At 51.6% G+C, this 128,695-nt stretch overlaps 3 protein-coding genes across 9 annotated transcripts; 2 read left to right on the top strand and 1 right to left on the bottom strand.

The window, feature by feature from the left end:
* Positions 1 to 24,437: 24,437 nt before the first annotated feature.
* On the bottom strand, positions 24,438 to 115,261 carry LOC134553074 (S-adenosyl-L-methionine-dependent tRNA 4-demethylwyosine synthase TYW1-like). Of its 5 annotated transcripts, none has more exons than XM_063402356.1 (16): positions 115,133 to 115,261; positions 113,304 to 113,470; positions 112,502 to 112,642; positions 111,863 to 111,964; positions 110,781 to 110,975; positions 109,240 to 109,524; positions 108,261 to 108,368; positions 97,682 to 97,787; positions 85,172 to 85,224; positions 81,865 to 81,983; positions 73,643 to 73,752; positions 67,918 to 68,095; positions 63,954 to 64,089; positions 44,652 to 44,762; positions 36,473 to 36,640; positions 24,438 to 25,483 (listed from the first exon to the last, which is right to left on the bottom strand). In XM_063402356.1, the coding sequence occupies exons 2-16, from the start codon at positions 113,436 to 113,438 to the stop codon at positions 25,262 to 25,264; spliced, it is 2,169 nt and encodes a 722-aa protein (XP_063258426.1). In that variant the 5' UTR covers positions 113,439 to 113,470; positions 115,133 to 115,261; the 3' UTR covers positions 24,438 to 25,261. The 5 variants fall into 5 exon arrangements, with proteins under 5 accessions (XP_063258426.1, XP_063258427.1, XP_063258425.1 ...); XM_063402357.1 differs by having other exon boundaries at positions 113,304 to 113,452; positions 115,133 to 115,232; XM_063402355.1 differs by lacking the exon at positions 115,133 to 115,261 and adding an exon at positions 114,979 to 115,002.
* Positions 115,193 to 121,297, top strand: SBDS (SBDS ribosome maturation factor). The gene is made up of 5 exons (XM_063402363.1): positions 115,193 to 115,375; positions 116,068 to 116,197; positions 117,406 to 117,606; positions 118,166 to 118,330; positions 118,943 to 121,297. Exons 1-5 carry the CDS (start codon positions 115,248 to 115,250, stop codon positions 119,069 to 119,071), a joined length of 753 nt encoding a protein of 250 aa, XP_063258433.1. The 5' UTR covers positions 115,193 to 115,247; the 3' UTR covers positions 119,072 to 121,297.
* A 67-nt stretch (positions 121,298 to 121,364) lies between these two features.
* CCDC183 (coiled-coil domain containing 183) lies at positions 121,365 to 127,065 on the top strand. Of its 3 annotated transcripts, XM_063402361.1 has the most exons (14): positions 121,365 to 121,928; positions 122,012 to 122,133; positions 122,281 to 122,352; positions 123,063 to 123,230; positions 123,359 to 123,463; positions 123,618 to 123,725; positions 124,348 to 124,476; positions 124,561 to 124,615; positions 124,697 to 124,797; positions 125,045 to 125,205; positions 125,540 to 125,699; positions 125,820 to 125,939; positions 126,185 to 126,281; positions 126,903 to 127,065. In XM_063402361.1, the coding sequence occupies exons 1-14, from the start codon at positions 121,829 to 121,831 to the stop codon at positions 127,013 to 127,015; spliced, it is 1,611 nt and encodes a 536-aa protein (XP_063258431.1). In that variant the 5' UTR covers positions 121,365 to 121,828; the 3' UTR covers positions 127,016 to 127,065. The 3 variants fall into 3 exon arrangements, with proteins under 3 accessions (XP_063258431.1, XP_063258430.1, XP_063258432.1); XM_063402360.1 differs by having other exon boundaries at positions 124,561 to 124,797; XM_063402362.1 differs by lacking the exon at positions 126,185 to 126,281 and having other exon boundaries at positions 124,561 to 124,797.
* Positions 127,066 to 128,695: the final 1,630 nt, after the last annotated feature.

Here is a 128,695-nt window from a genome sequence, read left to right as displayed (position 1 = left end):
AGCCCCTTGCTGCCTCCCTCATTCCCAGTTCCCACAGCACAGTCCGGGGGTTTCACTGCTCAGCCCTGCTGGCTCGAGCCCTCCCTCTGACTGATTTAATGAATTCCTGATTCCCAGAGGGGTTTCTGTGATAACCCTCCTGTGCTGCATGGAGCAGGACCCTGGGGATCTGCTTTGGGCAGACAATGGCCTCTCCAAGTGCAAAATTGTGTCAGGCCGAGGAAACTGCCGGCTGCAGTCGCAATGAATCACCCAAATTACAGCCCTTTAATAAAGATAAAAAGCAGAGAGAATAGAACACGCTGCAAACCTATGGGCAGGGGGTTGGTCTCCTGAATCTGAAGGCAAAGCTTTGAAACCCTTGTTTGCTTGCACAGGGGGATTGTTTTGGAGAACTTCAAAAGGAATTTGGAAACAAACAAAAAACTGGTTAAACATGGGGGAGCTGATAATTACAATTTTTTTCCAGATTTGTGAATTAAACTGCATTTCTGATGTATGGATGTGGCTTTTCCTCATCAAAGGCTTATGCCTTCCTTGATCCTGCCCAGCCCAGGACAGGCTTCAGGTAGATCTTGACCCTGCTCAATGCCAGGTTGGCCTCCAAGGAGAGACCCTTTCAAAAGCTGCAAATCTGGCAAAAAACCCCAGCTTCACCCGTGTTTGAAAGGCAGGAATCAGGATCAAACTAATCTTTACCAGGTCTGCTGTAAGGGAATATGATAACAACAAATAAAAAGCAGTATCTAGGTTCCAGATATGGAAAAAAAGGGGATTTTTTGTTTCCACAGTTGGTGGGTGATATTTTGTGTAAGACACACTGAGAGCCAGGGCTGAGCAGGACTGGGGGAGGTTTTCCATGGACAAACGATGGGAATCCCCACTTCCACTGGCAAGCAGCTTGGGAGAAAAATGTGAAGGAGTCCTAAATCATCCCATTTCAGGATATAAATCAGCCTCTGACTGACACTGGGAACAGAAGAGCCCTTATTGATGGGCCGGGTTAGGTTTTCCAAATGTAAAAGAGGAATTAAGGAGCTGTGAGCTGACGGCTTTAACAGCTGCTGCTCCTCCCGGGCTGCTCCCAGCTGCAGCCTCAGGAACAGCCAAGGTCATGGAGCCAGAGCCCCAATCCCTGAACTGTCCATCCTGCTCCCTTCCACAGGGACTGCCCAACACAAACTCCATTTCACCCTGGAGCACAGATCCCAAGGATCTGCTCTTCCAACAGGTTTCAGGACAGGTGGCTGAATAAGCCCAAAATAAATTCTGTGAGAGGAAGAGACAAATTCAGCTCTCATGTGCAGAGAGAACATCACTGCCCAGCCTAAACATGGGGCTTCAATCTCTAAAATCATAGATTCAGTGGGGTTGGGAAAGGCCACAGCCACATGGATTTCAAACCTTTCTGCACATGGGGACTCACCCCTGCCCTGGGAAGCTGTGCCAGGGCTGGACAATCCTTTCCCCAAGGAAAGTTTTCCTGCCAGGCTGGTAGGGGCTGAGAGAAGGAGCTGAGAGTGCTGGGTGAAGATTTTAAGGCTGTAACTCCATAGAAAGCAGGTCCTGTTGGCTCTGCTGCCCACAGTTTTTTGACTGTTTTTTCTGGCTTTCAGCTGAGTCAGACACAGCTGGAAAATTCCAAATTGCCTCAAATCAGGAAAACCTTCAGCTAAACCCCCCCAAGGTTTTGTCTCTGCAGTCTGCTCTGCTCCTGACATGCCCTCCTTGCCCCACACCTGCAGCCCTGGCTGCATTCGCAGGGCTCCTCCATCCCAGCAATTCCTACCTGCCAGCCCAGCCGTATCCCTCTATCCATCCAGGCAGGAGAGGAAGCCAAGGAGAGCCTCAGCAAAGAGCCCAACCTGCCTATTCCCTGTTCCTGATGCATTTTTCAGGCTGTTGGTCCCCCTTGCTCTTTCAGGAGGACACAGAGCCCACATTTAGGATGGAGTGAGCCAGGCTTTGTTACAAGGCCCAGCAGCCACATCCCCCTGTGTGTGGTTTTTCATGTGCCACCACCAATTCTCCACCCAGTGTGGCCAAACCAGCCCATGCCCAGCTCCAGGAGCCCTGTCCTGGGGCCACCAGTCCTGTTGGGTGGCCCTGGCAGTGTGGGACAGAGCTGAGCTGGGAGCCCCCAAAACTACAGAAGCTGAGCCCCTGAGGCCAGGCACTCCCCCCTCCATCTGAGATCAGTCACAGCCCAAAGGGGCTCTGCAAGCATTTTCCATATTTTCTTGGCATCTCCGTGCTTTCCAGCCCACCAAGAGCCCAGGGAAGGGGCTGGTACTGGGCTCAGGTGCCTGCAGGGGCAGGAATGGGATCTTCACCCAGCTCAGGGACCCGGTCCCAGCACCCACCCTGGCTGGGGGAATGTTCCCAGCAAGGAGGAGAGAGTTTGGCTCCCAGGTCACAGGAGTAGGAAAACAGCCATCCATGTGCACTGGGAACAGCCCAGAAACCCCAAATCCTGGCCTGATCCCAGTGTGGGCGGCAGGAAAGGGATTGGGATTCTGTCCCCGTGCTCAGGTGAGAGCCCACCTGCAGAGCTGCCCCAGCCCTGGGCCAGCACAGGCAGCACCTGGAGCTGCTGCAGGAGCCCAGAGGAGGCTCCAGGATGGGCAGAGGGATGGAGCAGCTCTGCTGGGAGGAAAGGCTGGGAGGGCTGGGAATGTTCACCTGGAGAGGAGAGGCTTTGGGGAGACCTAACTGTGACCTTCCAGGACCTGAAGGCAGCCTGCAGGAAACATGGAGAGGGACTTTGGGCAGGGGATGGAGTGCCAGGACAACAGGGAATGGCTTCCCACTGCCAGAGGGCAGGGATGGATGGGATATTGTGAAGGAATTGCTCCCTAGGAGTGGGACAGGTCCTGGCACAGGGTGCCCAGAGCAGCTGTAGCTGCTCCTGGATCCCTGGCAGTGCCCAAGGCCAGGACACTGCGGCTTCGAGCAGCCTGGGACAGTGGAAGGTGTCCTTGCCATGGCAGGGGTGGCACTGGATGGGCTTTAAGGTCCTTCCCAGCCCGACCCTTTCCATGATTCTGTGATTCCGTAACATCCTGACAACCGGGGGTTTCAATCACATTCCAGCCCCTCCGTGCCGTGATTCTGGGTGGATTTTGGATCGCTGGGGCTGTGGCAGAGGCTGCTGTGCCCTGGGGTTCTCTTCTGCCCCAGAACCCTCCCTGGCAGCGCTTCAGAGCCGCGGTCCCAGGGAGCTGCTCCTGCTCTGCTCCGGTGCCCGCAGCTCCGAGGGCTCAGCACGGGCATTGAAGTGCTCTTTGAAGTGCAGCTTCTCTTCCCTGGAATGCAAAGCACGATTTAGGGCTGCCCGATCGTGTCACTGTCCCGCGGGGGAGCACACGAGGAGCAGAGAAGGGAAGGGGTCAGCCCTTCCCGAGGAGGAAGCCCTTCGCATGGACCCGAGGCAACGCTTTAAACAGACCCCCCTTGCTCAGCGCTGCCAGCGGTGCCAGCGCGCGTTTGCAGCCGGGAGTGTCTGTCCCCTGCCCCGGCAGGTGCTGCGGGATCGCTCCTGCTCCCGGGATGCGCCAGCAGCTCCTTACCTCGGCTTCCCGTCTCCATGGCGATGCTCTGCGTCATCCTCTGAGCACGGCGACATCAGCGTGTGCTCCCGGGGACCGGGCAGTGCCAGGGGCTCGCTCCGTGCTGGGGGAAGGTGCCGAGCCGGGATGGGATGGCCGGAAATGCTGCTGGGCCACCTGGCCGTGTCCAATCCTCCCTCAGGGACAGGCTGGGAAGATGGACAAACCCCGCTGCTCCAGAGGCCCTGCAGAGCCCGGCAGAGGGGCTGCAAAGTCACCTCCAGGGCCACCTCCCTGCCCCCAGCCCCGGCACGGCACTGGCCACGCTGAGGAGAGGTTTGGTCACCCTGCCACCCTGTCCCCCGAGGAGGGGTTTGGTCACCCTGCCACCCTGTCCCCCGAGGAGGGATTTGGTCACCCTGCCACCCTGTCCCCATTACGGGCAGTGCCTGACCCTCCATAGGGACAGCTCACCACAAATACCAGCCACAACTGGACTTTGCTCTGCTGCATGCAAAGAAAGCCTCAAATCAAAGGCAGAGCCCCAGGCCCAGCCGGGACCCCGAGGAGTGCCCAGAACCTCGGGGTGTCTGCGCTGCCCCTTCCCCATGGCTCTGCCCAGGGCACAGGTGGGACCCTCCCAGCGGGAGCAGAGGAGCTTCTCGGGATGGGTTGGGATGGGATGGGATGGGATGGGATGATGGCTCTTCACCTTGTGCCTGGCCCGCAGGGAGATGTGGTGTCCGCACTCATCAGCCCTAATGAAGCCCCCAGGGGAGAGGAGCTCGCCTGAGGGGAAAAAAAAATTAAAAATCTGCTAAACTCCCGAATTTGGGAGGAAGAGTTTATTAAGAGGTTTTAGAAGGGAGAGAAAAAGAAGAAGGATGTGTTGGGTTTATTTGAAGCAGACATTGGAGAGCACTGTGGCAGTCCCAGGCCCCATCCACCCCAGGCTGCTCTGTGCCTTTATCCTTCCCTAAATCACCTCCCCTCAATCACCAGAGGGAAATGTTTGAACGAATTTTAGATTAAAATTAAAGAGTAAGAGCTTCTCCCTCCTAAAACCTCATTTTGGGTTAATCCTGTATTTATCCTAAATGTGAATGAATCAAATAATTGAAGGACAAGGACATTAGAACAACGAGTATCATCATGGAGAGGTTCCCATTATCATGTGTGGAATTACATCCATTCAATTCCATGCTGGAGAATGTGGATTAACCCTTCCTGTGGCCTCATCACATCCTGGGAATCCTCTGTGCTGCTGTCCCTTGCTGGCCATGCCCTGTGCTGGAGGAGCAGCAGGAGGAGAGCAGCCAATGGACCATCCCTTTGGGCTGAAGGGGGAATAGCACAGTCCTGGCAGGCCCTGAGGGGGACAGGGGAGGTGACAGCAGGGGAGTAAACTGGAGAGAGAAATGGGAATGAAATGGAAAGGGCAGTGTCCCAGTGTGCCAGTGCCACCCTTGGCTTGGCCACCGAGTGGCTGGTTGGTCACCCTGTGGCCAGGCAGGATCTGCTCAGGGATGGAGGGGGCAAGAGGGGCTGTCCTGCAGGAGAAATGCCTTTGGACACACCTGGAATTGGGGTAAATGCCTTTGGATATGCCTGGAATTGGGGTAAAAACCTTTGGATATCCCTGGAATTCTGGTAAATGCTGTTGGACACACGTGGAGTTGTGGTTTGGGGAGCTGCTGGTCAGAGGGGATTCTCCAAGCAGGGTCCACCTGTGCAGCTCCCTGGTAACTCCTGCTGGAGGAGCTCAAGATGCTGGAGGAGCCCAGAGGAGGCTCCAGGATGAGCAGAGGGATGGAGCATCTCTGCTGGGAAGAATGGCTGGGAGAGTTGGGAATGTTCACCTGAGAGGAGAAGCTTTGGGGTGACCTCAGTGTGACCTTGCAGGACCTGAGGGAGCTGACAGGAAACCTGGAGAGAGACTCCCTAAGAGCCAGGAGGGGCAGTTGTGCAGAGGAGCTCAGAGAAGCCTCTCCAGCCTGGTCCCAGACTTCCAGAGGAATCATCCTTAGCTGGGAGTATGACCCTGCAGAAAGGGTCAGGACTCCCAGGGCAAAAGGGGTTCTGGAGCTGGGTGGGGTGAGTGGCTCAGGATCAGCAGGAGGTGGGAAATGAGGCAGGAGCTGGGAACCCCCTGGGATGGGCTTGTTCCCATGGTCACCCCTGCTGCTCCTTCCCAGCCCCTTCACAAAGCTCAGCCTGAGCCCAGACCCCCACCCAGGCTGAGCCCCAGCCCCGGGGCCCTCGTGCAGGAAGCTGGAATGGTTTTCCAGAAGGATTCAGAGGCCATTCAGAAGCAGGAGCTTCCCCAGGGCTGAGCACATCTTTCCATGCAGGAAATCCCCCAGCCAGGACAGGCTCAGGAATGATCCCCTGGCCTGCTCCAGGAGCAGAGAGGGGAATTCCCACTGCACTCCCCTCTCCAAAGGATTATTCCAGGAGACATCAGCAGGACAGCCCTCACAAACACCTCCTCCCTGGGAGCGTTTCTCCTCCTGTGCTTGTTCAGTGAGTGACAAACAGCCCCAGGACTTTGCCACAAATAATAGAAAAACCCTGTGCAGGAGCAGGTTCCAGCTCCATGACTCCTTTGTTATTCCTGGCAGTTCCAGAGGCAGCCTGGCTTTGCAGAGAGCAGGACTGTGGCTGCTAAAAACACAAACCTGCTCCTGCAGGGTTTATTTGGATTGCAGGAATCCTCAGGCTCAAGGGCAAAGAGGCAGCACCTGCAACCTGCACTTGGCCACCCCAGCAGTGCAATCCTGCCAACCTGCCAGGACCCCCCTCATCCATGGAAAACACATTTCCCAGGTGGAACCAGCAGTGGAAGCTCCTGGGCAGCTGTTCTGTTCCATCTTCCACCTCTTCTCACTCCCAGTCGTGACCCCTCTGCTCTGCCCCTGCCTCCCCTGGGAGCTGCACCAGGAAAGGTGGAGGGCACCAGTTTCTCCAGTTTAGGGAGAAAGAAATGGGGTAGCAACATCACAGATGAGCTCAGATGTTAAAGAAAGGAAGAAAGAAAGGAAAAACCAAACCAAAACCAAAACGAAAAACAAAAACCACTTTGGAAGAAATTATGGAGGAAATGACAGGGAAACAAATCCCAAAGCTGGGGCTGTTCCTGTGAGGGGCACCCTGAGGAATGAGCAGGCACCGAATGAAAATGAGGGCATGTGTGCAGAGGACAGGCCCAATCATGGAATCACTGAACAGCCTGGGCTGGAAGGAACCCCCAGGGTTCATAAGTGCAGCCCCTAGCCCTACAGAGACCCCCCAACAGCCCCACCCTGGGCATCCCTGGGAGTTTCTGGAGCTGTGGCAGCCTCAGGGCTGTGCCCATTCCCTGGGGAGTCTGGGCAGTGCCCAGCACTCTCTGTAACTAAAAATGCCCAGCACCTTCTTTCCCTAAAATCCAACCTGACCCTGCCCTGGCCCAGCTCCAGCCGTTCCCTGGGCCCTGTCCCGGGGAGCAGAGATCAGCACTGACCAGGTGGAACCCAGCAGCCCCTCCCCAGCAGCTCTCCCGTGGATGTGGTGCCGGGTTTTGGAGCAGGGATGCTTCTCCTGAGAAGCTTTTGCTGTAGGCAGCTCCTTCGGTGGCTGAGAGATGGGACAGGAGGGCACAGGGTGGGGAAGGACCTCAGAAGCCCGAGGGGTTTGGCTCCCCCAGCCCAGGATGGCCCAGCCCCGGGAGCTGGGGCAGAGCCAGGGTGGGAGATGCCAGCGAGGGGCTGCCGGCACCGTGTCCCCTGCGCTAGCTGGGCACCGGAGCAGCCCGGCTGCAGGGCTGTCCAGGCTGTGGGCCGGGGCCGGGGGTCACCCCGAGCGTGGCCAGCCCGGGGGGGAGGCGCTGCCATCCCAGGGAAACGCGAGCCCCGACCCCGCGGAGCCCCGGGGTGCCCGCGCTGTCCAGACACCGAGCAGTGCCCTCTGCTGCCCGCCCCGGCCAGGGACGGGCTCCTCCCATCGCCCCCTTCTAAAATCATCTCCGAGCCAATTCAACCCTCACTTCAGTTAAATTGAAAATAACCCACAAACTAATCCAAAGGAAATCTTTTGCACGACCTCAATCCATTTAAGGCGGGTACTTTTCCAGAATGATAGAAGGCATTTATCATTAAAAAATATCTATGTCATATTATTGCTCCTGTGACTGATGGCATTACAGACGCTGATGGAGCATTAGATGTGACATCACAGATTTCTGTTATTTAAAGGGACAAAGTCAAGTTACATTTACCAGCCCGGGGAACGAGACAGGGAACAAATCCGCTTCATTAAAACTGCTCCTGACTCCTGTCAGAGGGCTGTGATTTGTTCAAATACACATAATTTCCTTTTCCATTCTGTTAGGACTGGAGAGAGAGACACGGTGTCAAAATCCAGATCAAAATGATGGAGTGCTGCCAGAGACACGTGGGGTTTGTCAGCCAGGGCTCTCGATCCCTCTGGGAGCAGAGGAATTGGGAGGAATTGTGTCTTGCTGCTCCCCAGGCTCTGCCCCAGCACTCCAAACCTCCTCAACACCCACACCTGGCTGCAAAGCCTCTCCTGGAAAAGCCTCAGGAGGGCAGGGAAAAATCCACAGAGATTTTTCCCTCAGCTCCAGAAACATTCCCTGATTTCTGGAGTCCCTGCACGGAACTCCCGGGACGCTGAGGCCTGGCACAGGCTGCAGCTGGAGTCAGGATATAAAGTCCAGTGAGCCAAAGGGGGCAGGAATATTGGATGGGATGGAGGTGGGAAGGAGGGTGGGGGATCAGGCTGCTCAGAGACTGCAGCACTTAATGCTGTGAGGAAAATAATGAACACCTCAAATGAGAGGGGACCAGGAGATGCCAGGAGAGGCAGAAGAAGAAATGTGCCATGGAGGGTCCAGGGAAACAGCAATGAAGGTGCAAGTAAAGACATTTTCAGGAGTGGTTTAGAGAGCTTAAATTCCCTTTTATGCAGGACTTTAATTTGCGTAGGCTGCCAGTGAGATCTGAGCCACAGAGAACCTGATTTCAGGATATTTAAATACCTCAAACACAGTTTGGGCTCTGAGGAGGGAAGGTTTTCACTCTGAAAAAGTCCCTCAGCATGACCAGCATCTTCCAAAGCCTCTGGTCAGGATCCTGCAGGAACCTGAGCCACTGCAGGAATGGGATTGGAGGCAGACTGAAAGCTTTGCCCAAAATCCCATTTCTGCCAGTGAACAGGGCTGAGTTTGGCTAAGGAGCCACCTGCCCCAGGAGTGAGCCCCTGAGCAAGGCCCAGAGCCTGGAGAGGAGGGCAGGAGCAGCCAGCTGGGATCCAAAGGGACTCGCAGGGAGCAGACTGCAGTCAAGGGCTCATGAAACTGCAAAAGGAGGAGAAAGCAGGGCAGGGAGGTCCCAGAGCCTGCCCAGAGCCTGCCCCTGTCAGGGACACAAAGGGACAGGGACAATTGGAGCTGTCAAGCACACCCTGATAGCAGAGGAGGTTTGGGGAGCACAGGAGGGGGCAGGGCTGGAGAAGGCCACTCCAGAACCCTGACCCTCAGGCTGGGTGTCCAGGGAGGGACCCAGGCACTGCACTTTGCTCCAGGGCCCAGCTGGTTTTTACCCCTTGGTCATTCAGCTCCCAGGAGAGGCTCCCTGTAATGCTGCAAGGAAGAACAGCTAAACCCCTCCAGGGATGGGGCTTTTTCTTTTTCACTTCATTCCTGCACCCGAGGAAGCTTTTCCAGATCCATTTGATCTCCCATTATCACCCAGCCCAGGACACAGTGCAGCCTCTACCTTCCACTCAATTTCCATGTCCATTCATCCAGGCATTTCTCCTCCCAGGTGTCATCTGGCCCATCCCTGCCCAAGGCCCAGGTACCCAGGGATGCTCTGGCCAGTTCTGTCCAGCAGGGACAGTCCTCCTTCACTCTTCTCCTCCAAAGCCAGCTCAGCCCAGAGCCCAGTGCCAGCACCCCGGGAGCTCCACACCAAATTCCTCATGGGAAGTTCCTGGCTCCCTCAGTCGTGGTTCCAATCATCCCCTCTCCATTGGAACACCCTGGCAGGTTACTAAACCCCTCCACAACCCCCTGGGACCCTCCAGCGTTGCCCTGGGTGTGTGGGGCTGGGAGTGCCTCTTGCCCCACAGCCCTCGGGCACAGGATGTGGGGCCATCCATGACCCTGGATTTCCTCAGGAGCCTCCGTCCCCAGGGGCAGCAGCCGTGCAGCACCAGGAGGGGCACAGAGGGCAAAAACAGGCTGAGAAGAATCAAATGTGACTCACTTCAGGGTCTCCAGGATCTGGGCTGGCTCTGGCTTGGAGCTGGCTCCATGCAATTCTTCCCCTTGTCCTGGTTCCTGCCAGAGCTTTATTTCCTCAGTCCAAAAATACAGAATGAACAGAGAAGCTCTGGAGGACTCAGGAACTTGAACACATCACAAATGTGCTGCTTCATAAATCCTGGTGTGTCTGAGGGCTGGGGAGCTGCAGGAAGGGATTGATGGATGGCTTTTTCCGTTCTTATTAAGCCTAAGAAACACTTTTCCAGGAGCTGTAAGGCCTTGATGCCTCCTTCCTTCTGTCTTTGGGACACCAAAGGGAGAGGAAAAAATAAGAATATTCCTTCTCCTGCCATTTCTTCCACTGGACACCGAGCAAATCCTCTCAGCTCCGGAAGGTTTTGTCTTCACACTCGCGCAGGGCTTGGTCAGGGAATTCCTGCTGTACCTGGGGCTCTGAGGGGAGGTCTGGCTGGGCCAGGCTCTCCATGGACACAGGACCCACCTTCCTCTGCCCTTTGGTGACAGAGCCCGGAGTCCCAGGGCTGTGATGGATACAGCTCCATCCTGAGCTCACCAGCCAGCACATCAGCCTCCCCAAACTTCATATTTTTGTGCCTCCAGGTGAGGATAGAATATCTCCAATCCATCATTTCCAGCAGAGCGGGGAGGATGTGGCTGCAGTCCCAAACTGTTGCTCTGGGAATGGTGTTCATGACTCAGCCACTGCTCCTGGTGTGGAAGTGGACAAGAATCCACCCCTCCCGTGTCCCTCTGCCACCTGTAAGGGCAGTTCCCAAGGATTCATTTTGGTCCCAAATTTTTGCTGCTCTTCTGTTTTAAAATTGGAAACTGCCATGGCCAGAGATGGTTGAAACAGTCACACAGCCTGAAGGCTTGCACAAATTGCAGAATCACAGAGTCACTGTGGTTAAAAAACTCCCCTGAGATCACCGAGTCCAACCACCCCCAGCACTGCCAAGGCCACCACAGACCCATGTCCCCAAGTGCCACATCCACAGGGCTGTAAAACCCCTCCAGGGATGGGGATTTCACCACTGCCCTGGGCAGCTGTGCCAGGGCTGGAGAGCCCTTTCCATGAAGGGAGGTTTTTTCTCAAAATCCACCCTGAGCCTCCCCTGAGGCCGTTCCCTCTCCTGTCCCTGGGAGCAGAGCCCGACCCCCCCCAGCTGTCCCCTCCTATCAGGAGTTGTGCAGAGCCACAGGGTCCCCCTGAGCCTCCTTTTCTCCAGGCTGAGCCCCTTTCCAGCTCCCTCAGGAGTTCTCCAGCCCTTTCCCAGCTCCTGGGATTTCCCACCCTGGTAATCCAAAGCTCCTTGGTGCTGACTCAGCACCTTCAGTCAGTGACTGTCACAGCTGGGGGTCTCTGGATAGCCAGCCCTTAATCCCATGGGATTTCACCATAAAAAAGCCTCAGTGAGGATCCTAAGCCACTTGTGACAGGCTGATGGCATCTGGTGGCTGTGGGGCAGTGCTGAGTTGTTGGGGTTGTGACAGGTTTGGGAGTGACAGACGTGGAGAGCTCAAAGGCAAATGTCTAAACCCCCAATTTGATCCAGTCCAGCTCTTATTAGAAATGCAAGGAAAGTAACCAGGCATATGCAGGTAGCACCAGGATGATTTATTTTATTACCCTACAATTATTATTAGAGCTCAGAAGCTCCTGAGGCACAGCAGGATCATTGGAATAAAACATGGAAGCAAAGTGCAGAGAAGGAACAGAATAGAAGTGAAGTGTGCAAACACCTCATGCACAAGGAAATACTGTGATCCAGGATTTCCAGTGCTGTGAAAGTGGGAGCCTTCCTTAGGAAAACCAAGGAGCAACTGTTTGGAACTGAAGAGTTTAAAGCAGGCAGCACAGAACAATTCCGGATTTTGGAGGGAATGTCAAGACGGGGATCACAGGGAGGAGAGATCACTTTTGATCACCCCTGGGGCTCTGCTGGAGATGGAGCCTGGATGGCCTGAGCCAGCTGGGGGCTCAGCCCCAGGGCTCAGCCAGCAGCGAGCCAGAGCTGCCCCTGCAGCCTCCCCCTCCAGGGGCTCCACGAGGGAGGGGGAGATGCCAGGGGTCCTTGGTCAGGAGCAGCTCTGAGAACACCTCCCTGCCTTACCTGCATCCCCTGCACTTGGTGCTCTCCAGCCTGGCTGGGCTCCTGCTCGCTCCAGGGGCCCTGGGGATCCTCCCACACTCCAGATTTACCTGGTTTTCCATCTGGGAGCCTCTCCCATGGCTCAGCCTAGCTCACATAACTCATCAAACTCATCAAACACATCCCTGCAGCCTGAGCAGATGCGGGGCTGGCAGTGCCAGCCCAGGCAGGGGTGACACCCACACAAAGCAAAGGCCACCAAGGGTCACCGGGCCCAGCTTTTCACCCTTCCTGGAGCCCATGGCCTCAGCAGGGCTCAGTGCCAGGGATCAGGAAAGGAGAGGAGATGGAAAACCAAAGGGCTGGGACGTCATTCCTGCAAGCAGAAGCCTGGGGTGGTCCCAGACCTGAGCCTGGAGAGCAAGGGACTAAAAATGACAGGAAAGGAAGGACTGGCCAGGACCTCTGGGAGTCCCAGGTGGAGAAAGGCCCAGTTTTCTCTTCCCAGTGAAAGCTCCCCTGAAGAATTCCTGCCATTCCCAGAATCTCTGCACTGCTGATGGTGTGGTACTTTGGACATGGGAGAAGAGCTCCTCATGTATTTTAAGGATGACACAGAACCTTTTCCTGTTCTCCCAGGGGATTTGATCCTCTCCTCCTGTTCCCAGGCAGCAGCAGTCAGGGGCAGTGAGTCAGGGCTGCTCCCTGGTTTTACAGCTGCACAAGGGCCAGCTGCAGGTGCTGGACACGTGTCCCAAGGGCACCCAGGATGTGACTGTCACCCCTCTGCCCCTGCCATCATTGGTGACATCAGGGGGGACAATGAGCTGCCATCAAAGAGCACCTGGGAGGAGGTGGGAGGCTCATCATGGTCCAGTTTGTCCTTCCCAGCTCCCTGCATCTCTCCAGGGGGAACTGGGAGGGTCTGGTCCTGTTTCAAGCCGTATTTCTCACAGAGCTCTCCAACAGCCACCTCCCTAAGGATCAGCAGGACACTGTGGGATTGGGGAAGGAGGTGGGGGCTTCAGGTGGCTGCCCTGGGCCTCAGGAAGAGCAGGACTCTCTTGATTATCCTGGACAGCCCTAAGCCTCTCTTGGCTCCCCTTAGTTGCCCTCTCCTGGTTGTCCCACTTGGGTCTCTCTGGGTTTCCTGTGTGTGAGCAGATAAAATAAGGCCTGGCACCGCAGAAGATCTCGGGATTGTAACGGAAAGACAGAAACCTCCCCCTCACCCTCGGAGATGTGTAACTAACCTTGAGAATAATGTAGCCCCTCTAAACCCAGTAGTTTTCCACTAACTTCTAACCTCCCCTCCCCTCTGACGTAGTGAAGACCCCTTAGACTATATAACCCCATGTAAGAACCTAATAAATCGCCATTTGCTGTCCACCATATTGGTGTATGTGTTGTCTGTGGCCCGAGTGGCTTGAGGAGTCAAGCTGCCATGCTGGCTTTCTGAAACCAGGTCGCCTGCCTTTCCATCGAAAGGCAACAGTTTCCAGTGCGGGCTGGAACCCGCTGAGCTCACAGCAAGACCTCATCCCCCAGCTGAGCTCAGGCACCACAGGAAGCACCTCTTTCAAAGCCGGGAGGACATTTGGCTTTACAGAAATGTTACTTGGGCCCTGCACAGGAGGATGTGGTTGGGAGGACACAAAGCTGGCATCAAGAATTCCCTAAATCCAAGTTCCAAAATGTGTCTGCCATGGAGCCCCAGCTGCCCAGGGTGAGGTGTTCACAGCAGCTCCTTGGCTGGCTGGGGGTTCCTCCCTTCTCTGCATGTGCCAGCAAGACTATTTCTATTTTTCAGTCCAAGTGTCCATCAGTGCTTCTCCTCTTTTCCTGGGTTTTGTTGGATTTCAGCTCCATGCCAGTGCGAGGTTATCATTAAAGCTTTCCTCAGCTCATTGATGTGGTGCTGAGGGCCAGGTCAGGCTGGGGTTATCCATGCTTCCATGCTGGCTGAGCCAACAGGAGGCACAGAACTCCTCAAAGTTGGTTCCTGGCCCCAGGACCTTGGGCAGGGCTTTGCTTTGGGCTCAGTCTGTGAGCACATCAGACCCAGGCTGGGGTGGGTTAAGGGCTCAGCTCTGTTCGATTCCCAGGGAATCAGGTCACCTCTGGAACAGCTGGATTTCCCAGGAAAGGAGGAGGCTGTGCCGGGAAGGGCTGGGGGCCTTTTCCCCTCGGTTCAGTGGGGCTGGGAGCAGGCACAGCTGGGCCATGGAGTCTCATCCTTGGCCGGGCACCAAGGACAGCCAGCAGCCTCTGGACAGGCCCCTGACAGGAGTTCCAGGGGCAGGAGAGCACCAGGAGCCTGGGAAACCCGACCCTCCTGTCTTTAGCGGGGTTTTCACACAGACGTGAAGCACAGGACAAAGTCAGAAAATGGTTCAAGCAGAGACACAGAAAAAAGGAGCTTCCCAAAGCTGCTGGCATCTGCCAAAATGCAGTGGGAAGGGTGAAGGTCAGGGACTGAGCCCGGCCCCTTCTCCCAGAGATCACTCTGTGCTCTCAGCACTGCTGCAGCTGTGGGTTCGCTGGCTGGTTTCCCTGTGCCTTTAAGTGGAGTTTCATCCCACAGTTAACACAAACCCCTGTCAGGGTGATGAGTGTTAGCACTAAAGGCTTTGCATTTTTAATCGAGGCACAGAGCTGGCACTGGAGGGAAGCTGTGCCCGAGCAGCCCCCCTGCCTTTGGAGCTGGGTTTGGAGGGGAGCTCAGCTTTGCCATCGTTTATTTGTGCAGGATGTGCTGAACCTGCTGCTCTGCCCAGCAGAGCACCAAACCCGGGGTCCCCGGGCAAACCCTGCCCAGCCCAGCTCCTGGGGTCAAGGTAAAGCCGTGCTGTGCCCTGCCTTGCTGAGGAGCTGATGAATAATTAACACAGCCACTTAACTCCACTTGACCCCTATCGTTAATACTTAGAGCCGAGGAAAGGCAGGGCTGGGCTGGGGCCAGGGAGAGCCCAGACAGGGCTGGGGATCCTGTCCTGGTGCCACAAATCTGGACACAAAGCCGGGATCCAGGTGGCAAACAGCAGTCCCGGGGTGATGGCCCTGCAGGGATCCAGGGCTGTGCCCGGAGCAGGGGTTGCTCTGCACCATCCCGGGAGAGGCGGCTCCAGGAGGGGTTTGGAAAAGCCCAGCAGGGTGGGCAGGAGAGGGGAGAGGCAGAGCCGGCTCCTGCAGCTGCTTTCTCACCCACACCAAGGAATCACAGGCCTTTCTCCCAAAGCCTGGGTTGGGTGTTCAAGGTTTAACAGAAGCAGGACAAATCCATGGCCAGCAGAATTCCAGGGAGCACTGAGGTCACAGGAACTGATGCCTTGGGAAGGCTGACCTGGAACAGAGACTGAACAGAGTTAGGGAATAAAGTAGATATTTATTAAAAGACATTAAATGATATACCTTGAGCAGGACAAGAGCCTGGCCAGGGCTACACCCAAGGTGGACCCCAAATGGTCACAAAATGGTCTCACACTTTGATAAGTTTTGGTCTATTTGCATATTGAGGTTTAATTGTCCAATTATAGCTCCAGGTTGTGAGGTCCCATCTTTTTGTTTCTCCCCTCAGCCCACCCTTGTTTGTGCTTTGGCACCTGAAAGTTGTCCTTGGTCCCCAGCAGGAAAAGGATTTGTTTTGTCTCCCTGCTCTGTGAAGAGCTCACCAGCACTGAATGTGAGCTCAGAACTGCACCCCTGGGCAGCACAGAATGTGAAAAACATGAAAGCTCAAACTTAAGGCATCAGAATGAATCCAGGCCAAGGGTTTGAATTCTCACAGCATTGCTTTGTTTGGATCCATTCCTTGGCTGAAGCACACTGGGACAGGACCAGAGCACACGAGGACAATGGTGTCCAGCAGGCAGAGCTGGGGCTCAGGAAGCTGGGACCATCCTCCAGGAGCACCTGGAAGCCTCTGGAGCCAGGCTGTATCCACATGGGAAGTGTGTGAGAGCCCGGATAACCTGGAGCCACAGCAACAGCAGGCTTTGTGGGGATGTTTATAGGCTCCTGCCCGTGGATAAGAAGCTGATAAACACCTGGAGCTGCCTCTCCTTGCACTGCACAGCAGATTTACAGCACAGCCCTGCACAGCCCTGCAAGGACACAGCTCCCTCGGGAAGGACAGGCACTGCCTCTCCTCCTCCTGGCCCAGCAGCTCCTTCCCAGCTCCTTTTAACAAAGCCCCAGCCCTGGCTCTTCCCTCACCTTCCCCAGGCTCAGCTTTTGTTAGCCCAGCTCCCCCAGCCCCTCTCTACAGGGCCCCCCCAGCAGCACCAGTGGCTCTGCAGGGACCTGCCCAGGGTCACCCCCGGCCCCTGGTCCCCTCCTGCCCCTGAGGCACCAAGTCCCTGCTCTGCCTCCCAAACTCCTGTGCTGTGTCCATCCCCACCCTCCTGGGCTCAGGTCCCTGAGGAGAGGGGGCTTTGGGAGCCCTTCCCTGACCCCTGCCCCAGCACACAAATAAATTCCCATGCTCCCAGAAATTCACATCATCAACAGTGATGAGATTAAACATTTTCAATTTAACCAGTTCCAAGTGCCCGAGGGCTCGCAGTTCCCTTTGTTTTCCCTCTCCCTTCCCACTCCTGCAGCCCAAAGGAGCCCATTTAGAGGAGATCCAGCCCCTGCTGGCCTGGCTGGAGGGACCTGGCCCTGCAGGGCTCCTGCAGATGATTCTCACTCTGGAACAGGCAAACAGCTCCAGGTGACACCGTTCATGTTCCCAATCCCTCCCACCCTCCGTGGTGCTCCCTGAGGGTCACTGGATATTTTGCCATAAGGTTTTTTGTTTGGTTTCACAGGTTTATTTTTTTCCCCTCTTGGAAACACAAACCTGCTCCTGCAAAAGCTGTCCCTGCTTTTCTGGCTCTTGCACTCATCTCTCTCATGCACTTCCCCATTTGCACCACCTTTCCTTCCCCCTCCCTGCCGTGCCCAGGCTTTTATCTCATGCATCATTCATCCCAGCTTAGTGCCTTCTTTCAGGGCAGCCTTCTGGGAGCTGCAGATCTCCTTGAATTCCTCTTCTCCTCCTGCCTTGCCCTGGTTTGCACTCACACACACCTTTCTGGAGTTTTTCTGGGAATTTTAACTGGGGCTGAAGCACCCACAGGCCACTGAGGTGTCCCTGCAGCTGCCACCACAGCGGTGTCCAGGACTGAAAGGGACAATATTTCCAGCCTGGGTATTTCCATTGCATTTCTCTGTTGTTTGGTGGCTGCTCCTGGATCCCTGGAAACGTCCCAGGCCAGGCTGGGTGGGGCTCTGACCAACCTGGGATGGTGGGAAGGGTCTCTGCCCCTGGCAGGGGCTGGAAGAGAAGAGCTTTAGGGTCCCTCTGTGCTCTACAGCCACCACTGACAACTCAACACACTGGAAAACTCCCCCAAACCCCCCAAAGTGCATTCTTTGTGATACAAATGACATGAACTGAACGACAGACACAAACAGGAGGAAAAGCTTGGGAAGAGCTTTCCAGACCCTTGGTGGAGCCTCCCAAATTTCCATCTGTGACAGAGGCCTGTAAATGTCCCAGCTCTGCTCCTGACCCTCTTGAAGAGGTAAAAGCTGCTGAGGAAGCCCCACCTGTACTGGGGCTGCCAGGACAGCTCCAGCTGGGATCTGGGCTCTGGCTGGGAGGAAGAAGGAGGCAGAGCCATCCCCAGCTCCTTCCATCAGGAGATGCTCTGGATGTGATTCCCTGGAGTGTGGGACAAGCACACTGGGCCAGAAACGCACACGAATTTTAAAGGCAGAACATGGCAAATAATTGCCGAGGAGACAGAACTGCTTTTGGGGTGTTTTGGCCTGAGCTGGATGGATTCATCCCAGCAGCAGCTCCTCTGCTGCCTGGGAACTCAGAGAGCTTTTTCCAAGCACTTCTGTAGCTCTGGCACCTTGGGAGAATGGATAAATAAAAATAACTTTACCTATAAATATAAATATAAATAAGAGAGGTACACACAGCAGCCACATGATTTTCCACCTTCCTTTGGGTAGTTGGATGTTTGGCTGCTGTCCCCCCAGGGGCTGTGGAAGGGCTGGAACAGGGAAAGGTATCGGTGGGGTGGGATCTGGGCATGGGCAGCTCCATCCAAAGCACCCCTGGAGACCTCCTGGAAGTGGTGGAACTTCTCCAGGGTGGGGTGAGCACAGGGCAGATGCCTGAGAGGCAGCTCAGCCATATCCAATGGCAAATCCCGTGGATCAGGGATGTTTGGCTCATCCCAAGGCAGTTCCACCCAAGGCTGGAATCCCGGAGGAGGGGGGCCCATCCAACTGTGCCAAAGCACATCTCAGGAGAAAAGCAGGGGGGAGCAGCCCCAGAGAAGGACACCAGGAGTGCTCCAAGGCTCTGCCTGAGGGCTGATCCCACCTGGATCTCCAGGCCTGGAGGGATCAGCGCCAATCCCTTACTCAGCATTTGCAAAGCCCCACTCACTTCAGAGGGGATTTCAGATTAAGCTCTTTAAGTAACAAAGCAAGATCTCTCTTTTAAACCTCTGTTTAATCCCATAATCCTGAGGGAAGGCCTCTCATACCCCTGGGGAAAAAGGAGATGGAGGTTTTTTGCTGAGGGAGACATAATGACTTTATCTCACATAATTGGGTGATATTTGCTGATTAGACACAGAAAACCTCGGCTAAAGTTGAATTTTGGATAATAACTAAGATCTTTAAGAAAAAAAACAGCTTCCCCCAAAATCACCCTAAAACCACAGGGAAGAGCCAACTGAGAGAGGGGGAAAGAGAGGGTCCTGTTCTGGTGGCCTTGAGGTGCAAAGAGCAGAGCGGGAGGAGGAACTCAGGGTTTCCTATTATGGGATGGGGAGCAAAACCCCCCAGCCCATGGCTGGCTGTGCTGTTGGACATTTGGGATGACCCAGGGCAAATCTCACATCTCCATGGAACAATCCCCAGGTATTTTGGGATGGAAGGCACGTCGGGAGGCCTCCAGCCCAAGCTGCTCTGGGGCAGCAGTGGGGTCACGGCCGGTCACCCTGGGGCTTGTCCTGGTCATGAAACCCTCCAGGGGCTGGGGAGCCAGAGCTTCCCTGGCACCCCCTCACCTTCCCAGGGAATGCTGCCGGGCAGGAAGGAGGCAGGAGCTGCTCTGTGCAGGTTTGGGATCTCCAGGGCCTCCAGGCACAGGAAAAGGAGAATGAGGAACGAGGAACAGCCCCCTTTGAAGGCTTTAGATGGGAGATAAGAAATATCAAAACCTCCCATTGCATTATCAAAACAGGAGTGAAGTCTGCAAACAGCCTGGAAAATCCTGAATACTACCACTATCAGTAAAAAATAATATCCAATCTCTAAACAATGTGAACAATCACTTTTCTCTCAATTTGATTTTGCCACGAATCTTTCAAGTTTATTCAGCACTACTCGTAGTTAAAGTGATTTTAACTCATAGTTAAAGGACTAATATCCAAAGGAAGCAGCCAATGTGAGCTGGAAACCTGTTATAGATGTGGAGAAGGTGACTCCTGCCAACATTCCTCCAGAACCGCTCCTCCCTGGGTTAAGGTTTGGGATCTCAGTCTGCAAAAGAGAAAAACACTGCTGCCTCTGGGAGCTGCTGGTGTCACCCAGAGACTCTAAGGGAGATGGGAACAGCTCTGGTTGCAGGAGCTCCTGGGGGTGTTTGATGAGCACCTTGGGCCATCCCACCCCCGAGAAAGGAGCTGCAGGTGTTTCCTTGGCAGCGTCACAGTTACAGAATCAGAGGCACAGAATCTTCTGAGGACAGACCTACCAGGATCACTGATCCAGCCCCAGGCCCTGCACAGACCCCTCCAACAACCCCACCCTGTGCATCCCCAGGAGCACTGCCCAAACGCTCCTGGAGCTGTGGCAGCCTCGGGGCTGTGCCCATTCCCTGGGGGAGACGAGTCTGTCCAAAATTCCATCACCCCAACTCTGCCAGCAGCCTGTGCTGGTGGCTGAGCAGGGGAAAGGAAGCCCTTGGCTCACAGGCAGGGGTGGGGGTCAGTCAGAAAAGAGGAGTTAAGGTTTTACCTGCCCAGCCTGAGCCTGGGAAATAAGCAAATAAAACAAAAGTCCAAGTGAAACTTCCAGGCTCAAACAAATACATCTCCACTGCTCTGGCTTTCAGCCACAGAATAGTTGGAGCTGTGTGAAGAGCTGCCCCCAGTCCTAGAGGGGCTGAGAGAGGATGGAAACCCCCAAATCCCTGAAAGTCACCGGGCACCTGGATGTGCCCTGCAGGGGAAGGGGAAGAGGATCTGAAGCTGTTTGAGCCCGAACCCCCCCCCGGCTGTCCCCTCCTGTCAGGAGTTGTGCAGGGCCACAAGGTCCCCCCGAGCCTCCTTTTCTCCAGGCTGAGCCCCTTTACAGACCCCTCAGCTGCTCCTGGGGCTCCATTCCCTTCCCAGTTCTGTTCCCTGCCCTGGGCAAGCTGCAGCCCCTCACGGACATTCCAGAGTTGAGGATCCCCATGGCCAGGATGCACCAACAGCAAAGGCTGCAGCAAACCCATCTCACTACAGAACTTGCCAGCCAGGTCCCATTTCCGTAATTCTGTGGGACCAACCCTCCAGAGGGGTTCAGTGCCACCCTCCCGCAGCCCCAGCCTGGGCAGGAATCGCCAGGTGCCGATGAGGCTCAGGAGATGAGGATAATTGGACAGGAGGCTCCAGCTTTCCCGGGAAAGGCCCCCGGGCTGCTCGTTTAACAGCTGATTATTGCTGGCTTTGATGCTCTCCCCGTTTCCCAACCAACACGTGTTCAGCACTGAGATGATTTAACAGCTGAGCCGAGCCCAGCCCCTGGCACAGAGAGGGAGTTTAGCAGTGCTTCATCTCCCAGATGGTGCCCCAGAGGTGAGGATTATGTTGTTATCAGCATCCCTAAAAATCCCGGTGATGGAAACAGCAGAGCAGAGACAGGGAGGGAATGGAGGATTTCTCCCATCAGGATTTCACCATTTTTTTTACAAATAATTGCTTCTTTCAGAATTTTTTCAAGAGTTACTTTGGGTTTTGTGATTTGTTGTTGTTTTTTGCTGGAGTAATTCCTTGCAAGCCTTCTCATATACTTAGGTCTGTCCTGAAGCGAGGGGGAATTTTTGGTTTGAAAATTTGTATTTGGGAGATGCCCCCAGTTACTGTGCCCAAGGGTCTGACTCCCCATGCCCAGGGGAGGCATCCACCCATCCCAGCAGCTCCAGAGGGCCTTGAGTTTGTCCTGAAACAGGATGGGGAGAAGGTGGAAATACATCCTTGAGGCAGAACCCAGCCCCAAGGAATCCCAGAATGGTTTGGGCTGGAAGGGACCTTAAAGCCAATCCAGTGCCACCCCTGCCCTGGGCAGGGACACCTTCCACTGTCCCAGACTGCTCCCAGCCCCAGTGCCCAGCCTTGGGCACTGCCAGGGATTCAGGGGAAGCCACAGCTGCTCTGGGAATTCCATCTCAAACCCTCCCCACCCCCCCAGGGAACAATTCCTGCCCAATATCCCATCCATCCTTGCCCTCTGGCTGTGGAAGCCATTCCCTGTGTCCTATCCCTCCATCCCATGTCCCCAGTCCCTCTCCAGCTCTCCTGGAGCCCCTTTAGGCCCTGGAAGGGGCTCTGAGCTCTCCCTGGAGCTTCTCCTCTCCAGGTGAGCACCCCCAGCTCTCCCAGCCTGGCTCCAGCCCTGGGAGCAGCCCTGGGTCTCCTCTGGACTTGGGCACCAGGGATGGGGCACTGGGAGGTGACAGCCACAAATGCCCTGCACTCCATGGGTGGGAATTACCTCCCCTCTCGTTGGCTTCCATTGTGCTGCTGCTCCCGGGTTTTGGGGTGAAGATCTGGCCTGGCTGAAGGAGCTGGGGTGGGTCCCCTCCTCCCAAATGTCACTGCTGGACCTGGGAGCAGCAGCTCTGGCCACTTCCAGTCCCTGCTCTGACTGCTTGGCTGGGGCAGGGAGGAGGCCCAGGAGAGGGGGGACCTGCTGAGCTCCCACCTTTGGGAAAGCTCAGCTCCAGCAGGGCCAGGGCTACCTCAGAAAGATTTCCTGGGCTTTATTGCCTCCCCTTCCCCACAGCGAAGGAGCAGAAATGTCCTGGCTGGGTTGGGTCCAAGCTCCTGCCTCAGTTTGCAGGTGACAAAATGAGGACGATGCCCTTCCTTCAGTTCATTCCCATCTATTCTTCCTTCCCCCTCAGGGCACAGCAGCAGCTCCAACATCATAAATGATTTAGGAGCAGAGCCAGATGAAGCCAAAGCTGATGGATGACAGTGCTCTGCTTGGGGGAATGTTTTCCTCCTGGAGGTTTTTTGGAAACAAATATATTTATCCTCATTCAAAATTGAAACACAGCCCCCACCCCAGGTGACTCAGCCCCTGAGTCAGGATCCAGCAGGAGCACAGCTGGGAAGAGCCCATGGAGCAGCCAGGAGGGATCCAGGCTGTGCCAGGGAACTGGACCAGGCACAGGAGTCCTCAGGGCTTCTCAAATTCTCCTTGGCTTTAGGGGTTAAAACGATTTTTGCCCATTTTGCCCCTCAGGATGGAACTTCCCAAGCCTCCAGGTTGAGTTTGGAAGCACCAGGCCCCTTTGGTGGAGGTGGCAGGCAGGACACGCTCTGTGCCTTGGCTTTGGGCAAAACCCTCCGAACCAGAGGGGGGACAGCTCCTTGGGGGTCCTGGGCAGCAGCAGGGGCAGGAGGGAGGATGGGGAACCCGCTGCACCCCAGCTGCACCATGGGCTGTGATCCAGATCAAAACCTATGGAAAATGGGTTGGAATTACAGTCAGTGAGTCAAATATACCTAGGGCAGCATAAGAGCGTGGGCTGGCCCTGAATTCTGACACCGGAAAGGTTCTCCCTGACCGGGATCTTTCCCTGCCCTTGGCAGAACACAACCCTCACTGAACTGAGGTCACTTTTCCCTGGAGTGCCTCCCATTCCCTTAAAGCCTCCCTGTGCAATCCCTGCCCGCGGGAGCAGCCGGTGGGTACCAGCCGGCTTTAGGTCCACCAGGAGCAGCTCCAGCTGAGGCGGGAGGTGCTGCTGGAGGGCAGCAAATCCCTGCCCGAGCACGGCCGGAGCCTCCCGGCACAGCCGGAGCAGGATGCCGGAGCCCCAGCTGTGCCCGACAGGTCCCCAGTTCCACGTGTCCCCAAAGAGCCAGAGGGTTGTGTTCTGGGGACACAAGTTCTCTTGTCCCACTGGAAGTGCTGGGTGTCAGCCATTCCTGGATGGATTTGTGCACTGGAAGATTCACTCTGAGCACGAGGCAATTCCAGTGGAACTGCAGGACCAAATCCTGCCCCGGCTGTTCTGGGAACAGCTTCCAGCTGTGGCCCAGGTGGGTGTCCTGGTTCCACCCTGCCTGGCACTCGGGGCTCTGCTTTCCCACAGAGCAGGGGAAAGGCCCATTTTAGGACACAGCAGGTGCCAATTCCCACGGGAACGCCGTGGCACTGACCCTGTGCCACCCACACGGCCAGCTGGGAGCAGTGGGGAGGAGCAGGGAGAAGGGAGGGAATTCGGGGACATAGGGAGGGCATAGGAGAGCATGGGGACATGGAGCTGATGGAGGGAATGCAGGGACACATGGAGGATAAAGAAGGATGGAGGGAGTGTGAGGACACAGAGAGGATCAGGAAATGGATGAAGGGAGCACAGGGAGGGTCAGGAAAGGCCTCAGCTCCAGCGAGAGCTCACAGGAGCCAGCAGGGAACTGGGATGGACTGGGCGGGGGGGGGGGGGGGGGGGGTCTGTCAGGGAGATGTGTGCAGGATGGAGGGAATTTAGGGAAGAGGAAGAGGTGCTGAAGGGCCAGGATCCATCAAGGGGAATGTGGTGGGTCCCGGTGGAGACCAAACACGCCAGGCCCTAAAATTCCAGCTGATAGTCCTGGGTTAACTGGAGTCTTGTGTCCAGGGAAGGGAACAGAGCTGGGAAGGAGCCCCAGGAGCAGCTGAAGGAGCTGGGAAAGGGGCTCAGCCTGGAGAAAAGGAGGCTCAGGGGGGACCTTGTGGCTCTGCACAACTCCTGACAGGAGGGGACAGCCAGGGGGGTCGGACAGGATTAGAGGGAACGGCCTCAGCCTGGGGCAGGGGAGGCTCAGGGTGGACACCAGGAGGAATTTCCCCGTGGAAAGGGTGGCCAGACCTTGGAAGGGGCTGCCCAGGGAGGTTTGGAGTGCCCATCCCTGGCAGTGTCCAAGGCGAGGTTGGATGGGGCTTGGAGCAACCCAGGACAGTGGAAGGTGTCCCTGCCCATGGCAGGGGTGGAACAGGATGGGCTTTAAGTCCCTTCCCACCCAAACCATCCCAGGATTCTGTGATATTTTGAAAATATACTCAGGAGAGGCACCCGCCATCCATCACCCACATACCCACCCAATGCTCTCCCTTCCACCCCACATCTGTTAGGAAAGAGCTCTTATGCAACATTTGTGCTTTTCAGCTCCTTCCAATCAATCTCCCACCCTCCCTGACAGACCCTGCTCAGCAGCCACACACCAGAGGCACTCTAGGTAAAACTCCTTTATTTTCCTTCTGCTTTAGAAACCCTTTGTACAGCCTAAGAAAAGAGGTTGCTTTTAAAAAGAAATGGAATTCCCATCCCAGGGATGCTCCATCTACAGCACGGGGCACACCCAGCTGGACACTGGGCACACCCTGCTGGAGCCTGACAGGGCTCTGAAGGACTGGACCTGCTGTTTAGGGCTGCTGGCAGTGGGATAACACTGCTCCTAAACCTCATTCCCAAAGCCATGAGGTTGGAAGACAGTTGGAGAGGTATCAGGGGCTGCAGCTGGTATCCATGGGGTGCTGTTACACCATTCCCAAGTTTTGGCTTCTTGGAAATGAGGTTTTTACAGGAGATGGCACCAGTGTTTAAAATACCTGAACGTGAACAAAGCCCCTAAAATGATGCTCCCAGCAGGGATCACCTTTTGGATCCAGGCCTGGCTGTGGCCCCACCAGCCCTGATCCAGCCTTGTGGGGCTGAAATCCCTGGGCATTTTTCCTTAGGGTTGTGGAATGTTTTGCTGCCAGGCTCTCCTTGCACAGGAGTCCAAGGAACCCTCTGGCCCCACATCCCACTCCAAACAGTCCCCACTGAGGAGACCCCACCACTGCCCCCCACCCACTGCTGCTGAACCAGTTCTGATTTATGTCAAGATAAGAACATTATCAGTATCTTCACCCAGGAAGCCCTAAAAACAGGAGGGAAGGGTTAAATCTAGGCTTGACCCTCTTCTTAAACATCAGGATAATCCAGGTGGATGGATCCAAAATCAGTGTCAGCCTGAAATGGAATGCCAGGAAGCCCAGGGTGCGGCAAGCCCCAGCCCTCAGCACCCCGAGATGTCCCTTGCCTTGTTCTTCCGCTGGAACCTCACATCTAGGGGGTCGAACCCCCGTTCCCTGGCCCCAAAGAGGGCCCAGGGAGGAGTCCTGGCCGTGTACTCGGCCGCTGTGAAGGTCCTGGAGCCGCCGCTGCGCTCGTACTCCCTGACCAGCTCCTGGAAACGGCCGTAGTCGATCCAGGTCCTCCACTCGCCATCCACCTGGAACTGGAGCAAAGGAAACAGTGAGGGGAGCCAGGGAGAGCCAGGAAGCACCAAACCCACGTTAGGCTGAGAGCAGCTGGGTGGGAGTGAACTGGGATCCCCAGCTGGTGTTCTTCTAATTTCACACCACGTGGAAGTGCAGGTAAAGCCATCCAGAGGCTTCTGTAGGATACAGTTTTAACAGGAAAGCAGAAGGAATTCAAGTGGATAATTACCCAGAGCCAGTAGGGAATTGATTCTCCAACTCTATTCTGCCCTTGTGAGACCCCCCTGCAGAGCTGCTTCCAGCTCTGGAATTCTCAGCACTGGAACAACCTCATCCTGTTGGAGCGAGCCCAGAGGAGGCCCCGGAGCTGCTCCCAGGGCTGGAGCCCCTCTGCTCTGGAGCTGGGATGGGATGGGATGGGATGGGATGGGATGGGATGGGCTTTACGGTCCCTTCCTACCCAACCCATCCCAGGATCCTGTGATATCTCCATGAGGGCTGCACTGTAGGATGCTTTCCTGGAGACTTCAAAAATACAGATCCTCCCCCACTTCAGCCCAGCTTTCCAGAAGGGAAGCTCCTACAATGCCTCCCAAACCTTCCCAGGCCTCCTGCCCTTGCCAGCTGACACTTTCATGGGAAAGCCCTTGGTGTGGGAGCTGGGAGAGCCCTGGAGGACAGGTGTGGTTTTGGAGCCAAGCCCAGGTGCCCCTCAAGGAGGGATCTTGCCAAGGTCACCCCAACCCTGAGCATGGGACTGTGACTCCAGGGCAGCCCAGCCTGGGACAATGGCCCAGGAGCAGCACCAGAGCCACGTGCCAAGGGATTGAGATGGATTTGGGTGACTCTGGACAGAAGCAGGAGGGCTGTGTTTGGGAATGGGGGAGATGAAGAGGTTTAATGACACAAATCCTCTTTCCATGTGAAGAATGGCTCACTTTGACAAGCTGGAGCTGCATTTGTCTCCCAGACCTGCTCTGCTCATTTAGGCCCAGCGCTGGCTGAAGCCTCAATTAGGATTTATCTCAGCTAAGAGCTTATTACGCATTTCATCCAAAAAAAGAGGGAAAACAGACTGGCTCTTTGGTTATTGTGGATTTTTTTCCCCCCAAACTTGATGGCTGTGCATTTCAAATGGCACTTGACTTTGTGCCCAAGAGCTAAAAGCTTTTTTGGTTGGGAAAACTGCTGACACCCCTGAAATTCTGCAATCAGCCGTGGCTGATGATCCTCCATCCCTGCCCATGGAATTACAGCGCGTCCCTGCTGGAGCCAGAGCCACTGCAGAGTCACAGCACTGGGAACTAGTCCTGGCATAAATCAAGGTGCCCAAGGCTCATTTTTCTTGTGCCAAGGTGGGGACATGTGTGAGGCCACCAGGAAATCAATGGCAGAGGAGACATCCTATCACCTGTAAGGGAAAAATCCTGATCCCAAGGAGGGTCCGGGCTCTGCAGAACTGAGCTCCCTCCCGGGGTGGGGAGGTGGGAGATGACAATGTCATACCTCACATCAAACTCTGCTCCCTCCAGATATGATCCATGGACACTCAGCAAATTAAAGGGCAAACCCCAAACCAGAGGATCCAGCAAAGCCTTTAAGGCACAAGGAGGAATGGCTTCCCACTGCCAGAGGGTTGGATGGAATACTGGGAGGGAATTCCCAGAGGAGCTGTGGCTGCCCCTGAATCCCTGGAAGTGTTTAAAGCCAGGTTAGACGGGGCTTGGAGCAGCCTGGGACAGTGGAAGGTGTCCCTGCCATGGTAGGAGTGGCACTGGATGGGCTCTGAGGTCCTTCCCACCCAACCCATTCCATGATCCTGTGACCCCATTCCCACCAACCTGGGATCCACTCCAAAGCAGATCAATCAATAATCACCATTTTTAGTGCAGTGAACATGCCATGAACCACAATGCCAGAGGGGCAGGTGTGTCATGGGGAGAAATGGCTCCTGCCAAGGAATAAATCCCAAACCCAGAGTGAGGAAGAACAGCCCCAACTGCCCATGAGATTTACAGCTTGGATTTAACAATTTTGTGACTGTTCCAGAGGTAACAAAAGATTAAAGGCTTGAAGCAGTTTCACAGCACCCATATAACAGGAGAGCCAACCCTAAACATCCCTGGGATCCCAGCCTAACATGGGCAGGTGTTTTAGGGAACTCTTCACTGCCTGTGGAGCCCTTCAGGATGATAAATACATCAACACAATGTATAATAATATATATTTTATATATACATATATATAATAAATATATAATGTGTATTTTATAGATCTCCTTTTATATATAAATGAGGTATTTATCTCCTATATAAAAAGTTTTACAGCATAGAATATATATATAAAAAAAACCCATAAATCCCCAAATAAACCCCTCCCTCCAAAGTTTTACCCTGGCCACACCTGGCCATTAACCCCCAGCATCCCTGAATTTTCTTCTCCCATTTGGAATGTCCCTGGAGTGACCTGAGCCACATGCAGACCCCAGAACAGCCCCAGGTAGAGGATGCCCCTGTGATCCACACCCACCTTGGGGGGCACACACATCTGGATTGTCAGCGGGACAGGCAGACACCCCCTGAGCTGTGTGCCCAGGGCTCTCCCAGCTGGAATTGCAATCCCACAGCAGCAGCTGGGAGGCCGGGAAGGGCAGATCCATCCTGCTCTGTGCCTGACTCAGCAGAATTCACCTTTCCAGTTTCCCCCGGAACAGGAACATCCCACCCTCCCGAGGCTGCCTGGCCTGGATCACGGAACACCCCGGGCCCGGAGGAGCTGCGGGGGCTGCAGCAGGAGGTGTCGGAGCAGAGGTGACGCCGAGCCCAGCTGGGACCCAGGAATGAGCTCCCACCAGCCCTGAGCCCTGTGCCCACCAGCAGCCACTTCCCTGGGCACGGCGTCAAAAAGACTCCTGGGAAAATGATCTGGATGGCTCCATCCTGAACTCCTCCATTTCCCTCTGAAGACAGCCCATCCCCGGGATACAGCAGCAGCTTTTCACCTTCCCAAAGGCTGCCATCAAACACAGCACGCTTCACCACCTGCCAGCACCAGCTCTTCAAGACAAACAAGTAACTCCCAGAATTATGACCCCCTTTCTCACCTCATTAAGGCTCACAATTATTTAAGGCTCCCTTTGTTTGACAGGGAAAGTGACTGATCTGGAGTCACTCAGCAAAACAAGGACAAATATTGTGAGAAATTACTCTGAACAGGGTCACAGTGTGTGGCAAAAATCTGCAAACTTCTCCATTTGAATTACTCTCCCAACCTCAGGCTTTAGGGGGAAGGAATTGAGCTGCTTTTTAAGCTGCAGGTGAGGTAAGAGATGGGCGTAATGGCCTTAAGAGGAAGGAGGGCAGGGTTAGATGGGATGTGAGGAAGGAATTGTTCCCTGGGAGGATGGAGAGGCCCTGGTACAGGGTACCCAGAGCAGCTGTGGCTGTCCCTGGATCCCTGGCAGTGCCCAAGGCCAGGCTGGAGCAGCCTGGGATAGTGGAAGGTGTCCCTGCCCGTGGAGGGGTGGCACTGGATGGAGTTTAGGTCCCTTCCCACCCAAACCATTCCCTGACTCTGATCCCATAAGCAGTGGGACACAAGGCACACACAGCTGAGTCTCTCCCATCCCCATCCCATGGGGCTGAAGGAAAACCAGCACAGGGACAGAGCCCTGGGAATAACCAAGCCTTAAATCCTTCAGCAGCTCTGCAGACAGGATGTGGGAACAGCTACCAGCACCGCAATTCCCATCAGTTTCAGATGGGAACAAGAAGCCATGCAGTTCCACCCTGAGTGACTTCAGCCCGTGCTCAGGAGCAGTCAGAGGAAGCAGGGCAGAGGGAACACCTCCAGAGGCAGCATATGGAATGCCTGCAGATGGAATTCACTGTTCTGGATTCCCAAAGAGTGGGACAAGGTGAACTGCCCTGAGCTGAGCCCAGCAGTGTCACAGCCCCTGGACCCTGTGCTGATCCCCCTGACCCGGGAGTTATTCCAAGCCCGCTGCCCAGCGGAACAGCCCCGCTGCCAGTGGAAGCAGGGCCCATCTCAGCAGCTCCCATTCCCAGGGATGAAAGCCAGACCACTTCAGCACAATGGAGAGCTGCTTATAATCACTGACACATCCAGGCCAGCAGAGCCACCTTCTTGCTGCCAGGAGACAAGGGAAAGGGAGAAAACCTTCGGGAATTCCACCATTCTCACCTCTGCTCTAAGGAGGCTGCTTGGCTGCTGAGACACCTTTTCCACACCTGGGAACACCTTGTCCACCCCTGGGCTCCACCCCAACCCCTGCTCTAATGCAGATCCCAAGATGTTCCACCTCTTCACGACCCTCTGCCTCCCAAGTTTGGTTTTCCTTGTGATGCTGTCCCTGGATCCAGGATTCTGGATCCCAAGGACATATCCCACTCTCTGAAGGACTGAGGCAGGAAGGAACTAAATGTGATGGACTCTTTGTCCCTGATCTATCCCTTGTCAGGGATGTGCAGCTGGGAGTGAAGTGCTTCCTCTTCCTCCCTAAATATAGCTGGGATGCTCAGCGTGGAACAATTCAATGCCTCCCCAGAGCCCCGAGCTCCTCCCAGGCCCAGCCGAGCCCGGTGGTGCCAACGTCAGGAGGAAAAGGCCAAGTTCCTCCTGGGTGGGATAATTTTGTGGCTGAAAGAGAGGGATGGGCACCCCTGGCCAGGCTGCCCCCTGTCCCCAACACCTGCCCTGGAGGTGCTGTGACACACAGAATCCTGGGGAGGTTTGGGTGGGAAGGGACCTCAAAGCCCATCCCATTCCACCCTGCCATGGGCAGGGCCACCTTCCACTGTCCCAGGCTGCTCCAAGCAGCCTGACCTGGGACATTGCCAGGGATTCAGGGGCAGCCACAGCTTCTCTGTGCCCGGGCCTCCCCAGCCTCACAGGGAGTTTGAGTATGGGAAATGAACTTACTGAAGGGATGTCCCCAAAAGCTGTTGGAATGCTGGAAACTTGGATTTTAGGATTTTTAGTATATAGTAATGTGTGTGAGTCAAGATGGAAGATTGGGGGAGTTGTCTAAGTCCTTCTTCACCTTCTTCTTCCTTCTTCTTCATGGGTTTAGGTAATTTTCTGTAATTCGGTGAAAAATGTCTGCATTGCAGGCCTTGGATGGTCATTATTGGGTCAAAAACATTAATACAGGTGTCACCTTGGTATTGGGTACTTATCGCCTAAATAACCTTGGAAAGAGTTAGAAGCATGCCATTTTACCTCACTTCTCTAACTTGCTAGTTGGAGCTCACGCCTCGTGAGCCTGTAAATACTGTAAATATTTTTTATTAAGAAATAATGGGAAGTGGGTTAGGGTTAGGGTCGGGTTTCCCATGTTGTTCATCCTGACCTTGGTAGAGGAAAAAAGAAGCCAAAACCTTTACAAAAGCCTCTCCCTTTGTGGATGCCAAGGTGACCCAGCAATGCTGGAGAACACAGTGCCATCCCAGACCACATCCAACAGGGAAAGAATCTATCTGGTGAGGCAGGGGAGGGCTGGAGCACACAGCCACACCATGAGGGAATGTCTGGATCCAAGAATGGACATTCTGCAAGTCTTTGCCTTAGGCTGGAAGGAATTTGGGTGTTGGGCCCTTCTCCCAGGGAACAAGTGACAGGACAAGAGGAAACAGTCCCAGGTTGTGCCAGGGGAGGTTCAAGTTGGATATTGGGGAAAATTTCCTCACTGAAAGGGTGAGGAAGGGCCTGGCACAGCTGCCCAGGGCAGGAGTGGAGTCTCCATACCTGGAAGTGTCTCAAAGGTGTGTGGATGTGGCAGTTGGGGACATGGTGGCACTGCTGGGTAGACAGTTGGACTAAATGATCTTGGAGAGCTTTTCCAGCCAATCCCAGGATTCTAAGTCAGGCCTATCAGATTAACTAAGGCAGAAAGGGCTGATGGCACAGGGTGCTGAGCCCACCCTGTTCATGTCACCCTGTGAGCTGAGGCCTCCAGACAGAGCAGGCACTGGAATTCCAGGAGCATTCCCTGAGCTGTGCATTGCTCAGTGACATGGAAATCAGCCCTGGGGTCACAGGGATGCTTGGACATGGAATCCTCCAGTTCTGCCCCACAACTGTGGGATCAGAGTGCCTCAGCCTGCCTAAGGGCAGCAGCAGCACACAGCACTGACTGAACTGGCCAGAAATTGATGTAAAGCCCCAGAGAGCTGGAAAACAACCACCTGCTCCAGGGGAAAAAGGGTTCATGAACAACATGGTCTGGAAGTGCCAGGAAGTGCTTCAGGACAAGGACAGGGTGGAAAACCCACGGAAAGCAAGTCCAGCACCATGGGGGCAAGGGGTTTGGTCCAGAAATGACCAAGATATCTGTATGGGTTAACACTGTTTGGTTTTAGTTAAAGAAGAATATGGACTATTGCCCTGTTAGGACCTTAGATTTCTTTAGAAAAGACAAGGACCTATCAAGGGCCAGTTCTTGACTATTGGCATGTGGTTTGAGCACTGAGAAAACAGAATGCGGCTTTTGGTAATACCCATATAAAACTGAGGCTCTGTTTAAGTCCCCCCTCTCTTTTCTCCTGGTGAGCCACCAGGTAACATCATGGGCTGTGGCAGGGCCCGGCTTAGGCCTGGCTTAGGCGCGCTCTGCCTTGGACGGCCGGGTCGGGCCCAGCTGGGTCTCCGGGAGACACTCCGGCTGAGCCCCTCTTCTCCTGGCTGAGCCCCTCTTCTCCCACCTGAGCCCCTCTTCTCCCGCCTGAGCCCCTCTTCTCCCTGCCTGAGCCCCTCTTCTTCCTGCCTGAGCCCCTCTTCTCCCACCTGAGCCACTCTTCTCCCTGCCTGAGCCCCTCTTCTCCCTGCCTGAGCCCCTCTTCTCCCCTGCTGAGCCCCTCTTCTCCCTGCTGAGCCCCTCTTCTCCCCTGCTGAGCCCCTCTTCTCCCTGCCTGAGCCCCTCTTCTCCCCAGCTGTCGCAGGGCAGAGGAGCCAGAGCAGACAAAGTGATTGGACTATAAAGAGACACAGCATGAAACTGAAGTCGGAGAAGAGTGAGAGAAAAGACTATTTGGGACAAAGGAGGAGGAGTGGCCTAATTTGGCTGGACGTCTCTAGTAAACCCTGGATAATGGACTATTTTTCCTGTAACTTATGAATGCTGTTGCAGGGGATGTAAAGCTTTAGTTAAAAGGGATATGAAGCTTTTTGCTCCTAAGGAAAAGGAGATTTTTAGTTTTTGAGATGAAGATGATTTTGGAAATAGAAGAGAATCTTTGTTTTATACTAGAAGAGACATCCTTAAACAGTACCCCCAATAAGCAGACATGGCCCATATGCAGTGTTGGGAAAGCTGCCATTGGGAAGGAGCTCACAAAGGCAGTTTCTGGGTGGCTGTCTTTGTGAGAGATGAGACCCACAAGACAACTTTTATGTTGTCAGTGGAGAAATTCCATAGACGTTTATAAGAGACTCCTTTCCTAAAAGAACTGATGAACGATCATTTTTGAATGGTGACACTGGCTGAAAATTACAAGTTTTGTCTCTATGTTGTATGTGAGAAAGTAAACCATGGGGGGGGAGGGGAGTGCTTTGAAAGCTTTCATTTTAAATTTTTCCCCTCTTTCTTTTGGTGTGTTTTAATAAATCTGTACATTTTTAAGTTGAGCCTGTTTTGCCTTTTCTCCTAATCTTATTTTCTCATTAAGAAAATATTTAAACTATTACACTAAATTTAACAAGCAAAGTTCAGTGAACATGAAACCTCTTCATTATTTGGTGTTTCCACCCGGTTTTAAATTCATTACAATATTGAATTTCCTTCAGAGAAATCCTCCCTGCAAGGCAGCTGCAGCACGTTCCCCCCATCTCAGGAGCTTGTTTGGTCCTCCTCAGGGTACACTGACTGTCCCAACCAGGAACAGCAGCAGCCTCAGGCCCCTCTCTGGAAAAGGTCGCTGGAATTAACTGTTCCATTAGAAAGTTGCTCCTGTGTGGATATCTCAGCCCATTAGTTCAAAGTGATGCCATAAATCCCATTTCTGTGATCATAGTTTATGGGATTTACTCAAAAGCAAAGAGAATTACTCAAGAATTCAGCACTGTTGCTACAGAATCAAAGAGTATGGAGCCCAAACACCAGGCAACTCCCAAAGAGAGATGGGAACCAGGGGAATGCCAGGAGGAGGATGCAGGAAGGGCAGGGAAGAGGAGCTCCCACACTTGTGAGCCCAGGCTGAGCTCAGGGAAAGCTGCACTCAGCACTGGCTGTCCCCACTTGTCCCTCAGGCTCCAGCAGGACCCTCCCATCCCTGGCAGTGTCCAAGGCCACGCTGGACAGGGCTTGGAGCAGCCTGGGACAGTGGAAGGGGTCCCTGCCCAGGGCAGGGTGGGCACTGGATGGGCTTTAAGGTCCCTTCCCACCCAGACCAGTCTGGGATTCTGAGGACCTGACACCCATTGCCCCAAAGCTGTGGAAATCCCAGTCGCAGTGGATCCTCAGGGCATGGGGAGCAGGGCACAGGGGTTGTTCTCTTGGGTGATCTTTAGGGCTCTGGGAAGAGTAAGTGGAAATCAAACTTCCTGTGAGGATTCGGTTTTTAAGACTTTTTGAGCTCCCCTGTGATCCAAAGCTCTCTGAGGTTAAAGTGGGACCCATCGTTCCACGAGCACCTGCCCTGTACCTGCAGGCACTCCCAGAGAGCAGGACCCACTGCTGGCCAGCAGGGAAAAGGGATTTGTGTGTGGGAAGAGACCTGGAGGCTGAATGGGAGTCACCACCCTGTGACTTCCAGAGAGAGAGAAAATAACACCAGACACAAAACCTGCAGTTTGCTCTCCTTCAAATCCCTTTTCTCCCTAAATCCCTGCCCTTAAGAGACTTCAGAGCTCAAGTCCTGAACTGTCACTCATCACAAGCAAGTGCCAATCAACGAGTACCATCCATCCCAGGCAGCAGCTGCAGGATGAATTATTCCTGACATTCCCAGACTCTTTCCTACAGGCTGGCATTCAACAGCAGCATTAAATTTATCAGGAGCATTGTTTGAACACCTCCAATATCAGACCTAGAAAAACACAGTGAAATAAATCACATTTCTTAATGATTTTTATTACACTCTTCCTGCAACTCCTTAATTTTTTAAAGACTCCTTTGATTTTGCAATTACTCACTCCAGTTTGATCAATCACAGAGCACAGGTTTTCCTGCAAATAATAGACACTGACAGATTTTATTCTCCACTAGAGCCTGAAACTCAAAAATTAAACCCTAATGGAAATAAATTTATTTTTTATTAGCTATTTTAGCACCAACAACAGATTGTTTCCCACAGACACCCTCTGCTAATGGCTGTGGAAGGAGAAGCAGCTGTTGAATTCCTCCTGGGCAGGTACCAATTTATTCTCCTTGCTAATGGTGAAAGAATTCTCCTTACTTAAATTCAGCCTCAAGAAGGTTTCTGCAATCTGTTTGTTTACTTTCCTGGACCTTACAATGCAAAAGGAGATTTTACTTTCTCAGAACAGTTGCCAGTGGCAACAGGCAGGAGTGAGACTGTAAATAAAGCCAATTTAAGGTGAGATCAAACACAACCAATGCCAGGTGTCCTCTGCTCCTTCCCAGCTGCTCCCTTTGCAGATTCCAAAGTAGGTTTACATTGGATATTCAGGAGAAATTCCTCCCTGGAAGGGCACAGGATGCCCAGAACAGCTGTGGCTGCCCCTGGATCCATGGAAGTGTCCAAGGCAAGGTTGGACAGGGCTTGGAGCACCCTGGGATCATGGAAGGTGTCCCTGACATAGAATGGGATGGAATTGAAGGTCCTTCCAACCCAAAGAATTCCAGGAATCTGCAATTTCATCAGGTGCCCAGCTGGCACATTATTATCTTTTTTTGCTGACCTTCTATTAATCTTTTCTGAAGCTCAGAAAGCAAATATGTACTCATTATTTTTCATTTACTGCATCCTTTAAAATGATTCTTTTTTTTTTTGGCATTTCACTTGTATTTCATTTCCTTTCCAGTACTTGAAGGGGAGATGGTGACAAACCTCTCTAGCAGGACCTGTTGCAAGGGCTGATGGATTTAAACAGCAGCAGGGTCGATTTACATTGGATACAAGATAATATTTTTTACCATGAGGGTGGTGAGGTCCTGGCAGAAGTTGCCAGAGAAGATGTCATGACAAGAAAGACCTTGATGACCTGGAGCATGTCCATGGAAGGGAACAGAGCTGGGAAGGGAATGGAGCCCCAGGAGCAGCTGAGGGGGCTGGAAAGGGGCTCAGCCTGGAGAAAAGGAGGCTCAGGGGGCCCTTGTGGCTCTGCACAACTCCTGACAGGAGGGGACAGCCGGGGGGGGTCGGGCTCTGCTCCCAGGGAACAGCCACAGGAGGAGAGGGAACGGCCTCAGGCTGGGCCAGGGGAGGCTCAGGGTGGATTTGGGGAAATTTCTCTCTGAAAGGGTTGTCCAGCCCTGGCACAGATGCCCAGGGCACTGGTGGAGTCCCCGTCCCTGGAAGGGTTTAACAGCCTTGTGAATGTGGCACTTGGGGACATGGGTCAGTTGTGGCCTTGGCAGTGCTGGGGGAATGGTTGGGCTTTTCCAACCCAAATGATTCTGTTTCTCTGATTCAAATGTGGTGATTCTGCCTCTGGAGAGGTGGCTCAGACCAACAGGAAAATACCAGAGCATCCCTTGGGTCCAAGTGGCATCCAGGGGTGTGAAGGGCTGGAATCCTGGGGCACACCACGGATTCTCCTGGCCAGTGACTGGAAGGGCTCAGAAAGCTTTGGAATGGCCTGCCCAGGGCAGGGGTGGAGCACATACCCCTGGAGGGGTTTAACACAGGTGTGCATGTGGCACCTGGGGATATAGTGGTGGCCTTGGACTGGACATGAAGACCCCAGAGGGCTTTTCCAGCCTAAACAATTCCAGATAACTCTGGAGAGCAAGGCTGTTAGAAGCACAGGCAGTTGTGCTGCCCCTGGCAGAGCAGCCCAGGCCAGGTGTGACGGGGCAGGCTCACCTTGCTGTGGGCCAGCAGCAGGCAGTTGGAGTGCTCGTGCTCGCAGGCGATGCCGTACTCCGGGAGCAGCCGCGCCAGCTCCTGCACGAAGCTCACCACCTCTCCGTGCCACGGCACGTTGGCCATGGTTAGGCTGCTGGCAGAGCTCTCCCCGCAGTAGGTCACACCCTGGGGACACAGGGAAACAGGACAGTCAGCTCAGCCCTCCCCAGCCCCGGCAGTGCCGGCCACAGCAAACTCCGCAGCTGCCGGCTCTGCCCTCCTCACCCTGGATCCCATGGCAAGGTCACAGATTCAGAGATGGCATCAAAAGTGGTTCGCTCCTGCAGTGACACGTCCCCAAGGCACTGTGCCAGGTGATCCCAGCAGTGACACACAGGCTGGGCTTGATCCTGGAATGCTGCTTTAACAGGAGTCAAAGGCAGGATGCTCCTGAGTGACCAGGGGACCCTGGAGAAGGTCACTGGGGTTGGAAACGTGACAAGTCTGGAAGAGTCTCATGGTCAACCAATGCCATGTCAGTGGGACACTCCTAGAGATCCTGTCCATGTGCCACAGAGCTCTGGACCTCTTCCTTCCAAGCCCAGGCTGTGATCTCTGCCCTGTCCTCCAGTATCTGCACCCAAATCCAGCAGGTCCCTTGGTGGGCCGTACCCATCCCTTACCCACAGAAGTGACGGGCACCGGGAGCATCCCTGACACAGCAGCTCAGGCCCTCCCTGGTGGGAGCACTGGAGCTTTGGGAAGCAGCTTTTAGGTTGTGTTCTGGAGGCACCCCCAGAACTGACCCCGAGAGGTGACATTGTTCAAGGACACCTCCCCTGCAGATCCTGGGGTGTTCAGAGAAATGGGGCTCCTGCTCCCCTCCCAACCCCACACACAGCCGAGAATGGGTGGAGAGCCCAGAGCAGGACACGTGTCCCTCTGTCCCCACACAGAGCCAGGACACTGCTGCTCTGGAGGGACTGCTCAAGGAGTGGAACACCTCCACCTCACCACCACACCCCATCCACCACTTTCAGCCTCTGAATCCCAGAATCCCCGAGGCTAGAAAAGCCCTCCAGGATCACTGAGTCCAGCCTGGGACCAGTCCCCACTGTGTCACCCAGCCCAGAGCACCGAGTGCTACGTCCAGGACTTCCCTATCCAGCCTCATCATTCTGGGACCAGCTGCTCCTAACTGGGAGATGTGATCACCTGAACCTCCTGAATTACTGATTTACTCTCAACCACTACCTCAAATTTGCTTTTCCTTTTTTCTCTCCCTTTCTCTCGTCCTTTTCATTTTTCTTACCTTCTCTTTTTTCTTTTTTTCTTTTCACTTATTTATCTCTTTTCTTCCCTTTCTTTTCCTTACTTTCTTCCTTCCCTTCCTGATAAAATTCACTGAATTCTGGTTTCACCAGTGCATGACACAAAACCCTTTCACAGAACAGAGCACTGTAAAACACGGAACGTTCCTTGCCCTGTAATTTGCCCCAAACCACAGGCAGGTCAGTGGGTGGTGAGCACTCAGTGCCATCCACTTGGACTGCAGACAGTGCTCGACTATAGGGTGTCCTTTAATGTCTGCTTGAAAATATTCCACAGCCAGGATCATGATCTATGTCAATTCCTCCCAATCAAATAATTCACTGCCAATTTCCCAGCTATTAATCTGTCATTGCTGAGAGATCACACACCAGAACCCAGGGCTGGTCAACCCCTTTTGCCAAAGGGCAAACAGAACAAAGGACTTTTCCTACAGACACCACCCAGGCCCTCTGGTGCTCTCTGCCTACTTCCAGCCCCTCTGCCCCATCTCTGGATGGTTCCAGCTCTGCTCTTGGGCTGAGCTCTTTTATTCCAGTCACAAAATCCCATCAAGCACCAGCCTTTACAACACAGTTTTATGGATGGTTGTGTCTGGCCTGCTTGTGGCTTTCCCCCTGGGAAGAACACTTTGACCTTCTTTAAATGGAATTTGCATCCAGGTTCATGTGTGGCTTGGCCATGGCAGCTGCTCTCAGCTGTCACCATGCTCCCAATCCCTGATTTACCTGCATCTCCCTGGACATGGAATGTGCAGACACATCTTTGCCAACCCTTTCAACCAGAGCACAGTGCACACACAGGGCTGCAGGAGCAACAGCCTGCTGCTAATTGGGAACTGTACAAGTTTTGGAAGCAATTACTTTCTCACCATAAATTTATGAGAGACTCCCCCCATTAATCTGCCCAGGCACCATAACTCAGAGCCAGCCTAGAGGAAGATTGACCGGGCACAAGTCAGGGAGTGCTCACCAGGGATGTACATTGAGGCTTTTTTAGCCCAGCTCTGTAAGTCTGAACCCAGAGTTTAAACATGTTCATTCTCTATTAGTCAGTGTTACATCAGAGCAACCAGCCACGCAAATCAGGGGTTTGGATCCCCAAAGTTCAGCTGGAGACACACAGCAATATTCTCCCCACAGTCATTATCCAGATTATGATTTGAGCAGCATGAAAATGTATGAGTACAGAGAGCGAAAATTCTTCAGAAGCTCCAACATGATTCATGCTCTCAGTAAACTACAAAGATATCGTTTACAAGCATAGAAAGCACAGAGGCAAATGGAATAAGTGAGTGTTTGGCTGGCTGATTAATTCCCAGCACAAATCAATGGGAATCAGCTTCCAGCACACCGAAGGAAAGAAGCTTTCAACTTCCCCAACTTCTTCAAACTGGAGTTAATTAACAGCTGATAGCACTTAAAACCCATGCGGAGTTGGTGAGGGCGGTCACGTTCTGCTTTGCAGTAATACATGAAGACAGTTATTAAGACATCAAGAATTAAAAAGGAAAGGATCCCATTGTTCACCCGGAGCTCTCTCCCCAACCTCCCTGCAGCAGAAACAGCAACGATGCTGCCTCTTAATTACCTGCTTAATAAGGGTGCTTTGAGCAGCCTAATCCACAGAGCTCTGGCCAAGTACCTTGAAATACAGAAGCCTTTGAAAAGCATCCCAGCTCTTCCTGGTTCTGCCAGGATGAATCCAAAGCAACTGTGCTGGGCACACTCTGGATTTCACAGAATCATGGAATAGCTTGGGTTGGAAAGGACCCTAGAGGCCATCCTGTCCCACCCTCTGCCAATGGGCAGGGACACCTTCCACTATTCCAGGCTGCTCCCAGCCACGTCCAACCTGGCCTTAGACACTTCCAGGGATCCAGGGGCAGCCACAGCTGCTCTGGGCACCCTGTGCCAGGGCCTGCCCCACTCCTAGGGAGCAATTGCTTCACAATATCCCATCCATCCCTGCCCTCTGGCAGTGGGAAGCCATTCCCTGTTGTCCTGGCACTCCATCCCCTGCCCAAAGTCCCTCTCCATGTTTCCTGCAGGCTGCCTTCAGGTCCTGGAAGGTCACAGTTAGAGGTCTCCCCATAGCCTCTCCTCTCCAGGTGAACATTCCCAGCCCTCCCAGCCTTTCCTCCCAGCAGAGCTGCTCCATCCCTCTGCCCATCCTGGAGCCTCCTCTGGGCTCCTGCAGCAGCTCCAGGTGCTGCCTGTGCTGGGCCCGGGGCTGATTTTCGGCTGTAATGGAGCTGAGTGAGCACAACTGGATTGACCAGAGCCTTGTGTCAGGGTGGTTGCTGGTGCTGTGGGAAGCAAGGGAAGCACATTCCTGCCCCCAGGGCCTGGCTCCTGCCCTGGGATGCAGATAGCCAGCAATCCTTTCAATCCCCAGGGCTCTGAAGAAAACAAGTACAGCTGACAGTGCTTTGTTTCTCCACTCACACTCCAGACTTCCCAATTTAATTACTGAATAAAACAATTCTCTTCACTCTGAGCCCACAAATTATAAATTTAATTGAGTCTCGTGCAAATTAACAGAGAACAAAGTGTAGGCCAAGCTGCTGAGTGACAGAGACGCTGTTTAAAATTGGGGCAGCCATGACCCCAGACAAATATGAAAAGCCTCAATGCCTCGTTGATTGCAGTCTCTGCAATGAAAATGCTCCTCCAGCTGAGCAGCAGCACTCCCCAAATTACAGCCACAAGGCCTCATGCACGTCTGCTCCTGCTGCAGTGGATTCAGCCAGGATTCAACTCCTTGGCTGCTTTTAATCATCACTTTCAAGCTGATTTAACAAAAGCCATCAGTCCTTTGTGTCACTTCAGTCTGCAGGGAGGGCTGGAGATGGTTGGTTGTGCAGTACAGCCCCAGTATTTCCCAGCAGCTCTTCACTCACCCCACAGCACTGGCTGAGGGCCAAGAGGTGCTGCACTGCCTGGAAATCTGCAGGGATTCCCTGGAAGTGGAAACAATTCCTCCTGGGAAAGCTGAACTCAAACACAAGACCCAGCCTTTCATCCCAGCTCTCCAAATGAGCTGTGTGGGGATCGAGAGAAGAATGGCCACTGCTGAATCACCCTCCTCTGCTCCAGGGTCACAACCGTGGAATTATCCTGGGTGGAAAAGTCCTGCAGAACCACCAGGTCCAACCTGTGACTGATCAGCCTGGAGAAAAGAAGGCTCATGGGGAACCTTCTGGCTCTGCACAACTCCTGACAAGAGAGGGCAGCTGCGAGGATCAGGCTGGAATAGGGACAGGAGGAGAGGGAATGGCCTGAGGCTGTGCCAGGAGAGGCTCAGGGTGGATTTTGGGGAAAAATTCTGCATGGAAAGGGTGGTCAGGCTTTGGAAGAGGCTGCCCAGGGAGATGGTGCAGTCCCCATCCCTGCAGGGATTTAACAGGTGTATGGATGTGGTACTTGGGGACATTGGCAGCGTCGGGGAGTAGTTGGATTCAGACCTGCAGGTCCATCCCAACCCAACTGATTCTGTGATTCTCTAACAGCAAGTGGCCAATGCTGGTCTTTTTTCAGGTGTGGAAATCATACATTGTTTGGGCTTATTCACAGCAGACACCAGAAAAGGAGATTCAGCTCCACCTCTTCATCTGAATTCCAGCTGGGACGGCAGCAGGAACCTGAATGGGTGTTTGACAGGTGGAGGCAATCGCCTCTTGCTGCATGCAATTAAAAACTCATTAAGGCACAGCTCATTTTCTTCATTATTTTACACAATTAAATAATCTTTCCGGTTTAACATGACAAGAGTGAGCAGATTGGGATAGACGCTTCCCTCTGGCCCTTCCTTGCACACGTTTACTCGGTCACTCGGTCACTTGAATTCTGCAGCCAAGCCTCAGGCACCAGAGCAGGAGCTGAACCCAGACCAGCACCCTGAGCTCAGCTGTACACCAAGATTATCCATCTACATGAACAAAATCAGCAGGAAAATCAGCAGGAAAAGAGCTTCCAAGTGGCTGAAAACTTTCACAAAGGCTTGGGAAGATTCTGTGCCATGACTTCAATCCCAGCTTGCCCAAGTCCTGCCCACAAACACTGGCATGGACAACTCTGAGACAAAGGGCCAACCTGGCAGGTTTGGATTTCCTCCTTGAATTCTGAGGGATAGGGGGAAGCAGGAAGGCTCAGCTCAGGCTGGAGCTCATGCTGCTGCTGTGAGCTGAGTGTCAGCTTCTCTCTGCCCAGAGAAGGGACAGGCTGGGACAGTGGAAGGTGGCCCTGCCCATGACAGGGGTGGGACTGGATAGGCTCTGAGGTCCTTCTCACCCAAACCATTCTGTGATTCTCAAATTCACCCCTAAGATCAAGTCCAGTAACTGACCCAGCACTGCTGAGTTCACCCTAACCCATGTCCCCAAGTGCCATGTCGAGTCATCTTTCACATCCCTCCAGGGATGGACACTCTACCACTGCCCCGGGCAGCTGTGCCAGGGCCTGACCACCCATTCAGTGAGAAATTTCCCCAAAATCCACCCTGAGCCTCCCCTGCCCCAGCCTGAGGCCGTTCCCTCTCCTCCTGTCCCTGTTCCTGGGAGCAGAGCCTGACCCCCCCCCCCCCCCGGCTGTCCCCTCCTGTCAGGAGTTGTGCAGAGCCACAAGGTCCCCCCTGAGCCTCCTTTTCTCCAGGCTGAGCCCCTTTCCCAGCTCCCTCAGCTGCTCCTGGGGCTCCAGACCCTTCCCAGCTCTGTTCCCTTCCCTGGACACAAAAATGCTGCACATCAAACAAACCTCTGGCTTTCAGAACCCAAAGAGGGCACCATGGCAAGAAAAGAGTTCTGGCACATTCCAGACCTTAAATATAACCATCAGCTCTGTACAAGTGTGACAATGACATGTTGGCATTAGAACAGATTAAGGCAATAAATCAATTTGATGCATTTTTAATGACTGAGTCTCCCTTTACTACTGGCTTAAGTGGGAGAATGGGGTCCCACAGAGTTACAGCACTGTGAGGCACTCATGGAAATAAGAACAAGGATTAAGCCCTGCAAGAATCTAAATCTCTCTCCATCCACCCCGTGAGCCTCTCTGGAGCAACACTGGATTAGCTCCCTTCATCTGAAATGGACGTCATTTATCCCAAGTCTTCAACCAGAAAATCCCCAAGCTCAGACCCATTGTTGGGCAGAGCTTTGCAGAATCTCCTCATCACCCTTTGTTGGCTGGCTTTGAGCACCAACTGGTCCTTGGCTTTTTACTCTGGCACACTGAGGGGCTGGAGAAAAGAACACTCATGCCTATCCACGCCCCAAATATGTTTCATTCTCAAAGGAACATAAAAAATTACTTTTAATCAAAAATACCAAGTCTTTTGGGGAAAATTGGTGCCAAGTCCCAAATGCTGTGTGACCACCACAGTGTGAGGCTGGACCCCCAGTGCCACCATCCCACTACTGGATTCTGGGAATGTCACCCAGCCCCTCCCTGTCCCAGCTCACAGGGGTGCTGTGTTCAGAGCCCACAGAACAGGGTTCAGAGATCCATGAAAACCTCTGTCCCAGCTCCCACAAACGGGGTTCAGACATCCAGATAAACCCCTGCCCCAGCTCCCACAAACGAGGTTCAGAGATCCAGATAAATCCCTGTCCCAGCTGGAAGAGCACGAGGAGTACACCTGTGACCATTTACCTACCTCCTTGGAAGAGCAAGGCAGGATTTTTCCAGGGCAGAGCTCTGGGAAAGCAGGACTGTGACACTGAGCCTGTGCCTTGCAGGGGACAGATGTTTGCTCTGGGGAGTTCCTGGGTGAATCTGTGCTGAAACACCAACTGGCACCTGCCTCATCTCACTAATTAACATTAATGCCCTGGGCAGAGCAGCCTTGGCAGCACCAGCCCCACAGCCTCTGCTCAATGCCTGCCTTCCCGTCCCTGGCAGCTTCCTGCGCAGCCAGGGAGACATCCAGGAAGGTGGAAAACCAAGGGGTTTTCCCCAAATCAAACTTCAAACCCGAGCTGGGATGAAGCTCCCAACTTCAGCAGCACACCCTAGAGAGAAAAACTCCCCATGCTGAGAGAAGGTATCAAACCTCCACAGCAAAATCCAGGCTTTTTCTTCATAGCAGCAGTAAAAAGAGGTTGAAAAAAATTTTAAAAAAGGTTGAAGAAATGAAAGAAAGTTTAAAAAAATTATAAGAGAGAAGGAAAAGAGAGAAGATAAAGAAGAGTCCAGGACTAACAGAGTTGCACAAACCCAGATGAGGGAGCTGTGCTGCTCTGCAGGAGCTGCTGGGTGAAAATGCTCAGAGCACTTGGGAAGGTGGCTTGTTTGCAACTTTGAAGCTTTTTTTACTGTCTCTATTTACTAAATTGATTAAGCCCAGGATAAAGCCCTTCCTGCCCTGCTGTATCTCACATGTCCTGCTGGCAGCCCTCAAATCCAGCCAAACACAAACACATCACTGAACCTTTCACCTTTCCCCTGGCAAAATTCAAGACCAGGATGGGAAGAACCCTACCCCAAACTACAGCTTAACTTGGAATATTCTGTTTCAACTGTTACTTGATATAAGGAAACAATATCTATTTATCTTTGTTTCCATGGAAATACAAAAAAAGGCCAGAGAGTGATGATTCTGCTGGGCAGAAATCGAGGCTGGTTGGTACAGAGCTTGGTTTGTGGCACAGGGAAACCTGCTCCAAAAGCACATACAGGACACTAGAAAACATTACCTGAATGTTAATTATTATTCACTGATATTAAAAGCAAGAGAGGAGTTTCTTATGCATCACTTTAGAAGAATTTTACTTACTCAGAAAGTTTAGACTAAAGGCAGGGGGAAAATGGGGACAAAACAATAGAAAATACTGCTGGAAAAACTAAAACAGCTCCATGCAGCTCACCTTGACCTCAATGAAGTCTGGTTTCCCGAGGGATATCAGGTCAGCATAAGCTTTGAGTTCATCCACATTCCAAGCTTTCACCAGGGTCAGCCTATAAACAGTGCGTTGTTGCTGGAATAAAGGAAAAATCCCATTGACATCCCATTCTGACCCAGGAACAAAGGAAAAATTCCACTGACATCCCATTCTGAACCAGGCATGTTCCAGCCTTGCCCACAGATTCAAACAGGAAGAAGAAATGAAATCATTCTTTCATTCCAGGAACTCAGAGATTGAATCAAACCAGACCCAAACCTGTTCCTTCAGGAAATCTGCTCCAGTGCACCTGGGCTGAGCCACCTCATGCCACACAAATCCTCCCTCTGCCAGACCTCATATCCCAGGCACTTTGTGTGCACAGGAGTTTAACTTAATGGCAAAATAAGCAGGAAATGTCTCTCTTGGATTTGCTTCTCCAGGCACAAAATCTCCCCATCAGTTACAGGTGTTTTAGTGCACCCAGCTGGATCATCCAGCACTGGGGACTCTCACAGAAACATGGAATGATTTATGTTGGAAAAGCCCTCAAGACATCACGTCCAAACTTGACCCAGCAGTGCCAAGGCCACCACTGAGCCATGTCCCCAAGTGCCACATCCACGGGGCTGTTAAACCCCTCCACCACCTCCCTGCACAGCCTGCTCCTGTGTTTGACAACCTTTCCATGAGAAATTTTCCCCCAAATCTACCCTGAGCCTCCCCTGGCCCAGCCTGAGGCCGTTCCCTCTCCTCCTGTCCCTGTTCCCTGGGAGCAGAGCCCGACCCCCCCTGGCTGTCCCCTCCTGTCGGGAGTTGTGGAGAAGATTCCCAGATCCAAGTTCCTCCTAGGAAGGTGGCAGACAGCACTCCCAAAACTTCTCTTCTTGGAGTTATTCTGATTTGCCCTCTAAGGACTGCTCTCCAAAGGAGTCAACATTGACAAAAGACCTCTCAACATAAGCACTTGGACATGAAACAAATCCACTCCTCACTCCTCACATCCGCTTGTTTCCATCCTTCCCCGCCCCTTCATCTTCTACTGATGTTTTATTTCACTTATTTTTGGAATTTAGTTTTATTTATAGAACAATTTTCTGGCAAATTTGCAGTTTGGATTAACTCTTTTGCTGTCCCTGCACACTGTGGACTGGAAAAAGCAAATGCTGATCCCCAGTGTGGGCAGCAGAGGAGGGATTGGGATTCTGCCCCTGTGCTCAGGTGAGAGCCCACCTGCAGAGCTGCCCCAGCCCTGGGCCCAGCACAGGCAGCACCTGGAGCTGCTGCAGGAGCCCAGAGGAGGCTCCAGGATGGGCAGAGGGATGGAGCAGCTCTGCTGGGAGGAAAGGCTGGGAGGGCTGGGAATGTTCACCTGGAGAGGAGAGACTTTGGGGTGATCTCAGTGTGACCTTGCAGGGCCTGAAGGAGGTGACAGGAAACATGGAGAGAGACTTTGGGCAGGGGATGGAGTGCCAGGACCAGGAGGAAGAAATCACTCCCTGTGAGGGTGGGGAGGCCCTGGCACAGGGTGCCCAGAGAAGCAACATTTAAGACCCTCAGAGCCACTGACTGCCACATCAGTGAATTCTGCCCTCCGTATAAAAATCATGGTATCCCTCACCTACCACCCATTTCTGTGTGTTCCACAGGGGGAAAACTCATTTTGACACCAATCTGCTATGGAAACCTTCCAGGTTATTTACTAAGAAATGACTAGAGGAGAAACAAATGAACACCAGGAGCATCTTCTTTCAAATATGTCAAGAACTAAACCAGCTGACCTCTACCCGTGGCATTTAAGCAGATATTTAAAGAACAAGAAATTCTTGTGATTTGAATGGATTGGCAAAAGAAAGGTCAAGAGACAAGCAGGAAATCAACTGTTAATTATTGAAGAGAGAAGAACAGTAGAAGAGCTAATACAGAAAAATAAACACGGTGTTTGCACATAACAGGGGAAGAAGAAAGCAGAGGAAAAAGATCTAAGGAGGAAAATCTACAGTGCACACACCCCATCAGTCCTGTGGAATGATTAGATACCAATTAATGAGAACTGGCTCCCCGCAGGGCAGCTCCCAGTGGGGAACAAGTGCAGCAGCTTCAAGGCACCAGTAAATACCAGTCTGTATTTAACATAACTGGTCCTGTTTCACAGCAGCCCCAGCAAAGGCAGCACATCCTCCCAGGCAGGGAAATGGGGCTTTCTCCCATTTAACTTTCATTTTACTACTCTCCAATTCACATCCCAGCTCATTTAGAAGTTTAAGGTCAAGGACTTCATAAAACTAAATGTGCTATGAGTGAACTTAAAGGGCTTCTCCTCCTGCAGCAGCACTGACAAGGAATAACTGCAGCCTCTGTGTGTGCACCACTCCAACACCTGAACTATCCCAAAACCTGCATGAGCTCACCATGGCTGGGCAGGGAAAGCAGGGAAAGAAACTGAAACTCTGCCAAAGGCAGACAGCAAACAGGTAGAAAAACTAGAAATTAATCTGGAGAAGCCTCTTTCCAGAGGGCAACATCTCTGCAGTGTTGTTGAGCAGAGAAATGCTGGTAGAAGGCACAGATCAAAATGAGTAGCATCCCAGAATGTTATCTGGAAGCAATCCTTGCAGACTTCCAGCAGTACAAACAGCCAGCCTGTTTTATTCATGGATTATTTGTATTTGTTGTACAATAGGGCCCCAGGAGATCCTCTCATAAGCACAGCAAAACAAGAAATAAAGAGCTTAAGCCGTGAGAATTTAACAATCTAAAGCATCAGGATATAAAAGCAGCCTGGGATGCTCCACACTCTGTGTTTCCAGGAAAAGCAGCTGTTACTCCACTCCAGTCATGAGAAAAACACAGAGGAAGAGGAGATAGCATGAGAACAGCCTTCAGATGGGTGGCAGTGAAGGTTGTGGGTCTGGTTTATCTCTTTGTGCACAGACTAGCCTGGCAGGGATGGGCAGTTCCAGGGGTCTCAAAAATGCAAGTCAGTGGGGTGGATCCAGCTCAGCCTCCTGTTCCTGAAAGTCTTGAGGGCAAAGGAGGGCAAAATAAGCCAGGGGAACCCCAGCTTTTCCCCTTTGGGCAATTCCTGCTGAAATCCTTCCAGGCTACCCCAAGGAAAACTGCTGCCCTTCCGTGTCAGGACAGGGCACCAGGGAAACACAGACTGAGGGAGGATCCTGAGGATAAAAAATCCTTCCATTGGGTGGATCTGAGATCCTGGTCTCAGCACACCTGGCAATGAGCAGACCCCCAAGGCTGCCAGAGCTCCAGGAGCGTTTGGACATCACTCCCAGGGATGCACAGGGTGGCATTGTTAGGCTGTCTGTGCAGGCCAGGATTGGACTGGATGATCCTTGGGGGTCTCTTCCAACTCAGGACATTCTGTGATTTCATGAAAAAGACCAAACCTTCTGTCTCAGGGTGCCTCATGCCCCAGTCCCACACCAGCAGTGCCCAGAGCTCAGAGTCAGGATTGGGATCACCTTGACATGGACACAGATCCTTCCTCCAGAAAATCAGCTGAACCCCCAGAGGAGTCCCCAGGCTGCTGCACCTCTGCCCCCCTCCAGCAGCTCCTGCTGGAACACACCGGGCACTGGAAAGCTCCCTGGCCCAGCTTGGAGAGCAATGGGACAGCTGCCCATGGGACAGCTGCCTGGTGCCCAGCCCCGAGCACAGGGGCAGTGCTGACTCTGGAGCCTGTTCCCAAGGCGGGGACATTATCCCTGGAAGCTCTCCTCACATCCTGCTAGGCTCATAACATGTACCAATGGACCTGTGCTGCTTGTGCAGGCTTTGCTGCTGGCCTCAAAGGCACAGCTCTGGCCAAGCCTCAGCCCCAGCTCAAGCCCAGGACACCCCAACAAAGGACTTGGTGTCATTCTGACAAAGTGCTCCCTTCCCACTCCAATAACCATGAGAGATTTAGGCTGCTTCTTTGATATAATTTTTTTTTTTAATTCCTTCCTCCTCAACATCCATCTTTTCCTAGATCACATGTAATTATTCTTCATGAAACATCCCAGGTGTGATCCCAGGAGGAAGAGGGAAGGGGAAGCACAGCAGGATGCTGGAGGGACACGGGCTTGGCTGGGGCAGGGGAGCAGCTCACTTCTCCCAGGGGAGCAGAAGCATCTCCCTTCTCTGGCCAGGACAGCAAACCTTCTCCCTTCTCCAAGAGGAGCAGGGAAACATCTCCAAGGCTTCACCTTGGATCCTGTCACTTGAACTCACTCTTGTTCAGGCAGAGTAACAATGTCCCCCTGTTTGGAAGTAAATAGAATTACACCCAGGTTTTTGTTTCAGCTGCTGGCTTAGGCTCAGGTATCCTGAATGCATGCATTTCTTAGGTACAGATGAAATTATTTTATTGCCATTTCATCCACAGACTCCTCCACAGAAATCCCTATTTTTGCAGCTAATGAACCTCAACATTCTCAACAGAAACACAGCACAGCTGGATGGAAAAAGCGCTCTTGGGGGGCGAAAGTGATGGTGCAAACACTAAACAGAACCTGCCCTTTATTTCACACAACTTCACACCCCTTTACCGGCAATGGATGAAGAGCAGGAACTACTTCAAAGGCAGCTCCTTTCATCGGGATTTTGCTCCTCTCTTCAAGGAAAGAAGCCCTTTCATAACACATTCATGCAAACTCCCTTCATAACACATTCTCACAGCTTCTGAGCTGGCAGGAGCCGCTGTGATCGTGGTACGGAGCAGTCCAAAAACGAGTGGTGAGTGCAGCCCGAGCCCGGCGCTCCCGGCGGGGGCAGCCCCGGAGCTGCCCCTCCGCAGCCCCCCAGGCTGCCCGGGTTATGCAACGGCTCCCGAGCAGCCAGCGCTCAACAAAGATATCAAAGCGATTTTCACACTTGGAAATGACTTGTCACAGGGATGTGGATGGGGGAAAAAAAAGCCCCTGCAGCCAAAATCTCTTCCCCACAGCCGATAAGGAGCTGCTTTATGCAGAAACCTCACCAGGGAGGAAAGATCCAAAACACAGCTCGAGGCATTCTCAGATCCCAACACCCCCCGACTCCACGGCTTTCCAAAGCCTTCCAGTTCAGCCCAGAGACAGAGCCCCCCTAAAAGGACTGGAGGTCACTCCTGCCTCTCCCAAATCCAGCTCTGCTAAGCTCCCAGGAGCTCTGCAGATCACAGAGTCCTGGAACAATTTGGGTTGGGAGGACGTTAAAGTGCATCTCATTCCACCCCTGCCATGGGCAGGGGCATCTTCCACTACCTCAGGCTGCTCCAAGCCCTGTCCAGCTTGGCCTTGGGCACTGCCAAGGATCCAAGGGCAGCCACAGCTCTTCTGCAAATTTCATCCCAGCCCCTCCTCACCCTCCCAGGGAACAGTTACTTCCCAATATCCCATCCATCCCTGTCCTCTGGCAGTGGAAAGCCATTCCCTGTGTCCTATCCCTCCATCCCTTGTCCCCAGTCCCTCTCCAGCTCTTCTGGAGCCCCCTCAGGCACTGCAAGGAGCTCTGAGCTCTCCCTGGAGCTTCTCCTCTCCAGGTGAGCACCCCCAGCTCTGCCAGCCTGGCTCCAGAGGTGTCCCAGACCTGGGAGCAGCTCCATGGCCTCCTCTGGACTCTTTGTAGGACCCATCACACTCCAGAGCACCATCAGGGAAGGCTCAGTGACCTTGGAAGGATGCAGATGAATCCATTCTGGTAACCAGGAGCCTCCCTCCCCACACGGGCTCCTCTCCGCACTGGGTCCATCCATCACCGGAGGTGCCACCCCCTGTGACAGTCACAGGGCCAGGGAGGGCTCAGCTGAGCACCTTGCACAGCACAGGAGGGGTTTTTTCCCCTCATACCTGAACTCGGCACAGAGCACAGAAGTTTTCAGCTTCCTTTCTTCAGGCAAATGATCTTTAGAGCAAACCCTGAGCAGGCTCTGCTGCGTAGGAACCCACAAAAACACTGAGCATTGTTCCAGCAGCTGCTATTAATACCCAGGTGAGAGCAAGTGCAGCCTTTGTCTCCAGTGCTAAAAAGGTGCTCATTAGCACAGGCTAATTAACACATTAACTCTGCTGTGAAACCCCAGTAAAGCTCACAACTTGAGTCAGTGCTCAACCCAGGCTGCACCCAAGGCTTAGCTCCAGAGCCCTGGGCTTCACCCAGGACCTTCCAGGATGGGGACAGTCACCCTCGCCACTGTCACCCTCTTGCTGGACCCTGCACAACATTTCACTTCATATTAAGGACCTTCCTTGCCTCCTGTCTGGGTGTGGGGAAAAGCAACACCAAATTACTGATACTCAAGTACTTGGGGATGTGGATTTTTCATGATTCTGGAGTTTCTGAAGGTTCAAAACCTGGAGATGGATCACTGGGCCCTGCGTTTTCCTGCCTGCAGTGACCCAAAAGTAACTGTAAACTCTGAGTTTTACTGGAATTGAGACATTTCTAATTTTCAGAGTCAGCCTTGAGTTTTCAGTCACACTACACTTCCAAAAGTGAGGTTTTCTTTGGATTTGGATAAACCAAGTTTATTACTGCATAAAACCATCAGAAAATCATTTGCTACATGGGTATAACAAAAATGTGAAATATGGGTATTTAAAGTAGGGCTCAGAAATGACACAAGATTTGTGTTTTCAGGTATGTCTAAGCACAAAAATATCTCTTTAAGTGCTCGATTTTTCTCAGCTGAGATTTAAAAACTTCCCTCAAAGCAGATGGAGTGGGTGGCACCTCTGCCCATGGCTGGGAGGTGAAAAGGGATGGTCGTTAAAGTCGTTCCAACCCAACTGATCCCATGATTCCGTGATCTGAGTGCTAATGCCAAAGAAACTGGGATGTTTCTAAAAAACCCCCTCAAACTTATTAAAAAAAACAAACATAAATCCCAAATCAAAACACAAACCTGGCACTATTTTTCCATGCAAAAGCCATTCCTACTCCTTGTGAGGGAATTGGGAAAAAAAGCTAATTAGGGAATCAGGAAAAATACAATTACAAGGTGATGTCCACATGATGAGGACTGGTCCTGCATCTTGTCTTGAATCTGAACCCCAAGGCAGTGCCTTTAAAGCAGTTTTTAATTCTTTCAGCTTTAATATAAATGTGTAAGAACCAAAATTGTCTCTCTGAAGTATAATTATTGTGAGGAGCCAAGCCTGATCTCCATATGAAATTCCTTGTTCTTCCAAGGCCTTGAAGATAAGATGAAAACTGTCCTGAATAATAATTAGGAAAACAGCAAAGTTGGACTTTTGGTCTCCATCAAGTTTTTTATCACCCAACACCACTGCCCTGGTGTTCCCCCCAGCTCTGAAATCCTGCCTAGAAAGAACAAGAAAGTCCCACAGTGAGATGAACTCATCAGCACTAATTCCCAAGACGGAATTTTATACCAGAAAAGCCCCTCAGCCTCAGCACAGCCTTGCTGATGCATGAAGCACAGGAATCCGGACTGGAAACCAAGAAGAAAAAAACACCAGATTTCACTCCCCTCCACACTCACTCTTCCTGTACTTTCTTGTAATCTACTTTATTGCTTCACACTTCAGCAGAAATTAATCAGATTATTGAAAAATCTCTAGAAATAAAACAAAGTACAGCAACAGCTTTGTTTTGAGAGCTGAAAATGTTGTTCTTAAGTAAATCCAAACCATGACTGCTTTTTATCCATTTTCCATGGACTCAGTTTTAACACACTCACCCTTGGAAATCAGTACCAATAACATTCCAGTGATTATTTCTTTCTTTTCCGTATTACCAGTGCAGTTTCAAGGAATCATGTAAAATTTATACCCAGGGAAAAAGAAGCCCAATGCAAAGGAACTTAAAATAGAACACCATGAAAACAGATCCTATCCAATCAGAAGCAAAACCTACTTCAAGCTTGCTGTTAAACAGGCTGAGATGGTTCTTTTCCCAGGAAAGGGTGGATGTTTAACTCCCAACAGGCAGGAAAAGCATCAGCAGGAGCCTGGGGGTGCTGCCCCCCGCTCTGTGCCACAGGAACAGCACTGCCGGGCTCCAGCCTGGGCCAGGAGTGGGAAGAAAATCCAATTCCAGCAGCAGAAAAGCTCCAGCGAGTTCCTGCCCGAGTCCCTGTGACTTTCACAAGACTCAAAGCAGCAGCCTGACAGGGAATGATGCTGTGAAGGCTCCCAGGACAGGCAGGATCAGGACCTTTTCTGTGCCTGGGTTGGAACAGCAGCAGCTGCTGCAGCAGCAGGGGCCTGCCAGGCACATCCCAGGGGACAGGGCCTTGTCCCGCCCAGCTGCTGCTCTGCCTCATGACAGGAGCTCAGCCAGCCCTGAGCTTGGCTCCAGCCCATCCCTCCCTCCCCTCAGCGCTGCCAGCCCCAGAGAATCCCCTGCTCCTTCCCTCTGCCCACGGGGATGGCTCCTCCTCTGCTGCCCCGTGACAGGCCCTGCTGCACGGGCACGGGATGGGGGACACAGACCAGGGCCCGGGGGGGAAGAGCCCTCCAAGGTCGAGTTCAGCCCTTCCCCCAGCACTGCCAAGGCCACCACTGACCGTGTCCCCAAGTGCCACATCCTCAGGGCTGTTCAATATGTGCTCATGTCTGGTCAGGTGTGGGAAAGAAGAGGCTTCAGAGGGGGAAGAAGGCAAAATCTGGGACCTCCCCCAGCCTCCTCTCCTTTCACATTCCCCAAAATGTCCCAGACACAGCTCCACAGTCACATCCTGATGCTTCATGACCTGGTGTCTCAGGCTTGGCTCCTTGGCCAGGATGAGGGAGGTCTTGGCAGTCTTGGAGAGCATGGCAAAGCTGTCATCTCATAGTGACAAACCTGTCACCTCATGGCACAGCCAGACCCCAGCAGCGCAGGGAAGGCAGGAGAAGAACAATATTAAAGAATAAACTACAGGGGAGTTCCAAGGAAGGGGCTGGAGTGCGTCCAGGGAAGGGAATGGAGCCGGGAAGGGGCTGGAGCCCCAGGAGCAGCTGAGGGAGCTGGAAAGGGGCTCAGCCTGGAGAAAAGGAGGCTCAGGGGGACCTTGTGGCTCTGCACAGCTCGTGACAGGAGGGGACAGCCGGGGGGGTCGGGCTCTGCCCCCAGGGAACAGCGACAGGAGGAGAGAGAACAGCCTCAGGCTGGACCAGGGGAGGCTCAGGGTGGATACTGAGGAAATTTCTTCACTAAATGGGTGGTCAGGCCCTGGCACAGCTGCCAGGGAGCTGGTGAAGTCCCCATCCCTGGAGAGGCTTAAAACATGAGTGGATGTGGGGACAGGGGCAGTGGTGGCCTGGACAGTGCTGGAGGAATGGCTGCACTCAGTTCCCTGGAGGCTTTTCCACCCTCAGTGATTGTGTGGCAAGAAGTTGGCCTCTAACAACAACACATCAGTGTGCTAACACACTGACTGGGAAATGTCTAGAAAGGGCCTGAGTGGCACAGGCAGAAAGAAAATGGGGGAGAAAAGCAGCTCAAAAAGAGCAGCTCAAACCCAGCCACACTTTAGGCAAAGACTGGGGCTGAGGCAGGAAATGAACTTTGCCAGATTCACTCCGGATCCAGGCCTGGAGCCCAGCCTGCCCCATGGCACTGCCAGCTGCTCAGGAGTTTTAAGCCATCCCAGTTATTTATACACCCAGCCAAAGACTTGGATGCTTCCTCACAGATCTCTGCTCTGTAGTTGGAAATCTCAGCCAGGAAAACAACTTCCCCTGAGATTTCCCAACGGCCTGAAGGAATATTCCTCAAAATCACTGTGTTTTGCTCAGCAACAGGGGATACAGGAAAGGAGAATAAACTGTATTTTAAATAATCCTGTAATACAGAAGGATTGAGGGAGTAACTGCAGGATCAGCCTGGAGGAGGTAAAGTTTTGGAGTGAACCATTTGTGGCCTATCATCACCTGAAGGATTCCACAGGAAGGACTTTGGACAAAGGCCTGGAGTGCCAGGACAGGGGGAATGGCTTCCCACTGCCAGAGGGCAGGGTGAGATGGGATTTTGGGAAGGAATTGTTCCTGTGAGGGTGGCACAGACAGGAGCTCAGCCACAGCCTGGGAAGGGGTGACTGTATTTATGGGAATAGTGACACTCATTGTCCTGGGGAATAACAAAACAGCAATGCAACTTCCAGCGATGAAAGCAGAGATTAAGCTGCCATAAAAACATAATTACCTCGTTAAAAAACACTCTTGCAGGCTGTGAAGCAAATGATTTATATTTTTCTTCTGGGTTTTGTCCAAATCATCTAAAAATAGATCTGAAAGCCCCACCAGGATTGCTGAAAATCCTGCCCAGTTCACTTCACAAGAAGTGTAAACAAGGAGTCTGACATAAATTTCTCTTATTGATTAAGCAATCCTTGCAAAGCCAGTGCTCTTGTAAAGCCTTAATTCAAGAGTTGGGCTCTAAAAGAACAACAATAATGGACTTTAAACATTTTAAGTGCCCGTTCTGGTAAATAGGTGAGCTTGAGCTGGGGCTAAGAGAACTCCTGCAGGTGCTGGAGCAGAACAGGGGAATGATAAAAATCACAACAAAGGGTTTACTCAAATCCTGAGTGTCTGTGAATTCACAGTGCAAGGTATGCTCCACCTGAGAAGCCTGCCCAAGGGATACCTGAAATTCCACCACCTCAAATTACAGCATTCCTTTAGACACCAAGTGTCCATGAAATGCCTCCAGATCCTGCTGCTTCCACAGCAAGCTGGACTCAGAGAGGCCAGAGGGATCAGAGTCCCCCAGATTGTTAGGCGAATTCCAGCCCTGAGCTAGAAGGACATAAAAGCAATGATGCAAACACACACTTGTACAGCTCTGTAAACAGTTGTTTCCTATTATTTGTATTTATTACGGATCATCAACTCTCCAGTTGCAGGGCTCATCACCCCCAAACACTGACCTGCTGGGTTTAGCACTAAGCACTTACAGAGATCGTTTACACTGCATCTCATTTGGTTCTTGCACCAAACCGATTTTGTCCCCCTTATCTTGTCACTCTCTGCCTGTGTAAAAGTCCCTCTCCCTCCTTATAGAAGCCCTCTTTAGGCTCTGGAAGGGACTCTGAAGTCTCACTGGAGCCTTCTCTTCTCCAGGTGAACACCCCCAGCTCTCCCAGCCTGGCTCCAGACCTTGGAGCATTTCCATGGCCTCCCCTGCACCTGCTCCAACAGGTTCAGCTCTTTCCTGCTGAATTCTGTGAATTACTACATTATAATCAGAATTATATGAATTTCTGGGAATTCAATGAAAGATGCTCCAGCAGCTTTACAACTTCAGAGGGGACTCTGAGTCCTTGTGCTGCAGTTCCTGCATTTCCCCCATTGCCAAATCCGACAGCAGCTTCATCCAAGGCGAACACACAGGACTTGGCTCCCAAGTGCACAACCTGCAAGTCAACAACCTCCAGAGGGGTCACTGGAACAGCCACAGAAACCATGGATGTGCCATGTGGTCTGGGAGGTCACAGACAGCACTTAGAGCCACCAGCACAGGGGGCAGAGCCACCAGCTCCCAGCTCCCCATGGCCTTGTGGGGGTGGACAGGAACAGGGCCAAGATACCCACATCCCCATGGAACAAGGGAAGCAGCATTCCCTGGCCTGAGCCTGTTTATTGCCCAAAGTCACCCTGACAAAGGAAGTTTGGGGTCTCTGTGACCCAAAGGAGCTGAACTGGCAGCTGAGGGAGAAGATCAGCGAGCAAGCACTGAAGGCACAGCCATCCCCTGAGCTCTGCTGCCACATTCCTGCTGCAGGATCCTCCCTGAAAGCCCAAATGAACTAATCAGGTCCAGTCCCCTTGGAGCCAAGCACATGGGTCTCACCCTGAGGCAGGAGAACCTCCCCAAGCCCACCTGTAAGACATGTGGCACTGAACAGTCCTGGGCACCCTGTCCATGTGTCCATGTGTCCATGTGTCCATGTGTCCATGTGTCCATGTGTCCATGTGTCCATGTGTCAGTGCAAGCCTGGATCCAGCATTCCAGCCCTGGCATCCAAGCACTCCTGCACACAGCCCATCACAACCACCCTTGAGGAAAGGATTTCTCCTCTCTCCAAAGCAATGTCTTCCTGATTTTGTCTTTCCCAAACCCAGGAGTGTGTTCCCACCATCAGCACATTCCCAGAAAATCCCTCTCCTTGCTTGCAGTGCTCCTGTCTCAGTTATGCACTCCCCATCCCAGATGGGCAAACACAACACTCCTGCAGATGCTTTGTCTTTCCTGCAATGTCAAATGCAAGGATCCAAAGGAATGGATTCAATGAATCCTATAAATGCTTCTCACCTGACTCCTGGTGTGAGAGCTGTTGGTGATTGGTGAGTGATGAGAGAAGTCCAAAGTTAATGCATTTAGCAACTGGAGTATGGTGCACTGCCCAGCACAGGCCCAATCTGTGCCTTACAGGCTGAAATAAAATCTTAGTTGAAAGCGAAGTGCAGCCCCAAGTTTCCCTTGTTGCCACAAGCAGAATTTTAGGGTTGTTCTTTCCTTCTGGAGAGTTCCCATAAAAACACACAGGCTCAGCCTCCTCAGGGGGCCTGTCCATGAAAACTGCTCTAGTTCAGAACCAGAGAACGAAAATGTGACCAAATGTCCCCAAGGCCACGGAGGCTGCTGCGGGAGCTGGGAGCTCCCAGAGCCAAGCCCAGGGATGGGAAGCCCTTGGCTGCTGGTTGGGTAATAAATAACCTGGAAGGGGAACAGAGATTGGTTTGAACCAAGCTCCCTAAAAGCCAAGGCTGACATCTCTCAGGCAGCTTCTAGAAGAGCTCAAGGCAAAGGAGAGATACTCCATAACAGAGGGTAAGAATTGCAAATGCTCCCTACATGTTCAGCAGCAGAAAAACTGGGCAAGGTGGAGAATGCCTGCTGCCTGAGGAGGGAAGGGATGAGTGCAGCTGGAAGGGGAGGAGGAGGGCCCTGTTACTCCTACTTCCCAAGGCCATGGGCAGGGGTGCCCTGTCCCAACCCCGAGGCACCACTGGGCACCCTCTGCAGGCACGGCCAGGAGCAAAGCCCTGGCCCTGGCCCCAGGCAGGAATGAGAGGAGGGGCTTCACCTGGGATCATGGACCCAGAGAACACGGATTCCACCCCCTACCTGTGCCTCAGGCTTGCTGGGTGGCCACAGAACCCTCCCTTCCCCCAGCCTCAATCCGTGCCTCCCCAACACTCACAGGACAGCAGCAGCTGGAATAACACATCCCTTTGACTAGAGCTGTGCTATGAACATCTCCCCCTTTCTTGCCTGCAAGCAAACCAGGAGGGACTGGCACAACCAGAGAAATGAGATTTCACTCCCTCAGCAGCCAAGCATCTTGCAGAAGCCTGGTTTGGATTGTTGTAAGGACACTGAAAGGACAGGATGGATTTCAGAGGCAATAACTCCATATTAACATCATACCTGTGTCACACTCCTCAGGCTGCATTGCCAAAGGCTTTCACCACAAGTCTCATTAGCAATCCCATTAAAACAAGAACACAGCTGGTGAGAGCATTTACTGTGCAGAAGAGTAAAATTCTTCTAAATTTATAGTGGCAAAATTGATTACTGATTCTACATCTGTTGCAGATTTTACATTTAAATTCTCCTTATAAAGTCCCTCAGCTCAGAAACATCAGACATGGCTCCCCTCCCCCAGGAGCCACATAAATCATCTCCCTGCAAATCAAATGTGTCTTTTCATAAAAACAATTGTTCCTGTCATTTATTACATAATAATCAGCACTAAAACCTGCTGAGGATGTAACTTGATGTATTTATGCTGTTTGTAATCACACAGAGACAAGGGTAACTTGGAAGACAGGATAATGTTGGGAAAAACAAAAAGAGTTAAGTAAATAGCAGCAGATGCAAGGCTGGGAATGTTTAAATATCAAACTGGTCCCTTCATCACCCAGGAATGTAACAGGAGCTATCTGTGAGCTGTGTGAAAATGCAGACCCAGAGACAGTAATGGGAGATGTTTTTCTATCTTGTGTTTTTGTATCTTCCCCTGGATAAACCATTCCTAGCACCTGCTAGCAAGGAATATCCAGCTACCAAACCCAGGCACTGCCATTATGTGATATCCTAGCACAGGTAGAGGGAACCATTTCCCTTCTTGATCTTTAATAAAGGAAAAAAAACAGGTGTCTGCTCCACCTCTCCCAGCGAGCCCTGACCCTGGTTCTCCAGGAAATCCTCATCCCCTTGAAGCAGAAAAAGAGTGAGGGCAAGGTTAGATCTCAGATCTGCAGCAGTGTCGTGTGTGATGTCCAAAGGCACAGTCTGAGCTCCTGGCAGTGCCAATGAGCTGCTTCCTTTGCTTTGTGACCCTCCTAGAAGGACAGGAAGGACAAGGTTCTGCTCCATCATCAGTTCCTGCAGTGCCGCACCATCCCATTAACCTGCAGGGCTCATTCCTGCTCTGTGCATGGCTCCAGTCTGTTTGAGAGAACACTGGCACCTAGCCCCTGCAGGTCCCAGCAGCTCAGCTCTGCCTGCCTGGCTCTGGCAGCACAGCAACTCCTGCCAGGCCAGCCCGTGCATGGGACAGGATTCAACATGAGGAACTCAAGGAGGTACAGATAGAGGAGGTGACACCATGCCAGGGCTGGAAGATATTCCTAAGAGCATGAGTGACAGCAGGGACCTTCAGCCCAGAGCTCAGCAAGCCCATGGACTACCATGGACCAGCAGCCACTTCTTCAAGAGCTGTTTTGCTCACCTCAGGTCAGGAGGGGCATTCCAAGCAGTCCAGAGAGGAATCCTGCCCCTCTGCCCAGCCCTGGGGGCACCTCTGGGGTGCCGTGTCCAGCTCTGGATCCTCAGCACAGCAGGGCCAGGAGCTCCTGGAGCAGGGCCAGCACAGGCTGTGAGGATGAGGAGGGACTGGAGCATCTCCGTGCCCACGAAAGGCTGAGGGAGCTGGGGCTGTCCAGCCTGGAGAGGAGCCCCAGCTGAGAGGGGCCCTCAGCCCTGGGTGTCCCTGTGTGCAGGGAGGGGCAGAGCAGGGCCCAGGCTCTGCTCCGGGGGCCCAGCAGTGGCACCAGAGCAATGGGCAGGGACTGAGCCCAGCAATTCCCCCTGCCCAGGAGGCACAACTTCTGCCCTGGCAGTGCCCAGCCCTCAGCAGGCTGCCCAGGGAGGGGCTGCAGTCTCCTCAGCGGGGATATTGCAGAGCCCTCTGGACACAATGCTGTGCCCTGTGCTCTGGGATGGCCCTGCCTGAGCAGGGAGGCGGCACCAGGGACCTGCTGTGGTCCCTTCAGGCCTGGCACAGCCTGGGGTTCTGTGAAGGCAAAAAGCCCCCTCAGAGCTGATGCCAGGGGATGTGAACCATGAATAGGATTCATGCTGCTCTGTCCATCACCATCTTCTATTCAGCTGTTTTCCCAGTGTTTGGGTAGAAATCCATAAGCACTTTGTCACACTGGGTCACTGCATACCCATTCTATTTCTCAGCAGGGGATTCCCATTTGTCCTAGCCAACATCCCTATTGCTTGGGAAAACATTCAGTGATTTATGGACAACAACCAGGACAAATTCCCAAAGTTCCTCAGCCTACAGAACTTGGTCCAGTCACCCGGAGGGAAACAGAACAAGCCAAACACTACAGGATCCCGAATCTGACTGGGGGGGATGAGAGCTTACAGACCATGGGTTGTTTTCTTGCTCAGCACATCTAGTCAAAGGTCTTTTGGGAAAAAAAAGCATCAATTTGATACTAAAACCTCCAGGGATGGAAAATCTCCCCCCTCCCTCCTGAGCTGGACCCTCATCACCGGTTTGCAACCCATTCCTCATTGGATATGGATTAGGAAGCAGCAATGGCTGGAAGATACACCTTTAAGCAGAGATTTCTCATCCTGATGATAAGAATTCTCAGCCTCAGTGCCTCCTCCAAGCACTTGTCTATCAAGCCAAGTCACCTCTCAATCACTCTCACAAACTCAAGGCTGTCAGAGGATGAGGCTCCAAAACTCAAACGTGGTGTTTGGAAGGGCGCAATCTAAAATTGCACATGTTCATGTCTTTCCTTTCCCTCTCCATTTAATTTCAGAGGTGGAGGATTCAGGACAAGAAACAAACTGAGCCTTCGGGAGTCCACCTGCTGTTTAACAAACTCCTCTCTCAAAAAGTGCTTCTCAGCACAGAAAATTTAACATGAAGATCATTTGAATGAGAGCAGCTCTAGAAAGGATCAAACTTGCTCCAAGTAGCAGTGGACAAAGGGGGAGGGGGGTGGTTCATGTTGTTTGCTGCAGAAATAGCACAAAAGCTTTTTCTCTTTTATTCCTGGGCTTCCTTTGAAAATGGATGTAGCAACTAATCCCCTACATGTTGGATGATGCTGTCAGATCATCCTGGGAACAATTTGTTATTAAATTCACTCTTTTACTGAGGCTCAAGAACTTTGTGCAGAAGTTCAGTCAAAAGCATGAAATCCATTATCAGCACAACTGGGCCAAGGCCAGGCTGGATGGGGCTGGGAGCAGCCTGGGCTGGTGGAATAGGTCCCTGTGGGTTGGAATGAGGTGAGTTTAAGGTCCCTTCCAACCCAAACCATTCCAGGATTCTGAGGTTCTATAACCACTTCACTGGGGCACGAGGTTTGAAGCCCAACTTTGCCTAGGTCCTCCTATATTTAACAAGACCTGGGCTTTGACTGCAGGAAAGAGAACAGCCAAGCCAAATATCCTCTCTCCTTTCCCACTTAAAACCATGTCCTTCCCTCTTCCTTTCTCCCACTTCCCAGTCTTGGATTACCAAACCAGAGGATTATTTTGCCATCACCCACCCCTGCAGCCCCAGGCAGGGAGTGAGCAGGATCAGCACCTCCCATATGCCACAAGGGTGAGCACAGCAGGTACAACTCGTGTTCCTATAAACTCCCTTTGCCCACTTCTATTTTTCAGTGTGCCCAGCTCAAAGCTGCCCATGACTGCTCAGCAGTGACTCAGATGAGCTGCTGTGGCAGCTCCTCTCGGCCTCAGAAGGACTGAATCAGCCTGGAAGGTTTATCAGGCACTGGGAAAAACTGGGACTTGTGCCTGTTTCCAGATAAATTAACATCATCTTCCCAACACAATGCAGCAGCATTCCACAGCTAGCCTGGAAAAGGGGCTGTATTTCCCAGGAATTCGCAGGTGCTTCAGCTGCCACCACCTCCCATATTTCACAGTCCCACAGAACAACTCCTGGGGGTTTGGGGCAGGGCAGCTGGGAGGGGAACAGAGAGATGCTGCTGCCTAGGAGCACTCGGGGGTTTGGGTACCAGAATCCTGTGTTTGATCAGTGCGGGGATTGTCCCCCGTGCTGGCACTGCTGAGGCACCTCCAATCCAGAGTCAGTTTTGTGCTCCTCAGGATAATGCAGACCCTGAGGGGCTGGAGCATGTCCAGGGAAGGGAACAGAGCTCGGAAGGGGCTGGAGCCCCAGGAGCAGCTGAGGGAGCTGGGAAAGGGGCTCAGCCTGGAGAAAAGGAGGCTCAGGTGGGACCTTGTGGCTCTGCACAACTCCTGACAGGAGGGGACAGCCAGGGAGGGGGGGGTGGTTGGGCTCTGCTCCAAGGGCACAGGGGACAAAGAAAAGTGGCTTCAAGCTGTGCCAGGGGAGATTTAGGCTGGGTATCAGGGAAAATTTCTTCATGGAAAGGGTGGCCAGGCCTTGGCAGGGGCTGCCCAGGGAGATTTGGAGTCCCCACCCCTGGAGGTGCCCAAGGAAAACCTGGACAATGCTGATAACAAGGTGGGCATCAGGCACAGCTTGGACTTGATGGTCTGGGAGTGCTTTTCCAACCTCAGTGATTCTGGGATTAAGAGAAAACCAACAAACAGCAGCTTTCCCAAGAGTTCCTGCTGTCCCTACATGTGATCCTGCCTCGTGCAGCTGAGCAGGGCTGGCAGAGCAGGGTTTCACCAACTGGAACAACCATTAATTGGCTCTTGTGTTATCAGTGTTTCAAGGATCCTTAAAAGTGCAGTTGCTTGGAGGAGAAAATGCACCTGCTAGTGGAGCTGCTTTCTCCTCTCCTCTTCACCTTGACCAGGGTATTTTTAGCTGTATGGACAGACTTGCCAATACTTTCACCTTCAGTTGTTTGCAAGGAAACTTCTCCCAGTAATGAACACTCAGGGTCAAGAAAGGCAGCAGGAAAGAAATGATGGGCAAAAGCAACTTCCCAAAAGGCTTTTTCAGTATTTAGTGCCTTCAGTATTTTAGCTCCCCTTCTTCCCACAGATTTCCCTGCTCACAGAGAATTTAGTTTGCACTTGATTTCAATACCCTCAGAGTTTGGCCTGAGGTTTTGCACAAGAGAGCTGTACCTCCCACACAAAGCACCTGACCACGCTGCCCACGTGCCTTTGCAGCAGAAAGTGACACTCAATTCCTCTGAGTCTCACAGATCCACTAATCTAAGTTCATTTGGCAGAGAATGTCCAACACTGTCATCTGAGAAGGCAGGAAAACTCATTATTCCAACAAAACCTCATTATTCAAAGGCAACAGTCTCTCTTGGCTGTTGGTCCCAGCAGGTAACGTGTCAATGTCTGCCAGATCAGTAAACACAGCCCTGGCTTCCATCAGAGCCCAGGAGCAGGAACAAGAGAGGCAGACATGCTTGTGAGGCACTATTCTTATCCATTCATCTGCTGCTGGGCCCAGAAGTGCTTCATTAATTCCTCCAAAGCTCACCTGTCACACAGAGCCTGAGCTGACACCACGCCAGGGCCCCACGTCATTGCTCAGCTGAGTCCAACACACACAGGGCAAAGGCCCCCCCCGCTGCAATGCTCAGATCCAATGGGTTGGGTCAGTCTTCCAGAAAAGAGTAGATTTCTCTGCAGCAGGAGGGTGACAGAGCTACCAAACTCCAGCACACATATTTTAATGTCCTTTATGTGCTCCATTTCAAGGGAGCCTCTGAGAACCAGAGCAGAGGAACACAGGGGATTTACAACTCTTCCCTGAATCTCCAGCTTTCCTTCAGCAGCCTGTTTTTAGTGTAACCCCTTTGTTAGGAAATCTATTATTTGATAATCTCTTCATCCCTCAGAGCACCTTTTATTCACAGCATTTGCTGCCCCATTTGACACACACATTCTGCTCTGGAAAACCACTCAAAACTGCTGCACTTCACACACCTGAATGCCCCAACCATGGAAACATACTCCAAACACACCCAGAACCCACTCCATGGTCCATCCTAAAGCCTCTCAAGTCTTCTACTTCTGCAGAAAGTAGAAACAGGTAAGGTGCGAAGGAAGAAAAAAGGTGTGGTGAGTCAGCAAAGTGTAGAAGGAAGGAAAAAGCCATTTAAAAGTCCATTCTTAAGTGGGTACCTTTTCAGCCAAGGCCTTTAAGCTGTCTAGAAACCTCTGCCAGAAGTCCTTGAAGAGGGGTCTGTCAATCCTCTTCAGGCTCTCCTTGGTGCTGGCATCCACACTGACATAGAGCTGGGTCACAGGCTCCAGCCTCCTGCAAATGCAAAAGGGAATTGCTGCTTTCACAAATCTGCTGCTTGAGTTTGTGTTCTCCTACAAAAGCAGGAACAGGAACTGGACAGTATTTCCAGGGAAAATTCATCTCTGCCAAGTGACCATCAGCAGCAGCAAGGTGTTATAACCTCAACACACACCCCCAAGGCTGAGAACTCACGCACACAGCCCTTGGCTGACAATTTCATTGTCTTTTCCTCCCTGCACCAGGATGGATTTCGCTCCAGTGGAGCTGTAACACATCGGGAAAGGCTTCCCAAAGGAAGGGGTTCAGGTGAGAGAGGTTCTGCGATCCACAAAGCTCTGCCCTTTCTCCACGACCTATTTGGCTGTGGAAAAACAATCACACTCAACAGAAATGAACAACAGGAGGAATTTCACCATGGAAAGGATGGCAAGGCACTGGAAGGGGCTGCCCAGGGAGGTTTGGAGTCCCCATCCCTGCAGGAGTTCAAGGAAGGGCTGGACGTGGCACTCAGTGCTCTGGGCTGGGGACAAGGTGGGGGTTTGGCACAGCTGGGACCTGATGATCCTGGAGGGATTTTCCAGCCTCAGAGATTCTGTGACTCTAAATTCAGCCCTAGTTCAGTCAGTTCCTACTGCTGGACATGCTGAACTCCCCTGACCTGCAGCAGGCTCATCAATGACATCTTTAAAGGGATCTCAAAGCTGTTTAAAAAATAAACCCACACACAAACCACCACTCCTTCCTTCTCTCCTTCCACTGCCAAGGCTCTTATTCCACAGAAATCCTGGAGCAGAGCCTTTCTGGTCACAAGTGCTGGTCCCAGCACCTGGGAGCCCAACACTGGGAACTCCTGAAGGGACTAAACATCCTGTGCTGTGGGAAGAGTCTGAGGGGAGTCTGATCGCTTCCATAAATGCCAAGGGAATAAAGAAACGCAACATCACAGTCCATCAGCAAAAGGATCAAAGAGAGTAAGAACAACCTCGAAAGGAGCTCCCTCAGAATCCCAGGATCACTGAGGTTGGAAAGGCCCTTCAATATCACCACACCGAGCCTATGCCAAATCCCCACCTCATCACCAGCCCAGGGCACTGAGTGCCATGTCCAGGCCTTACCTGAGCAATTCCAGGGGTGGGGGCACACACCCAGGATGGACACAAACCTTTTTCACTGACAGAAGTGACCAAGGCAGTGAGTATAACACACTCACCCCTCGTGGCATCTCCCACCCTGGGTGCTGCCAGCATCAACAACCATGTCCAGTGTACCACAGAGCTCTCAACATTTGGGGGCAGCATTTTTGGAGTGTTTTGTGTCTAGTCTGTAATGAGCAGGCATCAGTCCCAGCTTCATTTGGTTCTCTAGAGAAGATTTCAAAAAATCAGGAGCTATTGTTCAGCTGCCGAACAGTGCCACCTAAAAATATACTGTCACCCAAAGGTGACAGAGGGACAAAAACTGGCCAGAGTGAGACTGACCAGAGCTCTTTGTGTCCACCCAATGTGGACACTCAACCAACCATTGGAACACATTCTCTCTGTGTGTATTTAAACAGCAAAATGAAAAAACCCAGAACAAACTGCACATTTCAGGTTAAAATCTCAGTTTTGTAAACAAGTTTGTCTGAACTGGCAGCCCAAAGCCACAGACTCCAAAATGACCAAATGTTCTGGGCCTAAGTGGATTGAAGTGCTCAGTTTCCAGAAATACTGAGCCAAACTCTTTCTTTACTCAGTGCTGTCTTTGCTTAATTAAAAGGGGCCCTAGTGAAGATGGAACAGGTGCTTTTCAAAAGAGGAGCTGAGAAAAATCATCTCTTCTCAAACCTAGGGACAGGCAGGAGCCCAACTCACTGTCAGCATAGGGGAAATGAAGGAATAAGAAATGATCCCAGGGAGGGATTTCGGCCCCAAACAGGAATGGTCCACAGGGCTCAGCATGGCTGGAAATCGAGCCCAGATGAGCTGGGCACATTCTGCCAAGGGGGAACAAAGAGAGAGGGCATCCATGGGTGCAGTGAGATCAAGGACACATCTCCTGGGGCACAGCTTCAGTGCAGGATAGCAGCAAATTCAGCTGTGTGGCACCAGGATGGATTTTGGGTGTGAAATTCCAAGCTAGCTCAGATGCCTGAGGTGAAATCCAAGAGACCAAATGCTTGGCATTTACACATAGACATGGGCCAAAATCCTGAGCTGAAATCTTCAGCTGAGCTGTGCCACTCGAACTGACTTCAGGCCTCCAGCCCTGAGGTGGCTTCACCAGTGAGGCAGGACAGAATCTACAAGGGCCAGGAACAGCAACATCAAAAATGAGCATTTGCTGGTGAGCATTAATAATCATCTGGTCATTAAAGCTCATCCTGCCATGGGCAGGGACACCTTCCACTGTCCCAGGCTGCTCCAAGCCCTGTCCAGCCTGGCCTTGGACACTTCCAGGGATCCAGGGGCAGCCACAGCTGCTCTGGGCACCCTGTGCCAGAGCCTGCCAATCCTCACAGCCAACAATTCCTTCCAGTATCCCATCTATCCCTGACCTTGGGCAGTGGGAAGCCATTCCCTGTGTCCTGTCCCTCCATCCCTTGTCCCAAGTCCCTCTCAGCTCTCTTGCACCAGAGGTCACCCTGCCTATTGCAGGATGAACTTTTTAACTACAGCTCCTCTGCTGACAGCACAGAAGTGAGCTGGGTGCCTACTTCAGTTCCCATATTAAGCAAATCATCTGCTTTGATGAGCCAAAGATCAGTTGCAATTTTTAAGACAGCAAGACTAGCATTTTATCCCCTTCATTTTTGTTTCTTTTAAAAAAGATTCAGCAGATCCAAAAAGTGCAGCTTCAAAATAGAGTGTGTGCTCTCTTTTTAAACTGCTATATTTAGGAAAGAGCAATTTCTATCTACCAGGCACATAATACATGACTTAAAGTAACTTGATTACACAATTATTCAATCATTTGGAATGCCTTTGTAGTGTATAATTACTCACTCCCAAACTGCCTGCACTCCTCCCTCAGTGCCAGGTTCAGACCACGAGGAGTGCAAAGGAAGCTCTCCCAGGAGCACTGACACAGAGGAGCTGGAATGAGCTGGGTGACACTCCAAGGCCACCCTGCCCACAGCTCCCACAGCTCCCAGGCTGGATTTGCTGCTGTTCTGAACTGCTGGGATTCTGAGGAGCCCCCAGCCTCACTGGAGCTGCATTTCCCCACATGCTGCACTTTCTTGCTACACTGCTTCAGACTTTGGTAACAGCAGCCTGTTAGACAAGGTGATTCTTTACCTTTGTAAAGACTCTGAAAGAGTTCATTGAAGTGTTTGGAAGATTTCACTTAAGTCCCTCTGAGGGAGGTTAAGTGGATCCCACTTTGCTGATGAACATGTGCTTGTCATCCCTTATCCTGCTGGGGATGCTGGGCTGGACAGAGCTGTGGGTTGAGCCTTCATAGCTGCTCCTCCGGGGTCAGAACAAAGATCAGCCCCAAAGGCAATCTCTGAGCTCAGTGCCCTGCACTGGCTGGCAGAAGGACAGAAGTTATCCCTGCCCCAGGCACAAACCACAGCTCACTCACTGCTCCCCTCCTGCCACATCTTCACATTCCATCTTCTCCACTTCCACAAGCAATTACAGTTTGTTTAGGAGGTACAGAAAAGAAAATCAAACTGAGGAGTACAAAGGGATGAGCATGGGGTGATTGAGGTTTAAATCAGGTGCTTAGGGGGATTTTCAATTGCCAGTGCTGGTGTGGAGCTGACTCTAAGGGGCCATTAAATGGGATTAGGACACAGGTCAGCACTCCAGTGTCTCAGCAGGAAGTTTAGTAGGAATTTCCTGCAGCTCCTACCTGATCTCCTCGGGGAACTGAGCGTTGGTGACCAGGAAGGTGGAGATGCCGTGCTGGTGCAGGAGCCTCACAAAGCGGTTGATGTGTGGATACATGATGGGCTCCCCCACCAGGGACAGGGCACAGTGCTTCACTGCCAGGGCCTCCTCCAGGCGAGCTGCCTTCACTCCTGACACACCTGGAAAGGGGAGAACAGCCCTAAATCAACACTGGATGGGGCCCTGAGAAACCTGGTCTGGAGGAAGGTGGCCCTGCCTGTGGCAGGGGTTGGAACAAGATGATTTTAAGGTCCCTTCCAACCCAAAGCTTTCTGTGGTTCTGAAAAAAATCCCCCTCCCAAACTGTACGCAAAACACACCCTGGCACAAGGAGGGCTGAGAAGAGCAGCTGAAGCCCTCCCAAAGCAGCGGGGACCAGGCCACAGCCAGGGCCCAGGGAGCAGCTCTGCAGCACCCAGAAATAAGCAGCACCCAGAGCCTGGGGCTGGGTGTGCCCCGGGCACTGCTGAGAGCAACGTGCAGGTAACACCTGAGCCAAGATTAAACGTTTGAGCCAAGCTCTCCATGGCTGGGACCTCGAGGATGCTGCTGAATGCTGAGACACAGACACCCGGAGCAGCTCAATGCCACTTCAAGCAGGTGTGTTAAGAAAGCAGTGCAGGTCATGGCTGTGCTGCTGCTGGTCCCCATGGGCCTCCAGGAAGAGCAGCTCCTAGAGGAGCCAAGCACAGCTCCCCAAACACAGCAAGGGACTCAACTGGAAACACAGAACATGCAGCTCCACAGAGGATGTGGTCAAAAGAAAACCCAGCACATGGCACGGTCCTGAACAGCCAGAGACCTTTCAGAAGGAAGAGGAAAAAACAAGGAGCTCAAACATAGCTCAAAGGATAGCTCATAACATGTGAAAACACCACCTGAGTCCCACTCCTGATGCCCATCGGAGGGAGGGGGAGCTGGATGCCCTCCAGCCCACCCACACCTGACCAGGTGCTCAGGACCCCGGATGAAATCAGCTGCCTCCAAACAAGCTTTTGTTCCAAATCTGTCACTTCACATTTCCCTGATGTGCTTTGATGTACTCGAATCCTATCTGAGGCTTTAGACTGGGGGCTGGTGTGTTTCAAAGATAAAAAACAAAACCTGGAGTGTGAATCTAGGTCCTCAGCTCCCTTTTCGTTGCCTTGACACTGCAGTACAGAAAATTACAGCTCTGCTGCAAAGCCCAGATAAAAGAGGTGTTTGTGGATATTGCTCCAGCATCACGTAGCAAAGCTGGTTTGGAATCAGAGCAGGGCTCAGTGCATTTTTAAGCAGCCAGGCTCAGTCCTGAGGAAGTGACAGGACTAATGGTTATTCCATAGAAACCTGACAGCACTAAAGCTTTAGAGAGAGCTTTATTTATAAGCAGCATCTCCAGCACATGCTGAGATTGACGAACTAAGTTTCATATTCCTAAAACAACTGCAAGTCAGTTTTGGAATTAATTAATTACTCTCTCTCAGCATCTTGCATTTGGACTCTCACAATTACCATGCCAGCTTTATAAGCAGAAGAACAAAATCCCAACATCCCCTAAAGTTTGAGTGGAACTTTGCCAAAACAGTTCACACCAAACCTGGCACATCCACCCAGAGGAGGGAGTGGGTTTGTACACAATCATTCGAGCACACAAATTACCAGCCAGGCAAGGATAAACTGCCCAGGATTGGTGTATTCCAGGAGGGCAGGGACTCTCTTGAATCCCTATGGCTCTGCTCCTGCCATCACCGCCCAGCAGAGCACATCTCCCTGAAAAAACTGATTCCAGCTGCTCCACTAACTTGGGAAAGGATGGCACTGCCTGGCACCGCACCCAGGGGAGGTTGGGGGCTGACTCTGGTACCCCTTGTAAGCACCTGAGCAGCACCTCAAGAGCCTGGGGCACAGGGGATGAGGGGCCTGCTCTATCCATGCTGATCCATGGGTACTCCGAGGATTTCCTAGAACAGGTCATGCATTTATCTTTGGCTTTCCCCCTATGTTATCAGACTCCCACTCTCCCATTCCTGAGTTATGTTTCCATCCTGTGTGTGGCCTTTCCAAGGGCACAGAGATTTACAAGTCACTCTCCAGAAAAATGTATCCATCAAATAAACTTCCCAGCCTCGCTCCCTATCAGTGAGGTGTCTCTCCATCATTTACTCCAAGAGAGAATTATGGGGCTTTAATGGCTATGCTCTCCAAACCCAGTACAAATTGTGGCAACACTAAAGCAGAATAAGATTTATCATCACCCACAGGCACCCAGAGTATAGACAGGGCTATCCTGAAGGGTATCCTAAAGGATAAAGGGACACAAGAATTCTGTTCCTTCAAAGGAAATCTCATTTTTACATCCATGGGTTGAATGAATAAAGCACCAGATGAGCTCACCAACTCCTCTGGTCCTTGGAATGGGGGTGTGGGTGTATCTGCCTGCAAAGCTGTGGGCCTGGGACTGAAAAGAGCAGCAAAAATTTATTCAAGTGGCTCAGGGAGGTACCTGAGCAGCACCCCCAGATATTCCAGCCCTGAGGACTGCCTAGCTAAGAATCCTAACTTCCCATGTTTTGATTCCCCAGAAGGCCAAACAGTCTGTTCTGTGTCAGGGCCCAGGTTCCAAAGACCTCAGCCGTGCTGGGACAGCCCTGGAGTCCCTGTGAGTGCCCAGCCAGTGCTGCATGATCAGACACATTAATGTTGGGAAATGGAGATGGAATCCAACCATTCCCCCAGTACTGCAAGGTCACCATTAACCCATGTCTCCAAGTGCCACATTCCAGATAGTTTGTAAATCTCTTCAAGGACAGGGGCTCCACCAATGCCCTGCACAGCCTGTGCCAAGGCCTCCACTCCCTTTGCATCAAGGAATTTTCCCAGTCTCCACCCTGAGCCTCCCCTGGCCCAGCCTGAGGCCATTCCCTCTTCTCCTGTCGCTGTTCCCTGGGAGCAGAGCTCGACCCCCCCAGCTGTCCCCTCCTGTCAGGAGTTGTGCAGAGCCACAAGGTCCCACCTGAGCCTCCTTTTCTCCAGGCTGAGCCCCTTTCCCAGCTCCCTCAGCTGCTCCTGGGGCTCCAGACCCTTCCCAGCTCTGTTCCCTTCCCTGGACATGCTCCAACCCCTTGCTGTCTTTCTTGGAGTTGCCCCAGCAGTGCCAGCACAGGGGACAGAGCCCAGCCACAACCCGTACTTCATTCCCCACAGCAACCTGGGCCACCTCACTGCTCCAGCAGGTGGTTCCTGTGGTTTTGCAGGCTTTTTTCTCAAAAATCAATCCCAATAAACGCCCTGGGTCTCTGTGCAGAGCTGCTTGCCTGGCTGGAGGAGCCGCTCCTGTTCCTGCCCAAGGCAGCTCCAGGCCTGGCACTGCATGCTGGGGACTCTGGTCCTGCCAGAGCTGAATCTTTGCCTATCCCCAGCTCAGCTCACTCACACTGCTCCTACTCAATTTGGCTTTCGCTGCTTCCATTCTAACAACATTTCCCCACACACCTGAGGGAAGAACAATGTAAAATTCACTTAGTGAAACAGGAGCTCCTGGGCTTTTCTTACCGATTTTTCTTCTCCTTAATAAACCTTTGACTCACAGCAGCCAGGACAGGAATGTTACCATCTGTCACTAGAAAAATAAACCAGCTTTTCTTTTCCCACTTTACAGCACAGTTCTGGTCCAGAGCTTTTTTTTTCTCCTTTCACAGTTCCAGGTCAAGGGTAACAGTGCTCAGATGCACAGGTGCATTTCGAGTAATATTTATGAATTTGTTTAACAGAAAACAGGCTCCAAAAAGAGCAAATTGGGATGTCCTGACAGCGCCCCTGACACTTCAGCAGTATTTCAGATGCTGAAAAGTCTATCCATAATCATTCTGTCTCTTCAACCCATTTGGGAAGACAGCAGGGTCAGGGAAGGAGAAGGTTATTCCTCAGTCCAGGGTGATAATGGCTTTTCCCCGAGACTTGAAAGCCTCCAGGGCCAGAGGGTCCCCACCCCTCCAGGCCCACCCTGGCTGAACAAGCTCATTTTGATGTGTAACTTGACCCTCCCAAACAGAAACCAAGTTTGTTGTCCCCTGTTCTGGGGACAGGGACAATCAACAGGTGGGACTCCCAGCATGGACTGATCTGAGGTTGTGGATCTCCTACAGAACCTCCCAGCGCTCAGAACCACAGAATAACTGAGGTTGGGAAAAACCTCTGGGATGACAGAGTCCCAACATTCCCTCAAGCACTGACAAAGCCATCATTAAACCGTGTCCCCAAGTGAGACATCTATGTGAATTTTGAACATTTGCAGGGATAGGGGCTCCACCCCTGCCCTGCACAGCCTGTGCCAGGGCCTCCACTCCCTTTGCATCAAGGAATTTTCCCAGTCTCCACCCTGAGCCTCCCCTGGCCCAGCCTGAGGCCGTTCCCTCTCCTCCTGTCCCTGTTCCCTGGGGGCAGAGCCCGACCCCCCCTGGCTGTCCCCTCCTGTCAGGAGCTGTACAGAGCCACAAGGTCCCCCCTGAGCCTCCTTTTCTCCAGGCTGAGCCCCTTTCCAGCTCCCTCAGCTGCTCCTGGGGCTCCAGACCCTTCCATGCATCCACTGGCTCAACCATGATGTTTCTCCAGGTGCCCTGACGTAAAGCCCTGCCCTTAGTGTGCCTCTCACCCTCCCTAAATTCCCCTGCAAAGCTGCTGAGGGTGTTTCAGTACCACCACCCCTGGGGTAGGGGATGTTTGACGCAGTGCCAAAGAAACCCCAGGCTCAGGAGTGAGGCTTCCCTGGAGCTGCTGTTCCAAACTAGCCATGTGAGGAGAATGAAGCCCATTGGGCCCTGAGCTATTTTTCCACCCATTATCCAACTGCAGAGATTGAGACAGAGCTCTGCTGACAGAGGGGTTTGTGCCTGTCACATCCTGGATCCATTGGATTCTCTTTGAGCACAGCCAACTTAAACAATCAGGTTCCCAAAATGACAGCCAAGGCTAGGGCTCATCTTGCACGTTTTATGGCTGTTCCACTCCATTTGTGGTGCTCCCAGGCAGCTGCGGAGAGCAGAACCTTGGAGCTGTCCTGCCAAGTTGGCCAGCCCTGCCAGCACACACAGCTGACCTTGGCAGAGCAACCAGATCATCACATTTGGGAAATAAAACCCCCAGCCTTCTCTATAGTTACAGACACAGAGTATCAAACTCCCAGGGAATTTCTGTGGGAAGCAAGCTGCAGTGCTTTCTAGAGGTGCTGTGGAACTGCAGCTTCAGTCACAAACAGAATAATTCCTGAAAATCAAAATCCCCTGCTTGCTGCTGTTTCATTCTAAATGAGACAAACACAACCCAGGAGTTCCAGGGCTAACACAAAGCTGGGTATTAAGGCCGGATTTGTATTTCCTATCAGGTAAGAGGCTGATCACTTTTCCTTCCTACCTCACTCTTCCAGAGAAGCCAGGATCCCTTGTCATCCAGGCTGACTTTAACACTGTGGACAACTACCAGGATGCACCAGAGGTAACTCCACTCTACTCCCTCCAGGCAGCAGCACATACTCAGAGACTCATTTCAGAAACATTAAATGTGCCACAGCAGTTTCTTCTCCCCCATCTTCCTGACACCCTGAAACCTCGGGTCACCTTCCCATAGGACCAGAACGTTCTCACCTCTTCTGAAGATGACTGCTGGTTATCCTCTAACAGCATCAGGGGTGGGGACAGAGGAGAAGTTACCTTTGAACTGCTTGATCATGTTCCGGTGCTTCTCAATAGCCTCCTGCAGGATCACCTCGGGCTGGTCCATCTTCCACCGCCACTCGGTGCCCACAGGGTTCGTGTGGTGTCTGAGGCAAGAGGGGACAGTCACTCACTGTCACTTGGAACCCACCTGGAGCACCCACCTGCCACCTGGGGACTTTGGCAACAACAGCATTCAAAACAACAAGAAATTCCCAGCAACCACCTGCTGCTGCCCCAACCTTTGGATGTCACCTCTGAACACCACTCTCACCCCTCTCTCCTTCTAGGCTCTGGTCTCCCAGAAGAATGGGCCTTGTGGATATTATACTTTATACACCTATTTTCAAGCACAAGTAAAAGGTTTCAAAGCTAAAATAATGTCTGCAAAAACCTGTGTAAAGAAAGGGAAACTGGTTCTGCCTCATCTTCTGCTCAGAGCAGCACAAAGCTCTGGAGAAGGGACATCCCAGGCCATTTTTAGTTCCGTTTCAAAGGTACCAAGCACCACCCCAAAGACAAGATTTCTTTCTACCCCAATGTTTGTGTGGTGCTCTGGTACCAGGACAAGATAAGGACAGCCTCCTTCAAACTCCCTGAAGATAACAGAAAGCCTGCACTGTACCAGGAATGCATTCCTGGGGGATCTGGGTCATCTCCCAGATTTTAATCCCTCTGACCCAAGCAGACTGCAGGGGAAAAATCCCAGATCTTCCATCTGAGGAACAGGTGGGACACACTAGGTTAGAAAGCCATCCTTGCCTGGAAAGGATCACTGTCCCTGTATTTTGTTTTCTTGGAAAACGGCAAAAGCCAACCCAGGTAAATCAACCCAAGCACCTGGAAGACCCATGGAGTTCTTCCTCATTTCTTACTTTTATTAGCATGAGAGGATCATCCAGGCCTTAAATATCATCTTAAGGAAGTCAGTGAAATTCTGTGTTTTTACCTCCTTGTTCTCTCTCCATCTTTCCCTGCTTCATCCCAAAATATCCAAAAGTCCCTTCAGTTTTTCCCTACCACTCCCTCTGCAGCCCAGAGTTCATTAAGAGCAGCACATTGTGCAGGGTCTTTCACAAAAGATCTTGGATTAACTCACCCCTGGACAGGAAAACAAGTCCAAGCAAAATACACTCCTGACACTCTGTTTTCCAGCCAGGTGACCTCTGCTTCCTGCACCCCTCTCCACTGTCCCTGGAAGTCAGCCCTGGGGACACCTGAGAGGTTACAGCTGCATTCAGCCTTCCAGCTCCACGGGATTAGGACAAGACTCCCAGGATTTAACTGAGGGACAAAGGACAGGGAAGTGCCTTCTCAGGGTGAGGGGGCTGGTCCAGTCATCACTGAAGGCTCCCAGTGACCTCTGGAAAAGGGGGAAGGGATTCAAACCAAAAGAGAATAGGTTTGGGTTGGATAGCAGGAAAAAAATCCTCCCTATGAAGGTGGAGAGGCCCTGGCACAGGGTGCCCAGAGCAGCTGTGGCTGCCCCTGGATCCCTGGCAATGCCCAAGGCCAGGTTGGATGGAGTTTGGACCAGCCTGGGACAGTGGAAGGTGTCCCTGCCCGTGGCAGGGGTGGCACTGGATGGACTTTAAGGTTCCTTCCAGCCCAAGCCAGTCTGGGATTCTGGGATTCTCAAAGTGAGAAACACCTGTAGCTGTACTCTCTGACAGTGCTAAAATACAAACTCTAAACCCAGGCTCAATAAAATCAGCCTTTTGGCCCAAACATTTCTTCATCCACTTCAGGAGCAAAGATTCAAACACTGCTCTCAAACTTCACAACCTCAAGGATCCTTTAAGCCAAAACAGCTTTTTGAATTTCCCCTTTATTTCCTCATCTGGCAACATGAAAAGTTTTCTGAATGTCAGCTACAAAAGGCATTTATAAAACTCTTCCATGTTTAACTGCAAAACTTGTACCTTGTATATTTAATAGGGCCAGCTGGCAGGAAATCAATAAGCTCTGGGTGCACCCTGGACAGCTATTAGTGTCCAACAGGCTCTGCATTTTTAACACATCCCACTGTTTAATAAACACACCAGGTCAAGTCTCCAGAGCTGCTTATTTGGCAAAAAGGAGGTTCTCTGCCAAGAGGAGGATAAAGCAGTAACGCCTTGGGCTCAGGAGATTGTTCCCCAGTCCCCAGCACAGACAGAATTCCAGAGTCACCTTCCCATTCCCCCTGGCTCTGTGACCTCCCATCATTCACTTCACTGGCTATGCCAGTATTGAGCAGGAACTGGTGTCAGGGATTCCTTCCTACCCAAAATAACACAAGTAAAATGAAATTTCACCCAAACCCACACACAGCAGAAAACCTTGATTTTAGCAGGGATTCCAGGTGTGAAAAAGGTTTTGTTTGCTCCTTCAGAGAGACACCTCAGTGCCACAGCCCCACAGTCTGCAGAGAACACGATGGGAAGATCCTGCTGGCTCCCTTGGAATCTCTCCAGCCACCCAGCCTGCTCCCATCCAGCTTCCCCTGCAGTGCCAGCACACCTCTGATCCACCAGGAGCATGGGACAGCATCCCCAGTGTCCCTGGCAGGTCCTGGGAGTCCTGTGAAGGTGCAGCTTCTCTGGGGCTGTGACCTCTCTCCAGTCACTTGGGGGCTATGTTAATAAACTTTTTCAGCTTTTGCTTTATACATTCTGCAAATGGTTGTTAAGAAGCTCTGAGGGCAGATATAAATAAGCTCTGAGGTATAAAATATCATTTACTGCAGGCATCGACTGACCCAGGGTGGTACCTGGTGGGGAACAGGAAGGTGAAGAAGTGCTGGTGGCAGTGACATGAGAGCACAGAGTACACCATTCCCAGGAAGGGCAGGAGCAGAGTAAAAATAAGAGGAGTTCAAGAAGCAGTCTCAGTGAACCCTGAGAGCCAGCAGAGAGATTCCAGAGGAGAAGAGCTAAAGGGAAAAGAAGTTCAGGAGAAGTGGCAGTTTTGGAAGCCTTATTAAGGCAGAAGTACAAACTGCAGCAATAAAAAGCAAAGACAGAACAACAAAATCAATCTGCTCCTCTGCAGCCTTGTGAGCGTCCAGCTGCAAACAAAAGGAGGAGCACAAAAACACGGGGACTTCAGCAGAAAGGGGAAGGCAAAACATCAGCCATAACCAGGAAAGGACACACAAAAGAGATCCCAAGGACTTTTCCTGGAATGATGGGAGGAGAAAGAGGGAGACAACAAAAAAAGCTCGGCCAATGCACAAGCCAACCACGTTTAATGTTCGTGCTGGTACAATCTAAAACCTGGCTGTACCTTTTCTTCTGCACCTCCTGAGAGCAAAAGGAGGAGCCCAGACTGGGCTGGGCAGAGACCAGAACTGAGATATGGAATCTGAATGAAGTGTTTTCCCTAGGATGGGTAAAGCCACCCTGGAGCAGGCTGGATAAATTGGCTGACAGGATCAGAGGGTGCCAGGGCTGGCTTACACTGGATATTAGGGGAGACTTTTTCATGGAAGGGGTTGTCACAGGGCAGTGGTGGAAAAGTTTAAAAGTCCTGTGGATGTGGCACTTGAGGACAGGGTCTGGTGGCCTTGGCAATGCTGGGGAAACAAATGGACTCTAGGATATCAGAGGGCTTTTCCAACCAAAAGAATTCTGTGATTGTCTTCCAACTGAAGCCTTAAAGATGGAAGATGCCCCACGCTGAAAAGCTCATCCCAACTCTGAGATGCTCCCTTTTTTAAGAGCAGAATCTCCTGAAAGGCAGGTGATGCTCAGTGTCCTGTGCTTGTGTCCACCCACCCTACCACATCCCTGAACCCTGCTCAGAACAGCTTCCCACTACTCCAAAACTCACTTGGATGTCAAAAGTGCAAATTCACTTTCAAAGCCCTCAGTCACTGCCCCACATCAGTGACTGCTGGACCTGGCACCAGCCCCTGTAGGGACAACCAAGGCCCAGCATGGACATTTCACAGCCTATAATTTGTATTCACTACTGAGGCCATAAATTTGGGAGCTGATTGTAATAAGCTCCAGGACCTCCAAGAAGTCCAACTCCAGGAGAACACAGAGACTCTCTGAGCTTTCAGGTTCATCTTCCAGGTGTTCCAAACCTTCAGTGTCCACTCCTTCCATACCGACACTCCCCATTTCCCTGAAGAATTTATCCTCTGGAATCAAGTTAGTTACTGAGAAGAAGCTTTTGTTTTCATCTGCTTTCAGTTTCTTCTCAATCTTTTAAAAACCTTAAGTACTTCTCCTGTGAGAGATTATTAATTTTTAATCTCTGTATTTTGCAGGGCTTACTGAGATGCCTGGCTTTTGGCCACCCGCTGATTTAATGTCTGAACACAACTTCAGCTGCTGTCTACAAGCAAAACCTGAAACCTCCAAGCACAGGTAAAAGCGTTAAAGTTACAGCAGAAGAAATATGAGCCAATTTCTTCACAAGATATTTCATTCTGTCTGGTTTGCCTCCTCCTCAGATGCAAAAGTAATAAACTCTATTAATTTAAATCTTATTTAGCTGTTCCATCTCTCCACAATAATTGATTGGGCTTTGGACACTGAGCCAAAAACCCTCATCAAATCAGGTCTGCCTGGTGCCTGTGCCGCAGGGAGATGTCACAGAGCTCCGAACCCACACTTGCTCTAATTGATTAAAAGATTTGGTCACTTGCACATTTCCATTTAGGCAATTAAGCTCAAGAGACACAGCCCCAGTGAGAGCAGCTCGGAGCAGGGATGGAGAGTGACAGACTCCTTTGGAGGACAGGATTATGACTGCGGATGTTGCAGTAATTAAGGTCTGAGGTGTCCCCCTCAATGCTTTTTAAGGAACAGCCTCAGTGCTGCCTGGGGGGACACCAAACAATCCACCCTGGAGAATCATGGAATATCTTGAGGTGGAAGGGACCACAAGGATCATCCAGTCCAACTCCTGGCCCTGCACAGACACCCCAACAATCCCACCCTGTCCCACCCTGGGAGTGATGTCCAAACTCTCTTGGAGCTGTGGCAGCCTCAGGGCCGTGCCCATTCCTGGGGAGCCTGGGCAGTGCCAGCACTCTCTGGGGGAAGAACCTTTCCCAAAATCCAACCTGATCCTCCCTGACACTGCTCCAGCTGTTCCCATCTCCCAGTCTGCTTTTCCTGTCCCCACAAAAGGCTGCCACATAATCCTGCATCCCCAACCTCTCTGAAGGGGACAGGCAGGGAAGCATGAGCCAGTGAGGGGGCCCTGACAGCTCTGAATGCCTTCAGGGACAAGGGGGACAAGAAGAGCATCCAGTTCAGAGTGAAGGCACATCTCTGACAATAACCCAAATTTTCTGAGGTTGTTTGGATACTGGCTCCAGCCATGGCCTCTAGTGGAGGTGACCTGCTCACAGCAGGGATTGGAACTGATTCCCTTTCAGGCCTCAACCCAAACCATTCTGTGATTCCATGATTACTGCTTTGGGGCTAAAATGTGTAAGTCAAGACCAGCCAACACCAGTGATAATTCAATTCCCAGGCAAGGTAGCTAAACTGCAGCATTTCTTGTAAAAGTGAGGAAGAGAACACACAGGTTCCTTGGCCTTTCCTTCAGCTATGTGGGGAGAGCACAGTGGTTGTGCAGTTGGAAACATTGGTAGAATCTATAAATGTCAAAATCCTGAAAGAAGAGATCAAAAAGCAGGAATCCCAGCAGCCTTATCTGCATGGTAGCATGCAGAGCTAAGGAGTCCAGCACAAAACCTGTATGAAAAACATTTTGCTAGCAGCAGATCAAAATTGGGATTTCACATGTCTGCACCAGTTCAGATGGCACCTGCTGCTCAGGAGTTGCCTCTCTTATCCTGCCCAGCCACCAGGGCCTGCAGCTCCACTTCAGTCTCACACACTGAACAACCTGCAAAGGGTGGGGGATAAAACAAAAAGTACAGATAGACCTGACTGCAGGCTTTGGAAGCTGGGCTGGAACAGGATCAGCAGGGATTGGGTGTGGCAAGCAGGGAGGGAAGATCCCTCTCACAGCTACAGGAAGGATGCAGCAGCCCAGGCACAGGAGCTGGAAAAGTCACCAAAAAGAAATCTTCTTTCAGCAGCAGTTCTGGTTTAAGTCAAGCTTAATGTCCTGGGATGAGCCTCAAACTGAGCCTCACATTTTCTAAATTAAACCTTCCAGTTTCCAGGGGAGGCCTGAAGACAGCCAGCTGCATTCCATATGGGAGAGTCCAACACCTGCCACCCACCTCACCCACAGCAGGGAAATAAATGAATCAATGCTAAAACCTCTGAGCTCAGTGCCCTGAGAAGCTGTTCCCTTGCACTCAGTGATTCAGATTGTAGCCATCAGGAAAATCAGCACTGTAGCACTCGTTGTCATCAGGCTGCTGCTGCCAGATCCCTCTGAAGTGACAGGTGACAATGACAGCATGATGAGTTAGACACACAGGGAACAGTGCCACGTTCTCCGGGTCTCTACACTAATGGACTGATTTATCAATTATTGATAAATCTGTACTATCTCATTTATCATTTTCTGCACTCTCCAGTTCACACTTGCTGGATTTCCCTGATTCAGCCTATTCCACATCCAGGCTGCTGCCAAAAAACCCTGAATGCGGGCATTTAGAAGAGAAACTGGGAAATGCTCTGTGGAGCAATGCTGGGAACAAAGCCCCTCATCCTGACCACATTCTTGTTTGCTTTTTAGGCTGTACTTTCTGAGTGGGGACAGAGGGACAAGCACAGGCAGGGCAATGACCCTCCCAGCACAGTCTCACTGCAGGACTCCATGCATACCACATGGAAAACAGGCATGAGCAGAAGGTTTTCCTTCCCAGTCACGGCCCTGCTCTGAAGCAAAGCAGAAGCTGCACATTAAAGGTGCCATTTGCTGCCTCCTTCCCAGCCAGGGTATGAGGAAAGCCCATCCAAAGCACCAAGGAACACTTTGCAATAGACTCCCAAATGCAAACTGCACAGGATGCCCCAGTGTCCAATGCTCATATTTAACATGGGAGACAGCATTCAGGTGCCCTACAAGGTAAGGCAGTCCTTTAAATGCTCCCATGAAATATCTGCATTAAAACGTGAGGACTATGAAAGACAGAAAGAGGCACTCAGAGGAATTTTGCTGGTTTTACATGGAAATATTATCACAGAATCCCAGAATGGTTTGGGTGAGAAGGGACCTTCAGCCCATGTCATTCCACCCCCTGCCATGGCAGGGACACCTTCCACTGGCTCAGGCTGCTCACTGGGATGCTGGACCACCATCACCCAGGCTGGGGGATGGAATGGGTGTTGTTGGCAGCCTGGGGTAAGGTGTAAGTCTCAGAGGAAGTACAGCTCCCATGGGATGATATAGCAGGGTGGAAAACAAAAGAGCTCAAGCACAACCTCCCTGTCCTCCCACTCCAGGCGCTCTCACGTCACTGCTGGCATTTCTGCTGAGCCTCAGCCTCTCTTCCCAATCCCGCCCTGCACTCCCCCAGCCTGGCACACACCTCCCTTGGAAGCCCAGGCAGGAGTGAGTGAGTAGTGCTAGAGCAGCTCGGATCCAGCACAGCCCCTTTCCTTCAGGAATTCACCACAAAGTCAGTCCTCTGAGGAAAGGAGTACTTTCCTGACCAATGGGAATTGAGGACAGGTTGTCCAGCCTGGAGAAAAGGAGGCTCAGGGGGACCTTGTGGCTCTGCACAACTCCTGACAGGAGGGGACAGCCAGGGGGGGGTCGGGCTCTGCTCCCAGGGAACAGGGACAGGAGGAGAGGGAACGGCCTCAGGCTGGGCCAGGGGAGGCTCAGGGTGGACATCAGCAGGAATCTCCCCATGGAAAGGGTGGTCAGCATTGGCAGGGGCTGCCCAGGGAGGTTTTGAGAGCCCATCCCTGGAAGTGCCCAGGGAAGGCCTGGAGGTGGCACTCAGCACTCTGGGCTGGGGACAAGATGGGGATCGGGTACAGCTGGGACTGGACAATCCTGGATGGCTCTTCCTACCTCAGTGATTCTAGGATTTGTCAGCTGCTGTTTTAGGAAGGCAACAGTTACTGAGTGATCACTTTTCACTTGTTTAGAGCAATGGAATTGGTGGGGTGAAGGTACTTTAAATATGGAAAATAGTCCCATTTCCAAAGACACTGCCACTGCTCAGCACCTCGGGGTGTTCACACAACACACCCAGCCCACACTCCCCAGAGCACAGCTGGCTCAGGGACAGCTGGCTGTGTCCCACAGAGCCCCCACCCTGGCCAAACCCCTGTGTGCCTTACCTCCAGCAGAATACACACTTGTTGGCACAGGCCAGGCTGGGGGTGGCCTCCATGCAGCGGTGGCTCTCAATGCCATAGAAGGTGTGCTTGTAGCAGCCCCCGCGGCCCCGCAGCATCGACTGAGGGCAGGGAAACACACACCACGAGAGTTAAAAACCCACCTGGGGCCAAACTGAGCACAGGGGAACGAACACACACACCCCCACACACCCCCCCACACACCACGAGAATTAAAAACCCACCTGAGGCCAAACTGAGCACAGGGGAACGAACACACACACCCCCACACACACCACGAGAGTTAAAAACCCACCTGGGGCCAAACTGAGCACAGGGGAACGAACACACACACCCCCACACACACTCACACACACCCACACACACCATCAGAGTTAAAAATGCACCTGGGGCCACACTGAGGGTAGGGAAACACACCCACCCACACACCCACATACAGACCCCCCCATGAGAGTTAAAACTCCCTATCTGGAGCCAAACTGAGGGCACAGGCATGGATCTGCTCCCTTCAGCCAGCTGTGATTTCAGTTCCAAGTCCAATAATGCCCCGAGCAGGGCTGAGGGACACCAGTGCCACCTGTCCCAAGAAATTTCCAGCTCCCTATAAAATGTGACTCTTTACACGCAGCTTGACTGCATTTAGGAGGTCAAACTCATCCCTGTGTTAGAGGAGAAAGAACTTTAAGCTACTCAGTCCTTTCTCTGGCAGACCCCAGCACAACAATGTGCTTTCCTGCAGCTTTTGAGACTCAGCCCGTGAAGAGCAGGTGAAGCCTCTTGAGCTGCAGGAAGCGTTCCTGGAAAAGCTCACTCAGGAGCTACAAGGATCCATTTCAAGGCTGTCCTACTGAACACTCCATTCTTTTCATTTATCTGGCAGAGTATTTCTTGCAGCACTAAATTAAATAAGTGCCCTGACCTTATAAACCCTCATTCACAGCCGGCAGTGGCTCCAGCAGGATGCTGCACTTCCCTTCCCAGCACAGCCACAGCAGCCTTCCCAACAGGATTCAACCCCTATTTAACATGCAGGCTGCTTGCAGAAGAGGCTGTCTTTCATTAGCTCAGTTAAATAATAAAAAATGAGAAAGAAACTTTATTACTCGCAAGAGAAAATGTGAAATATAACACAGTAGCTTTTAATCTGCCTTCCTCTTCCTGGAGAGTCCTGGTGATCCAACAGAAAGGAGCAGCAGGGAAAAAATCTGCAACTAATCCCTAGCTGGTTGTACAGGTGGAAGATTAAATGACATGGAAAATGCTGTTGATCCTACCCATTCTTCAAATGATAGAGACTTCAGGAGATTCACAAATTCAGGAGAGCAAGTTATATTTGGCTTTTCCTAAGGCAAACAGACTCTTCCAAAACCATACAGGGTTTCTGTTTTTTTCTGGAACTTGATGGAACCCAATCTTTTCCATCTGAGATGCTCTATGAAACTCTACTTAATTCTGATCCTGCCAGCCCTGCTCCTGCTTTCCTCTGATATAAATCTCCTGAAGACTCACACTCACTGGTGTGAACCTGAGGCAAAGCCACTGCCTGGAACCAATTTCAGCTCAATTTATTAGAAGACTTACATTCAATTCCTGCTTAAGCCAGAAAAAGTGTGGGCCCATCTAAGCACACAGAGCTGCTATTTATTTTGTGAAACGGCTTTACAGTGCTGCATTAAAGACTGAGTCTTTCATAAAAATAGGTTCTCAGTCCCAACGTTGAGGTTTGGCAAGCTTTTCTTTAAATGTTTTGTGATAATGTCTGCCACTAAAAATTATAGAAGAGAGGAATGGGTGTAAGAGTGACCAGAAAAGCAGCAGTGGGATCAGTGCATCCTGCAGCACTCCTGACAGCCCAGGGTGGACTCTCAGTGCTGCTCAGGAGAACAAGGCTCTTGATGAAACAGTTCATGGACACTGCAATGCAAACATTCAGGCATTGCAATGAAAACTCTCTGCAGCCCACCCTGGGATGGCATCCTAAGGGCTCTTTCAAAAATAAACAAAGTTAATCATGCAGTGAAGGAGAGCTCAGACAGCAAGGACTGATCACTGCCATGGCACAAGAATTACACATGTGCTGGCATCTTAACGAGGTGCTGATTCCAGAGGTTCCCATCCAGGGATGCTCAAGGGTGCAACATGGTGGCTGAAGGTCTGGAGCCCCAGGAGGAGCTGAGGGAGCTGGAAAGGGGCTCAGCCTGGAGAAAAAGAGGCTCAGGGGGGACCCTGTGGCTCTGCACAACTCCTGACAGGAGGGGACAGCCGGGGGGTTCGGGCTCTGCTCCCAGGGAACAGCGACAGGAGGAGAGGGAACAGCCTCAGGCTGGGCCAGGGGAGGGGCAGGGTGGATGTTGAGGAAAATTCCTTCACTGAAGGGATGGTCAGCTCCTGGCACAGCTGCCCAGGGCAGTGTTGGAGTCCTCATCTCTGGAGGGATTTTACAGCCCTGTGGATGTGGCACCTGGGGACATGGGTCAGTGGTGGCCTTGGCAGTGCTGGGGAAATGGTTGGACTTGATGATCTCAGAGGGCTTTTCCATCCTTAATGATTCTTTGATCAATGCTGCTCCCCAAATGTACAACCTTAGAGACTTGTGAGCTCCAGAGGAACCTGCCAAGGATAGCTGAAACCACACCCACCCTGAAGGGGCAGTTTGCCTCTGCTGGGAATGTTTTTAAGTCTGGAAACTGCTTGAAAAGCTATTGAGTTCCAGCTCCTCCAAGAGCCACGTGCAGGGCTGGAAGGAATCTGTGTCACACAGGTGTGCTCATACCCACAGGCATTGTACACAGCCACATCCACACACACCCCACAGAGCAGGGAAATCATTAACAACACCTCCCCGTGGAAATCTGATCTGATAAATGCTGAAAACCAGGGGAGCCCTTACTGTCACAACCCATCCCCAGGACCAGGGTTCAAACAGCCTCATGTGCCTGTTCAGGTGTGGCAATGGCTGAGTTATCCCTGTTCCACAGCCTCACACCAGGGATACAATCTTCCCACCTTTGCCTCACGTAGATTTCAGCAGGCAGAAGATGTTTTAGCAGAGAGCAGAACAACTGGAAAAACCAGAAAAGGATGTTCCTAGCTCTGTGCCACAACTGTATTCTCACTCTTTGCAGAGGGATTTTAATAGCTCAAAATAAGCAAGGTTATAGGTTGAAAGATGGAATTTGGGTTCATGCAAATAATAGCATATTTTTTAATGATATTTAAAATTGGAATACCTGAGCAAGTCTCTAGCTTTGTTTTTATTTATGAAATGAGAAAAGGAAACACAGCATACCTTTGTCCATCGGCAGAGCTTCACCCCAGAATGGCTCCCAATGAGTTTATAACCTGAAAACAAAGCACAGATCATCAAACAATTGAGTTTATCCTGCAAGAATTGACATACAAAATATACCAACGGTACCCAGAGTGACTGACACCATGGACTCCATGCTTCTCTTCCCCACTGGCCCCAAGGTGACACCACCAGCAATGACAGTGCCACCCCAGGGACCTCAGCCAACTGGAAATGGTTTATTTTAGTGGGACATGCAGTGATATCGCTGAGTCTGGTTTGAATCAGGGTGCCCAGGGTACTCCTGTATGGACTGGATGGCAGAGGCTGGCTAACCCAGGCTGTGAGACAGCTCAGAAACCCAAGGAACAGGACAGGGAACCATGAGCATCTCCCTGGCCCCAGGCCATGACCCCAGAACAGCCTCCTACCCAGACCCCGGGATCCCTGTGCCAGCCTGCAGGACAGGAGCTGATTCCCAGTGCAGCTGGGAGGGGACAGGAGGGGAACACAGAGCTCAACCTGAACCCCACCTGAGCTTCACCAGTTCCACCCCACTGGTTCTGGGGCAGCCACAGTGAGGGAGCTGATCCTCCACACCCAAAGGAGAGCTGAGCTCAGATCAGCTCCTCATTCCCCAACCAAGATCAACACAATTCATTCCAATGAGTCCAGGAGGATTAATTGCACAACATTCGTTAAGCACTAAGTGCTATTATTACCCGAACTGCTCGAGTGGGGTTATATTCCTCTTTGAGAGAAGTGCTTAGAGGCCAATATGTCTGAAGGATTAAAAGTCCCTTCAAAATCAGCATAAAAATAAGAGGGATTTGAGACGCCTCGCTGTGTCCCTCACAGTGGCGTTCACACGTCACTGGCCTGGCTGTCCCCAGACCCAGCACCTCTCAGCTGCCTACTGCAGGCTGCTGCTCTTATTAACACTTTCAACGGAAGGAAGAATATCAAATCTTAGCTGTTAAGGCTTCTTCCTCCTGCCAACCAGCACAAACTTAACAGGGAAAAAGCCTTCAGCTCAGCAGACTAGCCTTCAGCTCCTCCACAGAGCAGCAGCACATGTGCCCTGCCCTGCTCTCCTGTCCCTGAGCAGCTCTGGCACAGCAAGATCCCAGCGAGAGCAACTGCATCCCAAAGTCCCTCACACCTGCAAGGACACTGAGCCAGCCAGGAGCAGCAGATGCCACACCAGCTGCAGCAGGCCGAAATTAAACTGCGTGCACACAGAGAGGGCTAACAGGGAATATAACAATGCTCTGCTCCTGCCATTCAAACCCAGCACGCGCCTGCCCAGGCTCCTCTGCCCACTCCACCTGATGGTGTTTGATCCATCCCCTCACACGGGAATACACAGGCAGAGTGATCTCTCTCTTCTGCAAGAAGGCTGGAGAGGGCCTGGGGACAAGGGATGGAGGGAGAGGACACAGGGAATGGCTTCCCACTGCCAATGGGCAAGGATGGATGGGATATTGGAAAGGAATTGCTCCCTGTGAGGTGGGGAGGCCCTAGCACAGGGTGCCCAGAGCAGCTGTGGCTGTCCCTGGATCCCTGGCAGTGGCCAAGGCGAGGCTGGACAGGGCTTGGAGCAACCTGGGACAGTGGAAGGTGTCCCTGCCCTGTCCCTTTAAGGTCCCTTCCAGCCCAAATCATTCTGGGATTCTGTGACAGCCCTTCTAAGACAGTCCCCAAAGGCATGTGCAGTCCTGGGGACACCTTTACCTCAGACTGGCTGAGACCCAGACTATGCTGGTGCAGGCTCCAGGGGCACAGCCACACACAGCTGCACATGGCTGGAACCCAACACCTCCCTGCCCTGGCTCGGTCCTGCCTCTTTCTGCAGCTTTTCTCTGCAAACAGCTTGTCCAGCAAGGTCTAATCTCAGCTGAGACCTCCCTGCCCTGCTAAACTGTGTGTCCTTACAGGATTTGTGGATGAAAGCTGAAAAGGTGCTGCATTCCTCCTCCCTCTAATACAGCTGTCCAAGGCACACTCTGCTGCTGTCACCTGGCACAGCCCAAGCCTTATTTTTCCCATTTCTCCAAATCCAGCACCAGAAGTCATATAAGATTATTTTCTCACAGATCACTTGTCAGTAACAGCAAAATGGCTGCTTTCAAATGGGTTTTGCAGAAAAATTACATTGGAAATAGGACATGCCCACCCAGATATGCTATTGAGTTGTTTGAGGGAAGAGAGGAGGCAGCTGAACTGAGCAAGGTGCCAAGCTCCAGAGCTCCAGCATTTTCTCTTAAGTTCCTTAAATCAATTTCCACCATCTGGAGTACCCACAGCTTCCTTTAAAGGCCCAGAAAATTGTACATGTTCAACATCAAAACAGTCTTACAAACGCCAGCCAGTTTTGGGGATGAGAGGGGGGGTTGCTCATCTCTGTCACTGCCAGGAGTCCCAGGTGCAGTGACGGGAGGGAGCAGCAGAGATGTGCAGAACTCCTAAAGCCACAGAACCGGGGTCCTGCACTGTGTGGGGAATTGGGAGAACGTGTGGTCACGCAGCACTGGGTGCTGGCCATGCCAAGCTTCTGACACTTGGGAATGAGAGAAAATGCCAGAGACCAAGGCTGGACACTTCTTCCACCCCTGCTGCAGGAGAGCAGAGGTTCTACAACACTGCAAAGCCTTTCTTCAGCACTGGCTGCACTGCTAGGAAGGAGGCAGCAGAAGAGTCTGGGCCAAAAGAAAGGACAAAAGGTTAAGCAAGAAACTGGGAGTGTTGCAGAATCACAGAACTGTTCTGGCTGAGAAACCCCTCTGAGATCATCGAGACCAACCTTTCCCCAGCATGACCCATGTCCCCAACATCCACAGGGCTGTTAAACCCCTCCAGGGATGGGGACTCCACCACTGCCCTGGGCAGCTGTGCCAGGGCTGGACAACCCTTTCAGAGAGAAATTTCCCCAAATCCACCCTGAGCTTCCCCTGGCCCAGCCTGAGGCCGTTCCCTCTCCTCTGTCCCCGGCTGTCCCCTCCTGTCAGGAGTTGTGCAGAGCCACAAGGTCCCCCTGAGCCTCCTTTTCTCCAGGCTGAGCCCCTTTCCAGCTCCCTCAGCTGCTCCTGGGGCTCCAGCCCCTGCCCAGCTCTGTTCCCTTCCCTGGACACACTCCAGCCCCTCAGTGTCCTCTCTGCAATGAGGGCCCAAATCTAATCCCAGGATTGGGGTGTGACCTCAGCAGTGCTAGCACAGGGGGACAGGCACATTCTTACTGCAAAGTTTCAAATTAAACATGTGAAAAACTGTGATCAAAGCCAGCCTGAGGGTCTCCAGCCCTGCTCCCACACTGCAGCTCCTGCTGAGCCTCCCTTCTGGAAGCTCAGGCCAGCTCCATTCTTCCATCAGCTTTGCCACAATGTCCCTGTGGCTCTGCCAAGGCCAATGGTGCTTGAATCCAATCCTCCTGATGGCCCCAAGTCTGGAGCTGTGGGCGCCAGGAGTCCCTGTGAACACATTCCCCCCTTGCTTTGAAGGGCTGTGACTCGTGACCAATAACTCTAAGTGGATATTTGGATACAGCACTTTCCAAACAATCCAGTGTTTGATGGACCTGCTGCTCCCCACCCCTGTGTACCTTCAGACACCAAAGCTGAACAAACCAATCTATTTATTATTTCCACAGTCTAATATGCAAAAGATTCCTTCAATTATAAGCAGGCTCATAGTAATCAGCTCAGCTCCCAGCTAAAGGAAAGAACATCTCATCTGAAGGCTGGGTATGAGTTGATCCTGCTCTAGATGATAAATTGTAGATGACCTAGCAGCTTGCCAAACTTCACTGAAATTAAGTGTCACTTTTATAGATGTGAAATAAGCTTTTAAACAACCTTTGGGGTGAAATGAGTGTTATCAGGCAGTAACACCAGGCTGAGGAACATGTGGTGATTGCTCACCCTGACAGGCCAACTGGACTTTAATAGAGCACAGAGGGACATGGAACTGGAGAGATGGCCAAAGTCACAGCTCCTGATTGCTCCAGGAGTTAGGGTAGGACTGTGCTCAGCTCTTTGAGACCACATTGCAGCACTTCCACTCCATCCTGGAAATGAGAGATTAAAAGTTCTTTCTCTGAAACTCAAAGAACTCATGGACGGACCCAGCTGAACTCTCAGCACTGAGCCAGGACACTGCTGTCTGTATTCCCAGGGCACATTTCAATATCCACATGCTCCGGGTATGGTTTGCCAGTTTACCAGTGCCAGACACACATCCAGTCTTTCCAAGCTCCTGGACATGGGTGAATTATGTCCATAACTGAGCAATTCTGTTATTTTTGAGAGCAGAGCAGATCAGCTGAATTTCTACAAGAACAGGTGTCTGTATCAGGAGCTGTGTCACACCACCTACACTCTCTGAACAACTCTAAGAGCCGTGCTGAGCAGCCTTCAGGGATTGCAGAGTATCCCCAGGTGGCAAAATGTCCAGAACAAAACCCCCACACAATGAATCCTTGAGGTTAGAAAAAACTTTCAAGGTCATCAGTCCCAGGTGTGCCCAATCCCCACGCTGTACCCCGCTCAGAGCCCTGAGTGCCATGTGCAGGCCTTCCCTGGACACCTCCAGGGATGGGGCCTCTAAACCTCCATGGGCAGCCCCTGCCAATCCTTGACAATGTTTTCCATGAGGAAATTCCTGCTGATGTCCACTCTGAGCCTCCCCTGGCCCAGCCTGAGGCCGTTCCCTCTCCTCCTGTCCCTGTTCCCTGGGAGCAGAGCCCGACCCCCCCGGCTGTCCCCTCCTGTCAGGAGTGGTGCAGAGCCACAAGGTCCCCCCTGAGCCTCCTTTTCTCCAGGCTGAGCCCCTTTCCAGCTCCCTCAGCTGCTCCTGGGGCTCCATTCCCTTCCCAGCTCCATTCTCTTCTCTGGACATGCTCCAGCCCAGGACTGGAGGTGGCCCAGCAGTGCCAGCACAGGGGACAATCCCTGCCTGGTTGACACCTTCCAGTTCAGATCTCTGCACCACCAAAAGTTTGCTTTGACCCAAAATCCCAAAGCAAAAGATTCAATACCAAAAGAAAGAGGGAGATCCATAGTTGAAAAAGCTCCAAAAACCACAGGGAAAAGACTGAGCCATCCTTCTCCAGGAATGCAGGCACTAGGAGCTGGGGAAAGCAACTCCGAGGCCTCACTGTGCCTCCCAAACGCTGCTGGCTGGCAGAGGGATGCCCTGAGAGGAGCAAAGTACAGCTGACACTTGTGTGTGGGGCTATCCAGCACTCTCCTGCAACAAAATCACTGCTCTGAGGCAGTGATTATCTGCTAGAGCTGCAGCTCAGGTCAGTCTCACACTAGCAGAAGGATACCCAAAGAATGCCCAATTTCCTGCAGATCTGAAGGAGTGCAGTTTAACAGGGCCAGAGCTGAATGTTAGTGACACAGCAGGATCCATCCCCACCACCTGTAAGGACCACTTTCCACGTTGAAACACAACTGTTGCACTTGAGTCACCACCCAAAAGACAAAGAATACTTGAAAATTAAAAATAACAGTAATAATAATAGTAATAATAGTAATAATAGTAATAATAATAATAGAACAATAACAACAACCAGAAATGCCCCAGGTAAGGTACCTGTTCAGATTATATCAGTATTTTATACAAATCTAGAAAGAAGGAGACTCTGGGAAGTAGAATTTTTCAGATTGCCCAAGCATGAGAAGAGACATCTCTAGGTTCATTCTTAAAACTGCTCAACTTTGAAGAAATTATTACCAGGTCCACCAAGACCTATTTTAGATCATCTCTTTGAAAAAAAAGGCTCTTAAGAAGTACAAAAGGCTCGTGATTTGGGAAGGATTTCTCCCATGAGCTGAAAGCAGGAGTGGGACAGGAGCAGGGATTGCAGGACTGTCCCTCGTTAGCACAAACCCTGTCCCTCCACAGAGGTTGGAAGGTTTGGCCTCTCAGCTGCCTCAGATCCTTCACATTGTACATAACACAAACATCTTGAGTACTTTTAAGACTAAGTCAGAGCCTCCTGGGGGCAGTGAAAGGGATTCAGCTGCTGCACAGGCAACCCAGAGCCAATCTAGGGCCAGGAAAATGAGACTGGCAAAGTTCAGGGGTGGGAATGCCAGGAGCTACCACAAATTCCAGCGTCTACAGCTGATCATAAGAGACCTCAAGGATTCTCAAAACCTGGCTTTTCCCTTGGACCCAGATGTCTCTTTTAATCCAAGAGCACCTTTCCGTCTGAAGCACAGGAATATAAAACCTCCCACAGCCAAAGGCATCATTTCCTGTCAAATGATGCCATTGCCAGAAACAGCCTCAGAGACCACTGCTGCTCTCACGTGTATCAACACCAGAGAAAATGCAGCAGAGCCTTCTGTATCTGGCTGCTTTGTCCCAAAGCATCACCAAGCCAGTGCACTCCCAAAAAGGGATCATGGACTGATTTGGATTGGAAGGGACCTCAAAGATCAACCAATCCAACTGCTGATTCAGCCATTCCCATGGGAAATGGCTTCCCACTGCCAGAGGGCAGGGATGGATGGGATATTGGGAAGGAATTGTTCCCTGGGAGAGTGGGCAGGTCCTGGCACAGGGTGCCCAGAGCAGCTGTGGCTGCCCCTGGATCCCTGGCAGTGCCCAAGGCCAGGTTGGACATTGGGGTTGGGAGCAGCCTGGGACAGTGGGAGGTGTCCCTGCCATAGCAGGGGTGGGATGAGACGAGCTTTAGGATCCTTTCAAACCAAAACCAGTCTGGGATTCTGCAATTCTTTATTCACAGAAAAACTCAAGAAATCTGCAAGCACTTGGCATTTTTAAGAGCTGTACCTCAGGGTCAGTTTTGGCTGAAGTCTGGAAATGGAGGTTCCACCTGCACAAGTCTCCTCCCAAACCACCCAGAACAAACCCAAAAGGTAACTGACAGAACTGCTGACTGCTTTGAGCTGCATCTCTCTTTTCTGTTCTGTTTGCCTGAGACACTTTTCAGACATTCAGGGCACATTCCCTTCTCCACATTTCCATTTGTCTGAACTGTCCCCTTGTTTGCAGAGAGTGTCACATTACGAAGAAAGGACAGCAAATTTCACCCGTGCCTGAACATATCCTGTACTTTGTTCCAGCTTAGACTTAATTTCAAAGCCCAGTACTCCCCAAAGCCCTGCCAAAACCTAAAACAAACCAAAAAAAGGATGCACTTCAATTATAAATGTGTTTATTTTTATTTTCCTCTGTTACACATGGGGTTATTATACCAGCTCTGGTAACACATGAGAGAAAAATCAGCCCCCTAAACGTGATTTTCCTGTCTCCTCTGCTCCTGCTGAGGAGCTACAGCTGTACCAGCACATCAGAATTGCAGTCAGCTCTACACCAGATTCTGACAGCTCTCACACAGTGGGGCTTAAGCATCTTGTGCTGCCTGGACTCCTTCCTTTTACCTGCGTGTTTGCCCTTCATTTACAGACATTTCCTAAGGAACTGATCAAGTCCTACCTGTGCCTGGGTTTGGTCACTGTATTTATTCTTCTCACCACGAGTAATTTGTTAGTTAGCAAAGTCATTTTTAATCTGCCCACAGCCAGTATTGGATTTCTGTGGCACATTCCTGGGACTGCACCAGTGTCACCAATCTCAGAGCCAGCTGTGGGCTGCTAGTGCCACCTGGAGTTAAACAGCTCCTCCCAAAGCTTGCCAGATCCCAAACCCTGTGATCTGTGTCATGTGTCTGTGCCATGGCTTGGGATCCCATTTCCACATGCTGGACACTCCAAAGGCTCAGCACAGAGAGCCAGGCTGAGCTGGGCACAAAAGATACAGGCACCAAGAACCTCAGCCCAAGGTCCAGAAAAAGCCACCAAAGCTTTCAAAAACCTCAGCTCCAGGTTGGTGAGCACTTGAAAACCCAGCCTTCAGTATTTTTCTGAAGTCAGCTTCTTGCCTGCCCTTCCCCACTAAAAGCCACAGGCCAAAGCACAACAGTTTAAGTGGCTGCTGAAGGCAGACTATTTCAAATAAGAGTTGCCACCTTATGCACCCCTTGTCTTTCGAGACAAGTAAAATAGAGGTGTGCTGGGCATCCTGGAGCTAAATTGTAGCCCTCTTTAACCAGTAAGGACAGAATCAACTGGACTGCAGTAAAATTGTCCTTATGGGACAGAATAATTTATCCAGTGTCAGCAGGTTCAGCCTTTGGCATCATTAACCCATTCCACTGTGCTGCCAGGCAGGGAGAGCAGGGATTTGTTTGGTCCTGTTACAGCAGCAGAGACCAAAGCAAAGAGCATGGCAGAAACACAAAGTAAGCAGCTTCAGAAATCCTGAATCATGGAATGGTCTGACCTGAATGGATCTAAAGCCCATCCAGTGCCATGCCTGCCATGGGCAAGGACACCTGCCATTATCCCAGGGTGCCTCAAGCCCTGTCCAGCCTGGCCTTGGACACTTCCAGGGATCCAGGGGCAGCCACCCAGTGCCAGGGCCTCCCCACCCTCACAGGGAACAACTCTTTCCCAACATCCCTTCCATCCCTGCCCTCTGGCAGTGGGAAGCCATTCCCCACTGGAGCCTCCTCAGCAAACACTCAGCTCTCAGAGCTTTGGGCTCATTGCTCCTGTTCCATTCCTGCCCCGTTGAGGAAAGGGCATCAGAGCCAACCTGGGACTGCCAAACAACCCCTGTGACAGGACAGGGCTGATGGAGACGGCCGGCACTGTGACACATCATGTCTGAGCTCCAAATAGCTCAGGCAGGCAGTGAACAATCCCTCTCCTAGCTGCCAGCATCCAGCAGGATGTGGTTGGCTTCAGCCAGACCACCAGCGTCAATAGAACATTTGGCAAATCCAGGAGCAGCTGTGACTAATGATGGCACCAACCCCAGCAGAGCACAAAGTCATGGTCAGTCCCTGAGTCATGAACAGCCTGACTGGATGGGACAACAAGGATCATCCAGTCCACTCCCTGGCCCTGCACAGATACCCCAGCAATCCCACCCTGTGCATCCCTGGAGCAGTGTCCAAATGCTCCTGGAGCTGTGGCAGCCTCAGGGCTGTGCCCATTCCCTGGGGAGCCTGGGCAGTGCCCAGCACCCTCTGGGGAAGAACCTTTTCCGATATCCAACCTAACTCTCCCTGACACACAGAAGGGTGTTTTGGGTTTTTTTTGTTTGCTTTACAGAAAAAGAAAACCCCACTGTGTTTTTCTACTTTCATCTTTCCTATTGAAACAGCAGCTTGAGACTCTCTCTAAAGCTCATCATGGATTTAAATGCACTTCCTGAGAAATCAGGAACACTGGAGAGGCTCACAAGTCCTTCACCCTATACCAAATCCTCCTGGCACTCAGGGCAAGCAAATGCAATTTTCATCCCAGACAGGATTGTGTCAAAAACTTACAAGCAACTCCAAAATTGGCTGTGTTCACTAAGTACCACAGGAAATGTGAACATGAAAGGTTTGTTTCTATTTTCAGTTTATTTCATTGATTTCAGGCTACTTGAACACACAGAATGACTGAAGCAGTACCAGGAGCACTGCAAATCTACACACAACCACTGCCAGCCTCTCCCCCTCTGTGCTGGGCACTCACCAAAGCCTCAGTGCTGTGGTGGTGTTTCAGGCAGGGCTGGGCACTGATGGAAATGGAATAGGAATTGTGTTGTCTCTGGCTGGGACTTTCAAAAGCAGCTCTTGCTGAGTACCTGTTATCAAGGTATCTGCAAGCAGGCACCTCCAAGGGCTCACACCTCTGCAACCCAATGGGGAGGCTAAATATAGCAAATATTCAATACCAGGGCTAAAATAAAAACCTTTGCTTTAAGCACTGTTCCCTTTACCTCCAGGAAGGTAAATTCCTTTGAAGGTGTACATCCACAGTGAGCACTACCATGGTCTAAGGAGTGCTTTGACAAGGAAAACCTCTGTTATGCAACTGCAGTACCAAAGAACAGCTCTCCCTGAACTACTAATACTCATTTTCCTTCTCTTGGGCTAATTATGCCCTCAGGGATACTCTTGAAAAGACATGAGCCTACACCCAAAGAAACCATTTGGTGCAAAATAAATTAGATAATCTTTTGACTACACTGCACTTGTTATTTTAGGGGGAATGATGCTGAGGGAAGAAGGGAATTGTTTTATTTTTGTAGCACCAAAGCCTTCCTGGTGTGTTATTTACACAGGAAAAAGATGTTATGTGATATAAAAAAAAATAATGCAGCTTCTCTTTTTTCACAGCTGAATGACCGCTGAAGAATTTGGTAAGCAGCAGAGAGGGGAGAGCTGGGAGAGGCAGCTGGGCTGTAAGGACACAACAGTTTAGAGTCATTGAAAGTGCAGCTTTACGTAAACAGATCCTACCAGTGGCTCCAATACTGGAACTACCACGAGCATTGCAGGAAGGGACCCACTCTACCTCGATAATGAATTCCTGTCCCTAGGGTGTCACAAGGAAATCAGAGCTCTCTGGGGAGCTTTCTTTGAGTCAAGAGAATTACAGTACGAAGGTGACCTTCCCTCCAGCGCTGCTTTATTTTCTAAACGGCCACTTTGTACAAAAGCACCCAAACCAGCAGGGACTGGTGAGACTGAGCCATGGGGAAATGCTCCAACCACCACACAGAGCACAGGGCCAGCACAGCGCACAGCCCCCATCCCCTGTTTTCTTTAGTAGTAACTAAATAAATTAAAAAATAAAAATGAAGGGCTGCCACCTTAAACACAAACCAAAGTAAAATATATAAACAAAACACAGTCAAATGCATGACAAATAAAACCAAAGTAACTGCCACCACATCACAGCCTTCACGACTGAGGCTGTAAAGATGGATTGGAACAAGGCCTGCATTGGTCGCAGCCAGCAGCAGCTCCCTGAGGAGAAGGCAAAGTCTCTGCTACTCCTTGCTGAGCCTGTGGGTCATTCCTCACACCACACAGTTAAAGAATGGCTCTTTGCTTCCCAGCTGTGCCAAGGCTGATGCAAACCCAGTGACCAAAGGTGGCAGCCACGGGCTGAGTGGAGCACTCCAGGCACTGCAAAGCTCAGGGCAAAGAGGAGACGAGCCCTGGGAGCAGCAGGGCTGGGCTGCACAGCTGGACTCACCCAGGACGTGTCATACTCAGAGCTCAGCTCTCAGATACACAGGGGCACTCTCAGGAGCTTCAGGACAGAAGCACAGGGCAGCGGGGAAGTCCCCATCCCTGGAAATGCTGAATAAATGTGAGGATGTGGCACTTGAGGTCATGTTTTACTGCTGAACATGGGGGTGATGTTGTATTGGTGGTTGAACTTGCTGATCTTAAAGACCTTTTCCAACCTTGACAATGTCATTCTAATATTGATTTAGCAGCAAACGAAGCACATTCCACTTCAAGAGAGAAATCAGACTAAACTCCCTTTAGTCTCCATGTGAGCACCAAAAGGAAGCTCCCATCATCTCCTCCTGGCTCTGCCACTCTCAGCTGAGGCTCTTGAACTGCAGGGCTCAGTCTGGCTCTCCTCATGTTGGTCCTTTGTTTTAAAAAAAGACATTAAATCCACTCCAACTGCTCTCATTGGAGAGCTGCTGATCTAAACAGCTAGTGGATGGTTAAAATTAGTTTGAACTACTTCCTTTTCTGGAAACAGTGTTTCAGCAACAAATAAGAGTTTGAAACTGAGATAAAAGCAAGTGCCTAAGATGCAAAACAGATGCAAAGCTGATCTTTAAATATTTCCTGACAAACCTACACTGTGGGAGCTGCAGAGTGTGGGACCATTGGCACCTCTCTCAAGCTGCCCCAGCAGATACATCAAACCCTGGGAGCTCCAGACACTGCATGAGAAGCCACCCAGGAGCCAGCAGAGTGTCCTGGGGGCATTGGGAAGAGCATTCCCAGCAAGTCAGGGAGTGATCCTGCCCCTCTGCTCAGCCCAGGTGAGGCAACTCTGCAGTGCTGTGCTCAGTTCTGGGCTCCACAGCTCAAGAAAGACCAGGAGCTATTGGAGAGGGTCCAGTGGAGGCCACAAGGATGATTTGGAGTCTGGAGCATCTCCCTGGTCCGGAGAGACTGTGGGAGCTGGGCCTGGTCAGTCTGGAGAAGGGCAGGCTCAGAAGGATCCCATCAATCCATGAAATATCGCCAGGGGCCATCAGAGGATGGTGCCAGGCTCTGTTCAGTGGTGCCAGTGACAGGATGAGGAGCAATGGCCATGAACTAAACCATCACAAATTCCACCTCACATGAGGAAGAAGCTTTTTCCACAGAGTGTCAGAACTCCGGAACAGCTGCCCAATGGAGGCCCAGAGTCTCCCTCTACAGTCACATCCCAAACTCCCTCAGACACACTCCTGTGCCACCTGCTCCAGGGGACCCTGCCTTGGTGCTGTTGGACTGGGTGCCCTCCAGAGGCCCTTCCAGCCCCACCCAGTCGTTCCGTGTGGGCTGTCTGTGGTTCAGGCCTGCCACGAGGGCCCAGGACAGCCCCTTTCCCACACAGAGCTCCTCTCCCACTGCTCTGCTCCAAGCCAGCACCAAGATTCACAGCTGTGCCTCACCTTGTTTTGTGAGTGCCTCTCTCAGGGCCGGGGTGATCATCTCTCTCCTCTCAGCCTCCTCCTTCCTCCCAGCTCCAGCAGCTCCTTCCTCCAGCTCCTGCTCTCTCTGTTGGAAGACAGGGAATTGCAGCCAGTTAGAGCAAGGCATCACCTCAAACACCGGGGCACAGCCACACACCTGCTGGACTGAACTGAGACAAGTGCCACACAGCAATTCCTGCTTCCCTCTAATCCTGCACCTCCCATCCCACTTCCCATCAGTAACTTAGGACAGTGAACTGGAAAAGGAACGATCCCCCAGCACACCAGACTTGTCCTACTGACACAGCAATAAAATTCCCAAGGATACTTTAACAACCAGGGTGTGCAACCTCATCCAAGACTCCAGGTTTTTAAGCCTAAATGTTTCATGAGTGCACAATAACCTCACAATAACCAAACCAGTGTGTGCCTGGAGTGCCACTGCTTGGGGGACTTCAGGGAGAACCCCCAGGAGTTCATAGAGCAGAGGAGCCCTGAAGCAGCAGCCACCTGCACCACCAAAATTCAGCCACAACAAGGCCTGAAGGAAAAGGCTGCTCCCCCTGTCCCACAGCCCCCTCCAGCAGCAGTCCAGGGAAGTATGGCTTCCAGCTACTTGCACACACAGCTAAGCCCTGGGCAGGAGTTCCAGATACTGGGATAAAGTCATAGGCAGGAGAAGCAAACCCTGGCACGTAACAAGTGGTGACTCCCCTGCTGTGTGAGTGTCACTGCTGAGACTTTATGGGTATTTATTGTTTCATGTCTGCACAAAGAAGCATCAAAGTGGAAATAATTACTTGGATATTTCATGCAACTTGTAATCTGTCAGTCCTTTATGGCTTTTATTGAAGGAATTATGGATAAACAAAAAACAAAAACCAGCAGAGGACATTTTGCCTTGACAACACTGAGGCTATTTCACATCCAAGCCTCTTTTGTGCCAAAGCCATGGAAAAGTTAATGGAAACGCTTCCAGTTTGAGTTTCCCCACCAACTGTTTCCTTAGGAAAACCAGTTTCACTAAGGAAACCAGTGCTTCTGGCTCGCCAAACTGCTCTTCACAAACAGGGAGAGGAGTCTAGCTGCTCCAGCACATAAACAGACTGGTTCTGCACCTGAGCAACATCTCAGAAAATAAAGAGTGCCTCCAAAGAAAAATAAATTTAAATATTAAATCACACACACACAGAGGTTCAAGTACAAAACAGAGCTCCTAATAAACACTTGAGAAGGAAATAGGAGAGTAAAACATTCAGGGACAGAGATTATTACCTTCCCTACTCATTTTTGATTAAACTGTGCTCACATTCTCAGGGATGTTGCTCAGAAATGCATTTTTCAACAACCAGTACCACACCATGGTCCTTTCTAAAGGAGAAAGCTGTATCTACCTTCTACTTCCTTCCACTCAGCTTCCTGAGCCTTTAGGCAAGACTTCATTGGCTTCCGTAACACATCAAAACTCCCCTGGAAGCCTACATCTAATAATTAATTGTCATTTAGTGGGTTTTAAAGCTCATTTCTTGAGCCTTGATCTTAATTTATCAGCAAGACTCTTCAACAGTAAAATATTAATATTGCTGGGAAAGCTTCATGCATAAGGAAGGAGGAGATAATAGATAGCAACTTCATCTTCCAAGTGTTAAATAAAGAGCTTGTCCTGCCACAAGCCATCACTTAACCCAGGCCCCAGGCAAGGCCCTACCTTAGCACAGACTGAGACCTGGGCTGGAGAAAGGAGGCCTGCTTATGGCAGGGGAGTAGAACTGCAAGAGCTGTAGGGTCCCTTCCCACCCAAATCACTCCCTGATCCTGTGATTTGGGAGCCCCTTGAAGTCCTGAGCAGGATTTAAATGTGGACACCTCCTGGCCTGTGCTCTACCATCTCAGGCCAGGTCAATCCTCCCAGAAGGGCTAAATCTCCACTATGGAGCATATCCTAATATTAAAAATGCAGCCATGGATTTAATTACAAATGAGAGACCCCATCCAAGAGAGCCTCCAAACACAAAGTCCTTCTGCATGGAAAACATTTGCATTTCTACCTCCCTGTCAATGCAGCATCTGAGAAAAGCACCTCAGTAGAACAACATCCAATTCCTTCCTGGCAGGGCAGAAATACAGCTCATTTTCCCCTCACAGAGAGGACCACAATTCTCCCTGCCCACACCCTGATGTGAGAGCCTGTAAACAAAACCATGCTTTGTTTTTCTCTGCCCTGCAATACCTGACCTGTTCACTTTGGCAAGGGACTGGCTGCACATACTCCTGGTGGGAAATGGAATTCACTGCACAGGGACTTTTACTTATTTGCTTAATAAACCTTTCAGATCTGTTATTGAGGGTTGGAGGGGAGGGAAAAACGTTAACTTTGCACAGAGCAAACTTCTCCAGTTGTGGTTATTTAGTAGAAAGCCCTGCAGTAAATCCAAGGCAAATCTTTGTCTTTCCATAACAAATCAAGCAAGCAGTGACAAGAGCCAGCTTCTCAGGTCCTTGAAATACTTCACTGCCAAATACTGGAGGTGCAGCTCACAAAGGAGTGAGCCCAGAGATGAGGAAAGCCTCCGGACACAAACCGCTTCCACGGAAGGCTCAGCACAGCTCCGCTGCAGGCTGGAGGGTTTGGTTGTGAATAAAGGCAGCCAAATCTGAGGTATGACCCCGTTCTCTGCAACTGAGGGGAAAAGGAATCCCTCCTTTCCCTCTCACACAGTCAGCACAATCCCAAGGCAAGGAAAACACAACTTCCATGGACCAAGAGCCCCTGACGAAAATGAGGGCCTCAGCATTCCCTGCCCCAGGACAAATCCCAGCGCCAGTGTTTCAAAGGGCTTCCTCCAAATCTGCCTTCCAAACTCAGCCCCAGCCACTCCCAAAGGTGACCACCAGGATATGCTACTGCCACTTGTCCTCCTCGCTGAAGTGCTCTCTCCAGGATGTCCAGGTGCCTGACAGCTCCCTGTGTTTCCCACTTTATCCATCAAACACTCTTCAAACTGATTGTGCAGGGGGGAGAAAAACAAAAAAGGCACCAAACTCCATACAAAGGCTGAGAAAGTTGGGGCTGTTCAGCCTGGGGAGGAGGAGGTTGTGTGGAGACCTCACAGCACCTCCCAGGGTCTGGAGGGGCTACAGGGAAGCCAGAGAGGGACCCTGCATCAGGAACTGGAGTGACAGGACAAGAAACAACAGGTTCAGAGTGACAGAGGGGAAATTAGGGTTAGATATTAAGGAGAAATTCTTTCCTGTGAGGGTGGGCAGACCCTGGCACAGGCTGTCTGGAGAAGCTGTGGCTACCCCTGGATCCCTGGCAGTGTCCAAGGCCAGGCTGGATGGGGCTTGGAGCAGCCTGGCATAGTGGAACGTGTCTCTGCCCATGGAACAAGATGAGCTTTAAGGTCCCTTCAAACCAAACCATTCTATGATTCCATAAATTAATTTAGCACTTCTAGCCTCGTGGCTCTATTTACTGATGTGGCATGGCAGGGGAAAAAAAATCTCCCCCAAAAGCTTTTACTCTCAGAAAAAAAATTATACCCGATTATGACTCAACTTTCCTGTTTAACCTTCCAGTGGTCAGACAAAGGGAACCCCTGGCCTTGCCATGATTTACAGCCTCATCCATCTACAAGCTCTGGATCTTTTCCCAAATGAAAAGCACAAGCATTAAGCAAACAGGAACACACCAGGGCTGGAGCCAGCACTAACACAACAGCACTGAGGGAACGCTGGCCAGGCTGTCAGGAAAAGCTGCCTGGCAGCAAGAAAGATTAGTAACACCTCCCCAGGGGCCAGGGAATGAACTATTAAAGTTCATGAATTACATGAACGAGAGTTAAAGTTCATGGAGCAGAGCTCTGGAATCAATGCCCCTCAGGCAGCAGGACAGTCAGCAATGCTGGCAGCTTCTACCCTCACTCAGCCTCATCTGGCAGGGGCATCTCTGACAGGAACCACGCAGAGATCTGGGGAGCTGATGGGACACCAGGCTGCCCACAGGAATAGCACTCCTTCCCTTACAAAACAACCTTCCTGGAAGGCTGAAATACATGGGAAAAAGAGGACAGGGAGCCCACTCCACAAAGACAGCCCTGAACACAAGCACAGGAGCAGAGGGTGCACTGTGGGGACTGTACTCCTGCAGGAACACAGCTGTGGCTGTCACAATTCAGCTGTGACAGGCAGAGACAGAGCTGCAACTTGCTGAGCCCAGGGATGAACACCCTGTCAATCCCACAGCACCCCAGCCCTCGCTGCTGTCAGTCACCAGCAGAGATGGCCTGGAGATCCTGCAGCAGACAGGAGAACTGAGAACTCAGAGTGAGCAAGCTGTGAACCAGCAAACAGCCCAACAGACAGAAAATCTTACTATAAACAGCTGTCAGAGTCTACATAATCACAGGCTACACACCCACCCCAGCACTGCCCAGTGAAGCACAAAGAGCTGAGAGCAGCACAAAGAGTTGAGATGGGAACAGCACAATGCAGCACCTGGCCATGACTGGAACATCAGCTGCCTGGGGCAGAAGGGAAAACTGGGGCAGGTGCTCTCAAAAAGTGGCCCTAAAGTCACAGAATCATGGAATGGATTGGGAGGGACTCTAGAACTCACCCTGTTCCACCCCTGCCATGGGCAGGGACACCTTCCACTGTCCCAGGCTGCTCCAAGCTCCATCCAGCCTGGCCTTGGACACTGCCAGGGATCCAGGGGCAGCCACAGCTGCTCTGGGCACCCTGTGCTAGACCCTCACCCATCCCCCAGGGAACAATTCCTTCCCAATATCCCATCTAACCCTGCCCTCTGGCAGTGGAAGCCATTCCCTGAGTCCTGGCACTCCATCCTCCTTGTAGGTTCCCTTCAAAACGGGAAAAGTCCCTGAGAAGTTCTGACTCATACCAAAAAAAACCCAAATTCCCAAACAGGACTTTTCTCTCCGGAAGTAGAAACTCCTGTGAATTTTAAACAAGGAGGTGGAATCCCCATCTCCCTCCCTGTGCTGCAGGAGAACAGAAGGCCCCTGGTGTTATCCTGAGGTAGCAGCTCCCAGCTCCCACCTAAACAAAGGGAAACAGAGCTGCAGCTCCATCCTCATGAAGGGAATTTTCCACTTCCTTTTTCTGAAATGTCAGCGCTGTGATTTCTGGACATTTACAGCAGCATTTTAAATCCCAAACTCCTGCAGACAAGCTGTGACAGGAGCTTATGCTGCCATCCAAGTGCATCAGCCGGAAAGGGCACTGAGCATCTTCCATGAAATGCAGAGGCAAAAATGATCCCACCTACGTCATTTTCTTGTAGGTTCAACATCAGCCCAAGTCCCCAAGGACAAGAAACCTCCCAGGTCACAACTTTCCAATGTATTTGCAGGGCTGCAGGGGGCGTTCAGAGGGCTGCACTGAGCTCCAGCAGCACTGCTCTGCTGTAGGGCAGCTTTTACAAGGTGCTGCTGAAGCACAGCTCCAACTCACAAACTGCTGAGGGATCCTGCCAGAGTTTGTTTGATTTGGGAGACTTCCTTGGACAAGCCAGGAAGAAGATTGATTTTCAAAGGCACCAAAGGAGTCAAAACTAACAATGTGTCTGTGTCCACCCAAAAGGGACTACTTATACTTGAAAACTGAGCCATATTTTCACATTTTATTTATTTCTTCTGTGCTACAAAAATCCCAACTGAAACTCAGTTAACACAGTTTAACAAGTGTCCCGAATGCCCAAATTCAAACAGTAATATTTTCCATTTAGTCTCTTCTGCTCTCTCATACACAGAGCAGGCAGCACACATCCTTCCACACTCTTGCCATCTTTTGCAGATTCTTTTTTAAAAGGCTCTGTAGAGACTTCCCCACTCCATTTCTTTCTTTTCCATGGAGTTCAGGACTAAAAGAACATTTCATTTCAAAACCACAGAATCCTGGAATGGTTTTGATTGGAAGGGATCTGAAAGCCCATCCAGTGCCACCCCTGCCATGGACAGGGACACCTTCCACTGTCCCAGGTTGCTCCAAGCCCCAATGTCCAGCCTGGCCTTGGGCACTGCCAGGGATCCAGGGGTAGCCACAGCTGCTCTGGGCACCCTGTGCCAGGCCTGCCAGGGAACAATTCCTTCCCAATATCCCATCCATCCCTGCCCACTGGCAGTGGGAAGCCATTCCCTGTGTCCTGTCCCTCCATCTGTTGTCCCTCTCCAGCTCTCCAGGAGTCCCTTTAGGCCCTGAAGGGACTCTCAGCTCTCCCTGGAGCCTTCTCCTCTCCAGGTGAGCACTCCCAGCCTGGCTCCAGAGGAGCTCTGCTGCACTGATTTGTAGAATCTGCGAAAGTCTGCTCAAATCTGTCATTAGACAGGCAGGAAACTTAAAAAATGCACAACAAAAAGAAAATCACCCGAGAAACGCAGCACAAAGTTGGTCAGGAAAAGGCTGCAAATAAACACTCAGAGATGTCAAATGCCTTTACCAAGGAAACCACTTCCACACCACATGTCAGGGACTGCACATCCAGACACAGGTTACATTAAAGTTATTTTGGTGGGGTTTTTTCCCTTTTATCACTCACAAGCCTTACTCAGAAAAAGCCTCAAGATCTCTTGTAATTTTGTTTAGCAATTGTAACTCTTTCCATTAGCCAGGGTTTAGACAAAAAAGATTTGAACCCAGGAAAGGAGAAGGGTGAAGTGTGCCTTTGTCAAATCCTGCTGTTAATGACAGAAATAGTCCCCAAGAAGTTAAATTAAATTTCTCAAACCTCATTTTAAAATGTAGGCTCACATTGAATTCTGAGCCAGAGGAGCACAGGTCAGAATCTGGCCCAGAGCAGCTGCTGCAGATAAAGGCATATTTTTTATATTTTTCATTAAAAGCTGAAGGTTTTGGAGCTGTCCATGTCAGTTTTAACTTAAAGTTACATACCCAAATTTTGTTCCATTTGGTTAACATATCACTTACTACTCTTTCCTCCTTTAAAAAGTTCCTAGCTGTAGCACAAAGTTGCACATGACCCTTGGTCAGTAAACCTTAGGCCTTAAGCATCCCATTGCCCACTGCCCCACTCCAACCAAACCCAGCTTCCTTAGGAGTTCCTTAACCCAGGGCCTGTAAGGTTTGGGCTTCCACAGCAGCCCCAGGCTCCAACGGCTCCCAGGAAACGCTGGAAGGAGTGGGACTTACAATGGCTAACCCAGGGTGACTTTTCGGGGAGCAGTGCCAAAGGAGCCCGGGGTCTGGGGCAGGGTTTGGTTCCTGGAAACTCTCGGTGTGTTCCAATCACCCCCCTCTCTCTTTACATTGCAAATGAGCCTGTCAGCATCGTTACACTGCTTGTTGTAGAAAACATGAGCATTAATCTCAAAATTGTGTCAACAAAATACATTCATTTGATTGCTACCAAACCCATCAAACAAGGAATCAGTATATTATTATTGTTATTACTCATGCTTGAAGTTTATAAATGTGAAGGTTAATAAAGTCATTCCATTCCCTGGGAATGAGTGTAAATGGATCTGTCCTTTCAGCTGATCTCTCAGCTGGGGGAGATAACCCACACTAAGAACTGGTGTCCCTGTGATTAATGGCACCTTGCAGGCCACAAACACCATCAGAGTTCACTTTCCCTGACAAATCCACATCAGGGGAGGAACTCTGGAGGACAGGTAAAGTGTGCCACAACTGCAAAACTCCAAAGTCCACCTCATTCTTAAATGCATTAAAAACCATCAGCACATATTATGAAATTTGGTAAACTCATGGAATTTGCTGTTGGATCCACTACCAGTTAATCTAGTTAGACATATATCCAATATCTACTCAACCTTGTGTCAGTTTGGGCTCAGACTCTGTGCAGAAAGCACCATCACCATGAACTGTGTAACTTTACACTTAGCAGCTCTCTAAAAATCCATCTCTTCTCTAACTCAGTCTGTAATAGCTATAATTCAACCCAGCAGGGAGGTTCTGGCATTGCCCTGGAACTCCTGAATCCATCTGCCTGGTCCAAGTGGCTGCAGGAATCCAGTACCTGCTTCAAGCCCTTTGACAATACTTCACAAACCTGCAGAATATGTGAGGGAAAGCTGTAAGACAAATCTCAACCCTGATTTCCATCAAGGTAAACAACTAAAGACAGATGCAAAATTAAATTAAGATCACATGCAGATATGTGAGTAAGCATTTATTAGATTACATCACCTCCACAGCCTCCCTCTGCCATCCCAGAAAAGGAAGGACAATAAGGATTCTGACTATCTGTGCCCGCACAGCTGCCTTACCTGCCAGTGCATCTCAAAAGAGCAAATCCATGCAGAAGAGATGAAAGCTGGACCCAAAAGCATTTCAAATTAACTACAATGCACAAGGCAGAACCTGCTGTTGCACATCCCATAGGCAGAGGGGTGAATACCCAACACTGACATCCATAGAACTACTGCTGGAAAGTGTCAGGCACATTGCAGACCGAAGAAACTCTGAGGAGGAAGAACTTTCAGTGATATACCCTGAAGATACCCAAATTTCTCTCAGACTTGCTCATCTGTGTGTAACTAGATCAGATCCCAAAGCACTTGGCTGTGTAGGCAAGGAGTCCTGCAGGACAACAGGTTAACTCAGGGTGGAACAAGTCACACCCATTTTACACAGTTCAGCATTCCATGAGAGGGAAAATGGCTAAAATGGCCAAAGGGAGAACTGCTCACCTGGCACAGGAAACCTCTCAGTGCAGACTCAGAGCCTAAAAAGGAGACAGGACATCAGAGGTGTCCTTATGCACACTCAGAGTGAGCTCCCAGGCCTACACCAACACTTGCACCCTCAGGATTTAATTCTCTGCAAGAGGGCAGTGTTCCACTCTCACAGCAGAACACCTCTGCCAGCTCCTCCAAGGAAAAGGCTCCAAGGATCAACACCTGCAGGTTCCAGCTCCAGGTGAGTGCCTGTGCTCAGACAGCAGCTGCCCTCTGACCAGGGTGGCACTTGGGTCACAGCCACAGCAACCTGATCTGCACAGTCACAGTTACTGCAAAACACAAGCACATCCAACACCCAGGCCTCTGCCTGTTCCAGCAGAGCACCAAGAAGGCTGAGGAGAAAGCAGTTTGGATCCTCCCTCAGCCAAGGCACAGACAGCAGAGAATTTTCCCAGCCTATGTACAAACCCACATCACGCTGACCTCAGCACTGACTTCTTCCAGTGAACAGCAGGAAGTATTTTATTGCTGTGCTCACTTTTTACTTGTAAACTGGCCTATGATATGTGGTTTTCCTGGATTACACTGCTCCTCGATCATGATGTCACTATATTGTGTCAGTCAGGGAAAGCTCAATGCCCAGCTCTTCACATGACTGCTGCCTGTCACCACTGCCCCGGCAGGGCTGGAGCACCGCCCAGGAGCTGCTGCAGCACCCGCGGTTCCCTTTTGGCCGCTGACCTCTAGTGGCGAGCGTAGGAGACAGGAACAGTGTTCTCCATCAGGAACTGTGGTCCTTTCTCCCTCCAAAGGGAAGCCAGAAGGCCTCCCAGCCTTTCCTCACGAGCTACAGTGCACAGGCCGAGGCTGGCTCCGAGACAGCCCTTCCACAGCTGCCGGCCTTGCCCATCACTGGAGCTCCTCTCCTCACAGAGCTCGTTACAAGTAGCACTGTTTGATTTACCTCTTTCCCCTCCCTAAGGGGTGGAACAGAGATCCCCATGCTCCCCTGGTAAGCTCTTGGCCCCAAACACAGACCCTCCCGTGAGCCACAGGCTGGCTTCTGGTGGCCCAGCAGTGCCACCTCAGGACAGACCACCGAGGACATTGCTGTACTTTCATAGAGTCACAGAGCAGTTTGTATTGGCAGGGACCTCAGAGATCATCTCATTCCACATCCCTTCCACAGGCAGGGACATCTTCCACTATCCCAGACTGCTCCAAGCCCCGTCCAACCTGGCCTTGGGCATTGCCAGGGATCCAAGGGGCAGCCACAGCTTCTCTGGGCACCCTGTGCCAGGACCCCATTTTGGGAAAGAGCTGTGAGAAACTCACAGTGCAGACACACCCAAGGTAAGGAAGGTGTAATTACAGAGGTCAGTTTGGTGAGAAGGGCATGGACAGCAGCTCAAGTGTGCACAAGCAATGAGAGCACGATGCAAAGGTCACTGAGAGCAAAGGGGGTATCAGCAGATGCGCTCAGAGCACATCACAGGCCACCCCTCCCTACCCTGACCAACAACTGCTTAGTCAGCAAAGAGTGGGGAGCACAGCGAGGCCCTGCAGCTGTTCTCTGTCCCTTTGTGTGAGTGAGTGTGACACATCCCAGCTCAGACTGAGCACAGGAAATGGACACCGACACAACCACTGAGAACGGAGCCAGCAAGAGCCTGGGATGGAGCAGGAACAGGGGCTGTGTGACAGTCCCAACACACCTCCAAAGATGTTCCTTTTGGGGACAGGTTCTTCAATAGCCTGTATTTTACTCTCCCTCTAACCAAACCCTACAGCTTCAAATCCAGCCAGTTGCATTTTAATCAATCCAGCTGCTCAGTGATCAAGACCTGACCATTCCATACCCCCTCTAACAGCAGTACCTTTGCTTTCTTCATGTGGCCCATGATATTGCCAAGATCTTCAACATCGATGACAGAATCTGTGCCTCCAGCTTCCTCCTCACTACTGGTTTCAAACAATTCCTCTGCCTGTGGGAAGAGCAGAGAAAAAAAATAAGAATTTATCTCACTGTTAAATGTAAGACTAAGCTAACCAGTGAAACGAGCTCTCCTCATCAGTAAAGACCACTGAAAACCAGCAATAGGCTACCAAAAACCTGTAGGATGGATGTGGAACCCTGAACCTCTTTAAACCCAAGTGCCTTCCTGACAGCAATATTTACTCCTCCTGCCCTGCAGCAGCCAGCACTCCCAAACCCAGCCAGAAGAACCACTTACTTTCCTATAAAATTCAACCCAGCAATAACTTCCAACCCACAGTAAATGGCTCAAGGGAGGATTAAAGTGCCATAGCAGCTCTGCATCTTGCACTGGAGAGCAATAGAGAAGATTTCTTAGTCAAAATCTGCAATCAATAAACACTACAGAAGAGAGAAATGATTACGGGCAGACACAGACAAAGCACATACAGGGCTTGCTCAGGTAACACACCCCAGCTGCCTTTGGAAAGCCCTGAGATGCAGGCAGAGCAGCTGAGCTTCACTGGGTTGAAGTGGAAGCAGGTTAATGACTCACAGGGAACTGAACAGTCCCCTTGGCCTTGGGACAAGGCAAAGGCTCTGCTGACAACTCATCCTGGCTCCCTGGAGCATCTGACCCCCACCAGGAGCAAGACCCCCTCATCACACAAAGGCCATTGAGTCTGGGTCCATCACTAGTTCTCTGGTCCTTCATTCAGATGGCTCATTCTACTTGTTATTGCCATGGGATCTCAGCTCTCTTGTCCCCCTGCTCCAGAACAAGTATCAGGCTCCCATAGCAGCCCTCTGGACTGCAGGAAAATGGGGAAAAGTCAAACAGTACTCCAAATAAAATAAGGCTTTAAGGATTCTGGCTGTACCTCAGTATTCTCATGTTCTGATGTCCCATGATGTTCATGGTCTGAGCTTTCCTTGCTCTGTGTCCCTGAAGATTTGCACTTCCCTTTCTTGCACTTCCCACTGCAGGGCTTCTTCTCGCCTTTGCAGAGCACCTGGAGTCGAGTCAGGAATTTGGCTTTCCAGGCCTCAAAGTCAGCCTCGATGCTGCCATGATTGCTCTGGGTCACATTGCAGTCCCCCTCAGCCCGAGTCATGATCCTGCTGGCACCGAGCATCCACAGCCACCTGTCCATCCTCCTTCCAACCTAGGGCAGGAGGAAGGGTTGGAAAGGAAATTTAACCAGGGCCAAGTGCAAGCAGCCAACCAGAAATGCAAGGACCAGCCCTGGGAAGAGCCAGTGAGCAGCATGGCACTGCAGGGCAGGGACCTGGGGAGTCCCTCTCAGGTGCTGGCTCAGCACAGACACAGGGCAGCCTGAACAGCACCACACCCCCTCAGACTCCACTGGAAAGTCCCTCTGCCATCCCTGGGGTGAAGGGATGGGCTCTGGGAACAGACTGCTCTGTGTGGTGCTTGTTGCTCAGAATGGTCACATGTGACACACAGCCCCAGCTCTGAACACAACCCGTGACAAGTGATGCCATTTTTCTGTGTGAGATGAGAGCAATGACCAGGCAGAGATACTGCCACAGTTCACATCAGGAAATAAAGCAAAAACCCACATCATAAAAAGGAGCCAAGTTTAAAAGGCAGCAAGATCTAGAGTTTACAGTGCTGTGCCCTCAGGTGATTGCAGAAAGTTTTCAAAGCTGGGAAATTAACTCAGTGAGGATTTACCAAATGTTACCACACCTTCCTGTAGTACCTGTGGGACTCATTTCCCATTTGAAATCCAATTTCTTCAAAGCTGAACTGCCCAAATGGCCAAGAAGGCCAATGGCACTGGCTTGTACCAGCACTGGTGTGGCAGCAAGTCCAGAGCAGTGACTGTCCCTCTGCATTGGCACTGTTGAGGCGCCTCCAATCCTGGGGACAGTTTTGGGTCCCTCACCCCAAGAAGGACATCAAGGAGCTGAAGTGTGTGGGGAGACCTTGTGGCTCTGCACAACTCCTGACAGGAGGGGACAGCCGGGGGCGGTCGGGCTCTGCTCCCAGGGAACAGGGACAGGAGGAGAGGGAACGGCCTCAGGCTGGGCCAGGGGAGGCTCAGGGTGGACATCAGCAGGAATTTCCCCATGGAAAGGGTGGTCAGCATTGGCAGGGGCTGCCCAGGGAGGTTTTGAGCGCCCATCCCTGGAAGTGCCCAGGGAAGGCCTGGAGGTGGCATTCAGGACTCTGGGCTGGGGACATGGTGGGGATCGGGCACAGGGTGGATTCAGTGATCTTGGAGGTTTTTTCAAAGCTCAATGGCTCTGAGATTCTGCCCATGCCTTAAACCCAGTGCCTCACCTAGTCAGCACAACAGCTGCAATTCCCCCACACACCACCAGCCTCATTCACTTCATGCAGCTGAAGACTTCAAGGAGCAGAAGCCGAGGAGGGAGCTCGAGGGACACTCACTGTGTTGTAGTGATCCACATAGGCCGAGTTCCCCAGGCCGAACACAGCGTATCTCAGGCCCTGCAGGAAGCTTTTCCCAACACGGAAATCATTGGCTGCCTCTTCCAGCCACTTGCAGAACCAGGCTGCACTCTCTGGGGGCTGCCCCTCGGTGTAGGTGGCCACCAGGAACACACATATGTTCCTGCTGCTTGTCTGGTCACATAAACAGAACAGGAGAGAAAAAAAAAATCACTCAATTTTCCAGAACTTTCTTTTAAAGCAAAGAGTTACAACACCCAGGCAGTGGGAGAAATCAAAAGACAAGGCTGTCTCCTGTTGGGGTGGGGTAGTGCAGGTGACAATCCCATGGGTGCTGAACAATGTGCACAGCACCTTAAATTAGCAGAGGCAGGTCAAGCTGAACAGGGACACGGTGACAGAACAAAACTGGACATCCAGCCCCATCAGCAGCTTCCTGACACAACTCCTTCAGCAGGGAAGTGCCCCATGGATAAATATTTCAAACTCCTCAACCTCACATTTATAGCTGTGTTTGGGGCAGTATCAAATGCTGGCAATTCATACTGAGACCCACAGGAATTCCCAGCACACAGTTACCAGCAAAACTTTTTGTTATAGTTAATTAAAATTCCCAAGTAGCAACTATCAATATTCACAGAAGAAAAACCCATGAAGGAATACTCCACATAAATACACCTCACAAGCAGTTGCTAACTTAAAAGCCTCTACAGGCTGCAGAGGCATCACCACCTTCCTGTTCTGGTTCTGAACCTTGCCCAGCTGTACAGGGTACCTGGGGCAGCCACTCTCACCCAGCTCACCCCTGAGTTACAGAACTTTACAGAACTGGCTCATTCAGAGTCACTGTCACAGCAAAACATCCAGTTGGTGCTTTCACATTCTCAAAATGTATGTATTTTCTGCTGAGGGCTGATAGGCTACATTTGCATAGGTAGGGAAGCAATTCAACACAAGGTTTAGGGATTTCCAGAACAACAGGAGAGAAATACAAGAGGGAAACAGCCTTGACAACCCCAGGAAAAACTTGTACTTATTACTGGTGTTTATGCCATACCCACCTCCTCTGCTAAACCATCTTCTGGATCGTAGTCTCCCATGTTAATGACTTCCACAGGCAAATTAAGGAAAGTAACAGCTTCAGCCAGAGTTTTGGCAAATCCCTGAACAAAGAAACACAGAAGTTATCAATTACTTCAAGCCACACATGCCCTGTTGTGCTCAGCCACAAGACTTCTCCCAGCACAGGAAGAATAATGACACAGGAGGCCTGGACATTGGCACTGCAATTCCTCACATTCAAACAAAAATGGAGTATACTGGCTGAGAACTACAACATTATAATGACTAATCACTTCACAGTTACACACACAAATTACATTTCTTCTTGAGAAAGCACCAAAAACAGCACTTCCTCCTATGAAGCCTTCCGAGAAAACTAAAATTATGGTGCAAGAGTGAACTTTCAGCTTTATAATCAATCTCTACTGTATGTCTTGTTTAAAGAGAGGAGGAAATTTGTTATTTTTATTTAATTTTTCACTTATCTTGCATGTTGTGCAATGACTGTAACAAGCCAATGAATATGCTGATGAACTCCCAGATCTGTACCCAGGGCAGTGTTTTAAGGCAAGCAACCTCTTCTGATCCCAACAATATTTCAAAGCAATTTCACAGATGTGCAATAGAAGTACAGATACCTTTGCTGTGCCAGTCTGAGAGCCATAGAAAATCTTCACTCCAGTAACATGGACCTCCTGTGCCTGAGGGGGGGCACATCCATTTCCCAGCTTGTCTGCTGTTCCCTTGGGGGAAGAGGGATTCCCATGGGATTTCTCACCCTATGAAACAAGAGCTGTGTCACATGCAGTCCCTTCTTCAAGAGCTGTCTAAGCAAGAGCATTTCAAATTCAAATCTTGGGGCCACTCTCAGAAACAGTCCAAGCATTTTGGTACCTCTCACACCCAAACACACCAAGACCTGTTTTCCTCACCTGGGCCATGCTAAAATACCCACTTGTCTGGGAGGTAACAGGATCCAGCTGAACCTCCCAAGTCCTGCAGCAGACCTTAGCCCACCTGCACCAGGAGGTTTTCAACTCCTGAATGGCCTAATTCCCTCCCATCCCAAAACCAGCACAACCCTGTCATTAGCATCATGAAAACATGAAGGTGCAAACACTGGGCACAAGCAGAGGGCTTTACCTGGAGTGACAGAGCAACCCAGGGGGACACATTCTCCCAGGAACAGTGTGAGGAGTGTCCTGCTGAGCTCTGTCCCAACATTGCTCTTGTTGCTCTGTCTGTCAGAGCAACAAGAGCATTTCATGACCCATAGACACGAGAAATCCAGGCTGAGGATCATAACCAGATAACTGAATTGCATTTGAGATTTGCAATACCCTCAGCAGGCCTATGGCAGGTGCCTCTATCCAGTAACTAGTCATTTCCACCCAGGCTTTTAGGGTCTTCTCAGAGAGAAGTGCTGACAGGCTCAGTTACCTTCCTTTTGGTTCTGGTGGTGGTGAGCTGAACGACAATCCAAAGGCTGATCCCAAAAGTGACAGCAGAATAGATGTAAAATCTGTGCAGCCATATGGACACCAGGCAAGTATGGAAGTAGCTCCACGTATCCATCGAGACATCTAAATCTGGAATGTCACAGATTCCTACGGAGTGAATATGGAATAAGCACACACAAAATAATCACACAGTACCCACAGCCTCACATCATCAGCTATTGCCCAGGCTTTGCAGATAACAGCTTCTGGCTAAAGACAAGGCACTAAAATTGAATCAAGAAGCCTTCACCTCCTCAGGTGTGTCAGCTGAGCTCCAACCTAGCATTCCACACTATGCTATACAGTCAGAGGCAAACTCTGGGTTTTTCCTTGACAGGGCAGCTCTGTTACAAGAAAAAGTAGGAAATACTTGCGCTGTCAAGTGCCTGAAAGGAAAAAGTCCTTGTGAAACATCCAGTGGATCATACTGGCTTTAGTTTTACACAAACCCAACAAATGCAGCTCTCTGGAATGAGAAAGCTCCAGTCCAAGGCAGAAATCACCTGCACAGAACCTTCTGCTGAACACAACCCTTGCTTACACACATTAGATGTCACACTGATTACAAACAGAGTTTCAATGGCAGACTGAAACATGGATTCAATTGGAAATACTTTCACAGAATTCTATGATGCAAGTGAAGTTTGATTTGGAACCACTGAGATGTTTCAGGTTGGTTCAGAACATTCGGGGCACAGTAAGCCAAGGTACAGCCAGGAATGCACCTGCGTGGTGTCTGGGAGTATCTATTTCATATGGAATATTCAGACACTCCAAAATAGCTGGTTTGTGAAACTTATTGACTGAGGAGCACAGCTGACACCCTCCTACTGTCATCTGCAGCTTGGATCTTGTTTTTGCAAGTATCAGTTGAAAGGACAGAATCCAAGTATTTCCAAGAGGCTCAAAACTCATACTGGATGTTATTCAAATTACCAGTGCAAAGGCTTAGGGGGATGCCCTTCACCCCTCCAGCAGGAACACTGGAGACTCACAAAAGAGAAGAGCCAAGAGCACTTGCCCAGTGTTCCCAGTTTTACCCAAAACAGCCATAGGGACTCCCTTAACCTCTAAGCAATTTCCTCAAATGCAACAGATGCTATATATATTCAAGAGAATTTTAGCTCCAAAACAGGCACAGACACACACACAGACGCACACACTCGCTATTAGCCCCTACACAACTACACCTCCCCCCACTTATGGTTATCACTCCTCCACACACACACCTCATCCTCGTGGTTATTCCTCCTCTCACGGTTAACTCCCCTCTCTCCCCCAAACACCCCTCACGTTTACTACCCCACCTTCCCCTGCCTCTCACTGTTATCATCCCACCATCCTCACAATTATTCAACACCCCCCACCTCAGAGTTACTACCCCCGTACACCACTCATGGTTAATAAATAACCCCCATCTCCTTCCACCGCATCCTCCCAGTTATAACCGCATACACACAATTATTAGCCTACACACACATTATTATCCCACAAACACGGTTATTGTACCCCCCCGCTCCTTCACGGTTATTAGCCCATAGACACAGTTATTACCCCGCAGACACGGTTATTATATCCCCCCTCACGGTTCCTACCCCCACGGACACAGTTATTACCCCACGGTTATTCTGTTCCCCCCGTCACGACACTCTTTCTCTCTCTCTCTCTCTCTCTTTCTCTTTCTCTCTCTCTTTCTCTCTTTCTCTCTCTCTCTCACACACACACACACACACAGCTATCTCCGCGTCCACTCCCCGTCCCGGGACTGACCCCGCTCCCCGCCCGGTTCCCTTCACGCCGCCATGCGCCGCTCCCGCCCCTTCCGCCCGTGCCGGAGCTGCCGCCATTCACTGCCGGGCCAGGGGCGGAGCGGGCGGCCGCCGCCATGTCCATCTTCACCCCCACCAACCAGATCCGCCTCACCAATGTGGCCGTGGTGCGGGCACGGCGAGCCGGGAAGCGCTTCGAGATTGCCTGTTACCGCAATAAGGTCATGGGCTGGCGCAGCGGAGCGTGAGTGCTCGGGGAGCCGCCGGGGAGACGGCTCGGGCCCGGCGCGGGGCCCGTGTGGGGACCCGGCGGCCGTACCCGGACACCCTATGTGGGGACTCGGTAATGGCGCGGGACGGAGCCCGTGTGAGGACCGGGAAGGGCCCGGGGTGTGGAACGCGGGCCGGCAGTGGCGGTGCGGGACCCGGCTGCCCCGGTGCCCGGATCTGACCCCAGGAGGAGGCGCAGGGCCGGTAACACGAGCACTGTGCTGGGCACCTCTGTGCTGGAAGGTTCCGGCTGTGCTGATTCAGCCCGGGCCAGCAGGAGCTGCTTCTCCTCGCTGAACACAGCTCTGCTCCTGGCGTTGCTGCTTTGCTGGAGAGGGACTTTGGACAAGGCATGGAGTGCCATGACAAGGGACAGTGGTTTCAAACTGAAACTACATTCAGGAAATGGTTTCAAACTTTCCACCTGAGAGGATAGGGATGGACGGGATATTGGGAAGGAATTGTTGGCTGTGAGGGTGGGCAGGCCCTGGCACAGCGTGCCCAGAGGAGCTGTGGCTGTCCCTGGATCCCTGGCACTGTCCAAGGCCAGGTTGGATGGGGTTTGGAGCACCCTGGGATAGTGGGAGGTGTCCCTGCCGTGGCAGGGGTGGCACTGGCACCATTCCGGGATTATTCTGAGTTTTCTACATTTGTCTCAATTTCTAGGGAGAAAGATCTCGATGAGGTCCTGCAGACACACACAGTGTTTGTCAATGTCTCCAAAGGCCAGGTGGCGAAGAAGGAAGATCTGGTTAAAGCATTTGGGACAGATGACCAAACAGAAATCTGTAAGATGGTAGGTTTCACACACTTTGCTTTATAAAAGATGTGAGAAGGTTTAATTACACACTTAAGTCAGTTCATATAGAAAGGTTTGTAAAATGCTGCTGTAGGTGAAAGGGTTGCTTGTTAATAGATGGGTTAAAAGGAGCAGTAGCTCTGTTTTATAGTTTTAAATACAGCATATGCACGTGGCTGGAAGAATTCTATCTAACACACAACTTGCATGCACCGATCTGTGTGGACACAGCCAGCACTGAAGAGTTCCTCACATAAGATATTAAGAATGCAGAGAAAGCAGGGGGACAGTTGCTTACTTTGGAGAGTTCACTTAGGTGCTAGTAACAGATCTAATTTCTTAGTCCTTACTGGTGGGATACAAAGTGTAGGTTTGAGTAAATCTCTTGAGTTAGCATTGCCCTGGCAGCAAGGAGGGACATCACTCTCCTGGGGTCACCAGACCAGCATCAACAGCTGGGCCAGGGAGGTGATTGTCCTGCTGTGCTCTGGGGTAGCCTCACCTCCAGTGCTGAGGCAGTTTTGGGTGCCACAATATAAGGAAGATCTAAAGCTGTCAGAGTCCAAAGAAAGCTACAAAGAAGGTGAAGGGCCTGGAGGGGCCATGCAAGGAGCAGCTGAGGGCACTTGGTCTGTTCAGCCTGAGGAGACTGAGGTCAGACCTTATCAGGAGGGTCTGCAGCTCCTCCCAAAGGCCAGCTCTGATCTCTGCTCTGTGTGACAGGACCCAGGGAATAGCTGGAGATGTTCTAGGGTGGGGTTGGGTTCGATTTTAGAGAAGGGTTCTTCCCCCAGAAGGTGCTGGGCACTGCCCAGGCTCCCCAGGGAATGGGCATGGCCCTGAGGCTGCTACAGCTCCAGGAGCATTTGGACACCACTCCAGGGATGCACAGGGTGGGATTGTTGGGATGTCTGTGCAGGGCCAGGGGCTGGACTGGATGATCCCTTGGGAATCCTTTCCAACTCAAGATAATCTATGATTCTTGAAATTCTCCTGCTGCAGATTAGTGTTTCTGTGTTGAGTTTTTTTGTCTGAAGCCTTTCCAGTGCTGTTTATTGTAACGATTCACATTATTAATTTGGTTATTGTTTGCTGCACTTCAAATCTCACTCAGCCTTTCAAGCAGCTGTCCAATTTAACAAAGTTACTCGATCTGTCACTCTTCAAATGCACCGTGTTCGTTAACCGATCTCTCTGTGTTACAGATCTTGTCCAAAGGGGAGCTGCAGGTGTCGGACAAGGAGCGGCACACGCAGCTGGAGCAGATGTTCCGAGACATTGCCACCATCGTGGCTGACAAGTGCGTGAACCCTGAGACAAAGCGGCCCTACACAGTGATCCTCATCGAAAGGGCCATGAAGGACATTCACTACTCTGTCAAACCCAACAAGAGCACAAAGCAGCAGGTGAGTTTCCTGCAGTATCAGCTCCTCTCCGGGTCAGTGCCATCCAGTGCAATTCCTCAGGTCTCAGCCACAGAGGGATCAGCAGAGCCCCAGGATCTGAGACCCGCACAGGGATTACTCAGCCATCTGGCAGCTGAGGGCTGGAGAGAAGCAGCTCCTGAAACTCAGGCAATTTGTTTACTAAGAATTCAGGGAAGGGAGAAAGAAAGGAAAAAAAACAACAATGATACACTTAGAACAGAAATAAAAGGTTTATGATTTATGCTAATTGAGGTGGTATATCAGATTTGCATCTGAGCCACATGAGTTTGTGCTGTTTTGTAGTATAGCTATTTAATTTTATTTCAGTCAGCTTTTAAGTGTTCAAAGTGATCAAAACAACAAGAAGTCTGCCTCTTTTTGTTAATCTGTCAAAAGAGCATGATAGCAACCTCCCTGCAGCAGAGTGGCAGTGACCAGCTCTGAGAGATGTCTCTGAAGTTGGGGAAAAGGTTGAAGATTTGGATCTGGGTGTTGAGTTTTAAGCAGGTGTGTAAATGCTCTTTTTCTTGTCCAACAGGCCCTGGAAGTGATCAGGCAGCTGAAGGAGACCATGCAGATTGAACGTGCTCACATGAGGCTGAGGTTTATCCTGCCAGCAAAGGAGGGCAAGAAGCTGAAAGAGAAGCTCAAGCCACTGATTAAAGTTACTGAGAGTGAAGACTTCCAGGAACAGCTGGAAATGGTAAGCAAAAAGCAGTCCCTGGGGTTGAGGTTTGATTTGAGCTACATGTGTATTTTATTAGGAGATGAATTAATAGATGGAAGTTGTTTAGATAACAGAGATGCTGAATCAGAGCTGCAATTGGGAATTTTTAATTTGACACAATCCTAGTGATGTAGGCATGAAAGCAGCCTTTGGTATCCAGAGGTTGCCGCTCCAAGCTGAGGAGTGCACAGTGCAATTCCTCTTAGCAGTGATGATCCTGCAACACTGATGAGTTTCTCTCATATGTGGAACATTACTGTTACTAATTTGCTGGCTTGGGTCTGGATTTTAAAAGTGGTTAATTTTTTTTTTAAAGTCAATGTGGGGTAAAACAAAATTGGGTATTGAAGTCTTCATACAAACAGATTAGAATCCAGCAATCCCAACTGGTAAAAGCCATCTCCAGCATGGGGAACTGGAACTGTAGAGCTCTGTGGAAAGATTGCTGCCAGACAGAGCTTGTCAACTCTTCAGAGTCCTCCTCAGTAACTAACCAGGATTGTTTAAATGAGTGAATGTTAGGCCTTGGGTAGGGACTGATGAAATTCAAACATTCTTGGCTGACTGATGAAATGTGGAACATTCCAGGTGTGCCTTATTGACCCAGGCTGCTTCAGGGAGATCGATGAGCTGATCCGCAGCGAGACCAAAGGGAAAGGATCCCTGGAAGTGCTCAGTCTGAAGGATGTGGAGGAAGGAGATGAAAAGCTGGAATAACAAAACCTTCCTGCATCAGATCTGCTTCAACAACCTCCCCACAGTGACTGGTGTAGCCATTCTTCTGTTAGGTCTTCATGTTTTTTTCCAATCTCTTGCTGCCAAATATTTTCTGACACTAATCCTTTGGGATTTTTCCATGCAGTGTGGGTTGGGGTTTTTTTATCACTTTACACTTGCTTGGTTTACAGTCTTTGCCTGTAAGAAGATTTTGTGTCAGAGTTGCACTAATTAAGGACTGAGTTAGGGTGTGGCAGGAGGTTACTCTGGCTGTGCTTTAGTTTCAGAGTTGCTGTTGAAGAGTGTTTGAGTGATTTGGTGCCAATTTATACCTTCAGGTTGTCAGTGTAGAGTGGGAGATTGCACTGGTCACTGAGGAGTGGCTTTGTATGTGAGGAGAGGGACCTTAAGAAAAGAGAGCTGCATTTTCACTTCTAAAAAGGTGCAAAGTGTGGATCGTGTCTAAAAATCAGTCTCTTGGCAGTGTGAAAACTGACTTAGCCTTTCTTAATTGGCTGCTTGATAATTAAAGTACTTCAAAGGACCATTCATAAAGAATTCCTTCACTGGCTATAACAGCACTTGCTGAATAGAGATGATGTTCTCCAAATAACTTATTTGTAGAATATATTTAGCTACATTAATAAAAACAAATTATCATCTATTTATATATTACAGATACAGAAAGAAATAAGATACTTATTTTTGTTAATAGTAGAGGAGATATCCCTGGCTGTGGCAATGCTTTTGTAGGCTGAGGAAGTAGCCTGTGCTTGGGAGCTTCTGCTTCTACATGATAAAATGAATCTCAAACAGGCAGTGGTGGCCTCTGGCCATGGATCCAGACAGGCTTTTGTTGGACAGTAATTCCCAGCAGGAATTGTTTGTGTGTGCCCCTTTGCTTTTTAGTGCAACAGAACAATTCTGGCAGCTGTCCTTTATCCTCTGTCCTTTTTTCTGCTGCTCTCTAATCCATGCACAGAATTTCCAGCCAGCTCCTGAGGCATGGGATATAGTTCTTGCTAATTCTGTTAAATCTTGCTGCAGCTGTGTTAAACAAATGATTTGAAGTTGAACCGGGGTATTTAAAAGAAAAGGGGAAGAGAGGACAACAACGGGCCAAGGAGATACTAAAAATACAAACCACCAGGCAAAGCAGATATGGTTCAGTGACTAAAAGCTAAATCAGCAGGAATTTGAGGAGCCTTTAATACGACATTCCTGTTTCTTTGCAGATAGCAGGCAGCAGGTGAGGGGCTGTGGGCCAGCCAGGGAGGAGTTCTCTCCCACGTGAGCGGTGGTGCTCTTTGGTTGCTGTTGCCTTCCAGAGATTCCCCCCTTATGTGAGAGTTAAACAGAGCTGCGTTTGTGCTGCTGACCTTTCCTCTGCACCTTTAACTCATTGTGAATTTCGTGGAATTTCATCAGGGAGAGTGGAGATCAGCTGGAGGAGGGGAGGTTTGGCATAGAGGTGGCTGCAGGGCTGGAGACTCAGTCCAAGGCTGCCCCTTGGGAGTGGATTTCTGCAGCAGCCAATTTGTGTGCACTCGTGCAAGGCCAGGATCAATTCCTTCAGCAGTATTTTGGGAGGATTCTGCCACTCTAGAGGCTGAGTTTTGCTGAGGCCAGGTGAAACAGATTCTTGAACCATTTTATCCATTTTAAAATGCTTTTGTTTGTTCCCAAGGGTATAAATGCTGCCTAGGAAATGCAGGGGGATGGTGACTGGATATGCCATGCGCACAGGGCTCCGTGTGGAGAGCTCTGTGTGCACAGGCAGCTGCCCCGGGGTACCACCCTGGGCTGCTGCCTTCACATGCCCTTCTCTGCAGGTGCACTTTGGGAAGCACTGAAGATGATCATGTTGGTATTTAGCTTGTCACTGGCAATTAGCACTAACATGCAATTCATAAATATGCAAATTATATGCTGAGCAAGAGCCTCAGAGGATATTGTGTCAGTAATACCTGATTTCACAATTCTTTGATTTCTTGGTTTGCTGTGTTTAACACCTTGAGCACAACAGGATGGCAGCAGGTTAAAGATCTGAATCCAGCAGGTTCCAGAGCAAGTTCCAGAACCTGAATCTAAGCTAATTTATGAGCTTGGTGCTAGGAAGGCAATTTCTTTATATAAAGTCTTTTTCTGCAAATCCAAACATTAAGGATTTTCTCTGGTAGAGGATGCTTGAGTTTATTTATGGACAAATAAAGATACATGCTGGCATTTCTTGTTATGTTTGTAGTTCAGCAAGTACATACGGTGGGCATCAGAATAAAGCTCAGGACTGGTAACTGGTTTGTCTTTGCCCTTTCCAACGAGAGCAGAACTCTCTGCAGAGCCATTTCCTGGCTAGTTAACTGGAATTTCCAAATAGGTGGGCAGTAAAACAAGCTGGCAGCTTCCAGGAGAGCACTGCTGGTGTTTGGGTGCACACACACGTGTTTGCCCTGAAATTATCCTCTTCCTAGTGGGGCTCAGAATGGTTCCTGACAGCTGCCACTGCCACAACAATGGAAGACAAAGCTAGAACGTTTCTCTGCCGCCTTCCAAGAGCTCATTAATCAGTTGTTAATTAACCTGTTCCCTGCAGAAGTGTTCAGGAGGGGGCAGGGCTGTTGCTGAGCAGGAGCTGTGTGGCCGGTGGCAGTTGGCAGTGCCACGGTGACAGTTCCACGGAAGAACCCTGCGGTCACAACGCTGCGGCACCTCCCCAGGGCAGCAGTGCCTCGACATCTGTCCCACAGGGATCTGGGAATGCTGGGCCAAGGGATGGAGGCCCCCGGCCGCACACGGGGCCCCAAGGCCAGCCTGAGCCAGCGCAGCCAGGAGATGCGTGTCCTCGTGGGCCTGCAAGGTGCTGCCTCGGGCTGCTTGGGGACAGGGGGCTCACAGCCTCCTCGTCCCACGCAGTCCCATTGGCTGCCTGATGTCCCCCAGAGCAAGGCGGGAAGATTTTTGCTCAGTCCTGTGAGGAAAAGCTCCGTCAGAACAGGGAGCTGCTCCCCAGCCTGCAGGCGGCTTTGCAGGAGGATTCCGATATCCTGAAATTTGTCTTGAAGGTACCAGCAGCTCCCTTCTGCTGTACCCTTGCCTAGTGCTGGCCCTGCACCCCCAGCTCCTCCAGGAGCTGGCAGCACAGGCCAGCAAAAGGGTATGTCATTCCCAGGCTGATAATGAGCATCTCTTTGTCCCTTCCCTGCCCACAGTACAACAAACTCCCCATTAAGGATGCTTTCGGAGAGGGTCAGGAGCTTGTTTCTGTCACTGAGAGCCTGGAGGTAACGGCAGGGCTGGGAGCAGGGGCTGGGAGCAGGGGCTGGGAGCAGGGGCTGGGGCTCTGGAGACACTGGGGAGAACAGTGCATAGCAGAGGGACATGGTACCAGCACCAGGACAGCCCCACGGGGCAGCTCTGGAGACAGGGGGTGTTCCCGTCTGGTCCCATGTATCGCTTTCCACCATGGCACCCATCCATGCAGCCCCTTTGTCCCAGCAGACCTCCTGGCTGTCCCATTCCCCGTGTCACTGGCACTGCCCAGGTTCCTACGGGATCCAGCTGCATCCCTGGCAGAGGGATGCTGTCCCTGCCCTTCACTGCCTGTCCCAAGGTTGTGCCCTGGTTATAAACCCAGGGAGACTGAGGCACTGTGCCCATGGAACTGCCTTTGCCTGGAGGCCTCTTGCAGGGACAGAGTGGTGCCACCACTCTCTGACAACATCCCCATCTGAGCCCTGATTGATTTTATTGATCCCCTGCCCTGCTTCATGTTATGCAGATTACCTAAGCCCAGCCCAGCACTGCCATCAGCAGTTGCCTTACCCCAGCCAGCCCCCAGAGCAAAACTCTGCCAGACCCCATCCTGTCAAACCAGTGACAACATCCTGAAGCAGCATCTCAGTGTCCCCATCTCTACCTTGGGGGGAGTTTTCTGGGCAGCACCCGCTTCTCCTGCAGCATCCAGCCTAAAAAATGATCTCATGCCATCCAGGTGGTCATAAAGAAGATCGAGGCCAAAGTCCATAACCAGGTCAAGGCGTGTGACCTGCTACTGCACCAGCTGAAACAGTGGAGCCAAGCCAGGGATGAGCGCCAGAAGCACCTGCAGGAGCTGCAGGATGCTGTGACGGATCCTAAATGGCAAGAGCCACAGTTGCAGGTACCCAGGAGCGCTTCCTGGTGTGCCAACACCCATGGGGGGCTTTAATCCAGCCCCTGCACCCCCAGCTGGGCACTGAGCAGGGCACACGTAATCACCTCACGTCTTCCCCCTGGTGTCTGCCCCAGATCATTCGCCAGCTGGGCAATGACATCGAGAAGATGCTCATGAAAATTCACAGTGGAGAGGTGGTGACCAGACTGTACCTGCAGCTGCAAGAGGTCCTGAGGAGGGTGAGCTCCTCCTCACTAACCACCTGCTCTCCTTGCAAAGCCATGGGGTGTCCAAGGGGCTGTGTCCCAGGGGACACCCTGCTGGTCCCCTCTGTGCTCTGTCACAGCGTGGGTGACCCCGGTGGGTGACGTGCTGTGGCTCCCTGTGTGCCAGGAGCTGGTGTACCTGCCTCAATACCTGAACCTGCTATGTGGGATGACTGTGATGTACCACGAGGAGCTCATGGCCCAGAGTAACCTCAAAGCCAACGATGCCATTAAGGTGAGATAACTGGGGCCCTTTCCCACCCTCCAGCACCCACAGACAGCACCACATACCTGGGCCTGAGAGCCTTCCTTCAGCAAGCAGCAGAAGAGATGGAGCTGAAGGTGCCCACAGCACCCAGAGGCCTCCATAGGTCTCCCTCTTGTCCCCTGGGGCTGGGGTCAGCCTGTCTGAAGTACCAGCCATGGCAAAGGCACTGTGTCCCACACCCCAGCCCGCCTTGCCAAGCTTCCTTCACAGCCTATTTGCATGGACTGGGGTCAGTCACTTTTGACACCGGGCATCCCAGTAGCTCATCCAAGTAGCTCAAATCACAGATTCAGGGAATGGTTTGGGTTAGCAGGGACCTTAAAGCTCATCTCATTTAGCTCCCTGCCATGGGCAGGGACACATTCCTTTCTCCCAGGTTGCTCCAAGCCCTGCCCAGCCTGACCTTGGACACTTCCAGGGGTCCAGGGGCAGCCACAGCTCCTCTGGACACCCTGTGCCAGGGTGTCACCAGCCTCACAGAGAAGAATTTCTTCCTTATCTCAGTCTAAACCAATACTTGAACCTAACAACCAATCTGTAGAAAGCTCCAAGTCTGGCAGCAACTATTCCCTTCTCTGTTTTGCTCCAGAAACTCATGGCCAAGGCAGGACCCCAGGTCCGTATGGAGAAGCAGCTCAGGGACCAGTCCCTGGCTGAGCAGAGGAAGCACATCGAGAGCCTCCGGCGCCAGGAGGAGAGCGAAAGGCAGCAGAGGCAGGTGAGCTGGGGCTGTGGGGCAGGCAGGGCACGGGGGCAGCCTGCAGTGCTGAGCCCCCAGAGGTGACAGTGACTGTCCTTGCAGCAAGCTGTGTCTGTGCTCTCTGCAGAGCAGGACCTGAGCTCCTCAGACATGACGGGTGAGTGCCTGGCAGGGGGCAGGGCGGGGGATGTGGGCACAGCCACGGGCATCCTGCCCTGCTCCTTCCCTTCCACCCCAGGTGCTGACGTGGAGGCTACCAAGGCCAAGATGGAGCGCGAGGCCTTTGTGACCGACAAGATGGAGAAGGCAAAGACTGCCCTGCAGTGCTCCTGCCTCTGGGTAATGGAAAACCCATCACTTCGAAAACCTGCGGCTGCTGGGGCACTGTGACATCTCTGCTCCTCCCATTTCCCTGTGGAGTTATCTCCTCTCCCTATAGCCTCTCAAAGCCCCTCTTTGCTGGCAGGCATGGAGCTGCCCCTCTCCATGACCAGAGACTGCAGAGCTCCTTGATGCTGTAGCCTCGCCAAGGCCCTGCTTCCAGCAGGAGGACCTTGGGCTGAGTCCCTGTGTCTCCCCTGGCCAGGACATCCCCAGCAGCATCGAGGCCCAGAGGAAATCCCTGGAGAATCTGCAGCAGCACATCGATGAGTACAATGAGAAGAAGGAGGCACTGAAGAAGACACTACAGGAGCTGGAGCTGAAGCAGGCTAAACTGAAGTTCAACCAGCCTGTCAGCACCACCAGGTCCTCCTGGCCTTGCAGCATTTGAGCCAACCAGGCCACCACCCTTGGGGGAAATATGTCCCAACAGGGCACCCTGACCTCCACCCCACTGCAGCCACACCTCCTCCCACCCTGGGAGGGTTTCTGAGCTCCCAGCTCTGCTGCTGGCAGAGCACCCCAAGCTCCCACTGGGGTCCAGGAGCTCCCTTTCTCCTTGCCTGGAATGGGTAGTGCTGCCAGCAGCATGGAGCTGGGCTGCAGTTGGGGATGGGGGCACCTGAACAGCTTTCGGAGCAGCTTTGGGGTGTCCCTGCACCCCTCTGCAGCTGTGTGATGTGAGTGTGGCCGGCTCCAGGCTGCGGGAAGAGGAGCTGAGGGAGAACCTGAAGCAGGAAGAGGCCCGGCTGGAGCAGATGCGAGCCCAGATGTTGAAGAACCAGAAGCACCTGATCGACTTTGAGAACATCATTGACAACCTGTTCCTCCGCATGCAGGGCGTCGTCATCCCTGACCAGGTACAACAGGGCACCAAAGGAGCAGGGCCACGCAGGGGGGGCTGCACGGGGACACCTGTCACAGCCACCACCGCCATCAGGGCCTTGCTGTTGCCACCAATGTGGTTCTGTCTCCCCCAGGAAGACTCTGCTGTGGTGGTGGGGCTGGAGGAGAAGCTGCAGCACTGTGAGCAGAAGCTGAAGTTCCTGAAGCAGAAGGTGGCAGCCCGGCCTGAGGACAGCACTGATGAACGCAGCGAGGTGCGGGGGCTCCAGCCCACTGTGCCCCTGGGGACACACACAGGGCCCTCACGGACGGGACACATCACGGTGGCCTTCACGGGTGGCCACCAAAGTCATCCCTCCTCAGCAAGGCCACGGGGAAGAGCCATGGAGCAGCTCAGCCCTGGATGGCACTGGGCACCCACAGGGTACCTCAAGTGTGGCACCCTTGGGTTGTAGCACCCACCTACGCTCCATCACTTAGCCCAGGCTGTCTTTGACAGACTTTTGCCAAGGTCAGGAACCTTCTGGAGAAAAAAACTGCAGGTGAAACACGGAACCTGAAGATTTCCTTTGAGGATGAAGACACTATGGAAGACGGTAGGAGAGCAGAGTGGGGACATGTCCCACAGTGACTGTGCTAGCCCCTGCCTCCTGGGATTTTTGGGAGTCCTTGTCTGTCTCCTACTGGCCCAGCAGACACCAACCCACAAATTGCATCCAGGTCTTGAGGCTGGCCTTGGCTGTTTCCAAGGTTTCAGACATGGGTGGTGGGTTTAGGCAGGGGAGGAGGAAGGCAGATGGTGGCGTGATGAGCACCAAGTCACTGCAGGAACGAGGAGAGATGTTGTGGGGCAAGAGGGGATACCCTCATCTTCAAAATCACCTGGTTATGAAAAATAATCAGAGCTTGGTTCTGCCTGTGAGTGCTCCTGGAAGAGGCAAAGAGCTTTTGGCCTTTCTTTAGCAAAGCAGGAGCTGTGCCCACCACACTGTAGCTCCAGACCTTTATGGGAAGCCCCAGCAGCATTGGAGATAGGCCACAGTGGGCCACATTACCAGGTCCTAGAGGTCACCCTGGGATGCTGGGGTGGAAAAGCCCACGAGGACTCCCCAGATCCCACCAGTCCGACAAAATATTCTAGCTCTTCCAGGGACACGGGCACAGCAGAGGTGGCCTCCAGACCCTCCTCAGCCCCTCCTCTCCACTCTCCCCTCCAGATACCTTGGATTTTGAGGATGAAGACGATGACTACATCCCCAGCCGGGAGGACATCAAGAAGCAGGGGCTGCAGCTGATCAGAATGAACACCAGACGTCGCAAGAAGAAGTAGTGGTTTCTCCATGTGAGCATTAAGGGCCCCAGGCCACCCCTTGTACCCATTTCCCACCGTGTTTAATAAATCATATCTTCTTCATTCCTCCGAGTTCTGTGGTAAGGCTGGCCTAGGTCATTAGGTGGGCCCAGGTCACTTCTGTCACTCAGAATGCATTGGGGTCTGTCCTGAGGGGTTCTGAGCTGGGTTTGGAGGTAGAGATGGGCTGGGTAGGGACAGCTTTAGCCCCTGGAGCAAAGCTGGGGCTGGCCTGGCTTTCTCCCCGTTGGTGCTGTGGGGCCAACACCTTCCCAGGACCTCTGATGCCCCAGGAGCTACAGCCTGTCTGAGCCACTAATGGGGAAATGTGGGGAATGGCTGAATCCTGTGGCGCCCTCAGGGTGGGTGTCCTCGTGTCCGTGCATGAGAGCAGAAGGGCAGAGACTACCTGGGAAAGAGAGACCCAAACCTGAGCTGAATCCCCAGCCTGGAGCCTCTCCCCTCCCTGCTCCTGCACACACGTCCTGCAGCTCCTGCCCTGACCTTGGAGCAAGCCCCAGGTGTCACGTGTGGGCTGCAGGAGAGTCTGGCAGTCAGGAATGTCCCAGTGTGACCCAGGACAGCAGAGCTGCTGCTCTGGGGTGGGATCCCTAGTCCTGCTGAGGGGCACAGCCTCGCAGCCCCGGAGACCACCTTGCCCCCTCTCCTCTCGTGCTGCAAATAGATGGTGCTGTTTCTCCAAGAACAGCCAGCACCGAGGGGCTCTGCCCATGCTCCCAGACACAGAGCCAGGACAGGGCTTGTCCCTTTCCACAGGGGAATGTCAGTGTCAGAGCACCCTTTCCCTGCTCGTTCTGCTCGGTCCCTGTGCTTTGTGCTGGCATCATCAATGACATCACCACCGAGGGGAGGAACGGCTGCTGCTCCCCAGCCTCTCAGCACTGTTCCTGGTGGGTCTCGTGCAATGGGCATTATCTTCACAAAATACAGCACAACTCGAACTTTTCCAGGGAAGCTCCAGAAATAACATCACGTGTCAGTAGAGGCATCTCATGGAGCTTCCCAGAATCCACAGCCTCAGGTGGCTCTTCTGCAAGTAATTGCATATCCATCTGTTCATGTCATGTTCTCGTGTGCCCACCACAGCCTCACCTCCCTCACAGAGAAGAGTTTCTTCCAATATCCCATCCATTTCTGCCCTCTGGCAGTGGAAGCCATTCCCTGTGTCCTGTCCCTCCATCCCTTGTCCCCAGTCCCTCTCCAGCTCTCCTGGAGCCCCTGTAGGCTCTCGAAGGTGCTCTGAGGTCTGCCTGGAGCCTTCTCTCCAGGTGAGCACCCCCAGCTCTCCCAGCCTGAGAAATGTGTCAAGCTCTTGGTCTGGTCTTTCCACACTGGCTGTGGGGAACAGGTAAGCGTGGAAGAGCTGGAGCTGGCTGGAGGCTCCAGCCTGTGGCCCATTTTCTGGCTGGAAGGTAATTCAGGAGTATATTAGCTGCCTTTACAGGAGGGGCAGAGCAGCAGCAATGGAGTTTCACTTCTCTGAGCTCCTCCTGCCCTTAGCAGGGGATCCAAGACTACCTGCTCCATCAGGAGCATCCACTGGATGTGTTCAGACACTGCACCCCAAACCCTCATCACAGCTGCCAGGAGAGGGGAAGGGCTGTCACCCCCAGGCAGCAGCTCCCGGGCACACAGACA

This window comes from Prinia subflava, chromosome 8 (assembly GCF_021018805.1).
Source record: "Prinia subflava isolate CZ2003 ecotype Zambia chromosome 8, Cam_Psub_1.2, whole genome shotgun sequence".
NCBI lineage: Eukaryota > Metazoa > Chordata > Aves > Passeriformes > Cisticolidae > Prinia > Prinia subflava.
The sequence above is the reverse complement of the archived record's forward strand: the minus strand, read 5'-3'. Positions and strand labels throughout refer to the sequence as shown.

What these genes read in the sequence shown, in the direction of transcription:
- SBDS (XM_063402363.1), top strand. Translation starts at nt 115,248, where the DNA reads ATGTCCATCTTCACCCCCACCAACCAGATCCGCCTCACCAATGTGGCC. An exon ending in ACAAGAGCACAAAGCAGCAG is followed by an intron (nt 117,607 to 118,165) that starts GTGAGTTTCCTG and finishes CTTGTCCAACAG; the next exon opens with GCCCTGGAAGTGATCAGGCA. An exon ending in TCCAGGAACAGCTGGAAATG is followed by an intron (nt 118,331 to 118,942) that starts GTAAGCAAAAAG and finishes GGAACATTCCAG; the next exon opens with GTGTGCCTTATTGACCCAGG.
- CCDC183 (XM_063402360.1), top strand. Translation starts at nt 121,829, where the DNA reads ATGCTGGGCCAAGGGATGGAGGCCCCCGGCCGCACACGGGGCCCCAAG. An exon ending in GGCAAGAGCCACAGTTGCAG is followed by an intron (nt 123,231 to 123,358) that starts GTACCCAGGAGC and finishes TGTCTGCCCCAG; the next exon opens with ATCATTCGCCAGCTGGGCAA. An exon ending in TGCAAGAGGTCCTGAGGAGG is followed by an intron (nt 123,464 to 123,617) that starts GTGAGCTCCTCC and finishes CCTGTGTGCCAG; the next exon opens with GAGCTGGTGTACCTGCCTCA.
- LOC134553074 (XM_063402356.1), bottom strand. Translation starts at nt 113,438, where the DNA reads ATGGATACGTGGAGCTACTTCCATACTTGCCTGGTGTCCATATGGCTG. An exon ending in CTCAGACTGGCACAGCAAAG is followed by an intron (nt 111,965 to 112,501) that starts GTATCTGTACTT and finishes TTCTTTGTTCAG; the next exon opens with GGATTTGCCAAAACTCTGGC. An exon ending in TGCTGCTGGCCCACAGCAAG is followed by an intron (nt 25,484 to 36,472) that starts GTGAGCCTGCCC and finishes CCTTTGCTCCAG; the next exon opens with TTCCAGGTGGATGGCGAGTG.